Source organism: Nelumbo nucifera, chromosome 2 (assembly GCF_055504915.1).
Source record: "Nelumbo nucifera cultivar China Antique chromosome 2, China Antique-T2T, whole genome shotgun sequence".
Taxonomy (NCBI): Eukaryota; Viridiplantae; Streptophyta; class Magnoliopsida; order Proteales; family Nelumbonaceae; genus Nelumbo; species Nelumbo nucifera.
In genome coordinates this window covers 8,820,976-8,965,154 of record NC_142650.1, presented here as the reverse complement: position 1 = coordinate 8,965,154, position 144,179 = coordinate 8,820,976, and the positions used below count along the sequence as shown (strand labels likewise).

Genomic DNA, 144,179 nt, shown 5'->3' with positions numbered 1-144,179 from the left:
GGGTGTCGAGGTGGGAGCTGCGGTTGGTTCAGGGGCAGTTGGGGGAACTGCTGTTGGTAGTGATATTGAGAAATGTGGTGTAGTACTTGCTGCTGATGGAGTTGATGTTGCTGGAACTGTTGCATTTGGGCTTGCATGGCCCACATGCATTGCATCAAGTCATCAAGCTGATTTTGGCTGGTCGCCAGAGGGACAACGGTCGGTTCGGCGAAGGTTGTCTCAATAGGGAGGGGAAGGGGGACATTCACAGGTGCCACCGTGCTCGGTGCATTGAGGCTAGGGATTCCGTCCGCCAAGAGGGGGACGATGAGCTGTCCGATGCACACAGTGGTGGGCTGAGGGTGTTCCCCTACAACACTCAAGTCGGCGTTGTGCCTGTTAATGCTGGAGGAAGCTATGGATGCTAATGTTTCTTTTAGAGAGAGTTAAAGGTTAGGGGAGGCTTTTTGAAGTCTTCCCACAGACGACGCCAAATGATGATGCGCAATCCGGTCGGTCCTAGCTGCCGATAACCTTGCCTCTGACGGAGCTGAAGATGCCTGAAACAAGGAAGAAACTGGAGATTCCGGGGAGGAACCCGGTAGGAACACTCCGAAGCTCAAGTTAATATTCTTGAGAAGGCAAGGAAAATAAGGGATTTCAAGACCAGAAAGCACAAATATCACATACCTCTTTCTCTAGGGGAGGAAGGCCTTTTATAGCCACCTGGTACACTTACTCCCAAATTTCTGCCAAGTCAGGTATAACCACCTCTGTGGGGGGCAGGCATAACCGCCACAGTCTCCTCTGTCAGGGTCGTCTCTGCCACAACTGGGATGGTGGTGGTAGGTGGCCGTTACGGCGTGATTGCCATCTATCAGACCCAGACCAGTCAGGCGTGCTGCTTCGGAGTACGGATTTGTCATACATGGTTTCACAGTCGCGCGACTTGGAGCTGAGGTGTCGGAGTGGTGCGCGAGGTGAAGTCTTGAGTTCGAATGTGTAGGTCCTACCGTCCCGAAGTGCTGGCATATGGTCCGAACTGACACGAGGTGGACTAGTCCAGGCCTTGCCCCTCGCGGGCTTCGCTGTTAGCCTCGGGATCCTTTAGGGAGAACTCAGGTTTCACTCCCAGGAAGCGTGGGTTGCTCTTGGGGAGCTCAGGCCTCTTCTTGGGGAGCTCGGGCCTCTCTTTGGGATACGGACGCGCTACGTCACCGTGCCGACCTGGCGTTCCTGCCAGGTCACCCCGTCTTCTTCCACGTGTCGCACAACCAAGGGGTCGGGCCAAATCTACCTCCATCAGGTTGGTTTCTAAAATGCAATATAAGCTTTATAAATAACTACAAACAGAGAATTTAAAGTTGCAGCTTTATATTTTAAATATTGATATAATGGGCAAATTTAGAAAATAAATTATTTTCAAAAAAGAGATTGGAAGGTTTTAGCTAATCATTCATACAAAGGGAAAACTTGGAAAATAAACATTTTAGTCAAAATAACTGTATAGATATTTTGGATACTTTATTGCCTCTTTTTAGAGAATTCTAATAAAGGGGATGTAATTGTAATTTTGTTAGAAAGTTTAAGATATGTGATTAAATTACCAAATTTTAGGGGAGGTTTCAGCAATTTGTCCTAAATAAAAGGTGCAAAGTGTCAAACGATCATAATTTGTTGATCATGATGGATCGGATTTTTATAGATGAACCCCTAACTTATGCCTTTATTTGCATCTCCATAAATGATTGATGTGTGTAAATGCAATTATTTATCTAAAAAAGTGATATTAATAAAGATATAATATTATCTCATCATGTATTATCAATTTTCATCGCACATGGATAAATAGTTTATCCAAGTACGAGGAGAGTACTACCTCCCTAAATAAATGAACCACTCGAGAAGTGTTACTTTTTTATGAAACCCACTAATACCATAAACAAATGCTGATTTATTTCTTCTCTATGGGATCTACCAACTTATTGGCACCCCACTTCCTGAAAAACGAAAGATACCTTAAGGCTATGTTTGGTTTGAAGGAAAAGGTAGGGAAATGAAGGAAAACGTAGAAAAACCTATACAAGGCTACTTAAAGTAGGGTGCAAGTTGAGTAGACTTTTTCGGTTTAAGTTCAAATTGGGCCTAAGGCTCTAGTCTGATGTCAAATCTGAATTGTCTTGTATATAATCAATTTGCACTAAAATTTGATACATTCAGATTGGGTTACAGTGAATCAATTAATCCTATAATTTCATATAAATATATGTATATGCATTTGTGTATATATATATATATATATGATTTATTAAATTTAAATGCATGCAGATATGTATTTATATAAGCATATATGCATGCACATTGTTGAACCGAGCTTGGGTTGGGATAAGATGCGTTAGGTTTGGGCTACCGAGTTAGGTTCAAGCCCATCCTGAAAAGTAAAAATGCATATATTTTTGCAAAATTGCAGATTGGGTCAATCTAGGCTCATGACATGATATGGCCCAATATAGAGGCGTATTGTGCCGATATACACCACCCATCAAATACATATCCATGTAACCTATATCTATAGCCATGATGCATGGGTATAGAACCATATTAGGAGTATATTATCGATATTTAAACCTTGGATGTAATGGGTGACAGGAGGGGTGGGGGTTGTCTTGAATCCGAGAGATTGATTAAATGTGGATGGGTCTACCGAAATGATATAGATGAGACACTTTGCAGGTCCATAAAATGTACCCTTCAAATCTTAGGCGGGAAAACCTTTCACCAGCCACCCCTCATTCCTTGTGCACCTTTCATCCTCACAAAAATAAATGGATCGGGTTGATTGGGGTTGGGTCAAGATAAACCATGGTCCCAACCCAAGAAATAATTTATACATACAAAATAAAAAAGAAAACTTTGAAAATAAATGTGCATAACTAGATCCAAACCAAACCCTTGTAATTATAGATGATTCAACATGGTTTTAAAAATTGACCCGGAAATGGATTTATTTTGCCACTAGTTTTGGGTCAATGGTTCAAACAGATAGTCTATTCTGATAAAAATAACAAAAATATTAAAAAAAAAGGCTGGATTGACGGTTCAATCACCTGAGTCAACTAGTCTGATTGATTCAACAGTTTTTTGCCAGGAACCAGGTTTGGAGTAAAATGGAACCAATTGCCTAACAGTTCCCAGGCCGAACAGTCCAGCCATCTAAATCAACAACGGTTCAAAAACCATGCAACCCAATATTAAAGAACGGAAAAATACAAGTTTGTGATTCCATAGATTTGATCCCATACCTCCTAGTTAGAGGTTAGAGGAGTGACATGTGACCAATTGACCATTTTGGCTATTAGATACTACCCGCTTATAATCCACAAACATGCTTTTAATCTATAATTTGACAACAAATCTAACTTTGTAAGTTTATTTTTTATTTTTATTTTTTTTTTTGTATTTGATCATACGCCTGAATTCAACAGGGGCCGTATTTTTTTCTTGGGCATAATACAGCAACGCTCTTGTAAATCTCCTCCAAAATCAATGGTAACCGACATCTCTTCTGGGATAATACAGTTGACATTACCAACTGAGCCACCACTGGGTTTATTTGTAAAATTAACATACCTAATATATATATTAAAGTAATGAAATCAGGCCAAAGTCTTCCTCAATTAGACATGTGGTCCATTTACATTCAGACATTTGTTATTTCAAAGATTTAAACAAAATGGATACGTGTTAAAATCTGAATAGTGGTAGTTTAAGAATAGAGACCATTAAACATGTGTCAAATTCTGATTAGTGGTAGCTCAAGAAAACAACTCACTAATATGCAAAGTGGAGCCCACCACTTTGCAGAGTTGTGAGAAGTGGAAAGTTCCCACTTTCAATCATTTCCTAAAGAAAAAGGAAGTTGTGCTATTAATTACTGTTAACTACTAAACTAATTAATTAATTCCAGCTACTAACTACTAATAATAATTACTATTAACTACTTTTAATGAATTAATTACAGCTATTAATTACTAATTAATTACTGTTAACTACTTCTATCTAATTAATTTCAGCTATTAATTACTAATAATAATTACTCATTGATAATAATTAATAACTGAAAACAGTTTCTTATAATAATTACTGCTATTACTTAATTGCTGATAATAATTAATTAGTGATGATATTGCTCATTATTAATTCAGAAAAATAATTTCATATAATAATTACTGATAATTTATTAATGGCAATATTGCTCACTATTAATTCGAAATGATAACTAATAAATATTTTCATACTGGTAATTAATAATTCGAAAATAATAATTTTATATTTATATTAACTCATATTAATTATTACTGATTTCATAATTATTAATATATTATTAATCTATATTACTCAATAAAGACATGGAATAAAAAATATTCAAATTACCACTAAATGAATGAACTAAAAATCTATGAGTATTCTAATTGACTTGAATTTGACACATTAACATGCCCAAAATTATAATTTCAACCTACATTTTCTATTTGTATCTCCCAATTCCCATAATTCAAACATACCATTAGGTTATGTACAGGTTTCATTATCTTTTCCTAAAGATAAATTTTAGTCAGCCTATGTGCATTGTGGGGAGCTTAGACTTACAATTCATAATCATGATTGACCAAAAGAAGTGTTGCCACCTAACTTGGAGGTGACTTCTATACTTAGGATGGTCCCATAATTCTCCTTTCTTTCATGTTTCTTCTGTTGGATGGGCTTCGGAGTCCTAATTATATTATCAGTTGATTGTAGTTATACACGATGATGATTTGATTGTAGTCATATAATTTTCAATTCTTACTTTAGAGGATGGATGCATCTGCAAATGTTGTTTGGCATGGATTGTTTTTCTTGGCAGCTCTTTGAATGATTTTCTTCATTCTTTGCCTCTATGAATGGATATCATAAATGCTTTTTATCCATTCATATGTCCCTAAATATTAAGCAGTATTGGTGATATTGTTGTAAACATCCATCTAAGTTTACTATTTTATAAATAAATTAATGATTTCAAAGTAATTGATACATTTTTTGGGGTGAGTTGTTCAATAGGACATTGGTTTTTTATTGTTAAATAGTATATTTCAAATTAAATGATATTGTAGTTGCCCCTTAGTATGGGGTCATTGTCTAGATAAACATGGTAAGTCTCTTAAATCAAATAAAGAGCCTACCCTAAATGTCTATTATAAATAATTAAAAAAATGAAATAATTCAGATTAAATCAAATAATTACTTACTCAAAATTACTGAATTAAGTAAATAATAATAACAATCAATTATTTATAGAAATAATTAATAATAATAACAATCATCAAGTACTTATTTAAGTAAATAATAAAAAATGAAATAACAATCATCAGTTATCATTAATGTTTATTCAAAGCATGTCCCATAATAATTACCAAATACAGTAATTAAACCTTAAATAAGAATCAATATTTATTAATAGTCATTAAAATTGTTAAGTCAAATCATTAATGTTTATTCTTAAGTGGAAAATATGAATTAACAAATCTATTATATAATAATTATACTCGGTTGGAAAAAATATTTTAAGTAAATATTTAAATAATTACAAATTTAGTAAATATTATTATTAAATAACAAAAAATTTAAATTAAATACTAAAATAAATGGTTAATTAAAGTAGTAAACGTTTCAAGTTGAATTTAATGATTCATATAATTTTATGGGTTTGACATATAAGGGTCAATTTATGTGAACCCGTAAACTGTATGAGTGTTTTAAAAAATGGCAGTTTATAAACAATAATAAAAATCATTAAAGTTTAATCATATATATATATATAAGGACATATCTTAATGGGAAATTAGATATTAGATTAGAGTATCTGTTAATATTGTGTTGGGTGCGTTACCTGAATCAGATGCAAATTATGAAACCACTTCAGTTTTACAACTCTTTGATTTGTGCTCCTACCTGCTACAAAATATGTATTTCTTTGTTTGGATAAAAAGCTTAAAACCTCTCTTAGGTTTCTCCTCAATACTGAGCCTCCCCTCTTTTCAAAGTGGAGTACATAAGCTGTTTTATGTGTCTGACGGAGGAGTTCAAAAGTCCAATATAATTTCCTTGTTTTAGCGGTAAAGCTGATAAAAAAAAAAATCCAGTTCACAGGGTTATCAAGTGGCCATATTGGGCTCCAGAAGGGAGGATGGGTGCTGCTTTTAAGAGTTATGGACGGCTTAACTGTGAAAAGTTAGTTCTCTTTGCGATTACAAAGGTTTTGCAGCAGGAACTAGGAAGCATTACTAATCTGCCCTCAAAATGTCATCTTCTCTCTTGGGTCCTTGCTTAAATTCTTGCTTCTTTTAAATTTTTTGAGTTACAAAGAAAATCGATGCATCCTAAAACATAATTCCCAATTGGGAAACTGCAGAGATAATGCTGAAATTTAGTAAAACAAAGAATATAAGAAACAGAGACACCCAAACCCAAATCAGAGTCTTGACTTAGGCTCAAAAGGAATAAAATATATATACAGTATAAATAATACAAAATACAAGGTTTTACGCTCTATATATTTATATTAACTGAGTTCGAATATCAGCTGTACAATTTGTGATAGGTTACTTGGATAATCATCGCCAATATCAAGTCACCGACACCTCTGAAGTCTGGATACAAGGTGAAGCTACCGAAAGGACGACTCTCTCTCTCTCTATATATATTGGCACCGCCTTGTCTCGAGGCTTGGACAGGTGCATGTGATGTTCAATCTTCACACAGAAATGCTTATTATTATTATTTTTTTGCCTTTTTTGTTTCATTTGCATTCACTGATGCAAAATTTACGTCTAAAAATTTAATTTGAAATTTATATCACCTTCCTTCTATCTCAATTATTTCTTATATAAATGGGACTGTATCATCCTGTTTCCTACTTCATTGCAAAACAATTCCTATTTCCATCGTCTTACATACAAGGTGGGATGGGACTACATCATTCTATTTTATATTTTATTTTTCACAAATAAATAAGATCAAATCTAAAGCAAAAGTAAATTAAAATTTATGCTCAATCTATTTATACTTCCATGCATTTACACCAGTGCAAATGATATTTGTATTGCAATTCTATGCGGCCGGTAATCGGTTCAAAACAACCAAAACCAATCCAAATCCAAATAAAATCTAAACATGTAATCGAATTTGAGAGAGAGAGAGATTCAAATTAATTCCCGTTAATAGAGCCACTTTGGCTACATTTATGAGCAAAGACACCCTCAATTAAAGGGTTTAGTAAACAAGACTGATTAATAGAACCGTCCCCCTCATCACTGATCTCCCCTCAAGAAATTTCATTTCTCTAGTCGTTTGCATGGGGAATCAAATAAGTAAAAAATAGCTCCCGTCTTTGACATAAATCCAAGACCCCAACCCATATATGTTTAAGAAAGAATTATGCTAACAAATATATGTAAAAAGAATGATAAATGATTAATTAACAACAATTGAAAATTCAGAATTTTTCACAGCGGCTAGGCAAACCAGTTTCATTATCAACCACCACGATCTCTGTCATATTATTGCAACCAAGCACATCTTGCCCCAGTTTTGCTCCTGCTGCCTTGAGCCCCCTCAGAGACATTGCCTGGTTGAATAGGTTGAGTGCAGGCAACCTCGACGCCGGAGGCAACTTCCCCCCTGGCAGCAACCCCCGGAAGTCTTCCTTCAACAGGGGCACTTCAAAATCTGATTTGTCATGTCTAACCACGTTATCCTTGGCGCTAATGTGAGCCCCAGGCTCCATATGGTTTGTGGAAAAGCTGGTTTGATTGGGGAAGTTCGGATACAGACTCACATAGCCTCTGAGGTACATCATATCGATGAGAAACTTCTTCCATGAAGCTTGCCAACCGTTGGTTCTAGATTTTGGAATTTGAACTGGGTTTTGCTTAGCATCTTCCGTGAACCTCATGTTCATGTAAACATAGAATTCCCTCCAGTGCTTGGGGAAGAAAACAGCACCCCAGCTGCAAGGCAGCTGATGGAGATATGGTGTATTTGGATGAATGTGCTTGAAGAACTCAGTTGCATTCCACTTGGGTCTCTCTTTCACTACTTCAACCAATCTTGGGGTGTAGAGAGAGATGGAGGACAGCTCAGGGAGTGAGACCTGTGGATCGTAGTGGTAGGCCAACAGGGCGTATTTAATCCAGAGATAATAGTATGGAGACACTTCTATGTCATCTTCAAGTAGGAGACCATAATCATCATCAGATGATGGATACCAACTCTCACTGACAGCTCGGATAAGCCCTCCTTGGATGATTCTTCTCCTCAGGGTTTTGGGGCCATGGGGCCACTGGAATGAATTCACCAGCCTCACTGTCTCTTCATCCACTTTGCTGTCAACGTTGAAGCTAATGGGAATCTCATCCCCAAGATAGTGAGCATCACTCAGTGATTTCAGAAGCCTTCCCAGAGAAGAAGCACGGTTTTGGGTAACGATGTTTACTGAGATTCTCATCCGGTTCCAATCTGTATGTAATAATAACAAGAGTTGATTAGATCATTCAACAATGAAGTAACAGAGGATAAATCATACTATTTCTATATATGCCAACTTAACCTGAATTAAGGCATATCCCTTTTAAGGGAACTCAAGAAAACTTATTTACTGGTATTAAACCTGATCATGTTTACCAAATAAAATAAAAAAAAAGGAATTAAACTTGATCAAATCCACCAGTTACAATTCAAAATCAAAACTTTACATACCATATTCAGCCAAGAGGGAATATATGAACATGGAGAAATCAGCCTTATAGTTATAGGAATTAGGAAAGCACTCATCAGTAAGGGAGTAAGGGGTATTCTCCAATGTGAATTGTTTTTTCCTGTTTCAAGTTCCAAAAACAAAAGAAAACCAGCTGGTTTGAAAACAAATTGGTTCTTAAAACAAAAACACAGAAAACATGTTTTTGGTTATGCGTGTGTTTTCAAAACTGAAACCAAAAACATGTTCTTTAATTTCTAGTATAAAGAACATGCTTTCATCTGTTTTTGTTTCAAGAACCATCATTTTGATGGTTTCAAAAACATGTATTGTTTTTTGAAACAAAACCAACTTGTTTTTGCTTTTCAAAACAAAAATGGTTCAAGAACGTATTTTTGTTTTTTTGCTGAAGTGGCAATTTCAGAAACAAATGAAAACAAAAACATTCATGTTGTAGAATGCCTCCTATATCTTGATTGAGAAATTTGAAAAACCGAGTTGTGAAATCCAGAAACTTGAAGAGCTCATAAACTGAGGAATGAGCCATGTTTCAAGTTGATTGGGACCTGATCCTTTTCTAGTTCACATTGACTTTCGACTTTTAACCCTGGACAATAAACGTATTTCCTCGATTTTCACTTTAATAATTAAGAAACTAAAATATGTCCTTGTATTAGTCTGTAAAACATAAGTTACAGTTCTTACTTGGCAATGCTGTTGAACGTAGGTCAGCCATCCAGAGAACATTGGGCACAGAAGATCTTGGTAGTAGAACCAGGGTTGTACTGTTTGAATTAGTCTCTGATGCCATTTTCAGAGCTTTCTTAACATTCAAATCAACATCAGCCACAGTAATCAGCACACTGGGATTGTGGATTTTAATCAACCCTTTCATGCTTGAGTACACAGCTTGCAAGACAGGCACCTCTGAATCTGAGACACCAGAAAGAGCTCCAATCGCCAAATCAAAAATCTTGAATCTTCTTTCTCTGCAAACTGACTTGGGCCAGTTCAAAGCAGTTGCAGCTTCTTCACAAGGACAGTAACTGCCTCCAGAGACAGCAATATAAGCCTTCTTGCCAACTGTGGACCTGAATTTTTCAAGAAGGGGCGCTAGTGCTTTTACTTCATCAAGAGAATGGGCATAAAAGAGTGCATCTATTTTCTGAGGATGCATTGCAGCCCACTGAGTCACATAACCTGTAGAGAGAGCTCGCCACCATTGATCATCTCGGACTTGAACAATGTCTTTGAAGATTACTGTGGTCTCAGACACATAAGCAAGCCTGTGTTCACTGTCACCCCAAGTTTCCTTGTCATTTTGGTCAACTGGAAGAACAAAAGATCCCGCATTTCTGTACTTTTGAAGTTGATAACTGCATGGTTTTATGGATTGGGGCCATGGACAAATGAAGCAAAGTCAGATAGAAGAGACACACATAGTATACAAGCTACAATAATAAATTATAAAATTGGTCACAAGTAGGGGTGTCAATGGACTGGTTTTGGGTTGGACTTGGTCCAAATCAAAATCAATTTGGGCGTATTGGACGGAGTCAACAGACCAATAAGACATGTTGAATTGGACCGGTCTAGACTTAATGGTCCACAGTATTTATTCGATTGGATTGGACCTGGTCTATCCGTAATGGATTTATATTGGATTGGGTCGAATTGAACCAATATCTGGTCCATTGATAAAAATGTAAGAATGCAGATGTCAAAATGGACCAGGTTTGGGTTCAAACCAATCTAAATTAAAACCAATTCGAACAGATTGGACGCTCCAGACATTGAATTGGACCAATCCAAATTGGTCCAAAGTATTCATTGGATTGGATTGTACCAGGTTCATCTTTAATGAACTCATATTGAACCGGATCGGATTGGACCAAATCCGGTCCAATTGACACCCCTAATCACAAAAGAAAGAAGTAGAAGTACCCATTACTATTGGCTATCTTCTGAATATACTTTATTAAACTCAACAGATGATCAAACTAAATTAACAACTTTCCGGGTGAATCAATATATACAAATGATATGAAATCTATTTTTTTTCTCTATTAGAAATCGGAACTTTGGAAGTAATATATGTTAGTTTCAATAACTTGTTGAAAATTTCTAGTCCAGATTCAGAACTGATCCAAATGAATAAAACGAAGAAGGCACATTAGGAATGGCTAAGAAGTACCTGAGGTGCAGATCTTCTCCAGTCATGAAGGTGAATGGTGTCTCAATAAAAAGTGTTTTAACAAGCTCGGCTGATAAAAACCATGAGCTAGACAGAAAATCCACCTGCACAATTCTGTCAACTGTGATATCATAGGCAGGGTCAGGCAAATAAAGTCCTGCTTCCTTGGAACGAAACTTTCTGTAGCTTGGGAACGTATAGTCCTTCTGTCTGAAAGGCAAGATCCTTCCTATGCTGCCCAGCACCGAGTTCTTGTACTTGTTCGTCCCCGCCACATGGGCCATTATCTGTAACATCTTCCTTCCAGGTATCATGTCGTCGTCTAGGATGTATACCAGATCGGCTTCTGTCTGTAGGGCCATCTGAAACCTTCCATAGTATTTGAAATCGTAGCTAGAACTAATAAAACTGATCCTCGAATCATTGTAGCTGTCCACAATCCTCTTCAATGAGAGCTCATTTGGGCTTCCAAATGAGAGCACCCAGATACTGTGGAAGGGAAGGGTCTGCTGAAGCAGGGAATCAAGCTGGGAGCAAAGCGTTTTCCTCTTGAAATGGTTTAAAATCACAGTGATTTTTGGGATGTTAGGGCCCCGCAAATCCCATTTCGAGCTCATAGCCATCAGCTGGGAGAGAGTCTCTGTCCCAATCGTCTTGCTTTGGAACTCCAAAACCTCATCATAGAGCTCCCTCTTCAACTTGATCATCTGAGCATCATTCGACTTTTTCTGTACGAAATCAATCTTCTCATGTTCACAGACCTCAGAGGGTGTTATAGGGGGGATTTCAGCTCGAAGGAGGGAAGAAGCTTCTTGGTAGTGTCCGAGAACATGAGGTTGGATAATGAACTGCTTCCAGTGCTTGGCAATTCGGCTGGCCCATGCGAAGTCTGGTTTTGTGCGTAAATCTACAGTGGGGCTCATGTAATACAGAAGAAAGGTGGCATAAATTGCAAAGGCGAACTGGAGACAGGTTAGAGCAGTGACAAGGCGAGCAGATGCGCTTCTTTGAGCTTTCATCTTGGCCTTTCCGCCCACATACTCATTGATCATCCCTTCCAAGTATTCCCCACTTCTCATAGTGGGCGCCCGAACTAAACCCATTTCACAAATTTGAGTACGGAGGAAGTTGATCTACAAACAAAAGCAGAGCACACCGTTTTCAGTCAAAATCGTCGGAAACACGGAGCCCAAATTTCAAACTGACAAGCCAAAACTAAACCAAAATTTATGGAATCAATTATCAATGGTTTATGAATTATAAAAACCAAATAAAATCATTCAAGAATGTCTGGGTTCTTTCGATACCCAAACTTCTAAGCAACAAGGAGAACAGCCTCTCCCCCTACTTGAAAAATATAGGTTCGTAGCACACACGAACTTCAACACCAAGAACAGAAGCTGAAATCAGTATTATGTGGTAAAACAGACCAATTACGATTTCCAATGAAACATAATGAGAGATAACAGACTCCGGGAAAGAGGTAAACCAAAAAAAAAAGGAGCCGGAAAGGAGATTCTATACTAGAGAAGAGAAGGAAGAAGAGGTTTCGTTGAATTCTGAAGCGCAACGGATCGTGTGCCAAAGGTTTAAAGTTATAAGGAACTAACCCCATGCAAAATGCATCAAAAGGTCACATGGACGTTAGAAAGTTTAACGCGTTCCCTTCATTACTCATACAATTCCCCTCTGCGACACCAATGAAAAGCCGGTTTTGATGGCGAGAAAGAGGGCAAACCCAGCGTTTTTGGCACTGCTCTCTCTGTACTCTCTTCATTAATTTCTTTTGTACCCTTTCTTTCTTTGCACGAAATGTAAACAAATCTTGAAACTGAAATATATTCATTATTTACAGTTAAAGAGAACCCAAAAACTATATTTCTTCCTTTTTTTTTACTTCTCCAACATAAATTTGCAGAAAATCCGCTGAAGCTTAACCATACCCAATACTCGAAAAAATATTTATAAAGAAAAAAAATCTGTTTTATAACATTTGCTAAATATCTAATCAAACCAAAGAGATTTACTTCCTTTTTCCGGAAAAAAATCACTAGAACTCATTATTCACAACTTTTGCCCATAAATGCAAAAAACAAAATCAGAAGATTCTTTTACTTTCAATTTCGAATAACCTGAGTCCATGATAAGTTGACAACTTAATAACGACACTCATATAAACGAATCAGAAAATTAAAAAAAAGAAAAGAAAAAGAGAATATTCCGAGTCTCTGAGTTGGAATTTTTATCTTCCAAAGAACTCAAAGCCTACTAAAATGCAAATCCCCAAACCCCTAAGCATGTACTAAAAATATAAAAATGGGAAATTTTGTCAAACGCAAATCCCAACGATCAGTAGTTTATGCCCATAGAAGCCCAAAGCGGCAGGCCTAAAGATAGAAGAAAACGAAGACAGCGGAGAGGCAAACACACTCTACCTTGATATAAAGAAGAAGAATAATCCTTGCGACCGCAAGCTAAAACTTCAACAGACCGCCATTAATGCATCTGGAGAGGTCGCGTTAAAAACCAGAGAAGAAAATAATTGAAAAAAGTTGGAGACCTTAAAGAGATTTAAATAGAGAGAAAGAAATCGTAACAGTTGACTTCGTACGTATGTATGCATGTATGAAGATCGCAGCATTCTTTGGTAATGCCTTTTTGCCGAACTTTGGCAAGTTGAACGTAAGAAACCCATACAACAGTATTTGCAATTTGCTTGCAGGAGGGAGAATTCAAATCTGTTTGGTTCGGTTGCTTATTGAAGAAAAAGAACCATAAACACATTTTTTTCTTTAATTTTGTTTCACTTAGTCAAGGCTTTTACAGGGGAGCCTGGGAGGTGAGTCGGCAATGAAGCAGGAGACGTTAGTATCTGGGATTTCATAGTTCTAGACAGTTTACTTTCCACTAAGAACTAAATTGAAGAAATGGTTCTACTGTCGATTTTCAGAGCAAACATAAATAAAGGGAAAATAAAATAAAGAAAGGGCATGACAAAAGTGTAGCCAATTACCAAAATAAACTTTTATTGTGATTGGTCAAACTTCTTCAGGTATAATACCTTTTTATTGGCTGACGGGGCACGTGGGTTCAATCGGGACGGGTTAGGTTGGGTTGAGGTTGAGGTCAACCCTGACCTGTATGAACCCCAACCTTAAATCTAAACCAATTTCATGACGAAAATTATGATGTCAGAAATAGATGATATCGGAAAGGCTTTGATAATCAGAAATAGATGATACCGGTTGATTGATTGTAAGTTTTTTCGGTATTATGTTTTTTTTTGGCATCATAGACAAATCCAATTCCATGTTGAAGGTTCAAAATATCCCAATATATATATTTTTAGGGTTATCATTATATAAATAAGTTAGAAGATTTTAGGGTCATGTTACTGGTCAAAGGAAATTCTAAATTCTTGATTTTGCATATCAAGATGACCGAGAGACTCTGAACCTTAGTTGGGTCAGGATTTTGAGTTGAGTTTGGATTGATCCAATATTCCAATTTCTTCTCTTTTATTAAAATCTTCCTATGTCGTAAATTAACAGCTAAACTTATTAATGGGTTAAGTGTTAACCCAATTTAAATATTGTGTATTATTAATTTTATACAAATACGAAGAAATGCGGTTTGAGTTGGGTCAGGTTGCCTAAGGCCTCAACCCTAACCCATCTTTAACCTGATCTAACCCATCCTTTTCGGGTTGGGTTTAAGGCTTTAAGCTAGCCCAAGTTGCAACCGGGACCTTACGGAACAATAACGCAAAGCTTTGGAGCAAATTTGGAAATCCAATAAAGTAATAACGATGGTTTGGAAAATTGCGCATTTTTTAATTAAGAAATAACAGATAAGACCGGCCAAGTTTATACTGTTGGCTATTGTATCGGCCGATATTTGAGGAGATTGAAAATATAATCTACCTTCTCATTAAGAGTACTGAAAACTCTGAATGCTTTGCTTGAATCTCAAATTATGTAAGAGTTAAGACATTGACACTATTAATATTTAAACTAATTTCCCGTTGAAGATTCTTGATGGGGATCCAGCTCCCAAAGTGATCACCAAAAAAATTCTTCTGTACGCCATCACGTTAATATACCATTGGGTTGTTCTATGGAATCTCTGATATGGATCCGGTTGGTTGAACCCAGTTATCGGGTGAGGTTATCCAGAATAGGTTGGCGACCCGACATCTCAGACTAAGCTCAAAAAACCTGATCAAGCCGGTTGAGCCAGGGCTTGATTAAGAAAATTAAACCTTGTTTTTAATTAAGCTCTATGCTTCCATTAATTCATCAATTTAACACGGTTTAAGCTGTCGGTCCAAACAAATTGACCCTTTCTGTTCACTTATATATGCTTGCTCTTGCTAATAATCGTTGGACATCATGAACACAAAGTTATATTACTCATCTTAACTTCATACACACATATTTATTGCTCTTGCTATGGAACCTATCCAGTGCTTATTGGAGGAATCTTCCCTCTCACCATGGTCCATACACATATATTATGGACTGCAGGCGGCTTCTTCTCTGTTTTGATTCAATTTTCGTTTATCATGTCAAGAGGAACTTCAAACTTGCTAAAATTGATGTCAATGGTCATTGTTTTGGGGTGGGTGACACTCCCTCTTGTATTTTTCTTCTGCTTAATTCTGATTTGTCTCCCGTTGAGACTACTGGAAACCTATACTTTATAAGTAAATGAAGGTTGGCTTTAGGCCTTTCCAACTCAAAAAAAAAAAAAAAAAACTTCAGCTGAGACCTCTAATTGAATGGTTTTTATACTCTAAAATTATAACAAACTCTACTCTCTCTATTTCTCCACACCAGATGATTCTTAACTTGTTATTTTGAGTCTGATTCTCCAACTTAACGTAACGCTAACTTTGTACTAAGTTGTACACTAACAAATGAAAATTCATTGGATGGCTTTGATTGGTCAAACTCTCAAACTTGAAGAATAAATGAAACATTTAAGAGTCCGTCCAATCAAAATCACTCCTGAAAATTTTGATGAATGTCCATTGGTTTGTATAGTGTACGTAGGCCTTAATATATATATATATATATATATATATATATATATATATATATATATATATATATATTAAATATATGTAAGAGATCCAAACTGTCTAAATATGCGTGATTTGTATAGTAATCATGTATCTGATTACTTACCACACTTGTCAATAGCTTTTGGAATAATTTGGTATACTAATTAAAGTTAATGATATGGAATATTAATTACTCAGACTTAACACATCTCCTTGATGGTGAAATGTGATAATTAGCTAAGTAAGACACTTCTCTTCTAAATCTCGATCGCAACAATTACTCACCCCTTAGCAGTTACCATGTAACTTGCAGTAATACAGGTCACGTGTTAAGAAATATATGCACGTGAGTTGCCTACCACGAAAACGTGGAGGTGTTAAGAATGATTAGAGGAATCATGAGAGCATTGATTAAGAGATAAGTGACTCATCCTAATTCCCAAAGGACCAAGTAAGAAAGTGAGCAGCAGTGGATGGTCAAAATGTCAAATGTCAACTCAAAAGAAAATTCAACTTTCCATGGTTGGTCAGTTTTGTTGGAAAACCCCCAACTCAACTGAGACCTACCTATTCACCCATTCACAGGTGGCAATTTTTTTTTTCTGTTCTGGTGGGCAACTGAGATTTGACTTGGGAAGAAATTAAAACTAGCGATGAGAGATCCATGGATCCATCCATGTAGTAGTGGAAGCCACATAAGCAAGAATATCGCGAATGGCTCGTTCTATATTTTCCCAAATCTCCCACTCTCCTTTTGCTGGAGAAAAGGAAAACAAGACTTAAGTATTAAAATACCTAACAATATAGAAACGTAGGTATTCAGAAGTCTGAGCCTGAGGCTGAGGGACTCCATCATCTCCATGTGCAATTGCCCTTTGCCATACCATAATATATAGTCAATGTAAAGAAACTGGTCTATATTTTGTTTTTCTTTTCTTTTTCAGTTTTGTGGAGTAGTACCTAATACTAATACTAGCTAATGTATATCATTTCACATGGTTTAGACTTTAGAGCCCCTTAATTTGAAGGAGAGATAGTAGGTCGTATCACCTGTCTCTCTATATATGTCAATAAACATGGCTGGCTCTTATCCATATATACAATATTAATTAAAAACAGCGCCAGGCCGGCCCAGACCTCAGCTTTATCGCAATGTTGGTCAGGGGTCAAAACCCACGGAAAAGGGAGGACTTAATTAATTTCCTCATTTAGCTGGCTGCTCTATTCCGCCTTGCTTTGGTATTGAGGGAAGAACTATATCTGATGTAACCGTTTTTAGTCACGTACTATTTTTTGTGATGTATAAATTTTTTGGCTAAATATCTCGTTGTTTGACCCGGTGGTGACGTGCCTTGGTGATGAGCTATTTGGTGGCAAACTCCCTGGGGGAGAACTGCTTGGTGACGAACTGCTTGGTGGCGAACTCCCTGGTGGAGAGCTACTTGGTGACGAACTGCCTGGTGGTGCTTCCTAGTGGCGAACTCCCTGGTGGCGAATTGCTTGGGGGCGAACTGCCTGGTGGCGAACTCCTTGGTGGCGAACTGCCTGGGGGTGAACTGCCTGGTGGTGAACTCCCTGGTGGCGAACTCCTTGGTGGCGAACTGCCTGATGGCGAACTGCCTGGTGGCGAACTCCCTGGTGGCGAACTGCTTGATGGCGAACTCCCTGGTGGCGAATTGCCTGGTGGTGCTCCCTGGTGGCGAACTGCCTGGTGGTGCTCCCTGGTGGCGAACTGCCTAGGGGCGAACTACCTGGTGGCGAACTGCCTGGTGGTGAACTCCCTGGTGGCGAATTGCCTGGTGGCGAACTGCCTGGTGGCGAACTGCCTGGTGGCGAGCTGCCTGGTGGCGAGCTGCCTGGTGGCGAGCTGCCTGGTGGCGAACTGCCTGGTGGCGAGCTGCCTGGTGGCGAACTGCCTGGTGGTGAACTCCCTGGTGGCGAACTGCCTGATTGCGAACTCGTCACTTGACTTGCTCCTAGGCGGTCTGCAACTCAGAGGATGGTGGAGCTCCCTGGTGTAGCGCAACCCGACTACCCTCCGCGTGAGGTGATTTTCTCTCCTTTGTAGACGGCGGGAGCTGAGGGACCTGCGAGAACTGAATCAGAGGACCCGAGGGTATTTTCCCGGCGGGGACTCTCCGATGCCTAAGTTAGCATTCTGATTACAGAGGGCTTGGAGAGAAATGAGAGAGCTAGAGAGCGGGGGTTACCATCCTTTTTCCTCCCCTTTGGCTTTGGGGGTCGGAGTCCTTATATAGTGGTGCCCTCGCGGGTTAGGTGGGTGAAAAGCCATCAAACGGTAAGACGTCATATCCCGTCAGAACCGGGGTACGGTGATGAACTCCTCGAGGTTGTCAGGCTGACGCTTGTGCCAGGCGGCTAGGTCGGCGCCTGTGTCCAGGCCAGGTTGCCAGGTCGGCGCCTATGGCAGGCTGATCCGGCCAGGTCGCGCGCAGGCCACGCCAGGCCGCGTGCAGGTCGCGCCAGGCCAGCCAGACCGGTGCCCGGGGCGGGGACACCAACTTGGTAAGTTGTTGCCTAGTTGTCACGAGGTGCCACATGTCGCAATTTCACTGGAGGGTAAAATCTGCCTTCATCAGTATCCATGCACGTTGCAAAGCCAGAAGCCGCAGTATGAAAGCCCTTCCAGATTGGCAATAAATAGAAAAGCTGGAAGGTAGCCGGATCTTATTGAAGAAACAGAACCAGTTCGATCGAGTTATCGGATCTATGGCCAAATCATTTCAAGTTGGAAATTTCCCAACCCGAATTCACATCAACACCTGTTTGTGCTTGTAGACTTGTAGTTGTGGACCTGTGGTTGGTTGGTGTTAGTTCATTGAAACCTAGGGGAAAAATTAATTGGCATTGCAGATGCAATGAATCATTGGAATTTATATTAGTGACTGTCACAGCGCAATAAACAAAAAAATTATGGTCTTAAATTAAATCCGGAGGTTTGTTTTGCATACTTTTATTATCAACTCATAAAAAATATCTATAACAGTATGACACAGTGAAGGGGCTCAGCACAATCCATTTCATAGCAACAATTTCTTTTTTTTTTTTTTTTTGTCCTTTCTAGGATAGGGACGTCGAGAGAGGTTAGGCGTAGGACACCAATACCATCATACCACAAGTAGTCTATGTGTTTCTGTAGCTAGCATTTATTAAATATTAATACAATTTTGTGAGAAATGCGTTGCCACATCATTATTTATGAATATTATTTTTACTAGAAAAAAAAATTTAACCTTTTAAATAGAAATGGCAATTTGTATATTAATCAACTTAAAACATTTTAAGTTGATTGACTCAAAACGCAATGACAACACAACCCACTTTACCGAACACCTCCTAAATTGGGCTTCTGCTAGCATTTTTCGTCGGGATATTAAAATAAGGCTCCCAACTTGTCTGATGATGCCATTTTCCTTGGTTCCAAAAGTTATTAAGTTTTGAATCTAATATAAACCCCACTTTGTAACTTCAATATTTTACCAATTAAGTATGAATTGGGAAAAAAAGCCTCTTTATACTCTTTCTCCATGGCTATCATGCATCAAGAATGAAACTTAGGGGGCCATTTGATAATGGTTCAAGTGGTTGGACTAAATGACATTTTACATTGTTTTCTATTGGATAGAATATTCAAGGGTATGATAATCAACTCTACTACTCCACCTTCATTCAAGGAGTTAACAATTGCCTAAAAAACTTATTCGCTAAAAGATGAAGCAGTAATTTATTCACTTCATAAAGATTTACCAAAATATTGCTAAAGAAAATAGATTGGCCTATAGTTAAACAAATATTCCAATACATTGGAAAATCCTGAACCATTAGACGAAGTATCAGTAGATACACCACGTGAAGGTCTGTTGATGGTTTTGGATACCCTCGAGGCCATCCAGTAGCCATTTAGTTCAAAATGTTTTTTTTTTTTGTTGCAAGAGAAAAAAACTGACTTTGAACAGATTGAGTACAACTGATTTTCCTCGGTGCACACTATTTGTTTTTGCTCATAACAAGCATTCCAAACTTTTTATATTGACAATGCTGTTTGAAAGCGATTATCAATAAGTTCCATTCTGTCTTCTATTATTATTTTCCAACATTGTTGTTTGAAGCATATAATATAAATCAAAAGTCGCCTTGCCTGTTGCTTCTTTGTAAGAGCCATATGTGTAAATTTTGAGGTACCTTGATGTACTCCAAAAATCATGTTTTTGTTGATCATTTTGAATCTGCAAAATTGAAGTCTCTTTCTAGTAGGGTGAGCATAAAAACCAAAAAATCGAATCAACCAAAACCGAACCAGTTGGTTCGGTGTTTTAAAAAAATCGAAGGTACTGATTCGGTTTTGATTAACCAACATAGAAAACCAGTGGTTAACCAAACCGACTGGTATACACATATTTCTATATTTTTTTATACTATATATGCTTTATATTTTTTATATATTATAAATTAATAAATATGCATTATATATATATATTTATAATATATGATATATTATTTATTATTTAAAATATAATATTATATATATTTTTATAATATATATTATAAAAATTAAAAAACCAAAAAACTGATGAACCGAACCGATCAACCGGTTAACTGACTGGCTTCATTTACCGGTTTTCCAAAAACCGGTAGTACCAAAAAATGCCCCGTGAGCACCTGTACCTTCTGGATCTGATATGGTTGTGCTTGTGCTATTAATTCTTCTGGCCTTACTATTTTATTTTCAAACATTCCCTAATGCCCTTATTCCTGCTGTCCCAAATTAATCTTAGAAATATACAAATTAGTCCTAGAACTTAAAGTTTCGCTTCTTTTTGCAGTTGTGGTGTGTACTTAAAGTTTCTCTTCTTTTTGCAGTTGTGGTGTGTTGTTCCACCATTCCTCTATCACCAAGTGAATGGGCTGATTTGAAACTGATTCAAGATTTATTCCTGTTTGAGCTTTACACCAAACTGCCCTTGCATATGGGCACTGAAAAAAAAGATGGTTTGCTGTTTCTTCCTGAAGTTTACACATAATGCACATCCGCTCCTCCTCCTTGAGCTTAGGTTTTATTTTGTCCTTTGTTAGGATACCTCCCCAGTAAAGCTTCCATATGAACACTTGAAGTCTATATGGGACTTTAACATTCCATATCCTTGTCCATTTGATAATGACATTGGAGGCATTTGGAAGCATATTTACATTGTGAAGTCTGGCACCAATTCAAAATGATTGAGAGTGAGAGATGGAGAATAATGATATCCCTCAAGCGGTTGATCAATTGAATAGGAGTTTTGAAAACTAGGATTCAGTTGTGCAAGTTCTTGAATAGCTTGTAATGGAACAGGAGAATGGAGTTATGGTATTTGAAAACAAAAATGCTGATATGAAATCACAGAAGGAATATAAAGATCAAGACAAGAAAAGTCCTTAGGAAAGTGAATTGCTAGATCCACTAATTGGGTCAAAAATTGCTAGGAAAGTGAATTACTAGGACATGTGTCAAAAATTGCTAGACCCACTAATTGGGCTCATAGACTAACGACCCATTACGAATTTAATCCAACTACTCATATGTTTAGTAGGATTCCCGATAGATAATAATAATATAATAAACATACAAATATATGAATCCTGAAAGCAAGTTTAGTCTGGTTTTAGTGTTATTTTTTTAGTTTTTAATGGGTAATAAATATATAAGACTCAGTTTGGAAGTAGTATAAATATAAGTATGTAGAGTGCAAAATCTTGTATTTTATATATATATATATATTGTATATATTTGTATTTATATTTTTTGCAAACTGAGCCTAATATTTTTTTTTATAATTTGAATTTTTATAATAACATTTTCCCATTAGGCTCAGTTTGGAAAGAGTATTGATGAGGGCATATTTGGTCCTCCAGTGAAATTGCAACACGTGGCACCTCGTGACAACTAGGCAACACCCAGGCAACAACTTACCAAGTTGGTGTCCCACCCAGGCACCGGCCTGGCCCGACCTACACGCGGCCTGCGTGCTGCCTTGTCACGGGGGTAATCGTTGGGGCCCCGTGCGGCACTCGAAATGGGCGAGTAAGCCTACGCAACAAAGCAAACACACACAAAAAGGCAACAAGATGGCACACGAATTAGCAAAAGGCTATTTGTATTGCATTAATCAGTGGTAAGCATAAGCACCCAGTACAGTGTCGAGGGGATCTCGTGCTTAACCTTTACACGCTTATGAACTCACTCGGCTACCTACCTCCCCTCAAAGAGTACGTTAAACTTTTGGGCGAGTGACAATAAGAAACATTAAAAAGGTGAAAAAGCATACTACAGTATTACAATAATGCCATTGGCAATCCCCCATACAAAAGTACATGCATAGCCCACCCATGACACACACTTGGATGCTGGAGTGGCGGCTGTAGGCACGGTGGTTGGCACTTGATGGCGCGGCGAAGAGAACACTTGTTACAATCTCCCCCACTCAATTCAGTCTTCGTCCTCGAAGACTAGCTTCTGCTTGAGGCTTGAACTTGTTGTTGGTGATAGAAGGTTCTTCGACTGCTCCACGAACCGGGTTTCTTCCAAGGCCCAGATAGTAGGTTGGGTAGATTGCTAGTGGATGTTCTTGATGGTGGGAAAACCTATGGGTAGTCCCTAAGTTAAGTCCCTGCTTGGCTGCTTCAAGGTAGGATTTTGACTTGTTCCTGATGGTGGTAGGAAAGTTGGTGGCCAAGGCTGGGTCAAAATGGTATTTTGGATTGTTAGGGTGTTGGTTCCCATGCATTTTTCCCCAGGGGTGACTCACAAGGCTACTACGAGATTTATCTTGAGGGATGATGTGAATGTGGTCCCTAAATGGCTCGAGTGGCACTCGCTCTCCCCGGTGGTTGTGGTAGTAGGTGTGGGCAAAGTTTGACACGGCCTTGGGTCTTCTGTTGGGCCCACCAGTTGTGGGTGTGTGCGCTTCTGATGCAAAGGTGGCTTCCGCTGCTGTTGTTGTGGCGGCACTGGCACTGACGTTGGCGCTGGCACTGGCGCTGATTTCTTCCCGGAGTTGCTACGATCACTTCTGGTTGCAATGGTGGTTGTTGCAGATCTCTCTGCCATCAATGGTGGAGGGTGGTGTTGGAGTTGCAAGGTAGAGACATGCTTCTTCTTGGTGCTGGCGGTGGCGATCATGTTAACCATGCAAGGTGACTGCTCGTCCAAGATCATCAGGGTGTCGAGGTGAGGCGCCGGTGCTGCTTTTGCCTGTATCATGAAGTCCATTCCAAGGACAATATCAAAATCATCTATGTGGACGACAGAGAGGTCAATCTCTCCATCCCAGGTGCTGAGTTGTAGTCTTACTCGGCGAGCCATGCTTTCAGTAGGTTTGGCCCCTGAGTTAACTGCTTTGAGCCAGCCAGGCTCTTTGGAGACGACCAAATTAAGTCTCTTGGCCTCTGCAATGGATATGAAATTGTGAGTGGCCCCTGTGTCAAATAGGGCCCTGGTTGGCCTCCCGCCAATGGTTACATCAACATACCTCAGTCCTTTCTTGACTGAGGAGGGCTATTTGGAGGTAGCCCCTTTCTTCATCATGGCATTGAAAAGTTGGAGGGCGCCAACTCTTGGCGCATGGGTACTCCGTTCTCCATCACTCTGCTCATCATCACTTAGCATGGCAATGAGGGCATTCAGCTTTGCTCGCTCTGGGCAATTCTTGGTGAAGTGCTCCTCCTCACAAATGTAGCAAATGGGAGGACGGCTGGGTCTCCCTTGATATCTGTTGTTGTAGTAGCTTTGACTTCCTTGGGGTTGCTTCCCTTTGTGGTACTCGACTGGTTTGTGGTTGAAGGGTGGCTTCTCCTTCGGGGGACTTGGTTGTCTATCTCCCCCACTCGAATTTGTGGTACGCGAGCAGGCTAGTCTGCTTCCTTCGTCATCCGATAATCTCCGTTCAATAAGTTCTTTAGCCACGGCCATGGCGGAGGCAAGGTCCTGAACATTTCGTCGTTGGAGCTCGAGCTCGGCCCAAGGCTTTAGGCCATCCATGAAGTTGAACAATAAGTCCTTGTCTGACATGTCAGTGACTTCTAATGTGAGGGCTGAAAACTCTTTGACATAGTCATGGAGGGAGTCGTTGTGCTTGAGAGTCTTCATCTTGCGACGAGCAAGGTATTCCATGTTCTCTGGGTAGAACTGTCTCTTCAGCTCTCTTTTAAAGTCAGCCCAGGTACGGATAACACACGTACCATGTTCTATATCAACACACCTTCTGCGCCACCACAACATAGCGACATCAGTCAAATACATAGTAGCAGTGCGTACCTGAGTCATTTCATCAGTCACATTGGCGGCGGCAAGGTACTGTTCCATTTGCCACAGGAAGTTGTCGAGTTCTCGTGCATTGCGGGTACCCGAATAGGGAGTTGGCTCCCAAATCTTGATGTGGGAGGGAGTATGTGCAAAGGAAGTGCTGGCTGGATTAGCGACGGCCCTCTTCAAGATTGCACATTCTGCTTTGAGCTCCTCTAATTAAGCTTGGGTGTCGGAGGAGGCACATGCGGCGGACTTCAGTGAGGCCCACTCTGCTCTCATTTCATCTAGTTGGGCCTGGATGGCCATTGATGTGGAGGTGCTTCTTCTCCATGTTGCCCACTTGTTCTTCATCTCATCGAGCTGGGCTTGAAAACTGTCAAGCTTGTCTTGGACCTGCGAGTTGGAGGAACTTGCTTCTTGTTGGGGCGCAGTGCTGCAAATTTGCTTGAGTGTGCCATTGAATATGTCTCGGACCTCGTTCACGACTCCACTCAAGCGACCTTCATTCTCGACTAGTGTGTTGTCCATGGCTTCTATGTTTTGATGCAGCTCGTCTGTCGAGTCTCGCATCTCACCTATGATGGCTTCACAACGCAACATGCGCAACTCAACGATGTCGTTGGCGGGCGCATCATCGGCCTCATGGGATGTGAAGAGTCCATGCTCGATCTCCTCCACGATGTCCCTGTTGTGATTCATGCTGTAACTCGCGTTGCGGGTCGAATGGCTTAAAAGGAACTCCTGCTCTGATACCAACTGTCACGGGGGTAATCGTTGGGGCCCCATGTGGCACTCGAAATGGGCAACTAAGCCTACGCAACAAAGAAAACACACACAAAAAGGCAACAAGATGGCACACGAATTAGCATAAGGCTATTTGTATTGCATTAATCAGTGGTAAGCACAAGCACACAGTACAGTGTCGAGGGGATCTCGTGCCTAACCTTTACACGCTTATGAGCTCACTCGACTACCTACCTCCCCTCAAAGAGTACGTTAAGCTTTTGAGGGAGTGACAATAAGAAACATCAAAAAGGTGAAAAAGCATAATACAATATTACAATAATGGCATTGGCAATCCCCCATACAAAAGTACATGCATAGCCCACCCATGACACACACTTGGACACTGGAGTGGCGGCTGTAGGCACGGTGGTTGGCACTTGATGGCGCGGCGAAGAGAACACTTGTTACAGCCTGGCGAGCGGCCTATACGCGGCCTGTGCGCTGCCTGCGCGACCTGGCCGACCTGGATCAGCCTGGCACATGATCCGACCTGGCTGACCTAGTCACCCATAAGACGCCCACCGATAAACTCGGCATGCATACCCCACGCGATCGGTAGCTCACCAAGGAGCTCGCCAAGGAGCTAGGCAGTTTGGCTGTATTCGCCACAAGCAGCTCGGCATCGCCCAATGAGCTCGGCATAGCTCCCCCGGACAACTCGCCACTTGTAGGGTAGCTCGGTACAGAAGAGTATGGCGTATTGCAGGAAGATCTCTTGCCTGACAACCTGGCCCAGACACCGACTCGCCGACTGACACAGGCGCCGACCTGGCCGCCTGACGCAATGGCCAGGCTGACAACCTCGAGGAGTTCACTACCGTACCCTAGTTCTGACGGGATGTGACGAGTCTTACCGTTTGGAGGCTTTTCACCCACCTAACTCGCGAGGACTCTAGTATATAAAGACCTCACCCCCAAAGGGGGGGAGGATGAAAAAAGGATGGTAACCCCTGCTCTCTAGCTCTCTCATTTTTTCTCCAAGCTCTCTGTAATTAGAATGCTAACTTAGGCATAGGAGAGTCCCCGTCGGGTAAACACCCCCGGGTCCTTTGATTCAGTTCTCGCAGGTCCCTTAGCTCCCGCCGCCTACAAAGGGGAGGAGATCACCTCATGCAGAGGGCAGTCGGGTTGCGTTGCACCAGGGAGCTCCACCATCCTCTGAGTTGCAGACCGCCTAGGAGCAGGTCAAATGACGAGTCCACCAAGGGAGCTCGCCACCAGACAGTTCTCCACCAAGGAGTTCGCCACCTAGTAGCTCGCCACCAGGCAGTTCTCCACCATGGAATTCGCCACCAAGTAGCTCTCTACCAGGGAGCTCGCCACCAGGCAGTTCTCCCCCAGGGAGTTCGCCACCAAGTAGCTCTCCACCGGGGAGCTCGCCACCAGGGAGTTCGCCACCAAGTAGCTCGTCACCAAGCAGTTCTTTTCCAGGGAGCTCCATCATCCTCTGAGTCACAGGCCACCTGGGAGCAGGTCACATGACGAGGTACTTAGCCAAAAAAAAATGATACATCACAAAAATTGGTACATGACCAGAAACGGTTACATCAATTGGCGCTGTTTGTGGGAACACGCTACAAAAGGCTAAGTTCTCATCATACAAAAGCTAAGTTCTCATCTTACCAAAGCTAAGTCCTCACTTTTTAGAAATTGATGCTATCGCTTTATAGTTTACATTTTTTATGAACTCAAAGACTATGCAGGGAGCTAACAGACTAAGTAGCTCTACCAACCTTACTTTCAATTCAGATAAAGGCTCATCAGTCATCTCCGCAAGGTCCCCCTACAAAGATGAGCTCTTCGTGGCTTCCACGGGAGTTGGCGGCCAACAGACTACAAAGGCACCCTTACCGGTCGAGCCTTCCAAGGCTCCCGTGTGAGCTGGCGACCTAAAGTTAGTAGTGCTGCCCCCAAAGGTCGAGCTCCTAGTAGCTTCTTGTAGGAGTGGGTGACCGGCATTACGAAGCTGATGCAGCACAATCATAGCTCGACACATGGTCAACTCGGCACCTTGCAGGTGGCTTGGCACCTGGTCAGCTCGGCACCTTGCAGGTAGCTCGGCACATGGTCAGTTCGGAACCTCACAGGTAGCTCGGCACCTGGTCAGCTAGACACCTCATAGGTAGCTCAGCACCTGGTCAGCTCAACACCTCCCAGGCAAAGCCTACGGGCCACATTACTGCTTAAGACCCGGTCGCCTCTCCGGCACGGACAAAGTCAAAAAAGAGTAGACTACGAGTCACTCCCAAAAGCCTACGGGCCACATTACTACTTAAGACCCAGTCGCCTCTCCGGCACGGGCAAAGTAAAAAAAGAGTAGACTACGAGTCACTCCCAAAGCCTACGGGCCACACTATTGCTAAATACCCAGTCGCTTCCTCAGTAGAAGCAAAATCAGCAAAAGCGAACTATAAGTTGCCCTCAGAGCCTAAGGGCTACACTACTGAACTGGCGGAGACCTCCTCGCCTTATTGGCAGCTCGCCACATACAGGCAGCTCCCAAAGCCTAAGGAATTGGATCAGCACTTTCTAGCTCGTCGACTTACGGGCCAAAAGAAGAAATCTACTCCCTTCGCTGAGTTACTCTCCGCTCAGGAGTGGGGGGCAAATGATGAGGGCAGATTTGGCCTTCTAGTGAAATTGCGACATGTGGCACCTCGTGACAACTAGGCAACACCCATGCAACAACTTACCAAGTTGGTGTTCCACTCGGGCACCGACCTGGTGCGGCCTGGCGCGACCTGCACGCGGCCTGCTCGCTGCCTGGCGCAGCCTACGCAACCTGGCCGACCTGGCTGACCTAGCCGCCCATAAGACGCCCACCGATAAACTCGACATGCATACCCCACGAACTCGGTAGCTCACCAAGGAACTCGCTAAAGAGCTTGCCAAGGAGCCAAGCAGCTCGGCAGAGTTTGCCACAAGCAGCTCGGCATAGCTCCCCCGGGCAGCTCGCCACTTGTAGGGTAGCTCGGTACAGAAGAGTATGGCGTATCGCAGGAAAATCTCCTGCCTGACAACCTGGCCCAGACACCGACTCGCCGACTGACACAAGCGCCGACCTGACAACCTGGCCCAGGCGCTGACCTGGCCGCCTAACGCAAGCGCCAGCCTGACGACCTCGAGGAGTTCACCACCGTACCCCAGTTCTAACGGGATGTGACGAGTCTTATCGTTTGGAGGCTTTTCACCCACCTAACCCGCGAGGACTCCAGTATATAAAGACCTCACCCCCCAAAGGGGGGGTGATGAAAAAAGGATGGTAACCCCTGCTCTCTAGCTCTCTCATTTCTCTCCAAGCTCTCTGTAATCAGAATGCTAACTTAGGCATCAGAGAGTCCCCGCCGGGTAAACACCCCCGGGTCCTCTGATTCAGTTCTCGCAGGTCCCTCAGCTCCCACCGTCTACAAAGGAGAGGAGATCACCTCATGCAGATGGCAGTCGGGTTGCGTTGCACCAGGGAGCTCCACCATCCTCTGAGTTGCAGACCGCCTAGGAGCAGGTCAAATGACGAGTCCACCAAGGGAGCTCGCCACCAGGGAGTTCGCCACCAAGTATCTTTCCACCAGGGAGCTCGCCACCAGGCAGTTCTCCACCAGGGAGTTCGCCACCAAGTAGCCCATCACCAAGCAGTTCGCCACCAGGGAGCTCCATCATCCTCTGAGTCACAGGCCACCTGGGAGCAGGTCACATGACGAGGTACTTAGCCAAAAAAAAATTGATACATCACAAAAATTGGTATGTGACCGGAAACGGTTACATCAAGTATAAACACAAATATGTCTAATACAAATACATATAAAATAATACAAAATAAAAGGTTTTACACTATAAATTTGTATTTGTATTTCTTCCAAACTGAACCTTAAATGACTTGAAAATAACAACAACAATAATAATAATAACGACACCTTTTTCGTAACGTGATTATTTTACTCCACCGCAGATTTTGTGTTCAGGTCCGGGTCAGTTTTGGGCCCAATGCTTTATGCCCAGTCTGATCCGAAATATATGTGTATTTACAGATAACTATTATAATATTATTATATATGCTATGTTATGTTATATATATTAAAGATAATATATTTAATTTTGTCGTTTTGTATTCAGGTGTAGAGTGCGGGCCAAAGGGGCTTGAGTAAAAAAATGATATTAATGAAAATCATATTCTACCCATCTTATAAATTTTTATTTATTTATTTATTTTATTTTAAAAAACCCCATTTATCACCCACCTACCCTCAAATTATATTAGATTCTCCCACCCATTGTTTTCAAAACTGGACTCGACCGGACGGTTGGATTGGAAAAATTGGGAACCGGTCACCTGATTGGTTCCGTTTTCCTCCAAAACCGCTTTTTTCCCCCAAAACCATTGATTTTGGTCAGCAAACTGCTGAACCGGCCGGTTAACTGTTTGAACCGTTCAAACGGTTTTGACCATTTTCCGATTCTTTAAAATTTTTATTTTTTTTTGTCAAAATGGGTTGACCGTTCGGGTCGAATGGTCGAACCATTCGAACTGATAATCGGACCCTTGACCGGTTTGTTTTTAAAAACCATGCTCCCACCTATTACTGTTTCAAATAGTGATATATTAGGGGAATGGGAGAATCAATACTTTGCCCTTTAGGTGCAAAGGTTGATCCACATTTGGCCCGGCCCAACAGCCCAGCCCATGATCACCTCTACCTTTTATCCTTTTTCTTAATAAAAAATGAACGACATTTGGATGCATGAGCCCAAACCAAGTCCCAACTGATCCAATCCAATAAAGCCCATTGAAGGTATTTTCTTGAAAGTACAAAGGAGTATGGAAAAAGGTTATGTAGGGACGAGACCGGATCTGCTCCTCACACCTGACACCTCACATGCACATCCTATCATGCATTAGAAACATTTTCCGTATTTATTAATTATTATTCATGGGAGATGTTTCCAATGCACAGTGGATGTGCATATGAGGCGCCCATTTGTGAGGAGCAGATCCCATCTCCGTAGGGACCACCCTTGAGTTACTCTATTTCAGTCGAGACGGGATCTGCTCCTTACAAATGGGAGCCTTCACATGTACATCCACCGTGCATTGAGAACATCTCCCGTGAATAATAATTGATAAATACTGTGCGTGTGACAGATTCGGTCTCATTTCAGTGATGTGTATGGGTGATGCGATTAATCTGAAATTCTTCTGATTGATACACGTGTTCAATCCTCCAATCTAAATCAGTCTGGGATACACAATGGGGAGTAGCCCATCTTCCAACCCATGAAGGGTTACACGTGTTCGATCCCAAGTCTCCGCTCCCACCGAGAGATAGGGCAAGGGCTTTCCGACTTGAAAGCAGGTGTTCCTTTTGGAACCATCTTTGAGAGCGCTTTTGGCTAATGTTTAGTGAAATTCCATAGAACCAAATTGGATGATCGTATCTGTCATTTTTCGCCAACTCGCTCAATCAAATTTGAGGCCTCTTCCATTAGCTTTAGTGGGTTTTCATCAAAATTCATTCAAATAAAATTAAAAAAAAAAAAACTTCTAAAAGAACCAAAAAGATTTATATAAACATTGAAAATTTATAGAGTGCCCCTAGTGGATATATCAGTTCCCTATATGCATGTGTGTGATGGGAATAGATGGGGTTAGATGGTAGAGGGACAAGCTAACCTGTGAAGATCCCCTAAATCGGCTTGGTATTTCCCGCCATGTGTCCTTTTTTTTTCTGTGGTTTATTTGTCTATATTTCCAACATATGATGTAGGCCTATAAAGTAGGATTTTGTAAAGGAGGAGGGAAGGTGTAGATGCTGCTGCAGCCAGCAGGTGCTCCCCTACGGCACGTAGTAGGAGGAATATTGTGTGGGGCCTCCTAAATCAAACATGGGGCCCCACTTTCGAGTTTGACTTACTCGCAAAAGCAGTTTTTCCGATTTGATATATCTGCTGCTCCGCTTCTAGTTTTTGATGGGGGGACTAGGGTAACTAAACTATGGTCTTTAGGGAACAAGAAAATACTTTTGAGCTCCGAGCAATGAGCAATGTCATTGCATTTATTATTTATACAAGCGGATCAGGAACATGGACATGGTGGCCCACTCCAACTCCCACTCATCAAATTGCAGATGAGGGACGTATCTATGTCAGATGGAACAATATGGTAGATGTGTGGTGTATGATGCACTCATTCCCTCAACTATTCTTTTTTAAGGTACATCAATGCCATTGTCTAGGAATTCCTGGACGCTTTTGCCACATTACTTTTCTGACATGGACGAGAGATCTGTCAACATGCTTAATTGGGATTTGGGAGGGAGGGTGTCTTAGATCAATGACAATGAACGGTGATCCAATGATCACGCTCTTAGATCATTGGTTTAGACTTTTGATTCGCGGACTGGACTTTCCACGTGGACAGAAATGGAGGCTATTCAGCCTATTCTGCATGACTGCATGTTACGCTGGATGGTGGATATGAGAGAGCGAGAGCGAGAGCGCAAAGTAAGAGGGGTGAATCTAAAAGTGGAGAATTTTAAGGAGATTTGTAACAGTCGAGAAATTAGTTTGTGCCATTATGTGGAAGGCTTTGCTGGGTTTAACTCCTATCCTTCGCCTCTCCCTTTAGACTCGGACCCTCTCTCTCTCTCTCTCTCTCTGTGAAAGGTAACAGAACAGAGTAGAAAACCATCTTCACTATCTCTGTTTCAGTTTTTCCCGTATTCTTTCCTTCGTCTGTTCCTCTTCTGTAGTTTCTCTCAATGTATCTTCAAGTTCTGAGGTTGCCCAAATAATATTAAGCACTATTACATGGCATGCATGAAGTTGGGCTCCAAGTCTGAAATCTTTCATCGTGAGAACCAGAACTGGTAAACCATTTTTCCTATTCTTATTTTTTTTTCAACCTAAAAAGATCTTGTAGTAGTTGCTGGTTTCTTGATTGAATCATTCAAACTGTGACAAATTAATTCTATTGTTACTTTGTAAAATCCACAAACTGGGTAGTACAGGCATCCCCAGGTTTGCTTCAGAGACGGGCATTAGCTTCAATTCTAGCTTATCCACCCGAAGAATTTTATTTAGGCAAAGTGTGATGTTTCGATCAATGGGAACACAAGGTGCGTTTGGATTGAATCATTTTAACCCAACAATCCGCTTCAGAGGTGCTGGTATTTTGGCCCTAATGACCATCATTGCTTACTTACCGTAATCCCGTGTATAAATGTGTGTACTTTGTGTGCACCTTGTGATTTTTGTATAAACAGTGAACCACCTACTTGTATCTGTCTATCTATATTAATTAGCATTTTCACTCTCGGAGGGTTGCAGAACGTTTAAAACCCAACTTCTGTGTTATTCTCTCGAGTCTTAGTTGAAAGGGTAGTTCCATCTCATTTGGAAGGACAACTTCGTAGAAGCTAAATTTGGCTAGAAAATATTAGAATGTACAAGTGAGAAAATGTGAAAAAATAGGAGGAATTTCATTGTAGGGCAGATAGTTATAATACCTGGCAGGATTTACTTCTGTGCAGACTGTGGCTTTTTCAAATTCCATATCTGGAACTATGCAGACTGTGGCTTAAATCCAAATCAACATGGTAAAAAATTAAAAGAAAAAGTGTAAAGGAGCAGCTTTGATACTAATAGCAGTAAAAAGAAAGAGCAATCCCTACACCTGGAAGGGAATCAAGATAAGGGAAGACTACAATTGGAATATCCTGACCTCTAGAAACAAAATAACTACAAAATACTCTTGTCTCTTGACTGAGCCCCAGAGCCTGCTGACCCATTCAAGGACTGACATTCCCTCTCCCCTCTCTGGCTAGAAAATCAATAATGTCATTGGCAGTTCCAGACTTTCAGCTAAAGTGAATGTTCAAGTTTGAAGGCAAAGATTCTTTTTTTTTTTTTTTAATTTCCTTTTTGTGCCTTGATTTCATGTTTGGGTTTAGGGACCATTGTTTGATGTAATGGTAAAATCTCGGATGACAAGTGGCAAGAACTCAGGTTCAAGTATGAGAGCAGCCACCTTGTACAAACAAATGCCAAATGTTAGATCCAGCTTACCCCTCTCAAGACCCCAGATAGCTGGGACTAACATTAGGTAATGGCCTTTTAATTTCATATTTGGGTTTTGACCAAGTACAAGCTTATTAAAGTTCAATAATCCAGTTTGATTCCTGAAGTGGGATGGCGCACTTATCAAAAAAGAAACATAAAGTTGTTAGTGTACTCTCTCAATTTTCAGCTGCATAGGTTCAAATATGGCTTATGAATATTGGTGCTTTATGTCTTTACCGCCTTCCCAGTTAGGATATTTCATAGTTCAAAAAAACCCTTCAGTTACTATAACCATCTAAACTTTAAGTTTTTCTTGTTTCAATATCCCATTCTTTGGGATCCTCTTGATGGGATCCTTTCCCTTTTTGGGCTGCATGGATATGTTATCTTTAATTTTGTTTTCTAGCTCTATGACATTCAATTTAGTTTGATATGTAATTTGTCTTTTTGCCATGACTTGTGCCTATTCACAAGTATTTTACTGCAGTTCAATATGTTTACACTCAGAACTTGATTCCCTTTTTGTATGAAATCTAACATTTAATACATTGACCATGCAGGTTTTGTACAACTGGTCTTCCAAGTGATGTTGTCATTGAAGTTGGGGAAATGTCCTTTCATCTTCATAAGGTGTGTTCCATTAGTCAAGCTCGACTTTGTTCTTTTGCTTTTATTTTTCTTGTATACATGCATTCTATAGTTTGTGAAAACATGCAGTAATTCACTGACATGATTTATTTTCTATAAGAGAATGAATTGTTTGCATGGATGTACCTAAGTATTAATCCTGAACCCCCCACCCCCCCCCCCCCAAAAAAAAAAAACAAAAAAAAAAATGGTGCATGCAGTTTCCATTGCTTTCCAGGAGTGGGGTACTAGAGAAGCTGATTGGAGATCTCTCTGGTGAGGGTGGACAAAACTGTGTTTTGCAGCTTAATGACATTCCTGGTGGACCCAAGGTTTTTGAGCTCATAGCCAAGTTTTGTTATGGAGTTAAAATAGAACTAACTGCATTGAATGTAGTGAGTCTTAGGTGTGCTGCAGAGCACCTTCAGATGAGTGAAGACTATGGAGAAGGGAATCTCATCTCGCATACAGAAAATTTCCTCAATGAAGTCTTCGGAAATTGGATAGATTCAATCAAACTTCTTGAAACATGTGAAGAGGTCCTCCCGCATGCTGAAGAGCTCCATATTGTCTCCAGATGCATTAATTCCTTGGCAATGAAAGCTTGTGCCGACCCCAACTTATTTGGTTGGCCTGTGTCAGGGTGCTATAAAATGCAGAATGCAGGGGATACTGTCTTATGGAATGGAATATGCACTGAAGCTAAGCCATGTACGGTGAGTGAGGATTGGTGGTACGAGGATGTGTCATCCCTTAGTTTACCTTTATATAAAAGATTAATTCTTGCTGTTGAATCTAAAGGCATGAAGCCCGAGAACATTTCGGGGTCTCTCATGTTCTATTCAAGGAGGTGTCTTCCTCTTGGCAGGCATTCAAATTCCTCTGAGAATGTGAACCGGGTTATTCCTGGCTCCACAATTTCTGTCCCTTCTGAGGTAAATCAACGGGTTCTTCTCGAAGAGATTGTGGGTTTACTGCCCAATCAGAAGGGAGTCACACCAACCAAGTTCTTACTTGGGTTGCTCCGCACTGCAATGATTTTACATGCAAGCCCCTCTTGTCGAGAGATATTGGAGAAAAAAGTGGGTGCCCAGTTGGACCAAGCTGCATTGGAAGATCTTCTTATACCAAATATGGGCTACTCAGTGGAAACACTTTATGACATTGACTGTGTCCAGCGGATTCTTGATCACTATATGTTGGTGGACCAGGCAACAGCTGGGTCTTCTTCTCCTTGTGTAGTTGATGAGGGGCAGTTGATGGATGGGTGCCCTTCACTGACCCCAATGACAATGGTGGCCAAGCTAGTGGATGAGTATCTTGCAGAGGTGTCATCTGATGTTAACTTGAAGCTCCCAAAATTTCAGTCGCTTGCAGCTGTGATCCCTGACTATGCCAGGCCACTTGATGATGGCATCTACAGAGCAATCGATATATACCTCAAGGTAACAAAACTTAGGCCGAGTGTTCTCATTAGCATCTAAGGTGGTCTTGTAGTACAGAGAAAGGAACTTCTTTTGCACTCTACTTTAATTGTTTATTGGTGTTTAAATACATGGAAAGAAACACCTTGGACCCAAATATGTTACATCAGTATTTGGTAGAATAGGTGGGGGGTTTGAGACAACACATTCAGAAAACCAATAAAATTTTGAGGGGGAGCAAACCATAAATTTCCCTTTCTATATTATTGCCTTATCAGATAAAGTTATTATCCTTTCTTCATTTTCATAATTGTATTAATTGTCTTAAGCCCAATCTTCAAAATTCACTTAATGCTATATGATATCCCTGTCTTACAATTAAGTGTTGACGTAGTTAGGGGCAAATATACATGTGGGGAAACCTTGTGATTTGTTAGTCGTGAGTTATATAACCTGTGGGTGATTCCCAAATCTTGTGAGTTGGGACATTCTGAATTCCAAAATTCATGCCTGATTATGAAGGATGGTGTTAGGTTAGGGCCTGACATTCAGGATTTCATATGAATTTATTATATATGCTTTCAAGGTTTCAAATTTGCTAACTCAGTTCTTTGACTTCAGTCACATCCCTGGCTCACTGACTCTGAGAGGGAGCAGATCTGCAGGCTCATGAACTGCCAGAAACTATCGTTGGAGGCCTCCACCCATGCTGCCCAGAATGAGAGGCTACCTCTCCGAGTAATTGTTCAAGTCCTCTTCTTTGAACAACTTCGGCTCCGCACATCAATAGCTGGATGGTTCTTTGTTTCGGACAACCTTGAGAACTCGCAAAACACGCATGAGAATCTAGCACTTGCAAGGAACAATGGGTCCAACCAAGTTGATCCTTCTATCAGCATTGATGAGATGAGGTTGCGGGTTTCGGAGCTGGAGAAGGAGTGCTCTAGCATGAAACAAGAGATAGAGAAGCTTGGCAAGGCAAAGAGTGCTTGGAACATCTTTTCAAAAAAGTTGGGGTTCAAGCAAAAATCACAGGCCTGCAACCCAAAAGTGTCAAAACCCTGCAGTTCTAAACCACCCTCACCCCCACAATTACCTATGAATGAACAACAAAATCACATAAATGGTGATTTGTCTAATTGAATTTTCAGAGCTTAGACTAACCAAAAAGCGTATTGATTCACTACTCTCTCTCTCTGCGTGTGTCGGAAACTAGTTAGTTCTGATGTTTTTCTTTCCCGGTTTGTGGCTTAGTTATCGTTAAAAATCTGTGTAACTATGCTAGAAACTGGTCTATAACTCAATTGGTTTGTGATCCATCACCATTTTCACTTGACATCCTGCAGTGGAATTAACTGTAGGGGAACATCAACTTACCATTACCAACCGCTTTTTCTTAACGCTCCTCACATCAATATCACACAGCATGTGCAGCGCACATCACATTGGGAACATGAACATCTCCCATACTTATATGTTGTCATTCATGGGAGATGTTCCGGAGCAAATCCGAATTATTCCATCACACCCAACATGTTAGGAGGCATTCATCAATGTGAATTATTTTCATTGTTGCCGGTTCCAAAAACAAAACAAAACAAAACAAAACCAGCGGGTTTGAAAACAGATTGGTTCAAGACAAATACAAAGAAAACATGTTTTCATATGTTTTCATACAAAGAAAACATGTTCTTTTGTTTTCAAAACTGAAACCAAAGGTATGTTCTTGAATACCTGGTTTATAGAACATGTTTTCATATGATTATTTAACATGGTTTTTTTTTTTTCCATTTATTTTTGAAATTGCCACATTAGCAAAAAAAATAAATGAAAAAATAAAAAAACATATTCTTGAACTCTACTCTGTTTTTGTTTAAAAGGCAAAAAATAAGTTGGTTTCGTTTCAGAAAATAATAGGGTATGCTTCTGGAACCGTTGACATAATGCTTTTTAAAACAAAACAATTTTGTAGTATAAAAATTATATCATTTATGGAAACAAAAAGAAATTCATTTGTTAACACTTCTAATCTTTAGGCTTAGTTTGGAAGAAGTACAAATGCAAATATGTAGAGTGTAAAACCTTATATTTTGTATTATTTTTTATGTATTTACACTGTACATATTTGTATTTGTACTCTTTCCAAACTGAGCTTTATGGACAATGTTTTGAAAATCAGACTGGACTGGTTCCCAACAGCATGTCGGTTGAATTGGGATCAATCAGAGTTGGCCCTGGTTTTGGTTCCCAAACAGAAAAAGGTTGTCTTTTACAGCCCGATAATGTTTTCATGGTAGGCGTATTTGTGTAGGATTTAGAATCAATGAGAACTTGGAAGCATGGTTAATTAGGGGGTGCTCCAAACCGAGTACATATCTCCGCCCCACAATGTCCTACAGCACATCCCCACCATGTATTGGGAACACCTCCTGATGATAGTACCAGAATCGATGATGTCATCATCGGGAGATGTTCCCAATACATGGTGGGGATGTGTTGTGGGACGTTGTGGGGCGGTCCCTTGTGGGGCAGAGATGTGAACTCCTCCGAACCGACTTTTTATTTTTCAAACAGCACCAATCCTTCGGTTTTTGGAAAATCCCCACATTAAAACCAATTGGTTAATCGATGTGGTTCTTTTTGGCTTTTTATATTATAAATAAATATATTATATATTATAAACCAGTCGGTTTGGAGTTCACATCTCCGCCCCACAAGGGGCCACCCCACCAGTCCCGATAATGTCATCATTGGGAGATGTTCCCAATACACGGCGAGGATGTGCTGTGGGACGTTGAGGTGGAGATGTGATCTCATTGATTTGATTAATCAAATTTCGGTTAATTTTCATTTATTCAGTTTGGTTTTTCAATTTTTGATGAACACAGTTACTCCACTATGATTAACGGCTAGGCTACGACTCAGAAGTCTAAAACGCAAGAAGCTTCCATCACTAAACGAGTGGGCAGGCCCAGGCCCAAACGTAATTAACTTGGTAGGCATGTTATTTGATGAGTTACAACAAATTAGCCCACCATGTCCACATTGATCTTAATTTCTTTTCCAACCATCAGTCAATAAAAACTAAGGCTGTGTTTGGTTTGAAGAAAAAAGTAGGAAAAGAAAGGGAAATATAAGGAAACCTTTACAAACCTTGTATAAGTTTTCCTATATTTTCCTTCCTTTCCCTACTTTTCCCTTCAAACCAAACATAGCCTAAATGACATTGACTGGATTAGAAATCAGAATTGATACAGAAGCTCTTTACTTCGTCGTTTCTGTTTACTTGATGCATTTCTCAACATGAATGAACATTCGGCTCTGGTAATGTTTTCACTGCCCTCATAAACACCTACAGGCTACAACGACATATTAAAGGTTTTAAGGGTTTGACTCTGATATCGGGAAAACTTACAGAGTTAATCAACGAATATTATAAAAGTGATAACCTATCAAAATCAAAATTTACCAGCTCAAGCTCTTTTTGTATCATGCTTTTTCAACAGTATTTGATGAGGGCAGATTTGCCCCTCCACTGACATCATGACACATGACATATCAGAACAGCTGGACTACATCCCAGCATCACCTAGGCGACAGTTTGCCTTAGCCAAAATGGGGTCCCAGGTGGCGACCTGCCTCTGCCGCCAACCTGGCGACCTACCTCTCTAGAATTTTGCTAGTTGTCTTCGAACATTTTGGGATCACACTGCGTAACCGTAGGCTTTATCGTCATCCCGCCCGAATTGGAGAGAAATGGTAAGCCTTATTAGCTGGCACGTTATCCTCCTTCCAAAGCGGAATGGACCCCTACATCACGGGCCGAGGATTCCGTGAACGTTTTGCGAGACCCACGGCAACCCAGCTATATAAGGGCATCAGCCCCTGAGACCTAGGTAGATGTGCAATTTAGTTCTCGTAGCTCTCCAGCTCCCTCATATTTAGCTATCTTAAAATCTCTGATTCGCTAACTTAAGCATTGGAGTGCCCACCCCGGGTAAAGCAACCTGGGTACTCTAACACTGTTTCCTTGCATGTCGCATTAGAATCACCTCTTCAGCTCGTCACCACTTAGTTAGGCATCAGAGCCACCTCTCCAGCTCGTCACCATTCAGTTAGGCATCAGAGCCACCTTTCCAGCTCGTCACCACTCAGTTATGCATCAAAGCCACCTCTCCAGCTCGTCACCATTCAACTAGGCATCAGAGCCACCTCTCTAGCTCGTCATCATTCAGGTAGGCATCAGAGCCACCTCTCCATCTTGTCACCATTCAGATAGGCGTCCAAGCCACCTTCCAGGTAGGAACCATTCAGCTAGGCATCCAAGCCATATTCCAGGTAGGGATTATTTAGTTAGACATCTGAGTCACTAGCCAGACAGGAACTGCCAAAACGCCTATCATCAATATTATATATTGAAATTGCTTGTATGCAATAATTACAACCAGCATGGTATTATATATTTATAAACCATCATAAAAAAATATAGAAAATGTTAAAAAATATATTATTTATTATTATTTCATCATCATAAAAAAACTGTCACGTGCAAATCACAATATACACACTGTTAAAACAAATGTGACAAGGTTATGTAACTTTAGCTAGAAGCAATTTTTTGTGGTTTTTTACCCTTGAAGTGCCCATGTATACAAATTTAAACACCAACAAACAAATGTGCACTGGGTATTATGTGCAAAAGCTGACTTAAATATAATAAATATGCATAAGTTATGTGCAAAAGCTGACTATAGGGTAGGAAATATGAGTCTGGCTTCAGTCTAGGCACCTTCAGTTAGGGCACCGTTCGCGCAATTGGAGGGTGTGCCACACGTCCTCCAATTCATGTAAATGGTTGAAGCATGCAGGAATGCATCACACACTGTTAGCTAACCCATTTTTCCAAATCCCCTCCCCTCCTCTCCTCTCCTCTCCCTTGAGTGTCGTAGGGACTCGTTCTCTTCTCCCTCTCTCTCCCCCCATCCACCTAGCGACGACTTAACAAGCATTACCGCCAGCAACAATCAGCCATCATCGGCAGCGGGATCAACCTCAGGTATTGTCTTCTTTGCATCTCTTCTTCTTCCATGAAAACTAACCCTAATTGGATACCGACAACCGACAACCATCATCACTGGTTATTAAACACAACCATTACTGGCAGCCATCATCACCAGTTATTAAACACAACCATTACCAACAACTATCATCATCAGTTTTTGTCTTTGGGTGTGTGGTTGAAAGCATCTTTGTAAGGATCGGGGAACAAGTCGCAGATGAAACGCTAACGCTGATGAAGTTTATTTGTGACACTTAGGGGGCGTTAATCCCATGTATTTTTTTTTTCAGATTTATGTGAGGATAAGTGAAGTTTATTTTCCTGGGTCTCTTAGGTAGATAAATAAGTTTTCCATCTAGAGGGAAAGTTTCTAACAATTGAATGGAACAAAAATGCCCTTTTTAATAATGGATTTTTATGGTTAAAATGGTCATTACCTTATTTATATGAGAAATAAAAGAACATGAATAAATGCACTTACACAATAAATGTTTCCCAGAAAAAACTTACTTGGATAAATAACTTTCCAAAAAGCGAACGAGCCTTAAGGAAGAGGAGGGGAGGGGATTCGAAAAAATGGATTAACTAACGGCATGAAGCATCCCACATGTTTTAACCATTTATACGAATTAGTGGACGCGTGGCACGAACGGTGCCTGGACTGAAGCCGGACTCAGGAAATATCCTCATAGTAGCTGCAATTGGCAATAAAATAAGATATTGATCGACTCTATAGTCGCACTGAATGTGCCACACGTTGTATGTTACGTGATCATACCAGTCTGACCCCCAAATGGTGGTTTGATTGTTTGCAAGACTCAGAGAGTATTACTGCTTTGGAGAGTTTCAAGTATCAAAACTGTTGGAATTGCACAACGGAAATAATGTAATATGTACGCGCACAGAAAGAAAATAAAAAGCAGATAGCATTAGAGAAAGAAAAAAAATAAGAGAGAACATCAGATTTATGTGGTTCGGCCAAAATGCCTACGTCCACGGGCAGCAGCTCGGAGCTTCCTTCTTACTATAAACAAGAGAAAATATAAAGATGACTTCACTAAAATCACACCCATACCCGACATTCAATACACCCAAACACAATATTCCTCTCAACATACTACATACACTAATACATGAAATGAAATAGAATATGTTTTAAAATAACATAGGAGGACCCCTATTTATACTTGAACTGAGGGATATAATGAGGTTTTTTAATAAATTTCTTCAACGTTAAATAAACAACAAAATGGTGCGCCACCGGACAGAACGGTGTGCCGTTCAATATGGTGGGCTCAGCTCGGTGGGCCACCGATTCTAAATTCGGTGAGCCACCGACTGGCCCACCTTTTTTTACTTTTCAACATAACACTCAAAACTGATTAGTAGACGTTTAATCTGCCTCCAACACGAGTCACGAGGAGCCCCGCACCAGAGATCCATCAATTTAGCAGAAAAAAAACCGTTTTTAGTTATGACTAGTTCCGATTTCCAAGTCTATATAAATGGCACTACATTAATTACACACCCGCCTTCATCTATTTATTGCATTGAAGCTCAAAGCCTCATGCGATAAACACACAGACACGGTGAGCTCCAACGAACAGCTACAAAACACGAATCTAGCTATATATATATATATATCAAGTTCAAAAATAATCATGTGGGATAGATTAGTAATCTCTGCAGGGATGTTGGTTTTGGCCTCAGTGTTCCAGACTGAGGCCAAAATTGCAGTGCCCAGTTCTCATCATCAAGCAGTGCTTGACACAGATGGAAATCAGCTCCAGGCAGGATTAGAGTATTATATGGTTTCTGCAATCGGATCGAGGAGGTGGTGGAGGTGGGGTCACCATTGACAGGCGAGGAAGTTCAAGCTGTCGAACACCCAGTGGCCACTGTGAAACAACACTCCCACGCACGACATCAACTTTGGTAGTCCTGTGACTTTCTCCCCAGCAATATTGAATTCGTCGGAAGAGTTTGCCGGAGGAGCTCGACGGTACCTGAGAGTCAGAGTGAGAGCAGAGACACCATCAGAAGCAAGAAGCATCGAGGAACAGACCGACTTGACGAACATTGGGTTCTCGGGCACAAAGAGGGTGTGGCGCGTGGAAGAGGCAGACAGGTCATCTTCGTCACCAAGGCCCAAGCAGCCAGCAGGAAACAAGGTAGGTGACGTTGAGAGGACAAACAGGTAATCCAGGCTCCTCCACAGTGAGGAACTGGTTCAGAGGATCAGCAGGTCAATAAGCTAGCCCTGAGTATCGGATCACCTACTATCCTAGTGTTTGCGAGTCATGCTATGTTGTGTGTGGGAATGTGGGGATCACTAAGGAGAATGGGAAGAAGTGAGATGGCTCTCACTTTTTCAGTCTCAGTGTCACAACAACAACATAGAGACTTCCCCTTCGTGTTTGTGAGGGCTAGCCACACCAACGATGACTAGACACAGCCCGGAGGCTAGTCTACTAAGAGACACGGAATAACAATCAATTTGTTTTCTGGCCAAGTGGCCACTATCTTTGTATGTCCGATAATCCCACCTACACTATGCAGTTGATCTTAATCTCTTTCCATCTTTTTCTAATATTCAACTCTTCTAGCTAGATTAGATCATCGATCATGGAGCAAAACGTACGGTTAATGTTCCTGTTTTAAATAAATTAAATTTCTTTCCAGTTATATAAAGAGACTGTAGCTAGCTTGGGCTTTAGTTTAGACTCACTCTCTCTTATTGCTCAAGCAAGCCTCACCAGCAAGTACAGTTGATTGTGGTTAATTTGTAAAAGAAACTGTTGAGAAATTGGAGTCACACTTTTGAGGCATGTTTGAACACATTGCCTTTATAACATGTAAATTAATTCATAGGATACAACAGGGCATTGGGCGAGAGTCTGCATCCAACAAAGTTGAAGAGTCTTCGAAGAACCTTTCTGTGAGACAGTAGCATATCAGACTGAGAGAGACATGAGTGATTTCGAAAATTTGTGTGTGCATTTGCTTGATTCACGCTCCTTAAATAATTTCTGAAGAGTCACGGAGCAGAAGAAAGTACTGGTTCAGAAAAGGCTCATTGAACAGACACCCAATTTTGTTAAAAGGTATTTAACAGTTAATGAATGTTAACTTTGAATAGTACCTCTTGACCAAACATGATCGAATTGTGGCCATTGAAACATTAATGGTCAACCTCGCACCAGAAGTCAAAACTACCATTTGCGAGCCATGCAAGTGCAAGCAAAATGCGCCGCATACGCACTATTTTTAAGGAGTGTAAATAAGTTATTATTAAAAACTCAAAACAAATCTTATAATTTTCCAATGTGGTACAAGTTAAAAACTGGTTTTAGTAAGAGAAAAAGTTATTTTTCAAGACATGTGCATAGGTGTATTTTTTATATAATTGATCAATCAAACCCCATTCGATTTAACCTCTAATTAGATTAAAATTCAACGGAAACTAGTAGTCGGTGTGGTTCATACAAATACAACTATAAATAAATATAAAATTGGCAATCCAAAATAGTAAATAAACAACATGAATAGAATCCTTACAACTTCAGTATTCTCAATTGTTAAATAAGACTTAGTTTAGGAAGAATACACATACAAACAGTAAAATGCAAGGTTTAATTAGAAGTAGAAAATAAAATTTTGGACTGTACATAATTCCCAAATTTGAAAGGGTACAAATACCAATATGTTATATAATACTTCTAAAACTGAGATGCATTTATTTTCACGGCAGGGGAAATACTCCTGTAATCATGAAATAAGAAACCCTTTAATTTGTGACTGACATTCATACGCCAAGAAACAATTATGATGTTGTTTGAGTGTCATATAGGCATTTTGTTCTCTATTTCTCTTACTTTTTATGGTTTAGTTAAGCATTTTCAATATTGTTTCAACCAGTCTTATTAGATTGGAAAATTAGGGCTTAGTCTTTTATAAGAAAAAACTCAAAAACAAACGTGGTTGTGGGCTGAGAAAGAAAGAAAGAAAAAAAAAATAAAAAAGAAGAAAGGAAAGAAGGAAAAAGGAGAGCATTCAACGTTCACTGGCTATAGCAATAGCAGTGGCGTGGTTATAGAAAACGGCAGTGACGTGAACCACTGTCTAGGTCGAATGGATCGAAACTTGACAATTTAACCACCCAAATCAGCAGTTATATGACGAAATCAACAATTTGTGACCCAGGAACAGATTAAGAGTGAAACAAAACCAATTACTTAGACGGTCTCCAGGCTAAATGGTCTGACCGTCCAAATCAACTACGATTCGAAAAGACAGTATATGTGTGTATCTAAGAAATTAGTGTTCGATCATATCAGTGCTTTTGTAAGTGTATTTATTTATCTAGAAGTGTGTGCTATAATTGTTATCCATAAGGCAAGTACGTGGATTTTTACATGCTTATAGCATGTATTATTCAAAAAATGCAATAAGGTCCTAGAGTAGGACAAGAAACACAAAAACAATTTAAACAAGCAGCTTCACGGATGGGGTTTAGATTTTCAAGGCAATAATTAAAGCGTTAAAAGTTTATATGAATTAAAACCTTTGGCTGCATGCCTTAACAAAAAAAACCTTTGATGTAAAAGAGCCGAATGTAAATTCTTGGTTTAATCCTGCTTCGTATTTGATTTTGTCTTATTAGTTTCTGAGAATTAAAACCTGTGAAATGCATGAGAGTGCAAAAGAGCTGAATGTAAATTCTTGGTTTAATCTTGCTTCGTATTTGATTTTGTCTTATTAGTTTCTGAGAATTAAAATAAGTAACCTTGAATTTCTCCATTTTAAATGAAAGAGAATGGATTTAAGAGATCTCTCTAGAAATAAGATAGAATAAGATATGATGTTTGATGTAATCCCTACTTTATATGAGAAAGAATTGAGGTATGAGAAGGAATGTGATGCAAATTTTATATCAGATTTGGGATATAAAATTTGCACTGCGAGTAAATACAAAAGATACAATTTTTTTTTTTTTATATTAGATAGGAATGTGAATTATAATTAATTACAAACAAATGAAGACAAAACTGAACCAAGTATAAATTTTGTGCTTGGTCAAGATTTCAAATGCAACCAAACGCATCCTTATTATTCAAGTCAATAATTTTTTTCCTTGAAGCAATGTAGCAACATCTATATATTCTGCCTTTAAAAATAAAATAAATAAAATAAAAAGACGTACATTCTGGCAAAGCCGCTCCCCCAAAGAGTTTTGAATCTGTTATTTGAAAATTATACTGCAAATTTAGATGCAACAATTCATTACAGTGTTTTGGAGGTTCACTTTCGGATGCACCTCACCACACACAGGGGCGGAGCCAAAAAAAACTTTTTATGAAAGGGAGTCAAAACTTATGGATGGGCCTTAAAGGGGCAATTATTGCCTGAAAAGTAATGGGAGGGAGGAAATTTATATGGAAAAATGTATTAATTGTAAGATTTCTGGCATGGCTCCCCTGCGTCTTTCTCACTCCGTCCTTGACTGCATACATACAACGGTTTAAAAAAGTGTGGTGTGCCCCAAAATGTTGAGCCCCACTTGGTGTATTTTGAAAATTGTGGTTCTGAACTCACCACACCCTTTGTGGCATTTTGCATTATATGGTGTGGTGTGTGTCAGAATACCGGGCCCTGCTGTGATGTGTTTGACATTCTTTATGTTGTGCAAAATCCAGAAATATAGATTTGAATGGCACCCAAAAATGAAAGAAAATAGAGAAAAGCAAGCAAAGATGATACATACAAATTTATGTGGTTCGGCTTATAATTTATGTCCACAGGTGAAAGAAAAATAGAAATCCATTATGTAATTTATAATGGAGAGAAATACAGAATTGTGCATTCATAACCTCATTCACAAAAAACTTTAAACCCCAAATACATTTAAAATCTCACACTTTTCACAAAATAAAAGACTAAATCTACAAGAGAAAAAAAAACCTTCGAAATACATAACTCTTTGTATCTGATTTGGACTTATACAAAATTTTGCCTTTGAATTTTTCTTAACTTAATTAGGAGTAGGTTCATGAAACAAGTCGCAACAAAAAAACTGAAGGCACAACCATAACACCTGATTATATATAAAAAGTTTTTCTTTTTTTTTTTTTTGGGTAAATAGGGTTGTAAACGCCTTTGGTGGCATTCTCCATGTTATACAAAACTCGCCACTTAAAAACCGTAAGTATGCTATTGTGTGTTCCGCATTTAAAAAAGCATTGAATGAAAGACTTAGGTGCGGTGTGTTTTGAAACATGAGAAATAAAAGTGTTTTCAAATTTTATAATATTTTGCATTTTAAAACCAAACATATATAGTGGATTTTTTAAAACATGTCATGGCTACCCTCCCCGCATCTACGGATAGGGGTGGATTGGCTTTAGAACCCACATTTAATTTTTTATTATTTTTTGATACATAAATTTTATATGCTTTCTAACATAGTACCCTATCCATACTCATACGAGTTGTAGAATCCTAAAACCTTACTCGATCGAATAGAATAGAGGCAAATATCAATTGAGTAGGATAGAAATTGTCATCCCTAAATTAAGAAATTGCAAAAACTGATAATACTGATTCGATTAAAAAAAATCACAATTTGATTAATCAAACTGTGAACACCCCTAACTACAATTCTTGCCTTAATAATCTTTGGCGTAGGAGTTATAAATTCTTAATGGTCGGCCTTGGGTTGCAGTCATGCAATAAGTAGGGCCACCCACATGAATTCTATTCTGCATGCCATCGATTCTGTTGAGTCTCATGTCCATTGTTAAATTATAGGAATCAAATTATTCCTCACTGCTTCAGTTCATGTCTCAGCCGCAAAATTTTTGTTGGCCATATTTGAAAACTTATTTAAAAAAAGCACATATTTTACGTCAGGTTTTTACTACACTAATAAGCGCTTATATGCATATGGAAAATAAACCTGAATAAGTGTTTTTTGAAGAAATAAGCCTGTTTTGAATAACCCCAAAATAATGGCTCTGCTTCAAGTGTTTTTTTAAAAGTGCTTATTACTTTTCTAACCCGTCATGACCTGTCACATAATTTTCAAAAATATCTATACTAACCCATTTGAAAGGAGTCCGCCTTCTGTGCACCCACGGGTGCATTGGACATGTGAACCCGCCAATAAAAATGTTACATGTTAGCATTTCAAATTGATCCTAAAATTGACGGGATTTCATCTGTTAGTGGCTCGAACCTAGTCGAACTGGACACAAAAGAAATAACTTCTTTCAAGGGATTTTGTTCGAACTCCCTTTCATTTTCTCCACTCCTTCGAGCCCTAATAATGTGAAATCCACCAGCCGGCAAGAAATTCGGCGGTAAGCAAAAAAAAGGTACTCACTCTCACTTATGAACTTCCTCTTCTTCCAATCTTCTTCTTTCGACCTCCATAATAAGTTTCCACATCCCAATTTCAGCAATAAGTTTCAGAGTGAACTTACGTTGGTTATGATGGATCAACTGAATTTTTACTTGCTTCAGCTTGTGGTGGGTCAGATTTTGGTGGTTTTATTGGCTATAGGGTATTTTCCAACTGTGGTCCTACAGGTTCTACAATTGGGAATAGTTCATTTGGTGATGAAATTGCTGTTTCATCGGGCTTTACAGCCTCGAGTGGAGGATCCGCTGGCAAGTGGGTCAGTCTCAACTAGCTTCTCAATCGCTATTTCAACCTTGACAGCATCCGTTGTTGTTGCCTCTGCAAAGGCAGGTGCTTCAACCTTTGGTAGTGGTTTCGATCTTTTGGAGGCACTATAGGTAGTTGGAACTCAGAGAAACATCCCATTTTCCTAATTCCTGTTTTTTTGTGATTGATTTTACAACTCTATTTAAATGCGTAATAAAATGGACCCTCTTCCTTGCCTTGTATATTTCCCCTCATGTAAGGCACAAATCACATCCTTTTGTGTTCTGTCTTCTAGTTGGTTGTACTGAAGAAGAAGAAGAAGAAGAAAAAGAAGGGAATAAGAGGAATTCTTACCGTCGTTGGTGGCTACCACATTCATGGACACTGATGGGGGGTGAGTGGCCGGTGGGATGTTTCTCTGTGTTAGGACTTGGAGGAGAAGAAGAAATGGAAGGGAGTTTAAATGAAATCCCTTGAAAGAAATCATTTTATGATTTTTTTTTGTCTTTATGTGAGTGGTTCAACTGGGCTTCTTCAGCTAACGGCTAAACACCCGTTAAGTTATTAGAGTTTCGAAATGCTAACGTGTAACATTTTTATTGATGGGTTCACGTGTTCAGTCACTCATGGGTGCATAGAACGTGGACCCATTTGAAAGAGTGTTTTTTTAAGTCATAAACACTTATGAGAGATAAAATGGTTTAAAAAAAATGGAGTAAATACTGGACCGAAGGAATTCTGCACTCAATGATTTTAAAAATTAAAAAGTGGTAATTATCCATGTAAACATCGTTTTTATGAGAGATAAATTTCCCTTAATGATTAATGTAAAACTCGACCTGCAAGGAGTTTTACAACCATTTTCGATGATCATTTATGTTTCGTTCAAACGGCTACAAAATCGGACCGAAATTTAAAACTCCACCTGGATCTTGTATTTCATCGCAAATAAATGCAGCCTAAATTACCATTTAAATGAGTTTACATCTCCGCCATGTATTGAGAATATTTCCTGATGATAGTATTAGAACTGATGATGTCATCATCGGAAGATGTTCCCAATACATGGCAGAGATGTGCTGTGATGCGTTGTGGGGCGGAGCTGTGATCTCCACTTAGACCTATCAACTTTCAACTTGCTAAAGATTAGTTTCTTTGCGAGGAGTTCAGATCAGCCCCCCCGCCACACCACCCACCCCACAACGTCTCACAGTACATCCCAGCCATGCATTAAAAACATCTTCCGATAATAAAAAAATGATAAGCATGTGCTGTGGGACGTTGTGGCCGCTTGTGGGGCGCCCCCTTGTTGGGGCTGATGTGAACTCCTTTGTGCGAGAGACCATTCCCAAAAGAATAAAACCTCCGATCAGGCCCTCGATTCGCCCAAGTTGGATACCCAAAACATACCCTAGGCCCAATTTCAGCCCGTGGGCTGTTGTTTAAGCCCAAAACAAACCCTGGGATAGAGTACAATAGAACCAACCGGGCAGGCGCCAGTCGACATAAAGTCCGGCCCATATTTATTCTCGTTTATAAGCAAGTCTTCAAGGTCAAACCAGTAACAGAAGAAACAGCCATGGGAGCTCTGCTTGCAGTTCGAGTTGCCCTAGTTTTCTTCTTTGTATCATTTGTAACATTATTCCCTAGTCCTGTTTACTCGCAGGAGCTTCTGATCGCCAATGCCGAGCGAAGAGTAAGTTCCCTTATGGATTCAATTTATCTCCTTTATGAGCACTTATTTTTCTTAGCAAGTTCAGAGTAATGATATAAAGAAGCCGGTAATTGAGATTTTGATTTGTGGTCTTTGATGGTAATCTTCTTATTGATTAAACTCGAATGCAATTGTCCACTCGAGTAATCAGATTGCATAAGTTTATAGTTCGTTGTTGTTTGGATTTTGGAATCTTTCCTTCGTGACGTGTAGACTATGTGCTGGAAATTTGATGAAGGCAGCAGTTAGTTTCTGATTTCGTCGGATAATTTCGAAAGTGATGCGTTTATTCAGTAGCATTAATAATGATTTTCTTTTTCTTTTCCTTTAACATTTTGTTATTTTGGGTGCTTTCTTATCTTTATGTGATTATTAATTGTTGAAAGAGAATTTTAATCTATGCGTGCCTAATCACCTTGTTTTATTTTAATTTGTTTTCTGGAGTCAATATGCAAAAGAAAATTAACAATTTTTTGACAATAATCTTTTTAATCACTAATATTATTACCACTGAGGAATAAAAGGTTCAACCAACATTGCCGACTAGTAATAATTAAACTGTTAATTGCGGTTCAAGAAAGAAAGAAAGAAGGACAGAAGAGTTCCACAACCAATCTAGCCAATTTCATTATAGTATGCAAGCTGTGGAACCCTCTAGCTATCTTTCTGCTCCGTTTGATATCATTCACTGTATCTCCTTAAATTGTCAGTGCAGATGGATATAATGTTAAAGGTATCCTTGACTGCATAAGCAGAGCCTTCACCTCTGCCTTTGTGGACTATGCCTTGGTGATTGAATGTGGTACAGTAATATCTAGTTATAGACCAATGGAATGTCATTTATTTATCAATGCAGGTCTTTAGCTGTCTAATATATTTTGAAAAAAAAAATCATTTATTTCTGACTTCATAGATTGTGTTATGAAGGCCTTGCTACTCTTGAACATTGTCCAATGGTTTAAATCTCATCAGTCATCACTAATTCTTTGGCAATAAATGCAGATTGACTTGACCTCTCACATAATAAGGGTTTACTTGACTTTGAAGGTATTTCCCCCAACCTTTTTTCATTGAACGATAAGTAAATTCATTTGATTAGATCTACCTTTGAATTGTCATGGACCTGAATGGTTTTGCAATGGTGATTAGAAAGGGAAAAAATTACTTTTCAGTTGTTTGGGGTCCTGGAGAAAAAGAAAAAAAAATTATGCTGCTTTATAAATTGGGAAAGCATTTGATGATGATGAATTCTTTTAATAAGACATGTAATTTTGCATTTTCTGTTTTTACTCTCCCCTCAGTTATATGTTTGGTGAATCTCTTTCAGGTTGAAAATACTGGAACATCACCTGCTTCAGAATTTCTTCTTGCCTTTCCACCTACTCAAGTTAACCATTTAGCACTGGTCAAAGCAGTGGAAGCTGTAGGGAAACGGAAAAAGAAAACTTATGTACCCCTTTCTGTAAACCCTGTTGAGCTAGATGATGCACCAAATGGAACCCGGTTCTTCTCTGTCTCTTTGATCAATCCGTTAAAGCAAGGTGAAACTGTAACAGTGGAAGCTTTACTTGTATTAACACATTCTTTAGAACCTTTCCCGGCAGAGATCAGCCAATCAGAATCTCAGTATGTGTATTACCATGACAGTGCAATAATATTGTCACCTTATCAAATTAAAGAACAAACAACATATATTAAAACACCAAGTACCAGGATTGAGTCTCATACAAGGGTAGAACCCACCAAACTTTCCGGTAAAGAAATAAAATATGGACCTTATGCTGATCGTCTGCCATATTCCTTTTCTCCAATTATAGTTCATTTTGAGAACAACCATCATTTTGCTGTCATTGAGAAACTTGTACGCGAAGTGGAAGTATCTCATTGGGGCAACCTTCAGATTACAGAACACTATGAGCTGGTTCATGCTGGTGCTCGGCACAAGGGCATATTTTCAAGGTCAGTTTCACTTTTTGTTTGTATCTGTCCAATATTATGAATTTTAGAAATTTGGCAAAAGTTTGGATTCTTTACCAAGATTAGTGTCACTAGTTGTTTAAGAATAGACAACATTTTCTATATTAATGAGAAATTCTGTTAGCTAGTGAGATACTATTTCATCCTATGAAAGATTATCTCCTTCCTGGTATGAAATATCTGTAATAATGATTATTTTGGTGTTTTGTATTGGAAACATGGTTATTTTGATGTTTGTAGCTCAATCCATATAGTTGGGATAAGACTTTATCGAGTTGAGTAGTAGAAACATGTTGCCATGCAATATGTTTTGATTAATTGGGTTATAAGCTCATGGGGAGAGAGGAACCTAAATGGCAAAAATATAAAAGCTTGCAACACCAAAACCACCTTAAGTGTCTTCCACTATTATGTTAACCACAATAAATAGTTCATATATTCAAATTGTTTTTCTAACAAAGGCAAAGTATTCATTAAAATGGTACAAGGGGAGGCTCAAACATAACGGATCTTCCCTCAAAAGTCTATGTAGTGAGTGACTGCATAACCCACAACTGCAACCATAGAATACAACTTTGGAAGATGTCGAAATTATACCTTTGGTTTAACCATGAAAGGCCTTTCTTTTCTTTTCTAGAGGTATTCTCATTCATTCATACATTGTGGTATGCTTTCTCATTTTGTTATTTAGGTCCATATGCATCCTAATTTCTGAAGCTTCATTCTGGCAGGCTCGAATATCAATCAAGAGCATCCATTAGTGGTGTATCTTCATTTAAGGATCTCCTTGTAAGACTCCCCCCTCGGGTGCACTCTGTTTACTATCGAGATGAGATTGGGAATATCTCATCTTCACACCTACGTACTGATTCTCAGAAGGTACATGTAACATCTCATTCTTTGTCTTCCTCCAAAGAAATTCAAACAAACCATTGTGGTCCAAGGGTTGATACAACAGAATATTGATAAAGAATCAAGGACCTTGATCATCCACTCTTTTCTTAGGGTTGAAGACAATATTGATAAAGAATCTTGGTTTTTGCTTTATGCGTTTCTGATCTTTCATGCAAATAAATAACTAAGAACTTAACAACTTAAATTACAAGGATGATGCCATATTGCCACCATTATTGTCTCCAAGAAAATATCATTCTATTTTGATAAAATAACTATGAATATCAAAACTTGATCATCCACTCTTTTCTTAGGGTTGAAGACAGTATCCTAAACCTTGACAAACAAAGATTTAAAATGCTGGTGTTCGTGGAAATGCCGGTCATCCAAACATAGGAAACATGTCAGAAATGTTGTATGGAAATAGGGTAAAAATTATAGGCATGGTGGAAAAAATATAGAATGATATTTTATAAAATGATAAAAGAAGCATAGGCACATCTTTATAAATTATCATCTTGTTCCAAATCATTAAACAAAGCTAAGAAACCTAAGGTTATAGACAAAAGAATGTATTCTATGAGTTAAAGCAAACTTTGAACTCATAGAAAATGTAAATGGTTCTCTACCACACAAACAAAAACTAATATTTAACTTCATGTTTCATGTTTAAAATGAATATTGAGCTAGCTCAAAGTGGCAATCATGTAAGTTAGGCGGACATTAACATTATTACTCCACATATCTATAATATTGTCCCCAACTTATGTTATAATACTATCTCTTCTACGCTGTATACTGCCGGTAGTGTTCATTGGGGTATCTATCAATTCTAGTAAAATTTCATGTTGCTACCCATGGAAATAGAGATGGAAATATGTTGTCGAAGCTATCTCGTGTACTCCACATAGTGTTGGTAGTGTTCATTGGGGAATATGTCAATTCCAGTAAAATTTCGTGTCGCTACCCATGGAAATGGAAATATGTTGTGGAAGTATTAAGGAAATTAGGGACATTTTAAACCATGTGACAAACTTGGGGTCTTGGACAAAAGTAATTAATTCTTAATTTCCTTAGAAAATTGTTAACAAAAGGCTTAGATAGATGCTTATGTAGATCATAGCATCCCAATAAATTAAATTCAATTCAACAAAAATAAGCCTAAACAGTGTTGCATGGACACCCCACCTTTGGGGGACAACTTTGGCTGTCTGGGAAAAACAACCTAGGCTGTTTGGGAGCTGTTAGAGTTTATAATAGAGGTTTAGAGAGTCACTTGGGGTAGTAGGGTAGTTTAGACTTTTTGTCTTTTATTATAAGGGCATTCTAGTCAGTTATTTTTCATAAACATGGAATAGGGACCTCTTTGGGAGAACAGAGGAACAAAAATCCAATCTAATGACCCAAATAGAGGACTTGGATGAGAAGGAATCTCAACGAACCATGAATACTCAGGAAAGAGAATTAAGGTGGAGGTTGAAAAAGGGATTAGAGGAGGTTCTTTTGCGAGAAGAGATATCTTGGAGGCAGAGATCTAGGCATAAATGGATAAAGGAAGGTGACAGGAATACCAAATTTTTTCATGAGATGACCAATGGAAGAAGGAAAAACTTGGTGACTAAACTTGAAGTGAATGGTGTGGAGTTGGACTCTCAAGAGGAAATAACCAATTGTTTTGTAACGCACTTCAAATCTATATTAAGGAAACCTCTAGCTAGTCGAGTGGAGTTGGCTAGGTTGGATTGGCCTACACTGTCTGAAGAGGTGAAATTGTGGTTGGAAAGGAGTTTTGAGGAGGAAATCCGACAAGCAATTTTTTCAATGGATAGATCTAAGGCACCAGGGCCAGATGGCTTTACTATGGCTTTCTTTCAAGACTATTGGAACATAGTTAAAGGAGACTTGTTAGAAGTTTTCAAAGAATTTGAGGAACAGTCTGTCATTAGCCGTGGAGTAAATGCCACTTTCCTAGCCCTGGTCCCTAAGAAGAAAGAGGCCAAACATCCCAAAGACTTTAGGCCAATCAGCTTGCTAACAAGCATCTATAAGATACTGGAAAAGGTCTTATCTTTGAGGATCAAAAAGGCTCTTCCCCCCATAATAAGTCAAGCTCAAGGTGCTTTTATTCATGGTAGAGAAATAGTTGACCAAATCTTAATAGCAAATGAAAGTGTGGAAGAGATGAGAAGATTGGGTAGGCAAGGTTTTGTTTGCAAATTGGATCTTGAAAAGGCCTATGATTTAGTGGACTGGAGTTTTCTGCTAGAGGTGCTCAGAAAGTGTGGTTTTGGGGATAGATGGTGCAAGTGGATAGGTGGTTGTCTAACGTCTTGCCATTACTCAGTTTTAGTAAATGGAGTAGTAAAAGATTTTTTCCCAGCATGTAGGGGCTTGAGACAAGGTGATCCATTGTTCCCTTTCCTTTTCACATTGGCTGTTGATGTTTTTAGTATACTTTTGTCAAAAGCAGACATGGTTGGATTGATAAGAGGATGGAGATTAGGAAGAAATCAAGTTTCGGTTACTCATCTTCAGTTTGCAGATGATATCATAACCTTTTGTGAGGGATGTGATTTGTTGAGGGCAAGGAATCTGAGAAATCTAATAACCCTCTTTGAGAATGTCTCAAACCTGAAAATAAATCTTGAGAAAAGTTGTGTGGTGGGGCTAAATGTGGAGGGAAGGGAGTTGGAGTCCATTGTTGCCTGCTTAGAATGCCCTATTTTTGCTTGGCCCTTGACCTATCTAGGACTTCCCCTAGGTGCAAATCCAAAGGAAAGTAGGTTTTGAATCCTAGTGGTAGAGAAGTTTGAAAAAAGGCCAGTGACCTGGAAAAAGAACTATATTCTCTCTAGGGGGTAGATTAACTTTGATTAGGGCCACACTCGCAAACTTACCCATCTACCTTTTGTTTGTTTTTAGGATACTTGTTAGGGAAGCCAAGAAGATAGAAAAGCTGATGAGGGATTTTTTGTGGGAGCCAGGTGCAGAGAAAAATGATCATTTGATTAGATGGGAGGTGGTGAGTCGAAGCAAGGAACAAGGGGGCTTAGGGTTAGGGAACCTAGTAAATAAGAATGAAGCTCCTTTGGGCAAGTGGTTATGGAGGTGGCCTCTAGAAAGAGAGAGATTGTGGCATGAGGTGGTGGCTAGTATCCATGGTTGTTCTAAATCTGGCTGGGATGTTGGGGTATCTCAACTGGCCACACTCCCTACACCTTGGGAGGCGATTTTTGGCATCCTCCCAAAATTTCTCAAGTTCGTAAGGTATGATGCTTGCAATGGTAATTCTATGCTTTTTTTGGGAAGATGTTTGGGTGGGCAACCAACCATTAAAAGACCTATATCCCTCCCTTTTTTTTGTTTCCCTCTATAAAAAGGAGACTATTTCGAGGTTTCTTTCTCCCCCCATTCTCCCATTGTCTCTTAATTGGGATTATGGGTTCCGTAGAGGGTTGAGGGATGAGGAATCGGTTTCTGCCTCTGAGCTCTTACTTTTACTTGATTCTGTTTGTTTGGACCCTCTTAAACCAGATAGAAGAATTTGGTCTTTGACCTCGAGCGACTCCTCTTGTTCTTCCTTCTTTAAGTCTCTATGCTCTACTCCTTCCCCTTTGTTGTTCCTAGTTAAAGAAGTCTAGTCAAGGCCAATTCCACCTAAAATTGTTGGTTTTTATTGGGAAGTGTATTATGATAAATTTAATACTGTGGACAATGTACAAAAAAAGAGACCTTATGCATGTTTGTCCCCCAATTGGTGCATTTTATGTAAAGTGCAGAATGAGGATTGTTATCAACTACTCATTTCTTGCTCTTTTACAGTAAATATTTGGAATTGAGTTTTTATGCTGTTTGGGTACAGGTGGAACCTGCCTCCTGAAGTAAATCTGCTTTTTGATCCGTCGTTTTTTGGTTGGCCAACAAAGAGAGGGAAAGTAATGTGGAAATGTATTAGGGCAGCCCTCTTATGGACCATTTGGGAGGAAAGAAATGCCAGAATTTTCCAGGAGAAGGAGAGAAGCATTGCTGAAATAAAAGATTGTATATTGACAAGGGCAATCCTTTGGCTAAAAACTACTGATCTCTTTGCGGATTACTCTAGTGATGACTTTCAAAGGAGTTGGGCAGTAGTGGCCTCCACATCATCCAAGAAAAATAGAACACAAGCAAGTTGGTTACCCCCTCCGGAAGGAGTTGTAAAGTTGAACTTTGATGGGAGCAATCAAGGCAAACCGGGACCTTTGGGTATAGGAGGGATCTTGAGGAATAAGGGTGGTAACATTCTGTCCTTATTCTCAAGTCCAGCGGGTTATGGAGACTCTACAAGGGCTGAGATATTAGCTATGGTACAAGGGCTACAAATTTCCAACCAACTTGGAGTGACTAATTTGATAGTTGAAGGAGACTCTAAGGTGATAGTGGGATGGATGTCGGACCTAGAAACTGTTGTTTGGGGATATAGGGACATCATCAAAAAAGTCAAATGGCTTACGGGAACCATGTCAGTTAGCTTTCAGTGGGTTAGTAGATCGGCAAATGCTTTGGCAGATTCTTTAGCTAAACAAGGGGCTTCAAGGGATTCTCTGTTTTTGGCTAATTTGTAACTGCAATCTGAAAAGAGTTGGGTTTGGAACCACCTTTAAGGGGAGGTAGCACCTCGTGCCTTCTCTTAAGGTGCTTAATGCTTGTACTATTTCTATCTCTATTTAATAAAATACCATTCATTCATCAAATATATATATATATATATATATATAGCTATCTTTTCTCTCTTGTTGAGCAGATTGAACATTTTCTCCTTTCTTTTCTTTTTCTTCTCTTTTCTTCCCTCTCTTGTTTTTCTCTTATTACAGATGTATTTTCTTGGGTTAGGAGAGTCTCTCCAATAAGCCAGGATATAGTTGTTAATTCTAATGGGGTTAGATCAGCTACAGCTGTTGTTAGAGGTGGTGATGCTGGTTGCAGAATGAGAGGGAGATGGAACCTACCCTGTGAATGGGTAGGCCACGGAATTTGGAACCAGACCTTACCTTATAACAAATTGGGTAGGGTCAGTTCAAGGCTGGTTCAAGGTTGGTTCCATACTTCCATTCGGTTCTGGGTAAAAAAGTACCTATTTGCTCACACCTATTCATCAATCATCACCCTTCTATATCTAGGTTGCCAGCAATTAAATTGGTTGATCTCAGAAACCATGTGGATGAGGGGTTTGCTTTGGTAACTAGAACCAGATCCCTTTGATTCAGTTGCAAAGCCTCCAACCGTAGAAGTATATTTTGTTATTATGACCACATTGAGAATAGTACTGATAAAAAACATTGGTAGTGTTAGCATAAAAAATGGAAAAAATGGTTAGCAATATATATTTCATAATGCAGATCTAATAATTATGTTGCAAAAAATTTTTCCTTTATCTTTTAGTCTGAATTGAAGCTTCTTCTCTCCACAGTCAGAACTTGAAATAGAACCTCGCTATCCTTTGTTTGGGGGTTGGAAAGCCACTTTTGTCATTGGATATGGGCTACCATTGCAAGACTTCCTCTTTGAGTCATCTGATGGCAGACGCTACCTTAACTTCAGTTTTGGATGTCCTGTTGCTGGTACAGTGGTCAACAAGTTGATTTTAAAAGTATGTCCTCTATATTGAGTTTTGACTTTAATTTTATTAACCCAAATTTGTTGCTTGTTTAATCTTTCAGTTTCCTAAATGTATGCATGCATGCATACAAATTGTTTCATGTTACTCATTTGACTTGAGCATGGGTTGTGTTATATTTCAGGTTGTGCTACCAGAAGGATCCAAAGATCCATCTGCCATGGTCCCTTTCCCAGTGGACCAGTATATAGAGGTACTTCCTTCTGATCTCTCTCTCTTTCTCTCTCATTGTTTATTAGTGTTAATATACCACTGTTGCAAGGCACTTAATGTTCTTTTTCATTGGAATTGTTTTTTGCAAATCAACCATCACTTGATTTCATAAGATGGATTAAATTCATTAAATAGAGTAGTTTAATTATTTATGTTAACAGAATCCAGAATTTCTGTTGCCATGATACTTGACTTGATTGCATGTGGAGTTGTTGCAGAGAAAGTACTCATATCTTGATGTTGTTGGGAGGACAGTGGTGGTTCTTGAAAAGGAAAATGTAGTTCCTGAGCATACTTCTTATTTCCAGGTGATTTTTTAACCTATTAAATGGGGCTGTCTTTAAGAACTTGGACTTGGAAATTGTTTTTTTTTTTTTTTTTTCATTTCTTTTGAAGGGCTACATAACCGGGGGGGGGGGGGGGGTAGCCCATCCCCCAACCCAGGTGCAGGTGGGATTCGTTCCCAAGTCCTTGAAAATTGGTTTTTGATATTTGGAAACCAAACTTGGCAACAAAAATCCAAGTTGGTTCTCTTCAGTTAGCAATTAATATGAGAATAAGAATGAGTTCTTGCGTCTGGAGAAGATTATAAGCCAGATCTATCTATTCACATGCCATCACAATGAACCAAGCAATCTAGCAACTTCTCTTAATTGTGTGATGTTAATGTTTTTCTCCTTCCATGCAAATTTTTGTAAGAAAGATAGAGATAGGCTATATTGTCTTTGATCCTGTAATTGGTACTGATATTTAAGCTATTGGCGTGCAAGAGTCAGTTTTAAAAGTGTTATATTCCTACATTTTCAATGCCATGTTTGCAGGTTTAAATGGTATTCAATCTATAAACTACCAAAATTCAATTTCTTATTAATTGGTTTATTGTATCAAACACTCAATTCTTTGTATATTGGTTCCTCTGTCCTGTGGTCCATTGGTCCTAGACTCCTAGGTATATTGAATGTATTTAGGGCCTATATAAAGCATATATTACCTTATGAACATATTGGTCATTTGGTCCGGCTAGGTGCAGTTTGTCATCTAAATGTTATCCTAGGTCACAAATTAACACAGGGTTGGTTAGGCTCAACCCAATATTCCCAAATTTTCATGGTTGGCTACATGAATCTTGCTCTGCTATTCCTTGCTATGTGGGACCATATGTTCTGTTAGATCATAGGCTCTCAATTCTCTTCAGTGCTTCCACCCACATCTCTACGTTGTCCTACAATGCTACAATTGTGGCTGTTTTCGCCTTTTTTGGATTAGTTACAGTTATGATTCTTCCTATTTTATGTTTTCATTTTGCAGGTTTATTACAAGTTCAACCCAATTAGCATGCTTGCAGAGCCACTGATGTTGGCATTAGCATTTTTTCTATTTTTCATGGCTTGTGTAGCTTACCTACATATTGATTTCTCCATCCGCAAGGGATAACATCAAACATCATTTAGAAGATTGAAGGTGCTTTTTTGACCTGTTGGAAATATTTATGGAGCATTTGGACAAGATGTGTTCTGAAATGGTTTCAACTTTTCTTAGAGATGATTACATCATTACATGAATAGTTGACTAATTATAGAGATGCTACTGAAATCATTTGAGGTGTTCATGGAATGACATCCTTCCTAAGTTTATTCATGTTTGATTTAAAAAGAAAAAAAAAAAAAAAAAAAACAAAACAAAGAAGTAGAATTATGTGTTGAAGCGCCGAGTAGTAGGATGAATTGAAATGTTCTCCTCACCTCCAAACGCCCGCTTTGTTGTGAATAATCCTAATGCAAATATATGCGATAATCCTAATGGTAGACTGTGACTTCCCTTTTTCCCTTTCACCTCTTCATATGCAGCTTCTGGATGGATTCGCCATATTTATCTGTTTTTCTACGAGGATAAGACTGCACAGAGCTAGAATACAGAATACTTCCGTAAGCTAACATCAGGGCATTTTCTGGATATTTCCATATTTTTGGGATTTTGTTCAATGATATAGTTGCAGCCAGGAGTTGATAAAATTGATTCTGGTTTCTCCGCGTATTGGTGGAGATTGACGGCTATCTTTACTGAGGAATGTTAAAGATTAGTATCCTAATTTTTTTTTTTTATCAATAACACTTTCATTAATTCATCAAAAAAATTTATAAGTGGAAGACAAACACACTTATCTTCCAAGAGTCACAAAGAACTTCAAGAAAGGAAAGAAGAAAATACAAAGATATAAGGACACTAACATTACAACTTAGCCCAAAACAAGGAATCCCTTTTTGCCCCTTGTTTTGCTAAACCGTCAGCTAGGGAATTAGTTGATTTCTTAATCCAACATGTCTTAACTTCCATTTCTCGCACCAGCCATTTGAATTTCCGCTTCTCATTGTTATACTTCCAAAGATCATTTTGTTCTTTGGTCAGCCACCCTATCACCACCTCTGAATTCCCTTCAATTATAAGTTTCTTGATGTTCAATTCCTTCGCTTTCCGGGCTCCTTCCATAACTGCACATATCTCAGCTCTAAGGGAGTCACCCATTCCAATTGGGCTTGAGAACATAGCAGAGATGACCCCATTTTCATCTCTAAAAACACCCTCGATCCCTGATTGTCCCGAGTTTCCTCTACTGCATCCATCATAGTTTAATTTCAAGAATCCACTAGGTGGGGGGGGGGGGGTCCAAGCCACGCTCATTACTGACTTGGTCTGCGTGCAACTTGCAATTTCACCCCACTTCCTCAATATGTCATCCACAGTGTAGTCTGTGAATATTTCCAAAGATTTCAACCACTATATCGCCCTAAACTGTGTGATAGCCCTCAAATCTGTTGTCCCTCTTTGAGTTTCTAAGAAATCAGGGTAATACGCTTAAAGCATGGTATGTGTCTTTTTTTCCGTACATGTGATGTGGCTTTAACCCCCATTGGGGCTGGATGCACCACGCATGGTTCCAAGTTCCAACCCAGTGGCGGGGGTTAGTCGTTAGTGGTGGCAGATATGCACTGCAGTTGCAGAGATGCCTAGCCTTCACTAATGATATTCTAATTTTTGTAATTTTTATTAACCTTCTCATGTTGAGCCTTTAAATCATGATTTTAAATAAATGCCTTTTCTTTGTCAGTGTTGCAATTGCAATTGCCAACATATAGCAAACTCAAAATTTTGTATTCTTTTAAGCTTGCGACAAGTTAAAGGGGGCATACTGTTTCTAAGGATTTTCTGATCTACAAGTTGGTGATACAGAGATATGCTGAATTGCTAATGCTACTGTCTATGTTCTATTTGTTATAATGCTTGTTTCATTGGCACTATAGAATGGCTAATGTTACTCTCAGAGTCGTGAGAGTGGTTCTCTGAACCATTTCTATTTGGCACTATATAGAATGGCTGAGAGGACCGAACCCAAGAACACTTCAAGTTTCTCCCTTGCGCATTGGCTTGGAGACTGGGCTAAGCAGGATGATGTCTTCTCTCCATCCTCTGTTTCTACTTTTGCTAAGGGAGCAGTTTTTCTCTGGCATATGTGGAAAGCTAGGTTCAAGGTCTCTCTTGGGAACTGTCACTTGGAGATTTCCAGCGCGGTATCTAATGCAGAAGCTCAAATTGCAGAGTTCTGTTGCCTTTAATGGGGACAAGCTCCGATTAATGACAGTAACATCCTACCTTTGCACTGGACTAGGCCCCTTGAAGGTTTCCTAAGGCTCCATTTGGAAGAGTATAAATACAAATATGTAGAATGCAAAACCTAGTATTAATGACAGTAACATCCTACCTTTGCACTGGACTAGGCCCCTTGAAGGTTTCCTAAGGCTCCATTTGGAAGAGTATAAATACAAATATGTAGAATGCAAAACCTTGTATTTTGTATTATTTTATATCTATTTGTACAGTACATATTAGTATTTGCACTCCTTCCAAACTGAGCCTAAAGCTCAATTTTGATGGCGCTGCAAATTTCCAGAATTCTGGTGCTGGTCTAATAATTCGGAACTGATATGGCAGATTCTACTATGCTCGAGCTATTGGTTTCCCTCCGATGTCAGCTGTGGAATCAGAAGCCAGAAGTCTTCTGGAAGGCTATAAATTCTGCTTAGAACTGGGGATCTCATCAGTTATTGTTGAGGGGGACACTAAGATCATTATCTAGGCTCTGTTGGAGAATTCCATATCTCCTCCGTGGCAAATTCAACATATGATCAGCATATGATTGCAGACTGCAGAGTTATGCTTCACTCTTTCGCCCGGGTCTCAGTGAATTACATCCCAAGGAATGCCAATAATGTTGGGCATCTCCTTGCCAAATTTGGTTTAAGAGCACAAAGGGGTCCGCTCATGGTCTCTGTGTGTCCTGATTTTCTTAGACTGTATTGCTTCTGATGTTTCTCTGAGTTCTCCTTAATTTTTTTAACTATAAAGTTTACTCCAGGTGGAGGGGCGGCCACCTAAAATCTATTAACAATATCATGATAAAAAAGAAAAAAAAAAGGAGAGGACTTATCCCGCCTTGCCCCAAAAACCCATACAATGTAGCACACGCCTATCCTCTCCACCCAAAATATCACAAAGAAAAAACTAATTAATCCTGATATGATGATATACAATAAATCATTGAAGTAAAGGTTGAAGCAGTTGCATGGCAGATTAGACAAATGGTCAAAAACGGTAGAGGTTCCACTTTGGATCGCATGCTTTGATAAGGCATCAGCTACGTGATTTCCTTGCCGAAGAGTGTGAATAAACTCAAAGGAGATATCTTTCATCAGCTCATAAAGAGAACCAAGCCAGCTTAGGATCGTCCAAAGGGGATGAACTCTTTGATTAAGAATATCAATCATGAAGAGCGAATCACTCTCAATAGTGACTCGATGTAGCCCCCAACGCTTTGCAAAAAGTGGTTGCAGATAAGATGGCTCTGCATTCAGCCGTAATATTGGTTCCCTGGTCATACCAATGGGAGAAGGCAAACATAAACTTCCTTTCTCATTTCTTATAATACCTCCACCTCTGGAGGGCCCTGGGTTACCTGAACATGCTCCATCGACATTGCATTTGATACCAGTACGAGATGGATATCAGGATATCAAATGAAGCCTTGGGCCTAGGACACGGCCGAGGATCAATGTGGAGAGCTTCAGAGTTCTCCTTAATGAATTCGCCAATCTTGGCTTAAAGAAAAAGAACACTTCAAGTTTCTGAGCACTTGTATCATATACGAATTTGGCCCTTCTTTCCTTTTCTATTCTCTCCAAGGGGCTAACGGGGTAACCCATCCTCCAAATTCATAACCTCCTCTCCAACATAAGATTTGATCCCAAGTCTCCACTACAATTTATAAGAGACCTTACCAACCAGCTAGTTGCCACCTTGCTCTTTCCTTACTAATCACCAACTTGTTCACACCGAAAGTCTTGCATATGTCCACAACTCCAACTATAGGGGTCATCATTTCTAGTTCAGCCAGACGCATAATATATTACACAACACACACGTGTTGTAATATATAATATATGATATGTAATATATAGTGTATAATATCTAACATATAGCATATAATGTATTATATATTTATAAATTAATATATAATATAGTAAAATTTGATTTTACAATATATAATATATATAATAAAGTATATATTTATAAAATTCAGTTTTAATCGAAATAACCGAAAACCAAGTTTCTAAATATCGATATGCCCAATACGCCAGTAGGGGCATATCGGGCAATATCAGTCCTTTTTTTATATTCTTATATTTTTTTTCAAAACTGGTTCAGGGGGGCCGGTCAGAACCCCGATACATCCTCTGTAGGGGCGTATCGGGGTGCTCCCGGTACGATATGTATCGGCCGATATTGGGCCGATACGTGTCGATACTTTGAACCTTGTCAAAAACCGAACCAAAAATCTTAATTTCGATTTTCAGTTTTTCTATATTTCAATTTCACTTCGTTTTTATTTTTTAGTTCAGTTTTTTAAATTTTAGTTTATTCAATTTGGTTTTTAACCGAATAAATCAAATGCTCACCCCTACACCTGTGCACGTACACACATGGCATCTATAACATCACATGGTCTGGCCCAAATTATTCACCTTATCACAAGTGCCAAGTAGGGGGTGCAAATGGGATCGGATTACGTTGGATTGAGGCCACCTTAACCCAACCTGAGTTGTTGAACCCCCAACCCTACTTCAGGTTGGGTTCAGGTCGAGTTTGGGTTTGCCTGACTTTTCTACTTCCTTTTTTGTACTTATTTCCTAACTTTAAGACCCCGTTCCTTTGGCAGTAAGTTATTTGGGTATGTGCATTTATTTGGAAAAGTATTATCCAAATAATACATTTATTTACCCATGTTGAAATTCTAATTGGGTAAAATAGATTTTTTTTTTTTAAAAGACCCCTAACTTTTATGTGCTTGCAGAAGCAATTTAGTCACACATGGTTTGGCCAACTTCCCTATCCCTAAATAAGTTGCCCAAAAATTTACTCAAAGGAGAACTGGTTTATCTTAGAACCCCCACTTACAAAAAAGCAAAAAGCAAAGACGAGAAAGTTGATCAACATAGTTATCATGTTGCATATACATACATGTATGAATACACATAATATACATAAGTACTTAACATACATAAATACATATTTATATATGCAAATATGAAATTAAGTTGGGTTCAGGTTGGTTAAGGTCTAACTTCTAACCTAAGCCAAAGTAAAGTTGAATCCATACTTTTCAATCTAACCCCAACCCGAACTTCAATCCCAACCAACCCAAACCTAATTTTTCAGGTTGGGTTTGGACTAGCTCAGCCCAAGATGCAGCCCTAGTGCCAAGTTAGGCCCATGATGATCACCTCTACTCCACTGTCCACACTTACTGGGTTGTGCACTTGGGAAGTTGGGTCTAGTACTAAATCCAAGAGTAAGATGGGACTAGGGATGCTCATGAAAAACCAAAAAATTGAAAAACCAAACTAAAAACTGTGAAATTAATGGTTAAGCAAGCAAACTGATTAATTGATTAACCAATAGAGTGATTGGTCGATTAATCCAGTTTGACATTTTTCAAAAACAAAGAACCCGGTTCAATTTCAAATACCCCTAAATAGGATGAATCTATACTATATAAAGTAGATATTTGTTTCGCTTTAAGGCATGTCACAAAAATAAATCTAATTATATAATGTTAACTTATATCTTTGCCATTTTTTTGTACACGTGCATAATACACTGCTTCTCTACAAGTGACTAGCTGAACACCCATGTTAATGTTGTGTAATTGTGTTTTACAACCAAACAATTCATTTGGCCATCCTAAATTCTTAAACCTCCTAAATGTTCAAATTCCAAAATGCCACTTGAATATTGATGCAATAGCTCCAATCAACTTGTAAGCTGTGTCTAGCGTCCTGGTGTCTCCAACTCTATCTTCTCATGTTGGCAAATCCATCCTAACTTTATGCTTTCGAGACTTCAATTGCCAGCATCCATTCTCAAGTAAAAGTAGACAATTGCACATTGGCCAAGGACGTAAATCACCTCGTATTACCATGCATAGGGTAAATTGCAAATTAGCATTTAGTAGTTCGGGGCTAGTCTCATAATTAGTACTTTAACTTCAAAACCTGACACTATAATACCTAACCTCTTGAAAACTACCAATTTAGTCCAAAATTATCAACTAACTAACTGGCACTGATGGCATGTAAAAGGGAATAAATACCCTTTAAGTTTTGAATAGCCGAATAGGCGAGAGAAGCATAATTTTGAAATGGCCAAAATAGCCATATTTAAATTCCTTTTCACTATGATTGGACACCATTGTTCACTTTATACCCTAACCTTTTGCTAAAGAACCAATGCTTCCCCCATTGGAGAAGCTACACGAAAAAACATCGTCAGAGAAGAAAACATTGTTGCAAGAGATGAAGGATTTAAACCACTGTCATTGTAATCCTTTTTTTTTTTCAGTTATTCAATCCATAACAAATGAGGGGTTTAGACGATTATTGCCGGAGAAAACAAATAATTCTTGTCATTGCCAAGGAAGACAATCAAGGTAAAATGGTTTCAAATTTGTTAATTTGACATTTAAAAAAAGTTTAGTCAATACATGTCATCATGTGATACAAATACCTGATGAATTGCTAACGATGGATACTAAATTGACATTTTTCGAGAGTCCAGATACTGCAATGGCACATTTTTAAGTTCAGGTACTAAAGTAAGAATAGCCCCAAACTACAAGGTACTAATTTACAATTTACCCTAAATGTAATCACCATGGCCAAACTGAGTAATGAACCATGGTGCCTAACACCCTAACCTATGAATGACCTTTATTTTTTCCTTCTGTTTATAATTGATAAATATATACCAATTCCTAACCGACCATAACACCATAGAAACGAGCAAGTGCTCCTTCTTTATTTAAAAAGAGAACTATCTGAAGAACATTTTTCTTTACTATTGGTTGTTGTCCCGCCTGAGTTCATCAATTCAAGAGAACCACGTACGTCTCCTCTCTGTAGATTCCTTGGACTGTATTTTGTAATTAAGAGCTAGAATTACTTGGAGTTAGAAAACCGAAGGGAATCTAAGCATATGGCTTTACTCTTTATGCATGCCAGATTATATATTCATTATTTTTATGGCTAGGACTAGGTGGTGACCGACTGAGCAGGAAATTAGAGGGCAGACCTCAATGAACACCCATAAAGAATAAAAAAGATACAGATAAACTATAATGACAGAGAGGAGAAAGTTTTAAATTTAAGTAGATTTCATTCTCAATGTAGAAAATCATTTCTGGTGAAACTTGAGGGATTCTTGTTAGTAGTAGAGGAAAACAAAATTTCCTGATACATATTAACTTGAGGGATTTAGAAACTTAGAAACCATTTCTGGTGACACTAATACTTACATGAAGAGGAGGTGATCCTGTTGATGTGAATTAGAAAATCACGTGTAGATAAGCAACAGTGTAATGATTCTAGCAAAATAAAAATTAAAAAAAAAAATGAAAGAAAGAAAGAAGTTAAGTAAATAGGTGATGATGATGAAGATGGTTGAATGTATGTTATTATGTTAATCACAATTAAAAGCTAGGTGGTCATATTTACACATCATATCTGCAAATAGGGGTGCAACTTGGGCAGGCCCAGCCCGAGCCCGAACCGTTCCAATTCGGAATTTTATACAGGTTGGGCTTGGATTTTGGTCCTTAGGCTGGACCTGGGCCCAAGAAGTCAGATTTTTTTATTTTTTGGGCCGGGTTCAGGCTTAGCCCTTAGGTAGCTCGAACCCGGTCCGATTATGTACATTTATATATATATATATATATATGTGTGTGTGTGTGTGTGTGTGTGTATAGATGTAAATGTTGCATGCATATTTATAGGCATACATAAATATATGTATATATATTTGCATACATACATACATACATACATAAATACATACATATATAATTTTAGAGTGGGTTCATTGACCAACCCGAACCCAACCCGAATGCATCAAATTACAGGGCAGGCTGGGCTCGGGTTGGGAAAATTGAGTTTGACTTCGGGTTTGGGCCTTAAGCCCAAATTTTAGGGTCAAGCCTTGATTGACCATAAACTCGGCCCAACCTGCCCGACTTGCACCCTATATGCCAAGGATGCCCACCACAACGGAGATGATGATGATACGTGCATAAATGACTTCTATTACATGCATGCTCTTCTTTTACCAATAGCTTTGATCAAGAAGGGGGAAACATGTAAACTTGTTCTAAATAGTGAACTCTATTAACATCAAAGGTAGAATTATGGTATTTAATTTTTTTTTTTTTTTTAATTTTTGGTGAAGAACAGGAAGAGGGAATTGAATGACTTAACTTGATTAGTGTTGAATGGGTCATCCCCTCCCTTCTCCACAGTTTGAGAGGTTTTGTGGCTTAAATTCTCTAGCAGGTAGCAGCAGTAGCCAGTAAGTACCCTTTGATTTGGAAGTTGGCACTGCATTGAGGGTTAGGAATCTTGCAGTAACCAGAAATGTATACTGCTGGTGGGACTACAAATCATCATCCAACTATATGGGGCCCCACAAACCACTTTTGCTACGACACTGTCATAGAGCTGTGTTAAAACAAGAAAATCAAAGGCTTTGATATATAGATATGGCCTGGCCTTGAATGAGATTAAGTTAAGTCTCTGGTAGGGCCGAGTCATAGCAATAAATCTAAGGCCATAATTTTTGGTTTTAGCCCTGCACTAGGACACTGATTGTAGTAAATTTGAGCTCATTAAATGTCCTAAAAATTTTAAATAATTGGCACTTAAATCATTTATTGCTATATCTATCATGCCCTTTTTGGTCTATCTCTTTTCCTTCTAGTCCCAGGTATTGTCAATTCATCTAAGATTTGAATCCAATTTTGCCATTCGGTTTTATTCATTAAGGTCATATCAATCCTCAAATTGCAGTTGCTTAAAATAAAATATGAAATATTTATTCATTCAAAATACATTAAACTTCTACCACAATATCCTGATTGTCAACACTCAAAAAGGCTGTTATTACTGAAAATTGTCACTTTATTTATGGTGCTCCATTCCAAATATTCCTTCAATTTTCCACGGTCATTTTTCAGAAGATGGATTCCAAAACCCACTCAGGCTTGTTTTCATGTTAAATCAATCAAATTCAAACCTAAAATTGAAAAAAAAAGGGTAGAAAAATGATTCGTGTTTTCCTTCCTCTATGTCTTTCTCTATCGTAGCCTTGGTCAAAATTCCTGTATTTAGCATGTAATTATAAATTAAATGTAAGTCACATAAAATTAGAAAAAAAAAGAGAGAGAGCAAAGGAGACAGAAAAGCCTGATGACAAGGACAACGCATGCATGTTTAGCAACTGGAAACACACCAATCATTCACAGAGACCCGACAGTAGAGTAGGGTTGGGAGATGATCTGTGATTGCCAGGTGTCAACTATCTAATATATATATGCTCGGAGCCTCGGACTCGGATCCGTCGCTCTCACATTAAAACCATGCACATATACGTCCTCTCAGAACCTATTGTCTTTGCTTTTTACCCTCTTTGGCTCTTTCTGTATTGGGAGAATATTAAACCATTTGAGTTCGTTTTAGCAGAAAACTAAAGGGTTCGAATTTAAATTCGACCTAAAAAAAATTAATTAAAATTAGACTTTAACTCAAAAGCTCGTAAATGATAGGCTATCTAGGTGGGACCCATGAAACTGTGGGCTCGTGGGCCATGACGCCCAGCCATGATCATGTGAATAGAGGAGGAGCAGACAAATTGCCCATGTCGGCCGCCCCCTAGTCTGGGCAGTGGGCACCCACTCGGACCCAAGCAAGATCCGATTCCTAATCGGCTATTGATGTGATGGAGCACATCCCTACAATTCTACAAATGGGGGTAGGCTCCTGTAATAAGTAGATGTACACCTGTACAAAGACGGTATGAATCTGGTTTGATTGAAAGAGGGGGAGGCGAGGGGAATTAGATTAGGGAATGTTATTACTGGTTGGAGCAGAAAATGGAGTTTGACCGAGTACCGAGTACTACTGAGAGAGGAATAATAGGGAGAAAGAATGGATCAGACGAGACGCAGGCAGAAGTAGTTGATTGATTCTCAGCTTCTCACACCTTTGAACGATGAACACAGTTGATTGATTGGACACCCAACACTTGGATGCCTTCACAACTAAAATCCCATTTTAAGCCCCCCCCCCCCCCAAAAAAAAAAATCCCTCCCTTTCAGGAATCTGCAACTCGCCTCCGCTAATCTTTTTTTCATAAAAATATAAACGGAAACAACAAATATTATCCTCGATTAATTTATATTAATTAATATTTACCCAAAAAACTGAATTAATTAATTAATCAGGACCCATTTGATATACGAGCTTTATTTAATGAAATTGACAAAGTAGTCATTAATAGAAGACTGAAGACCCATCTGAAATCTAAATTATTGTCTCCTTTTGTTGTAATTAATAATTATTAATAATTTATGAGCTGTAAATTGTGTTTAGACTTTAGTCAATTATTCTATGAATAGTTAAAATTAGTTAATCAGTTCCTTGTTTTTATGAATTCAAGGGTAATTTCGTCATTTGGTCGTCAATTCAATTATTTTTTCTGCCAATGTTTGTCTCATATGAACAAGGATTCAGTTACCTTTTAACAGAGGTAGAAACAGGGGTGAGGAGGGAAGCAGGTTTGGTTTACTTTTTCCTGCAAACCAGAGAGAGGTTGTATTTCCGGTAAATGATTCTCTGATTCCCTTGAGTGGGATCAGAGGATCATCTCCCACCAGTTTCAAATAAGAAAAAAAATAAAAAAAAAACTGCTTGTACATTCGGTTCTGCAGCTCTGCCCATGAAACTACACAGAAATTTTCAAAGTTTAATAGATTTCGGCTTCTCATAAAAGCGGATATACTCAAATACGTATAAGACATCAAAGAGGACGGAGAATTTCTCAGATGGGGATCTCTCAAAAAGATGGGAAAATGGAAGGTTGGTTATATCTAATTCGTTCCAACCGGATTGGACTCCAGTACTCGCGAAAACGGTATTTCATTCTCCAGAATAACTGCCTTAAGAACTTCAAATCAATGCCAACGTCGGAAGAAGAGGTACTTTCCATTTTCCTTTCGTTTCTTCCTGTTTAAATTTTAATGGCGCCGTAATAACAATCTGCAACTTTCAAAGTCGTTCTTTTTGAATTTCTGCTTTTCTATAGTAGCCGGGACGCAGAATCCATTTATTTCTTTTCCCCCCTCAATTACATGTTATTGTGATGAAAATCAGTGGCTTATTGAATTTTCTTGTATTTGAATATCAATTATTAGAAGAAACCTACGTGCCACAAATTGGTATTATTGTTTTACCTTTGATATCTATCTATGTTCTATCCATCCAGACATGCTTTTCGTTGTGCTTAAAGGCTAGTTGTCTTCAAATTTGATTGTTTGATCTTTATTACCAATAACCCATGTTTTAAAAAGAGCATTCAGTTTTCTTCATTTCCGTTTTCCTTGTTTGTTATTGCTGCCCATCAACACGAATGAATCCTGGAGTTCTTTGTTTTTATTTGACAGTTGTTGCCTGATCTCTAACTTGAAAATCCCATACAAAAGAAAGAGATCTATATGGGCTTTCTTCTTTCATTTCTCGAGTTAGAAGTATTGACCAAAACAGTTCTGGGGTTTTTCTACTTCACATGTATGACTGATGGCGTAGCAGAGTTTTTGTAGGAAAGCCATCAAGTCCGGACTCTTGGTTGAGTTGAGGATTTATTTTCCATATTTCGCTTCTTTTGTTGGCCTGTCAATTAGTTTTGAGTGTACAATTCTTTGTTTAGAATTTGATGGTATATCTGCCTATGAATTGTGGTTGTTTGGGGACACAAAAATTCGGAGATCACAAAAGGGGAGTTGGGGGAAGAAAGAAAGAAAAGAAGATTATAAACACTAAATTATTATGCCACACAAGCTGTTCAAATGCATGGTGATGATAATGAGAAGTTAATGACGAAGTCCTTCTGGCATGGTTTCACAATGATAGATCTTAGAATGGAATGTTTTTTGGATCCATATTTACACCATGAAGTAGTGGGAAGAGCTTTTACATGGCCAGCATTTTCTAATGCTCAATTGATGTATCATGCATGACCTTTTAAATTAGAAGTAAAGGATATCAGGAATTACCATTAAAATTTACTTACAATAAGAAAACGGACAATATATCAAAATGAGAAAATGACATGAGTTAATTTGTACACATGGAACATATATGTGAAGAAGATAGGTAATAACATGGTAAAATCTCGGGATCACAAGCATGAGAACACAGGTTTGAGTATGAGAGCGGCCACTTTGTGTAAAAAATGCCAAAGGTTAGATCTGTATCCAGTCCATCCCTCCCAAGACCACAAATAGTTGGGACCAACATTGGGTAATGGCCTTTTTAGTGCATATATGTGAAGAAGATAGGTAATAGCTTGTGCATCTTATATACCAAACTTCCATAACAAAATCACAAAAGGGAATTTCCAAATGAATGTCACAATAAGGAAGTTTAGGAAACCAAGCAACAAACAGTGTTGGAGGAATAAAACTGATATTCAGTAAATCAAGATAGTAGAGACTAATTTGTTTGTATAACTACATTGGAAAAGTGATGCATGTGTAAAATTATAATGTGTCTCACTAATTTATGGATAGAATCATCGATAAGTGAATCGAATTCAAATTAAATCAAGCAATATTCAAATTCGAATTCGATTTAATATTCTGGCTTCCTTGTTAGAATCATGTCACATGTGTTGATATGCTTAAGAGCCATAGGTTGTATAAAACCTTGACTTTTAGGCTCAGTTTGGAAGGAGTACAAATACAAATATGTAGAGTGCAAAACCTCTTATTTTGTATGTATTTGTACTGTACATATTTGTATTTGTACTTCTTCCAAACTGAGCCTTAAAGGGATTTCAAGAAGGGCTTTCCAAAGAAGATAGCTTCACAGGATCCTTGAAAAGGATTTCTTAGAAAACAGGTCACTAGAATGAAAAGAGCAAACTCTAAAATCAGAAAACTGAGTTGACAAAAACCTCTTGTTCAGAGATTCGAGAAGTTTGATGGACTCCCTAATCTTGGTTCTGTCAAGGAATCTAAAGTTCAGCCAACAACAAGAAATAGATAGAATGAACTCATTGGGCAATAATATTGAATTTTAATCATGTTATGATTATTTTGTAGTTTGTTTCTATTCATATCCAACTGTTCAAGGCTTTGAGCATTTGATATACTTATATAAGATTAGCTTGGCTGTTGTTCTTTCTTCTCAATAAACATAACCAATTGTGAATGTAATCTGGTAGGAGGGCTAATGCAACTTTTTTCTTTCTTTTTTCTGATCAGGATCCTCTAAGAAGTGCAATAATAGATTCTTGCATCCGTGTCACAGACAATGGGAGGGAGAACATTAGTAGAAAAGTATGAACCTAGGCCTTTTTTTCCTTTTTCTTTTCTTTGAGGCATTGATGCCCCTACCCATCTTTTTGTTTTTGAGATAACATAGCTAGTAGACCAATAAAAAATAAATAAACAGATAAAAATAAAGGTGGCAGGTATTTGCTCTTTTCTTGGTCTTCTATTGATACTTTTCTGTGGCTTGTAGGTATTCTTCATTTTTACACTTTATAATACTTCTAATCATAGTGACCGGCTTAAGGTATGTAAAATCTATTGTAAGGACATTGCAACATGTTATATTTAAACTTAATAATTTTTTGGTTACTATGGTTGGAAATGTCTACTTTGTAGTTGGGAGCAAGTAGCCCAGAAGAAGCAGCAAGATGGATTCGCTCCTTTCAGGAAGCTGCATTGAAGGTTACAAAATTCCTACTTTTGATTAACTCACTAGTGATGTCCCTGTTGACATTGACAAAATGTTGATTCTTCTTTCTTGTTATTTTTTCCTTTCTTTTTCTTTTTTATTCATAGGAGTACCCGGGAGAACATGTCACATCCTTTCCCGATGGCCAATGGCAATCATTTAGGTAAATTATGGATCTACATATGCATTTAAGAAAGGGGACTACTCCTTGGTTAGGTGTTTTTTTGTTTTCTTGAACTCGCACATTTGGATTTCATTTTAGAAGGTAACTTTTTGATCAGGAAAAATCCCTTCGTTACAATTTATTTTTTGTTCTTTCAAAAAAATCATCATGTTGAAATAGTTTGATGCATATACCAATACAGTAAAGTTTGGCTCATAGTTGGTATTTTAATTTATAAAGATCTTACAAAGACATATGTATGGCATATGCATACATACCCACATGGAAATGCATATTGAGACTACCCCCACCCCCACACCCCAAAAAGGAAAAACTTAACCACCTGTTGTAGCCTTGTAGGGGAGGCCCCAAACTTCCAAGTCATGTTGTTGCTCTCTGGACTCTGGAGACAAGATAATCTTCATGAGTAGAGCTTGAGAAATGACAAGAAACATTAAATAGCAGCTGGTTCAGTTCTGAAAATGTAAATTGTGTTTAAAATTTCAGTCATTGGGTAGGTCATTTAGGATTTATTGAGTTTTCTTATAATAGTGGGAATCCTGTAATATCTGTTTTTTCTAGTTATTGGACTGGCCATCCCTGTAGCGTCTATATATGTGTGTGAAGTGTAAAGGCATGGAAGTAGATATTGGCATGATATTTGAGTAATTTTTCTGCAAATTGTACTTGTGGTGAGTGATTCCCAATGACTTAGAGTTATTTAAGGCACCTTGTTGATTGATTCTATTATTGTAGTAGAAAGCCTTATGTGCTGATTCGGCCAAGCTTCTTGTGAAAGGAAGAGGAGAAAGTTGGGGGTTTCAGCAATAGACAGAGGAAAGGGAAGAAAAGGAGAAGAAGGTCGACTAGGATAGTGATACATAACCCTAGCCGCCAGCCCCTCATTCTATTTATAATTAACATAAATATGGGATATTACAAAGATGCCCCTAGTAGGGCGGCAACTCAAACTAAGTACTTGCAATTCTTTTAAAAATAAAAGACTAATGGGCCCAAGGCCCAACAACTTCTTAATTTAAATGAAAACAAACTAAACATAAATCGGCCCACTCAACAATTGTTTTCCTCTTTTCTCTATCTTCTCTTTGATTCTGCAAACAACCATTACAATCATTAACAGCTCTCAAGTTCTTCATAATAGGATTTCATTTAACATTCCTAAAGGTTTAAAACTGATCCAGGTGTGTTTTCTTCAATGTTTACATCAAAATCCAAAATTTCCCATTTTGGCAGCATTCGTCCTTTTGTGACAAACCATGTCTGGTTTGTGTCATACTTGGACACCTCCATATACCTTGATAACCTTTTATCATAACAAATATCATCCTGAAATTTCACCTAGAACCCCAGATTCTCTAGTATTCTTGTTTTTTCCCAGCCCCTGAATTTTTGTCCTTTCTTTGCAAGATATACTCTGAATCTAATCAAACTTCAAACTTGGTTGCTCCTTACATATATCTAGGATAAATCTACAAAGTTCCATTCGAAATTTCCAGCCATAGGCCTGTTTTTCTCAAATTGAAACTTTTCACACTTTTAAGACAAATTTATAATTCTTGTGATGATGTGATCAAGCCTTGAGACCTTTTCTAACCTAACCAATCCCTGTTTGTAGTCCTAAAATCTCCCCTAAATCCATCCTAACCCTCCTAGACTCATCCTTTAGTCATTCAAGTCCAACATCTGTTGGTATTAGAGCAGGCAGTCCTACATTAGTAAGCTTTGTGGATGCACCATGCCTCTTAGCTAAGGACTATACAACCATTGTATATGGAGCTAGTCTTGTGCTAGAAAAAAAATTGTTTTTATGGTTTTGTACATTTTTCAAACTTATATTATCTACTTCTAGTTTTTGGCATCCTTCAGATTATATATTTAGATAGAGAAAATCTAAACCCTAACTCAAGAAAGCCTTAACCGAACTGTATGGGGCTGACTGCACAAGTCCTATTTCACCATTCCACTCTATCTAGGGCTATATTATGAGTCCCCAGATCTTTTTTTGCTACCTCAAGCCATGTCCTTTTCAGCTTTCTCCTAGCTCTTCTAGAAGCATCAACTTGTAATTCCTTGCTGGCACAGTAGGTGTCTATTATGAACATGTAGAAACCATATTAGTCTAATTCCTTTGTTTTGTCACCAATTGAGGCTACTCGTAAGTTTTTTTTTGAAAAATGAGATTTTCTGTTAGAAAAAGAGGGAGAGGATCCCACAGAAGCTATATAAAAAAAAACACCATCCAGCAGCTAAATGCTACTCTACATCAAAGGCTAGCCGGCATGCTGTTGTCATGCATAATTCTGTACCATGGATTACAAAAATAGAGGATGAAAAGTTTGAAAACTCCCTGTGGGTTCTTGATGAAAAATGGTTTACCTTTCCAGCTGCCCCAGTATCACCTCCTTTACCACCCTTTTGCCCTTGAATACCTTCTGTTTCTTTCTTTCCAAAGGCCCCAGCAGATTGAGAAAGGTATCAGCTTCCATAAAATAGTCCTCCTGCTAAGCCCTTTGAGCATCCAAGCAGCCAACATTCTATGCAGGAACCTGTCTTGGCATCACCTATTGGATTCTAAATAATTGTAGGAAATATGACCAACAACTATGGGCCATAGAACAGTGAATTAAAAGATGATTTACAGATTCTTCCTCCTGAAGGACAAGCAGCACCTGTTAGCCAGTTGCACAGCCCTATTCCTTCTGGCCTTGCTACATCCATTTCAACATCCTTCTCTAAGCTATGCTTTTTTTTTTCATGACCTGCTTCTTGGTTGCCCAACACACTGATCTATGCAGCATAATGAATTGCTTAAGTTTTCTGTTATTGTTATTATTACTTTCATCTTCATCACCACCACCACCACTATAATCATCATTACCTTGGAACAGGTTTGCTAAATGAGTCATTTAGGGAAGCTCTCTAAATGATCTAAGAATCTTCCAAATGGAAAAATGGCAAATGAGTTTGGAGTGCAAAAGGATTCCCTTTGCTCCCCTTCCCACTCTATATTCATGGAACAATTTTCGCCCAGGAGACCTTGCCACATGTTCAAAACAAGCCTTTTCTTATAGGTAAAGTTAATACCAAAAAATTTAGAACTTTGAAAGGTTATATTAGTTGGGAAAACTATGAATGCAAGGTGAGATATAAGGCTGATGTGGACAACCACATAATCCACCCATGTGGCAGAAATGGGGTAAGTTGTGTAAGGGATGCCCCTCTTGACCTAATAAAAAACAATGCTATCAACAACATCATCTAATCTTAAGGAAGTAAAATCGTGCATCCACTTTGAAAACAGGGAAATGGAGTATGATGACAGAAAAAAAAAAAAATCATTTTTCTCCTGATATATTTTTTTGTTGCACTGCAAGTAGTTTAAATTTCTTCTTTTTCTTTACAACTATTTCCTTACCACCATCTAAGGTGTCATTGAAGTCCACTATTTTGTTAACTCAATTACAATTGCACGTGGAAGTTTCAGATAACAATAATTTACTTTACATTTTCTCATAATAATAATAACAACAATAACAACAAATCGAAGCATGGTGTAGTGATGGATTTGTTTCTTTTCAATCTAAAGACCCAACTTATTTTGTTTTTCAATAATTAAAGGCATGGCTTCAAAGATGCCCATTTGTAGTTTATATCAATGTTTTCAACCTGCAGTTGGACTTAACGATGAAACTGATTGACTTGTCACCAAGCCAGATTTCTGGTTCTATTTCACTCCCAAACTTTTTTTTTTTTTGGCAAGAAACCATTAATTTTGTCAATAACCAAATGACCTAACAAGCTGAACTATTGATCCATTTGATCTGATGATCAATGGGCCACGAATTAGACATTAATTATCTTATTCTATTTTATTGTATTTTTAGCCATTTCTATCATTAATAACTAGGAATAGCAACAGGGAAAAGACCGTATTCCCCATCCCCATCATCCCCATCCCCAATCCCCACGGGGAGAAAAATGAACCTCCATCCCCGATCCTTAATGGAGATAGATTCCCATCATGGACCTGAATCCTCAAATTCTTTTTTTACTAATTAAAAGCTTGCCTTAGGAAAAAAGATTTACTTTGAAAGAAAAGTCATTAATCTAAACTGGTTTAGCACTTAACTAACATCGTTAATCATCAAGATAACATAGAAATTGAAATTTGTCCAATATATGTAGTGGCATTGTTGTAATTATTATAGAACTATTTGCAAAATTTAAAATAAAATAATATTTTAAAATATAAATTATATATATTTTATTTTCGAGGCTAGGGCAGGGTAGGGCAGGGACTTCATTCCCCATCTCCGTCCTTGTCCTTGCTAGAGTAGTCTCCATGCCTAACCTGATTGGGTCGGGGAGGCTGCATACTCAATAGGGATGGGGAAAGTTGCCATCCCTGGTAATAACAATAATTCTTATTTATCATACATTTTTATTTGATATGATGAATATATAATATTAAATACATGCCTAATATTTCTACAAAACTTATGAAATTCTGTATATTTGTCTGCCATTTATATTTTTATTATTTAATTTATGACATCACAAATTAACTTGTTTGACTTGGATGATTGAACTGCGATCTTGTCACCTGGAGTCAAAAAAAGACTCAAGGTCCATTCCCAATTTTTGTGGTAGTACAGATATTTGATCTTCTGAATCTTGGTATTTGATCGACTCTTTAATGCTATGGAAGAAATTAATACTTTCTATTAGTTATTGGGACCTAATATATCTATTTAAGTTAAATATTCACCAGAAGTTGTATCTGCAGTCCTACTTGTTGAGCTTTCAATATTCAGATAAACTCTCCATTGTATAACTAAACTATGTATGCATCCTTTTTCTTGAGTGCCTATTATTAAATTAAGAGTTTCCGGACTCCTTCATTGATTTGTTTTCCATTATCATGATGTCATAATGACATCATTTCATTGAACTATGCTCTTGCATTGGTTATATGTGTATGCAATTTTTTACATCAGGTGTTAACCTAACTATGCATTTGGTCTCTCGTAATATCTTTTTTCTTTAAAAGCGCCATAAGATTAGAGATGTGTTTTTACCTTAGACATTCTCTTATTTATAGTTCTTCCTTGTGACAGGTTAACTGGTTCCAAGAGGGTGAGCCGCATGAATTCCATAGACTGGACTCTTTGTTCATCCATGCAAACAGATCCAGTGGCATCTGATGTTGTTGCACCCTCTTCATGGACAATCTTTGGCTGTCAAAATGGCAAGCATTAATTATTTATTTGCCTTTTAATATAACTAAATGCAAGCATATTTACATTATGAGAACTTGTGCAGGGTTACGGTTATTTAAGGAGGCAAAAGATAAGGACTCCGACAAGAAGGTGGGTGGTATCTTACTTGATATGTGAATTCTGATTTTAGATATACTTCTGGTGCTGAATATGGTTCTATCCTCAGTACCGGGATGAGCATCCAGCAACAATGGCTGTGGGCATAGTTGATGGAACTTCAGAGGCCATTTTCCGGGCACTTATGTGTCTTGGTCCCTCAAGATCAGAGTAAGATGGATGGAGTTTATCTCTTATTTGACTTTAAATTTGTTATATTATGAAGAACTATGTAAAAGGGATTATATCATTTATATTATAGTGGAGCCTGCTTATCTTCCATACACTGCTTTACATGAACCTGGGCCATGCAGTCAATGAGCTACCTATTGCAAAAGAAAAAAAGAATATGACGATGAGAAACTAATAAAATTGCATGAGCTTCTTATCCTGAGACATTTGAATAACCAACAAATATGAGCTAGATTCCAATTGGGGGAAATATATAAATAAAGAAATAAATTGGAAGCAGATTTCCAGAGCCAGACTCTTAAGGTAATTCATGTGAACATATTTGAGGGCCACATGTAACAATATTGGATGACAGATTGATAAGCATGTACTGTGGTAGGGAGGTTACATCTTAAATGGTGTCTTGCAAGTGTTTTGGGAAAGTAATCTGTAAAAGCTAACACAAGCTTCCATGGAGAAGTATGAATCATACAGTTTGATAATGTCAAGAAATGACTAATAAAAAAATAATGTCAAGAAATGCAACACTATTATAAATTGTAATTCATAGAAACATGGTGCTTAAAAAAGTCGCAACGAGATTGAAATTAATAGGTTGTTCATAGGAACAACTGAGGGGAGAAAACAATATTATCTTTTAATAATCAAACACTTGCATCAATGTGCACCCATCATCGGTCTCTTTTACTCAAAAATGGAGTCTCCTTTATAAAGTTTATACTTAATTGTGTATCTTTCTTTGGTAGATGGGACTTTTGTGTTTACCAAGGTAGCGTGATTGAGCATCTTGATGGTCATACTGATATTATTCACAAAGAATTAACTGGTGATTGGTTACCTTGGTCAGTTCTGTAACCTCTTTTTTATTTCAGTTCTTAGAGAGAATTCTTTCATGGTTCCTGGTGTTTATATCACAGTTTGTTTGCACTTTGCAGGGGAGTGAGAAGGAGAGATTTACTATTGCGGCGTTATTGGAGAAGGGAGGAGGATGGAACATATGGTAACAATATCTAAACAAAATTTTTTAAAGGCCATCCAAGATCTTGAATCATTCCCATCAAATTCTAACTCCTTCCTATTCTTCTCTGATGCAGTAATTCTCTACCATTCAGTGTTTCACAAAAAGTGTCTACCTCAAAAAGGCTATGTTCGAGCCTGCCTTAAAAGTAATGTATGCTTGTATTTGGAAATAAATAATATCTTTCTTTTAGTCTTCCTGTGATTTTCTTATACTGTAAATATCTGGGATTAGAAGACCTCGTATAACAGTTTTAGAACAGAATCTACCAGAATTATGAGGTCAGTCAGATGAACACCATGTACAATCTCTAGTTCTATGATGCAATGCACTAATTGTGAATACCCATTTATTCTAAAAGCATGGTATTTTTATCTATCTTATGTTTTTTTTATCAGTGATTTTTATCCATCTTATGTTCTTTTTCCACTTTCCCCCAATTCTGTGACATGTAAGATATAACTGTCAAAGAGTGGCAAGAATTGAAACATAAGAAACATCTTGTCAGTTACCATCCTTGCTTCTATTATTCATAAGAAATGCATCAAGGATCATTGGTTAGGCATGGCAAGCCAGTTAAATGGGTGATCTGGGAAAGGTTTTCTGTAATTTTTTTCATGGGTAGAGATGATTGGTTTCTTAAAAATTGACCTCTGGATTAATTTCAGGGTTGGCTTTGTTAAAGCCCACCATGCAAGCTTGTAGTATCTACTAGGAAAAGGGAAAAGAAAGAAAAACATTAATACCCACTTACCCTAAATAGGGTCTTATGCATGAGGGCAAGAGAATGGACTGCACCTCCTTCCTTCCTCCTAAGAGAGGCAGACACTACTGCAGGGCAGGATGCTAGAAGGACAAGCCCCCTTCCAATATCTCTCTCTCTCTCTGAGCAATAAAATGATTCATCACCCAACTTTGGCACCACTCTAGGCATGGTGCACCCCAGGAAAAAGGCATACTAAAGACAAAGATTGACCTATCTTTTAGTGTTACTGAATTTAGGGTGATGCATCTTTTGCTTCCTAACATTTCTTGTATTTTATTTTCTTTTTCCCCACTTTATTGTCTTGCCATGTCCTATCCCAACAGCGAATCCCTATTAGGGAAGTCTAATTTAATTAAGAGGTTAGGTTCACTAGACTCAGGGACAAAGTGAAGCAACACCCACACCAAAACCTGACCAGTTGCCATCCTTAGGTGTGGTCCCTTCCCAACACTAGAGTAGAAAAGTGCTGAAATAAAAATCTGTAAAAGAAAAGAATATTTCTTGAAGAAGAAGAGAAGAAAGGAGAAAAGGAAGAGAAGTGATTTGAGAGAGAAAAGAGAGCAATAATGTTGGCCGCCCTCTTCACTATTATTTATAGTCTAAAATAATAAAGAATACAAAGACCAATATGCCCTTATAGGGCGGCTAACACATAAAACAGCATAAAACAATTAAAATAACTGCTCAAAAAGGACCCAACAAGAGTGTTGTGGTCCCCACTTCCTTTTAAACAATAAATAATCAAAAACTACCACTATAGACTACACAATTTATCTAAACCTCAACACTCCCCCTCAAGTTGGGAGTAAATGTCACATATTCCCAACTTGCATAGATTGTATTCAACCTTGTTCTTTGCAACCCCTTTGAGTGAAGACATCAACCAATTGTAGTTCGAAGGAGACATAAGGCAAGCAGACTTCTCTAGTTGTCACCCTTTATCTTATGAAGTGCTTATCAACCTCAATGTGTTTGGTCCTGTCATGCTAAATTGGATTGTGGGAAATATTGATTGCAGCTTGGTTGTTACAATATAGCATCATGAGCTCCTTAGCTTTTATTCCAATCTCACTCAGTAGAGATCTCACCCAAAGTAGTTCTGAAACACCATGAGCCATAGATTTATATTCAGCCTCTGCGCTTGATCTAGCCACAACTGATTGTTTTTACTCTTCCATCAAACCAAGTTTCCTCCCATAAAGGTGCATACCCTTGATGTAGATCTCCTGTTATCTAAGAAACCTGCCCAATCTGCATCTATGTAGGACCCCAACTTTAAATTTTCATGGTTTGAGAAAAGAATCCCTCTACCAGGATGCTTGTTTAGGTATGCAAGTATCCTCTCAATGGCTTCCCAGTGCTGAACCCGAGGAGCATGCATATACTGGCTCACAACACTAACAACATAAGAGATGTCTGGACGTGTCATACATAAATATAGTAGTCGGCCTACCATCCTCTAATATCTTTCCACATCCTTAACTAACTCACCATCCAAAGCATTAATTCTATGATTTCGGTCAATAGAAGTATTAACTGGTTTAGTTCCTAGCTTCCCAATCTCCTGTAGTAAGTCCTACACATACTTCCTCTGAGATATGAAAATCCCATACTTGGATCTTGCAACCTCAATCCCAGAAAGTATTTCAGTTCCCCTAGATCCTTGATCTCAAATTCTTGCTATAGTGACTTCTTGAGTGCATCAGTCTCCTTCAGATCATTTCTTATAACAACTATATCATCTACATATACAATCAATACTAACGAGAGTGCCTCTCTCCTTTTTACAAAGAGAGTATGGTCAAATTGAGTCTATGTACCCAAAACAGATAAGTGCTCCTCTAAACCTATCAAACCATGCCATAGGTGACTGTTTCAAACCATATAGTGATTTCTTCAGCCTACAAACTTTTCCCTTACCAACATTCTCATGAAATCTAGTTGGAATGTCCATATATACCTCCTCTTGCAGATCACCATTAAGGAAAGCATTTTTAACATCAAGCTAGAATAGAGGCCATGAATAGGTAGCTACTAGGGACAAGAGAATCCGAACTGAGCTCATCTTAGCAACTGGTGCAAAAGTCTCCAGGTAATCAATACCATAGGTTTGTGTATACCCTTTTGCAACCAACCTTGCCTTGTACTTCTCTATGCTTCCATCAGCCCTGTACTTCACAGTGAACACCCATTTGCATCCAATTGTCTCTTTATATGTAGGAAGATCAACTATTTCCCATGTTTGATTCTTAACCAAGGCTTCCATTTCTTCTTACATAACTAGTTTCCACTTAGGTTTGGAGAGAGCCTCACTGACATTCCTGGGTATAGACACAGAATCCAAGGAAGAAAGGAAAGCGCGGTGGGTGATAAGGCACTGTAGGAGAGATGGTGTGAAATGCAATGGGTTGTACACTTTCTCTTCCCTTTGCGGAGTGCAATGGGAAGATCAAGATCAGTGGGATCAACTGCCACAATAGTGTTAGGTATAGAAACATCATTATCAAGGGAAATAACAGGCTCAGGCTCAAGGGAAATACCTGGAATTGTATCAGCCGAACCTGGGATCTCAGATGGACCAACGGAGAGTGGTGCAGGTTCTTCTATTTGAGCATGTGTGGAGTCAACCCTCTTCTAGTGGCGCTGATAGACCTGTGAGGCCGGTCGTAGTGGATCAGGTAGTGGGACTATAGCTGCTGATGGTGGAATGGGTGGATCAGATGAAGGAATAAATGACACAGGAATCGGGACAAATTGTGAGTTCTCCTCCCCAAAACACTCCCCCTGAGGAGAACCACCCAAGAAAAAGAAAGTAGACTCAAAAAAGGTAACATCCATTGTGACAAACCTGCTCCCCAACACTGGATCATAATAACAATACCCCTTTGGTTTTGAGCATACCCAAGGAAAACACATTTCTTGGCCTTAGGATCCAATTTCTTGCGATGAGGACCAAGAATGTAAACAAAGGAGACACACCCAAAGACTCTCAAAGGTATATGAAATATCTCCCCATCTGGAAAAAGCAAGCTGAAAGGTGCCTTAAACCCCAAAGTGTGTGAATAGGGGTGTCAATTGGACTAGATTTGGTCTAATCCGGTCCAATCCAATATTGGTCCATTTACAAATGGACTGGACCAAATCCGGTCCAAACCCCATACAAACTGGATTCAATCCAATCCAATTGAAATGCAAATGGACCAGATTGGACCCAATCCGGTCCAAATTAAATGTTTTTCTCATAAAACATTTTCCCTAGAAAATATTTTGGTTGCAACTAAAATAATGAAGGGAAACAAAATGTTTTCCTCAGAAAATAATACTCAATAAGGAATAAATTATTTCCTTAATTTCTTAGAAAATAAACAAAATGGTTTCCATATTAAGAGTTTGTTTCACCACCTTGGTGGACTTCACCAAACAAAAGATTGGGTCATACAGTGCTACAAGCTGATACCATCAAATGCCTGATGCAATAAAAGCTGATATGTCATAACAGATGCATCATCAGGCTTCAAAATGACAATTTTATTTGAAGCTAAAGGACTATCACCTCTCTTCAATGGGTTTCTACCTTGAGATTTCTTCCTCCAAAAGAATCTATGCATGTTCAGTTTCTGAATCTGTTTGTGAATGACAAGCTCTTCACATTGCCTTGACATGCCAGTTTCTTCCTTCTGACAGCTTCGCTTCTTCTAATGATTCAACTGGTCCAACTTTCTCTGCCTGAACATCTTGTATCTGATAGAAGTTTTCCAGTAAAACGACCTTGGTTGAATTGAAAAATACTAATCAAACCCCACATACAGCCAGATTGGTCCTTTTCACGTCGAGCAGGGCATCTCTGTGATCTCTTTGCCATAGTGAATGAAAATTACTCAACTCCACTACCTGAAGACTGAAGTTAAGCCAAACCAACCTTTCTAACCTGAGTACATCAAACCTAATGAAGAGAAAACAGGGATACACAATTAAGAAGATGAGTGGTTTGTATTGAAAGAAAATATATTTTTCCAACATTAAAAAAATTCCAATATACATGATGTTGTTATTTGTTAAAGCATTGCTAAAGCATAAATACAATAAAAGGAACAAATACAGAAAATAACATCCTACATAACCACAAACTTAAAAACAGTTACAGATTCCAAACAAAATATCAAATAATATGATTATGGGAGCTTGCTAATAATCCAGAGAAACTGAAGTTATCTATAGTTAATACATCAAATTCAAGAATGGCTCTCTATCTTTGCTGAATAAGAACAAAGTCCAGAATAAAATCAGAGAAGATAAGAAATTGGTGCATTTTAGACACTGCTGACTGATTTAGACAAAAAGGAACCAAAAAAGTATGAAAGGTAAATAAGATATGCATGTCATCTGAGAACTCTCTCCCCCCAATTTGTGTACACTCACATACTTTATTGGCTAGCTTCCACTTTCCAGTAGCCATTGTTCCTTGAAAGTGACCAAACACAGTTTTTGTTTCTGAGATGACAATTCTGAATGATAAAAACTTCTGTGTATCTAAGAACTTTTCCATCCATATCAGTCTCACAGAACAGTGACCAAACACAGTTTTTCCCCATTCCAGGCTAAAATCTCAAGCTTCTGCTACAGAAGATCCTCCCATGCTCCCAAAGCACCAAAGTACAAGCATTTCTTTCCAGAATTAATAAAAAAGAAAGCCCAATTCAGTCTTCTACACATTCAGAATCTCCGAACTCCAATTTCCCTCCACATCTCTCTCCTTTTCCGCCTCCATCATTTTTTCTCAAATTCAGAACCTCTTCCACTACAAACTAAAAAAGAATAGAAACCCCAGAACCAAAACTAGCTTTTTGATATTAAAAAAAATCTTTTCGTGCCGGTTCACCAACCCAAAAAAAGAAACCCAGGACAAAGACTAACTGATTTATAACTTTCTTTATGGGTTAGTTCAGGTAGCCACCATTAAAGACTGTAGAAAGTGGATGATGCATCTGTTATGACAGTAACTGAAGAGTGAATCAGAAGCTGAGAAGATTGTAGAGGCCTCTGATGTTGGTTCTCAAGAGAAGATCTCAGAAATGGTTGAAAAAACTGAAACTAGTTTACAACATGGAGAAATCAGAAGTGTGAAGCTTGATGAAAACTCCAATGCTGTGCAACCAATTCTCACCATTGAACCTATGGATGCAGAAAAGGAGGATGTCATTGTGGAAAACCTGGTTGCAGTTGAAGTTGAAGAAACGACAAGGTTTTCTGATAGAGTATCTGAGTCCAATGATCAAGGTATTGAGGTAATTGCTGAACCTCAAAGCACAACTGATACTAGCCCACAGTGTGAAGTCAGAAGAGTGGAGCCTAATGAAAACCCCAACCCTGTACCTTGGCTACAGTTTAAAGAAGCCAACAATGTCAAGTCAGATGAGAACTCCAATCCATTGCCTCCACTACATCATGAGGAAGCCTTATTGGGCTGTTCAACCTGGACTGGATTGGACTGGTCCAATCCACTGTCTGATTGGACTGTTCAACCTGGACCGGATTGGACTAGTCCAATCCACTGTCTTATTGGACTATTCAACATGTTCAACTTGGACCAGATTGGACTGGTCCAATCCACTGTCTTATTGGACTGTCCAACTTGTTCAAATTGGTTTTAATTCAGATTGTGTCCAACCCAAACATGGTCCATTGGCAACCCCAATCTTATCTTCTGTCAATATACTAGACATTGGTTCAACCCAACCCAGTCCAATATAAACCATTATAAATGGACTAGCTCCAGTCCAATTCAAATTTTATAAGCAAATATTTTATAAAAAAAATATTATAAGAAAAAATACCTGTGAAGCAAAAACGTCCAAACTAGATGCATGGCATATGCTCCAATATCCTAAAACAAGTCATTTGCTTAGTCAAATTAGATAAATACAAATATTTTGCAAATCAAATAAGCTAATTATAGACCATTTGCCATAACTTACATGTTCGGTTAGTGTCAGTTGTAGAAGCCACACATATAGGAGAGGTAGCAGCAGCTTCAAGATCCAATTCTAAAGCATAATAATGCACAACCAAAAACACATATTAGAAACAAAACATATAAATAAACAGAAACATATAGGAGAGAGAATAACTGCTTCAAGATCCAATTTTTAACTTGCTTTTTGTAGTTGGAGCTTCTAACCAATCTTGCCAACAAACTAGAGCCTCCACCATTTCTGGAAGTACTGAAGTACGATATTTATCCACTTTTTTTTTTTTGATAAATGAGTGAAATTTTATTAAACCAGCAAATAAGAATTACATGCAACCCGTGGAAAGGCACGAGATGCGATCTTTCCTTTAAAACTAATTACAGAATTACAAGTACAAAAGAAATTACATTGAGGCCCAAAATAAAGGATCCCGGGAAACCCCTTGTTTTGCAAGTGAATCAGCCAATGAGTTTGCTGATCTGCCTACCCACTGAACTCTGATTGTCATATTCCTTGTTAACCATTTAACCTTTTTGAGAAGATCTCTAAAACCCCAAATCACAGTGTCTGGATCCTTCAGCCAACCCACTATCACCTGGGAATCCCCTTCAATAATCAGATGCTCTATGCCTAGCTGATTTGCAAGCTGGATTCCTTGCAGAAGCCAGTAATTCGGCCCTTAAAGAGTCTCCCACACCCGCTGGACCTGAGTACAAAGATATCACGTTACTATCTTTGTTTCTCCGCAGTCCTCCTATGCCTGAAGGTCCTGGATTTCCTCGGCTACTTTCATCAAAGTTCAGCTTGATAAACTCCTCCCCTGGTGGCATCCATTCAACCCCATCTTTGTCCTTCCTGGTAGAAGTATTAGCCACTGCTAACCAGCTTCTCCATAGGTCATCAAAAGAGTATGCATCAAAGATCTTTAGAGTTTTCAGCCACTGAATTGCCCGTGTCAAAATACATTCTTTAATTTCCAAGAAGCTCCTTTCTTTTTCACAAAAGATTTTGGTGTTCCTTTCTTCCCAAACTGTCCACAACAGAGCTGCTCTTATGCACTTCCACATAATTCTCCCTCTCTTTGTGTGCCATTCAAAAATAGATAGACTAAACAACAAACTAGTATCAGATGGCAGGTTCCACCTACACTCAAACAACATAAGAATCCAATTCCATAAAGCGTAGCAAAGGAGCAAGAGATCAGTAAGTGGTAACAGTCCTCATTTAGAGATTTACAAAGAGCACACCAATTAGGGAATAAGCACCAATTTGGTCTTCTCTTTTGTAGGTTTTCAAAGGTGTTAATCTTACCATAATAAACTTCCCAACAAAAAAAAAAAAACAATCTTTGGGGGAATGGGCCTAGTCCAAAATTCTTTAACTGGGAAATTTTGAGGTGCAGAAGTGGAATAAAGGGACTTGAAGAAAGAGGAGCAAGTGAACAAACATTTCGGGTTAGGGTTCCTAATTCTTGTGTCAGGTTTGAGGGGATCTAAACAAATAGACTTAAGTTAAGACAATAAATCTGAAACACAAGCACTTTCATCATCACATAACCCTTTACGAAAACCAAAATCCCAGTTTAGGGCCACAGAAGAATCTAAGTAGGAAATAAAACTGGAAAGTGGAAACCGACTCTTCCTTATAAAGGGAAAGAGAGTAAAGAGAGGGAAAAAGGTCTTTAAGAGTTTGGTTGTCCACCCAAATGTCTTCCCAAAAAAGAACGTTGTGTCCAAAATTAACATCATACTTGACCAGATTGAGAAAATGGGGTAGAAAAGAATTCCGTGAATGGCTTTCTAGGGTGTTGCAAGAGTCGCCCGTCGAGATACCCCAGCATCCCAACTATTTTGCAAATAGCCATGAATACTATTCACCACCTTGTGCCATAACCTTTCTCTCTCTAACGGCCATCTCCAAAGCCACTTCCCTAGTAAAGCTTCATTCTTAAGAACTAGATTTCCCAATCCTAATCCCCGCTCTTCCTTACTCCTACTGACTATCTCCTACCTAATCAAGTGATCCTTCTTCTCTTCCCCTGGCTCCCACAAGAAATCCCTCATCACCTTTACTAGCTTCTTAGCTTCCCTTGAGGGTATCTTGAATACAGAAAGAAAGTAAACCGGAAGACTAGCAAGTGTCGCCCTAATCAAGGTCACTCTACCCCCTATCGAAATGTAACTTTTTTTCCAAGTAGCCAGTCTCTTTTCAAACTTTCCCACAATTGGATACCAGAACCAACTTTCTTTTGGGTTAGCTCCTAACAGAAGGCCCAAGTAGGTTAAAGGCCAATCAAATATGGAACACTCTAGAGAACCTGCTATAGCCTCTACCTCCTGATCTTCCAAATTGATTCCCACCACACAACTTTTGTCAAAATTAACCGATAGGTTTGAAGCAGACTTAAAGAATTTAATAAGATCTTTAGGTTCCTCACTCTCCCTAAATCTCCCCCTTCACAAAAGATGATGATATCATCATTAAACTGAAGATGAGTCACTATGACATTATTCCTGCCTATCCTCCAACCTCTCATTCTACTGTGCGCATCTGCCACAAGTGTGAACAAAAAGGGGGAAGGAGGATCTCCTTGCCTGAGCCCTCTACATGCTGGGAAGAAGTCCTTGACCCCTCCATTAACTAGAACTGAAAATTGGCAAGATGTTATGCATCCGCTCACCCACCTACACCATGTATCCCCAAATCCACATTTCCTTAGCACTTCTAATAGAAAATCCCAATCCACTGAGTCATAGGCCTTCTCAATGCCCAGCTTACAAATAAAACCTTGATTGTCGGATCTCCTCATTTCCTCCACACATTCATTTGCTATAAGGATCCGATCTACAATTTGCCTATCTTGGACAAAAGCACCTTGGGTTTAAGTAATGAGAGACAGAAGGACCTTTTTAATCCTTAAAGAAAGCACTTTTACCACAATCTTATAGATGTTGGTCACCAAACTAATCGGCCTGAAATCTTTAGGGTGTTTGGCATCTGATCTCTTTGGGATGAGAGCTAAGAACGTGGCATTAACTCCTCAACTAATCGCATGGTTGTTTTCAAATTCCCTAAACACCTCAAACAGATCTTCTTTAATAATGTCCCAACACTCTTGATAGAAAACCATGGTAAAGCCATCTGGTCCAAGAGCCTTTGACCTATCCATAGAGAAGACTCTTGTCCAGAACTGAAGTGAAGAAAAGATAGAGGAGAGAAAGAGAGAAGAGAGGAGAGAGATTTGAGAGCATCAAAAAGTTGTTGGCGGCGCCAGCTTTTTAATATTTATATTAGGGCAACTGAACATAACATAAAGACAAAGGGAATTACAATAATACCCCTGCGACACTAATAGAAATAAAAAACATAAGAAAAAACACTCTTTAACCAGTCTTTTAACACTCCCCCTCAAGTTGGGACATAGATGTCAATCATGCCCAACTTGTCACATAAATCATTGTGCCGCAAATGATGTAGCCCTTTTGTGAAGATGTCTGCAAGTTGATCTTCGGACCTGACATAGGGAGTGCACACTTTCCCTTTGACAACCTTCTCTCTGATAAAATGCTTGTCTACTTCAATGTGCTTGGTTCTATCATGTAGTACTAGGTTTGCAGCAATATTTATGGCTGCCTTGTTGTCGCAATATAAAGTCATAGTTCCATCAACTGTAAATCCCAATTCACTCAATAATGTTTTAACCACATTATTTCAGCCACTCCATGAGACATTGCTCTATATTCAGCTTCAGCACTAGATCTAGCCACCACATTTTGCTTTTTGCTTCTCCAAGTCACTAGGTTTCCTCCCACAAAGGTACAATGGCCACTGGTAGACTTCCTATCATCTAGTGATCCTGCCCAATCTGCATCAGTATATACTTTAACCTTCAGATGTCCATGCTTCTGGAATAACAAACTTGCACCTGGGAATTTCTTAAGGTATCTGAGAATTCTTTCAGCTGCTTCAAGATGGGAGGTCTTAGGGGCATGCATGAATTGACTAAGAACACCCATAGCATAAGCAATGTCTGGTCGAGTCATGGAGAGATATAACAGTCTTCCTACAAGCCTATGAAATTGCTTCACACCTTTGATAGATTCACTTGGGAAATCACTTAATTTGTGATTAGGATCAATAGGGGAATCAACTGGTTTCACCCCCAACTTTCCTATATCCTGTAACAGATCTAGGACATACTTTCTTTGAGAAATGAAGATACCCTTTTGTGAGTGGGCAACTTCAATTCCAAGAAAGTATTTCAGAGGACCTAGATCTTTCACCTTAAACTGAGTAGCAAGAAATCCCTTCAATCTTTGAATTTCATCTTTCCAATCACCAGTGACAACTATATCATCAACATACACTATTAGGGCTGCAATTTTTCCTTCCTCTCTTTTCACAAACAATGTATGGTCAGATTGGCATTGCTTGTAGCCCTTTTGTTGCACAACTACTTGGAATCTGCTGAACCAGGCTCTTGGTGACTGTATTAGGCCATATAAAAACTTTTTTTAATCTGCAAACCTTTTGTTCATTACCTTGAGCCTGGAAACCAGGAGGTTGTACCATGTACACTTCTTCTAGATCACCATTTAGAAATGCATTCTTGATGTCCAATTGGTGATATAGCTTCTTGATACTCCATAGCTCTTGAACTTGATTGGCCTTTATGACGACGATAGAAAACACGGAAGGGAGGAGGATCATGTAGAGGAGGGAGATGAATCTGAGGTAGAGGAGGGTTCTGAACCTGTTTGTCCTCATGCCTACACTCCCTCTGAGGAGAAACAGGAAAGAAAGGTTCACTCTCAAAAAAGGTGACATCCATGGAAACATGACATTTCCGAAAAACGAGATCAAAGCACCGGTACCCCTTCTGATTTGAAGGGTATCCCAAGAATATGCAAGGAATAGCACGAGGATCTAATTTCCCACGAGTGGGTGACAGGTTTTGAACGAAGCAACGGCAACCAAAAACACGGAGAGGAATAGACAAAAGATGAGCCTTGGGAAACAAAAGCTGATGTGGGGCTTTGTACTCTAACCGCTGAGAGGGCATACGGTTAATGAGATAGGCAGCACAAAGGATAGCTTCAAGCCAAAAGCATTTGGGGACGTTCATATGAATCAATAGTCCCCGAGCTACTTCAAGAAAATGTCGGTTCTTTCTTTCAGCAACACCATTTTGTTGTGGTGTTCGAGCACAGGAGCTACGGTGGAGAGATCCATGTGAAGCAAAGAACTTCGTAAGGTCATTATGTAAGTATTCTTTGGCATTATCAGACTGGAAGATCTGGATTTCGGTTTGAAATTGGGTGAAAATCATTCTTTGGAAGTCTTGGATAATTTTTGGTACTTCGTCCCTAGTTCTCATGGGGTATACCCATGTATACCGGGAATAATCATCAATAAAGGTAATGAAATACTTGTAGCCGCTTTTAGATGGTAGAGTGACTGGGTCCCAAACATCAGAGTGAACAATATGGAAAGGAAATTCAGATTTAGTATTCTTCGAAGAAAAATTAGTTCTACAATGTTTACTCAATTGACAAGTTTGACATATCAACTCTGACACTGCCACTGACTTAAACAGCTCTGGAAACACAATCTTTAAGGAATCAAAGGATAAATGACCAAGACGATTGTGACATAAATAGGCTTGATTCTTACTAGATTGACTCTTAGTCTCAGTGGCTCCAAGGCCAGTCTTATTCTCCAGCAAGTAGACACCATCCACCATACGCCCTCTACCAATCACCTTCCCCGAGTCCAAATCCTGGATTACACAATGAGAAGGGAAGAAGGTTACTGAACAATTTAAAGAATTGGTTATACTAATAACATAAAACAAATTAATAGGGAATTGAGGAACATGTAAAACATCAGAGAGTGTAGGGCAAAAGGGAAGAGAAACAGTCCCTTGACCAGCTATGGTAGAGAATGAACCATCAGCCAGCCTGACTTTGTCTCTTCCAGAGAGAAGATGATAGGTCTGAAAGTAGGTAGACTTATCGGTCATATGTTTTGATGCTCCAGAATCAATTATCCAAGGAGAGTTAGAGGAATGAGAGCTGTGGCAGAATTACCTGATGTAGACGCATATGAAGTTGATGGAGGAGGGCATCCATTTGGCGAATTGCCCTACCATAAAGCTCTAAATGATCACGGAAGGAATTAACGATATCCTCCCTAGGGTCAGAACCAGTTGTGTATGTCTGAACTGTAGTAGTAGCAGGCTGGGTCTCCTGAGTGGCCATGGTTGCTGCAATGAATTTTCTTGGATCTTGCTGGCTTAGCGTCTTATGCAGGTCTGAACCTTGTTTCTTGCTCAATTCCTGACATTTTGGTTTCCCATAAGGGTCCCAACATATGTCACCATTCATGATAGGTAGTCTAGATCACACTAGAAGAGGTTGAACAATCGAACTTATTTCCCTTTCACACACGGTGTTAATTTTGGGGGAAAAAAATTGCACCTGGAATAATAAAAGAGCCAGGCAGCCACCTTCTAGGTCAACTATAGTACTACAGTCACCACGTCACAAAGCTGCTGTCGGTTATGACACCACTGCACTCCTTTCTCTTCTTTTAGAACTCAGTTCTTCAACAAAACCAGCTGCTGTTACCGAACTTACAGGTCATCACTAGCCTACCATAAATCTTGTATGGCTGTTGTAGCAGTATGTACAGGTCCTCTCTTGACCTACAAATCAAGTGTGGCTGCTGTTGCAGCTTATATAGGTCATCCCCTGACCTACAAGTTCACCAGAAGGCTGCTGTTGCAGCATATAAAGGTCATCACCAACCTACAGTTTGTTACAGGGATCAGCCAATCCCACAAAAAAGGAAAGAGGAGGGACTGTTTGCCTCACATTGACAGACTGAACCTATTACAGGTTCTGTTCTGGCACACGACCAGAAAAAAAAAAAGAAAAAGAGAAAGGGAGAGAGAATACTTCAGTCCGATCTGAATCTGGATCTAGATCTGGCGAAGGGAGAAGACAGAAAAAGGTTTGCTCGATCTCTTCTTTCAGATCTAACAGTCCTGCTCTGATACCATCTTGTCCAGAACTGAAGTGAAGAAAAGATAGAGGAGAGAAAGAGAGAAGAGAGGTGAGAGATTTGAGAGCATCAAAAAGTTGCTGGCGCTGCCAACTTTTTAATATTTATATTAGGGCGACTGAACATAACATAAAGACAAGGGGAATTACAATAATACCCCTGCAACACTAATAGAAATAAAAAACATAAGAAAAAACACTCTTTAACCAGTATTTTAACAAAGACATCTTGTCTTATCTCTTCCTCTTCAAAGTCTCTTTCCAACCAAGCTGCCTCACCGACTGATAGACCTGGCCAATCTAGATCTTCCACTCTCACCCTTCTCTCCAGCGACCTACTCAAAATGGATTTGAAGTGAGCTACAAAGCAATTGGCTATCTCCTCTTGTGACTCAATTTCTACTCCTTCAACCTCAATCTTGGTCACAAAATTTTTTCTCCTTCTCCCATTGGCCATAGCATGAAAGAACTTGGTATTCCCATCCCCTTCTTTGATCCATTGATGCCTAGCTTTTTGCCTCCAAGATATCTCTTCCCTCAATAGGACCTCTTCCAAATCCTTCTTCAACTTCCATCTCAATTCTCTTTCTTGTGAACTCATGGTCCTTTGATGTTCCTTTAAATCTAAATGCTCGATTTGGGCTGTCAATCTGGTTTTTAACTCTTCCAATCTCCCAAATTCATCTCTGTTCCAATCTCTTATTTTGGATCTCAGACTTTTTAATTTCTTGTGGAATCTAACCCCTTTCCACTTAACTCCCCTAATCTCTTCTCTCCACCACTCCTTCACTTTATGCACAAAGTCTGAGTGTGTCAACCACATGTTCTCGAACCTAAAGGGTTTAGGTCCAATCCCAAAAGTCTCTTGGCCTAACTCTATAGGGCAATGATCCGAGGTAACTCTAGGCAGAGCTCTAGCCACCAAACCCCTCCAGTGTGCTTCCCAACTTTCATTGAAGAGGAATCTATCCAGTTTTGAACAAGATGGATTCTCCTGGAAATTGGACCAAGTGAAGCTAGCATGTAGCATAGGGAACTCCTTCAAAGTACAATTGTTGATAAATTCATTGAATCTCCTCATGCTAGTTGTTATAGGTTGTTGGGGATTATTTGACTCATTGAGAAACCTTATTACATTGAAATCTCCACCCAAGCACCAAGGGCCTTCCCAAAGTCCTTGAATTCCATAGAGTTCTTCCCATAGTTCATTCTGCTCTCTATAATTATTCGGCCCATACACATTGGTTAATACCCAAATGAAATGATCCTTCATCATCCTGAACTTTAGTGATACAGAAAAATTACCTATCATCTCCTCTAATGGTTCTACTACATCCTCTCTCCAAAGAGTAATTATCTCCCCAAAGGCTCCCCAAGAGGGAGTTGAGCACCAACTCACACCCCTTGCTTTCCACACACTTCTAATCCATTTTCTGTCTAGTTCAGCTAGTTTGGTTTCTTGTATCAATACAATGTCAGGCCTTTCCTTCTTTAACAGATCTTTTATCACCCTCCTTTTTCTTGCACTTCCTAGACCCCTCACATTCCAGCTAATGATCTTCATCAACTCGATTGTAGAAAGATACCCTCCACACCTTCCATTGTCCTTCACTTTAGAGCCTTCCTCCTCTCCCCTCTTCCACTAAATTCTAAGTCCCCTTCTATGTCTGAAATTAATCTTTCCACCTCGGACCTTTTTTTTTTCTTTTTGCTTTTGATAATTGTTTCTTTTCCTAACATCACTGATTTACCCCGTCCTTTCTTCTCACAACAGTTACTCTCTAAGCCTCCACCTGTCTTTTTTCTAACAAAGAAACTTCTTCCTCTGTTTCTAACCTCACCCTTTCAACTTCTATTCCTTCACCTCTGGCTGTTCTCTCCAGCTGTGATGCCAAGGTACCTATTTCAGGCACAAAACCCCAATTAGTAACAAAACCTGAATGGACAAACATACCTGGCCTGATAGGAGGGGAAAAGTCAACAGGTTGTGTTGGAATATCAGTGATAGAATTCTGATCAGAACTCCTTCCCTCTGTTTGATTTGGTTGTTGGGGTAAATTTGGTTCAATCAAGCCTTATCAGTCCCTACATTTGGGGGAGGCTTTGGTACAGTTTCTTTTCTGGGTGTTTTCTTGTAAACCTTCAAAGAAGAATCCTGCCTCTCCAAGCCGAAACTCTTTACTTGCCTGTTTTCTGGAAAGGATTTGTTTGCAAGAATCTGTGTACCCTGATCATCCTTTAAAGCTGCTGCTAAGTTCCCTTCATCCTTGTGTGGCAGATCAGTTGTTGAAGTCTCTAAGTTGTCAGCCTTGTCCTCCACCTTATTTCGCTTCTCCCCTTTTCCACCACCTTCCAATACACATATTTCTTCCTCTGGGAATAGAATAGCAGTGTTTAAGCTTTCATCTTCCCACAAGTCCTTCGAATCCTTCAAATTTACACTTCCTATACTGATTGTGTCGTCTGTGTCTGAACCAAAGTCACTTTCATCTTCAGAAGACATCTCTGTATCCAGGTTTTCTGGGTCCCGCCTTCAAACTGATCTTGGATTGCGACGATCTTTGGAAGGTCGCGACAGGTTTTTCAAAGGAACCCACTGAAGCAAACTTGTTCTCTGGTTCGACTTCTTTGAAGCCTTAGAGGAGCTCAAAGAGGACGATGCTAGATGAATAAACTTGTCTAGCATCAGTCCATCCTCAGTCACGTGAGGTTTTAAAGAGCCACCCCTTTCAGCTTGACCTAACGGCTCAACCTTCTTATAAACCGGTTCAAAGTCCTCGGCCCTACTGGTTTCTCCTTTTGGAAATGACAGTTGTAACTTGTTTGAATTGTTGGCTCCAGAAACTAACACCTGGGCAAAAGATCTTTTTGCTGTCAGTCCCTTGTCTTGTAGCCCACGTATTTGACCTTCCTTACTGCCCCTATCTTTTGAATAGTCACAGTTTTGCTTGCCTATTTTAGTGAAACTTCCCATCTTCTTTTGAACCTAGATGTGAATCAGTCCTCTAATATCAGGTTTAAAAACAGTGATTAACAGTACAAATCAGATCTGAATGATAGTGCAAGAGCTTCAGAGCTGTGTATGTCGAAGAGAAGAGGTAAGAGAGGAAAAAGTCGAATAAGTCTTCCTTCTCCTCTAACCCTATTTTTTATTAATCTCTAAAACAAATTGATGATGACAAGTATACCCTTAAGTGGGCGGCCAGCTTGGCAGTTACATAAAGAAAATAAAAATAAGAACAAATAACAGGCCCATTAAGTGAGGCCCATCAACATAAAATAAAAGATAAAATAAAGGATATCACATAAGAGGCCGTTAGGGCCCATTCGGCCCAGTCTCTTTACACTCCCCCTCAAGCTGAGCATAGATGTCAATCATGCCCAGCTTGCTTATATAGTGTGTCAATTTCCCCCTGGGAACTCCCTTGGTCAAGATATCAGCTAGTTGCTCTTCTAATGTGATAAATGGTAAACAAACTTCTCCTGAAGAGACTCTTTCCCTTATGAAATGCCTATCAACCTCAATGTGCTTAGTTCTGTCATGCTGAACCGGATTATGTGCAATGTTGATAGCAGCTTGGTTATCACAATAGAGCATCATTGGTTGCTCGTAGTCCACCCCCAATTCCTCTAGAAGGGATCGTAGCCATAGTAATTCTAACACACCATGAGCCATTGCCCTGTATTCTGCTTAAGCTGAGGATCTAGCAACTACTGATTGTTTCTTACTCCTCCAAGACACAATATTCCCAGCAACCATAGCACAATAACTAGAGGTGGACCTTTTGTCATCAATACATCCTGCCCAATCTGCATTAGTAAAGGCTTCCAGCTTCATGTGACCATGCTTAGCAAATAGAATACCTTTCCTGGAGTACCTTTCAAGTAGCACAGAACCCTTTCTGCAGCAGCTAGATGAGTATCTTTGGGAGAATGCATAAACTGACTGAGAACACTTACTGCATAGGAAATATCTGGCCGAGTCATGCAAAGGTATAACAACTTCCCAAGCAGTCTCTGAAACACTCCCCTATCAGACAAAAGTGCACCATTTGTGGCAGAAAGCTTATGATTAGGATCAATGGAAGTGGAGATGGATTTAGCTCCAAGTTTACCAGTGTCAACAAGAAGATCAAGGACATATTTGCGCTGAGATATGAATATACCATCCTTAGATCGAGCAACTTCAATGCCCGAGAAATACCGAAGATCTCCCAAATCTTTAATTTCAAATTCAGAGTGGAGAAATGCTTTTAGTTTACTGGCCTCTTCAATGTCATTACCCGTGACCACAATATCATCAACATAAACAATCAAGAAGGTCACCAGAGAGTCATTTATCTTCAAGAACAGTGTATGATCGGATTGTGTTTGAATGTAGCCAAAGGAGACAAGAGCAGCCCGAAATCTCTCAAACCAAGCCCGGGGAGATTGTTTGAGACCATAAAGGGATTTGTGTAGTTTACACACCTTGCCTTTCATTTCTTTCCCATACACTCTTGGAGGTAGAGACATATAGACCTCTTCATGTAGATCTCCATTCAAGAAAGCATTTTTAACATCAAACTGATGTAGGGGCCAGTCAAAGGTAGCTGCTAGAGAAAGCAAGACCCTAACTGAAGTCATCTTAGCTACAGAAGCAAAGGTCTCAAGATAGTCAATGCCATACATTTGGGTGTAACCCTTGGCAACCAACCTAGCCTTATACTTCTCAACCGAGCCATCAGAGTGATATTTAATGGTAAGCACCCATTTACACCCCACTGGTTCCTTCCCTTCCGGCAAGTCCACAACATCCCAGGTATGGTTCTTATGTAATGCTTCAAGTTCAGTCATCATAGCATCCCTCCATTCAGGTTGAGACAATGCTTCTGGTACAGACCTGGGTATCACAGGTGAAGAGACAGAAACAAGAAAGGAGTAGTAGGAAGGAGAGAGAAGGTTGTAAGATAAATGTTTGGAGATGCAATGGGTTGTACACTTCCGCTTGCCCTTGCGAAGAGGAATAGGAAGGTCAAGATCAGGGACGGTCGAAGGTGGGTTGATAGAGGGCTGACCTGTTTCCTCAGGAACTGTGGGAGTGGCCAGATGCTCTTCTGAAGGAGTGGAAACAACCTGCATATGTCTGAATCTCCGCCTTTGGTAACACCTCTGGAGAGTCGGAGCAAAAGCAAGAGGAGGATCAGGGGTGGGTCCAGTGGAAGAGGTGGACACCCCATGATCAGACTCACAAGGGATGGGAAGAGGAATAGCTGGAGACATAGCAAAGGGTTCATCAGATTTCTCCCCCTCAGGAGGAACACTAAAGAAAGGAGTCAACTCTGCAAAGGTGACATCCCGAGATACAAAGCGGGTGCCACGAACTGGATCAAAACAACAATAACCCTTTTGTGTAGAGGCATATCCCAGAAACACACACTTATGAGCTTTAGGTTCAAATTTATGCCTTTGGTGACTATGAATATGCACATAACAAGTACTCCCAAATACACGGAGAGGGAGAGAAAAGAGATCCTCATCCGGGAAGAGAAGACTGAAGGGGGTTTTAAAGCCAAGGACCCTGGAGGGCATACGGTTGATTAGGTAGGTAGTAGTATGAACAACATCTCCCCAAAACCTTACAGGAACATGGGATGCAAATAAAAGGGATCTGGCAACCTCAACCACATGTCTGTGCTTTCTTTCCGCCACCCCGTTTTGTTGTGGAGTGTAGGAACAAGAGCTATGATGAATAACCCCAAAAGTTTCAAGATAGGTGGAGAGGGTTTTCTCAAAATACTCCTTAGCATTGTCAGAGCGGAATATTTTGATACGGGTATTAAACTGGGTGAGGATGAGTTCATGAAAATTTTTCACAATGATTGGTACTTCATCCCGGGATTTCATGAGATAAACCCAAGTATAACGAGAATAATCATCAATAAAAAGGATAAAATACATGTAGCCCCCCATGGTTGGCATGTGATATGGCCCCCACACATTAGAGTGAACAATATGGAAAGGAGAAAGAGATCTTTTATTACTGATTGAATAGGAATGTCTACAATGCTTTGCTAGCTCACATGACTCACAATGAAGACTAGATAAAGACACTCCTTTAAACATATCTAGGAACAGATGACTTAAAGCAGAAAAAAACAAATGACCAAACCGAAAATGACATAACAAAATTTTGTTAACAGACTCTGACACAACTGACTCTAAAGCAACTCCATGAGGTGATCCCAAGGCTTGATCTGGTGTGTCCAGCAGGTATATTCCGTTCGCCTCATGGCCACTCCCAATCGTCCTCTGAGACTGCAGGTCCTGAAAAACACAATGAGTGGGAAAGAAGGTTATGCTACAGTTCATGGACTTTGTTATACTACTAACAGATAAAAGGTTTGTGTTAAGCTTAGGAATATGGAGAACAGAAGATAAGAACAGGGTGTCAGAGGTCTTTATATCTCCTTTACCAGAGACGGGGGCAAGTGACCCATCGGCCAGGGATATTTTCTCTTTCCCAGAGAGGAGATGGTATGAACAAAAAAGGTTAGATAGGCTGGTCATATGGTCTGATGCACCGGAATCTATAATCCAAGGGAGTTTATGATTACCTGGAACTGAAGCATGATTTGCTGAGGCATATGTACCTGAGTGAGCAAAAGCCGATGAAGATGATGTACTGTTGGAAGGGTGAGTTGAAGAAACCGTAGCTTCCGGGTGATTTAGGAGCCTCCCATACTTCTCAAAATCTAGCTTCATTGTAGCCAATTGCTCAATAGTTGATTTTTCTTCACTTTTCTTACTTCCCCCCTCAGGCACTGTAGCAGCATTAGCAGTCTTGGATTTTCCCACCTGATTGCCCTTCTTAGGGTTATTATTGTTCTTAAACCTATTGGAAGAAGTTCAAGATGAAGCTTCCAGCAGGTGTCCTTTGTATGTCGTGGTTTCTTGCAATATTCACACAACTGCTCTCTTTTCTCAGTAGGGTCCTTCGGTTTCATTCCCGCATGTGCAAAATGTTCTGTAGATGGACTCTGCAACTGCACCTGCCGCCTACTCTCCTCACTACTTATCATAGCATATGCCTGTGAAAGAGTAACCTCATCCCTGGCCAAAATGTTCTGTCTGATAATATCAAACTCAAGGTTGAGTCCAGTGAAACTCAAACACCCTATTTCTCTCCACTAGCTTTCTATACATTTCAGCATCCTTTTTACTCTCCCATACCATTGTTTCCATAACATCAATTTCCTGCCATAGGGACTTTAGTATGGAGTAGTAGATTGCCACACTCTTCTCCCCCTGTCTCAGGTTCTTCACATCACTTTTCAATTTGTATGCTCTGGCTACATTCAGTTTCTGTGAATAAGTCTCAGTTACACTGTCCCATATCTCCTTAGTCGAAGACATCCAGAGGTAGTGCTGGCTTATATGAGGTTGCATAGAGTTGACTAACCATCCTATAACAGTATAGTTCTCTTGCATCCATCTTTCAAATTCAGGGTCTGTCTCTTCGGGTTTCACCTTGCTGCCTGTGAGATACCCGAGTTTTCCTCTACTACAAACATAGATTTTTATAGACTGTGCCCAAGCAAGATAGTTCGTCCCATCTAGCTTAATTGTGGTAACACCCGTCAAAACAGAATCTACTGGAGCAGGTCCAAAAGTTGGCACCTGCTTGAACTCACTTCCATATGTCTCCATTAATCAAACGAAAATCAAAGAACAGAAAATTTTGACTATGTGAACTTACTTGAAGTCAAACCAGAATTTGGGTGCTTGAAAAGCTAGGGTTTTGCTCCGTCCAACAGATGGGCGGGAGAGAGAAGACACTGCCGCACCTACCAGAGTAACCCAAACTCTTCCAAACCTGAACCACCCTCCTTTAGCAGTCACAAGACACCTTCCAAGCACAGAGCGCCACAACCAAACTTCACCTTTCCTGGTAACTCGAAAATCTCTAGTCGGCTAGGGTTTCGGGCAGCAGCATGACAACATCACTTCTTGGCGAAATCTGGCCAGAACTGAACTCTCCAAACCCTTCTACCAACTAGGCAAGTGATTCTCTATACTATAGAGAACCTATCTCTCCATACACTCTCTTGATTTTAGAGTGTACAGGAACAAAGAAAAAAGAAAGAGGAACTGAACCTGCTCTGATACCATGATGTGAATCAGTCCTCTAATATCAGGTTTAAAAACAGTGATTAACAGTACAAATCAGATCTGAATGATAGTGCAAGAGCTGTGTATGTCGAAGAGAAGAGGTAAGAGAGGAAGAAGTCGAATAAGTCTTTCTTCTCCTCTAACCCTATTTTTTATTAATCTCTAAAACAAATTGATGATGACAAGTATACCCTTAAGTGGGCGGCCAGCTTGGCAGTTACATAAAGAAAATAAAAATAAGAACAAATAACTGGCCCATTAAGTGAGGCCCATCAACATAAAATAAAAGATAAGATAAAGGATATCACATAAGAGGCTGTTAGGGTCCATTCGGCCCAGTCTCTTTACAAACCTCCAGTCCTAGACAGCTGTACAGGGCCTGTTCTTCCACCCGTACATCTTCTTCCTGTCTGGCCTCTAACCACAGAGAAGCTTCAATGGAGGAAGCTAACCAAACCTGTAAAAACAGTCCTTCAACCTGAAGAGTAATCTTCCTAGGTATCTCTTCTGCTTTAACTCCATTTAATAGTAGAGCAGCAGATCTTAAATCTCCCCAGAACTCCCCCACCAAACGAGCTCGACATAACAAAGCAATGGAGAGAGGGAAGAGAGAAAGGGAGAAGAGGTGAGAGAGATTGGAGAGCAACAACATAATTGGCAGGACCAGTTCTCATTAATATATATAGGGCGATAAAAATAAAAGATAAAAAGACATCTGTGCCCTTGCGGCACATACTAAATTAAATATTAACTATTCTTACACCATCAAAGTTTTGCTTAATAACACCTTCTTCAGGGGGCCTCCATTCCACCACAGGCTTATCTCTAGCAACAGAACTTTTGTCAACCAGCTCCTAATTCCTCCAAATATCATCAAAGGAGCTACAATTGGTTGGTGGATCTTTTTTTTCCCCAGGTAAAAAACAAAATGGTGGATCAATGCAACTACAATTGGTGCTCCATTTTATGACTTATGAACAAGCCTAATAGGCATGCTCTTTCCTTGTATCCCGTATCAATGTTTCTTTTTGTTACCATTTTTGACATCAAGTCTATGCTATATTACTCAATCCAAGCCATTTTGTTCGACTTCTTTCACACCTATATATTTATCCTTGAAATTTGCACGTAGTTTTGGAGACTGGAAAATGCTACATGAAATTTATTTATTTATTTATTTGCAGGTGGAGGATATGTAATTTCTCCTGTGAACCAAGGAAACCAATCAGTTGTGAAGCACATGCTTTCCATTGACTGGAAATTCTGGAAGTCCTATGTGAATACATCATCTGCAAGATCTATAACCATCCAAATGCTTGAGAGAGTTGCAGGTACTAGTCTTCTTCTTATTCTTCTTTTAGTGGTGAATCATAATTCAACTATTCGCTCTTTCAAGCTTTTTGGACTAGGAAGCTTCATGGCTTTAAATGAATTGCATCATTCTTTGTGCCTGCAGCACTGAGGGAGTTTTTCCAAGCCAAAGAAGGAAATTGCCCCTCTGAATTCTCATCAGGAGAGCTGACACGAGATATTGGATTGTCTCGGAGTCTAAAGGAGGATATCAAGGTTGAAATCCAAACCCCAATGAAGAGCAGGAGGGGTGAAAATGATGATTCTATGGTAGAAAAGGTGGAAAAGCAGTTCCCAAAACCTGCAAGCCTTATAGAACTTGATGATGTAGCTGATGAATTCTTTGATGTTCCTGAACCATCAGAATATGACCTATCAGATACTGGCTGGCCTGCTGATGAGAGTCAAGATATGCACCCTCAGGTACTTAGTAGGGCAATCTGGTGTTTTGTTGTGTTTCAATGAGGCAAAGTATTAATTTTCTGAAGAATGGATCCTTGACTCATGTCAGATCTCAATTAATCTTTACCTATAAATTAGTCTGAATCAACAATATCCTTTGATTCTTCCAATGGAAATTGAATTTGGAGCTGGCTCTGATACATTTCAATTTCTGAGTTAAATGACCTTTTACTCTTTGAATTGGGGGGAAGGAGGGAAAGGTATAAATTATGGGTTCAACTGAAGTGATTTGTACCTCTGAGATCTTACTATTTCCATCTGATATGTACCTTGAAGTATAAGTAGAACTGAAAGGAATTCTCTTTTCATAAGTGATAAAAAGAATGTATATATTATATGTGTAAATGTACAAATCAAAGGTCTATATCCTAAGATATATGCAGTATACTGCCTCTAAAACCAAAACATTGCCAACTACAGACAAAAAGCCCTATACTTAAAGGAATTGAACTCATTGAGAATAAGAGTCCAATCAAGAAATTTTCAAAATGATACTATGATTATTTCATAAAATAAGACTTATATTACAGGAGGAGAGTGAGCTATTCTTGTTGCCTATCTTGGACTCATGCAGTGAATATGCATCTGAAATGGTTCAATCTTTCTGCCTCAAAGGTTTTCTGGCCTTAAACTTATATCAGTTGGATATGACCCTAAGGTTCAGATATATGGAAGTTACTGTACATAGTGACTAATACACCAAATCATCCAAAAATAAGTCTTGGAATTGGTAGTTACAGTCATCTAGCTAATCAATCTTTTACCAAGAAGACCATGGATTGATCATCAATTCCCATCCCCTTTTGTATATTTTACTCTTATTCCATATGTATTCTACTTGTAGGGAATTTCGGTACTTGTTTCTACTTCTCTATTCTGATACTACTCTTCTGTCAATGGGAATTCCAGGATTTATGCCATCCTAAATTATCTACAGCTACATGTTTTGTGAAGAAGTTGCATGATCTAGCAGGTGAGTCTCACTAGACTAACCAATGTCGATTGATCTTCATGGGGGATAACATGTCTTTATCTATTTCTATATGATGACTTTTTGTCATCAGGGTAGCAGGATGGCATGTGCTTTCTATATCATCTGAATCATAATATCTGAAATGACTTAATCCTTTTGCATGCTGCAGTTCAGAAGAGGGGTTACATAGACTTGCAAGAGACGACAAGGGAAGACAACATACCATGCTGCTATGGAGACACTCTTCCAAAAGATCCATGTTGTAATTTGGCTTGCAGTTGGACCACACCTGATCCTTCAACATTTCTAATACGTGGAGATAATTATCTGGTAGACAATCAAAAGGTACAGTTATTCTGCTAGCTTGGAAGCTGAAATTTGCAAAAGGTATTTCAAGAAAGAAAAGAATACAAGTTAGTTTCTATTTGATATAGATCTGCTTGTGTATAGTGAGAAATCCAAAGAAATCACAGTTATTTAACAATGCCTTTCACCTGTCATAATTATTATGTTTTGGTTTGTATTTCATATATTTTTAATATGTTTGTTATCTTTTCGCCAGATCAAAGCAAAAGGAACCTTGATGCAAATGGTTGCTGCAGATTGGCTCAGATCTGACAAGCGAGAAGATGATCTTGGTGGACGTCCTGGGAGCATTGTTCAGGTTGCTCTATTACATTTTTCATTTTATGAGCCAAGACTCTGTTGTATCTAAGTTATATGCATGCAACATACACATGTATGCACATAATGTTATAATATGTATTGAAAGAAAATCTTATAACTGAAGTTTTGGAATTCTGCAGAAGTATGCCCAAAAGGGTGGTCCAGAATTCTTCTTCATTGTAAACATACAGGTAAAGATCTTTTTTATGTTCTTATTCTCATGGGATCCTCAAATGTTGGAACATTTACCACATTTTTTATGAACCAGGTTCCGGGTATGACTACATATAGTCTCGCATTATATTACATGTTAAGCACTCCTTTGGAGGACAGCCCCCTACTAGAGAGCTTTGTCAAAGGAGATGATACTTACAGGAATTCTAGGTTTAAGCTCATACCATACATTTCCAAGGTTAGTATATGGAGTAATGGATGTTGTCAAGTTTTTTTCTTAAACCCTCAAAGCATAATTTAATGAAACTAAACTTTCATTTTGTCTCACATTTATTGCCCAAAAGTAGCACTGACATTGTTCTCAAAATGTCTGCACACAAATTTCTATCAGCCTTTCTTTTTTTGATAAATCTCTCTCTCGTGCTCATTATTGGAAAATGAGTATCTATGAAGATGTTCAGTGGAAAGGGGAGTACCAACAAAGAGTAAAAGGAGGACTTGGAAGATTGAAAAAACCCTAAAAACCGGAAGACCTTTCTTTTTCCAAAGATGATATAAGGATTATTGCACATATTTATGATATCTTTCTCAAAACCTTGATTAAAGACAAGGACAACAGAGAGAAATGAGAAGAGACATCTGCTGGAATGATCAGCTCAAGAACCCAGCCACTCTCTTCTGTCTTCTTCTTCTTCTTTTTTTTTTTTTGGCTGTTGTGTGTTATATACAGGAAAAAGTACATATGAGGGTCTACCAAAGCCACCCCTGGAAATTTTAGCTAGCTTCATTGGAATTTGACTCTTCTCTATCCCATCTCTCTTTATACCTGCTAATGCCATCTCAGAACTCTGCTGCCTGGTTTCCTTTTCTGAAAGTGTGTCTCAGCCACAATATATTCACTCAATATCTGTCTGACTTAATGTCTTAAATGAGTGCTCTAATGTGCCATTGGGAGAGGGTACTTGTTCCTTCAATTCTGTTGGATTGAAGTCTTTGTATGTATGAGTATTCGACTGATAAGAGTTCTTATTAGCCTATACTTAAGTTTAAGTTGTCCTGTACTGGGCCTATGTTAATGGGCCTAATCCTGTTTAATGTTTTAAGTTGTTTGGGTGTCCCATCACTAATCAGGGGCATTCTAGTAACTTCCTGTATCATTGTACTACATCATAATATAAATAATAGTACTGTCGACTGAGCAGTTCAGTTCGACATTCCAGCATCTCTTCTTCTTCTTCTCCTTTCTGCTACTTTGGCTACAGTAGTTTAGCTTTCATGGTACCAGAGCATTAGCTTCTTCCTGGTTTCAGCCGATACACACTCTCTTCTCTTGCTGTCTTTTCATCTTCTCTCTTCCTTTTCTGGGTTGCTGCAGTGAAGACCTAGGGGTGTAAGAGAGTAAAGCAAGTTTGAACCTAGGGTTTCTCTTGGTTGTAGGACTCAAGGGAAGTAAGACCCAGAAGTAGATGTCCTACTAGGTTATTTCCAGCAAATAGTAGCTATTTGGCTACTAAGAGAGGTCTGTATAGGACAGACCTAGTTGAGGACTGATTTCAGCAGTCCTAGCACTAGCCAAAAGGGGCTTAGCTTCTTCTACGGTTGCAGCTTCGGTGCTCCAGCAAGACTCGCACAGACTTAGCTTCTTCTACAGAGCCACTGTTCACTTGCTACTGTTGCAGCCTCGAACTGTTCACTTGCTACTGTACCCGAACTGTTGCAGTTTTTGGTTCAGCCCAAGTGAAGTCTATCTAGTGTTCTACCAGCACTGTGAACACTTCTACCAGCATAGCAATGTGGTAAACAGCTCCAAGTTCAGGGTGGTTATCAGTCCGAAACCCCTCACCACTGCTGTGAGATTACCTAGGGAGCTGCCAGCTCCAGATTGTTTAGCACTGTGAACCCTAGTTGAGGACTGATGTCAGCAGTCCTAGTATTGGCCGCAAGGAGGGGCACTCTCTTTACAGTTGCAGTACTCGAAGTTCAAGTGGAGTCTGCATAGCACAATAGTTGAGAACCCTTAGCTTCAGAACCTTCAGAACTGCTTCGGCTAGTCTTAATCAGTGTCACCTACACAGTGGCTGCAGTCAAGATGTCTTCAATACCCAGAAATGTTTCTTCTAGAGATAACAGGCCTGCGGCAAGTGGGAATTTTGTCACCAGCAACAATGATGACAACTCACAAAATACATCAACACTGTCTTCTTCTCCTATGGGATAGATTGTTGATTCCTCTGGAACTAGTACTTTGGGCTTCACTGCTAGTGAGGTTGAGGTCCTTAGCAGGGCATTAGCCCGTCTAAGAAATAATTCTTTTGCTTCTACATCTCTTGCCAGATCAGGTACAGCCTCTGCCTTCAGTGCCACTGGCTCTATTGACTCTACTTCTTGGGTTATTGATTCCGGTGCTACTGACCACATGACACATATGTCTTCCTTATTCTCTTCATATCATTTGTTGTCTGGTCAGGATAAGATGAGAGTTGCTGATGGGTCTTTCTCCACTATCTCTGGAAAGGGAATGGTTGACCTAAGCAAGGACCTCTCTCTCAAATCAGTTTTACATGTTCCCAGTCTTACCTCAAATCTTTTGTCTGTTTCAAAATTTACCAAAAATTTGAACTGTAGTATAACCTTTTTTCCTACTCATTGTGTCTTCCAGGACAGATTGACAAGGAGAACGATTGGGTGTGGTCATGAGTATGGAGGCCTCTACTACCTTGATGCAGACATCAGCTCAGCCTTACAAGCATCTGCTGCTAGTAGTCCGGAAAGTGTGGAGTCAATAGCTAAGTTGCATCTTTGGCATGCTAGGCTAGGTCATGTGTCTTTCTCTTCATTAGAAATGTTGTTTCCCGAATTGTTTAAGGGCATTCCAAGTCAGAGTCTAACCTATGAAGTATGTCAAATGTCAAAACAATGTAGAACTGTGTATCCAATTTCCAATAATGAAATCTGTGCTCCTTTTGATTTGGTGCATTCTGATGTCTGGGGCCCTTCACCCATTGTTTCCTTTGATGGCTTCCGGTACTTTATCAGTTTTATTGACCACTACTCTCGTTGTACATGGATTTACCTATTAAAAGGACGGGATGAAGTACCACGGATAACCATGGCATTTTGCAAGATGATTGAAACACAGTTTAATAAGAAGATTAAGCAATTCAGATCAAACAATGCCGCTGAATACTTTGAAAAATCCTTGAACTTATTCATGGAAGATGCTGGCATACTACATCAGGCATCCTGTGCTTATACTCCTCAGCAGAATGGGGTTGTTGAGCGCAAGAATAGACATCTATTGGAGACGGCTCGAGCCTTACTATTCCAGCACAAAGTCCCCAAGCAATACTGGTCTCAAGCTGTACTTTCTGCATCATATCTGATAAACCGGATGTCTAAGGTGTTGGGTATGAAAACCCCTTTCTCTGTTTTGTGCCCCACTCTTCCAGACTTTCCCCTTCCTCCTCGGGTCTTTGGCTGTATATGTTTCATACATGTGAAGGATCCAAAGAAGACCAAGCTGGATCCTAAGGCTACAAAGGGAATATTCTTGGGGTACTCTCCTACACAAAAGGGTTACAAGTGTTATGACCTTGTCTCCAAGAGAAAGTATGTCACCAGAGATGTGGTCTTCTTTGAGTCTCAACCCTATTTTCAGTCTTCTCAAAATCCTCTTCAGGGGGAGACTAGTGGGATGGAAGAGGATTCTCATTCTCCCTCCTTTTTTGTTCCCCTATTTGCCTCGGGTCTTCCATCCTCTCCTCCTACTCCTTGTTGTGACATTCCGGGTCAACCTAGTGAGGCTCCCATTGCGCCGGTTACCTCTCCTGATGCTGCAGATGTTCCTGAAGGCTCTAGTAGGCAACAAAAAGAGATACTTACATACAACAGAAGAAAAAGGGGCCCTCAACCTCATGACAGCAACCAGTTGGACTCGGATCAATCTGTCTCTACAATCCAAGGTAATTCCAACTCTCATACTTCTGATTTGAATCTTCCTATTGCTCTTCGTAAGCCTATCCGCTCTTGCACCACCCGGCACCCCATTGCTGATTTTGTTTCTTACTCACATTTATCTCCTACCTATCACTCCTTTGTATCTGCTCTTTTCTCTGTGCGTGTTCCTTCTAGGTACTCAGAGGCTGTATCTGATCCAAGGTGGAAAGAATCCATGAATGAAGAGATGAAAGCCCTAATGAAAGCAAGAACTTGGGAATTAGTGGATCTACCAGAGGGGAAGACCACTGTTGGGTGCAAGTGGGTGTTTACTGTAAAGCACAGGGAGGACGGGTCCATTGAAAGGTACAAGGCCAGACTTGTGGCAAAGGGGTTTACTCAGAAAGAAGGGATTGACTACAAAGAAACATTTGCCCCAGTAGCAAAGCTCAACACAATTCGGGTTCTATTGTCATTAGCAGCAAATTTTTCATGGGAACTTCATCAGCTGGATGTGAAGAATGCCTTCTTAAATGGTGACCTCCATGAAGAGGTATTTATGGAACCTCCACCAGGCTATGACTTTGGTAGAAAGGTGTGCAAACTGAGGAAAGCATTATATGGGTTGAAGCAATCTCCTCGTGCATGGTTTGAGAGGCTCTGTGGGACCATGAAGAAAGTGGGGTACACTCAGAGTGGTGCAGACCACACCTTGTTCATAAGGAGACAGGATAGCAAACTTACTGCACTCATTGTTTATGTGGATGATATGGTAATTACCGGGAATGACTTGAAAGAGATAAAAAGACTGAAGGAGTTTCTAGCTTCTGAATTTGAGATCAAAGACTTGGGTCATTTGAGATATTTTCTTGGGATTGAAGTTGCCAGGTCAAGAGAGGGAATCTACATATGTCAGCGGAAGTATGTTCTTGACCTCCTTGAGGAAACAGGCATGATGGGGTACAGGCCAACAGATACTCCAATGGAACAGAATCATGGCCTGCAGGAATCAGTAGGGGAGGACTACTGTGATAGAGAGAGATACCAAAAATTGGTAGGGAAGCTGATATACTTATCCCTCACTCGGCCAGATATTGCTTATGCTGTGCATGTTGTCAGTCAATTTATGCATTCTCCAAAGATCCCACATATGAAAGCAGTTGAAAGGATTCTCAGGTACTTGAAGACTTGCCCAGGGAAGGGAATTCTCTTCAGGAAAAACAATAGAATTGAAATTGAAGCCTACACTAATGCAGATTGGGCTGGGTCTGTTGGAGATAGGAAGTCAACCTCGGGTTACTGTACATTTGTGGGAGGAAACCTGGTCACATGGCGCAGTAAGAAGCAGAATGTAGTGGCTAGATCAAGTGCAGAAGCAGAATATCGAGCTATGGTCCACGGGGTTGCTGAACTCTTATGGCTCAGAACTCTTCTTAATGAACTTGGCATTAAGGCTGAAGGTCCTCTCAGGCTGTATTGTGACAATAAAGCTGCCATCAACATTGCCAACAATCCCGTGCAGCATGACAGGACAAAACATATTGAGATTGATCGACACTTTGTTAGAGAAAGAATTGTCTCGGGTGAACTCTGTGTGCCTTATACTCCATCTGAGATGCAAATTGCAGATGTACTGACTAAAGGGCTGGCAATAGCAAAGTTTAGGGACATGCTTGGCAAGCTAAACATGATTGATATCCATGCTTAGCTTGAGGGGGAGTGTTGGTATGAAGCCTTTGTATGTATGAGTATTCGGCTGATAAGAGTTCTTATTAGCCTATACTTAAGTTTAAGTTGTCCTGTACTGGGCCTATGTTAATGGGCCTAATCCTGTTTAATGTTTTAAGTTGTTTGGGTGTCCCATCACTAATCAGGGGCATTCTAGTAACTTCCTGTATCATTGTACTACATCATAATATAAATAATAGTACTGTCGACTGAGCAGTTCAGTTCGACATTCCAGCATCTCTTCTTCTTCTTCTTCTCCTTTCTGCTACTTCGGCTACAGTAGTTTAGCTTTCAAATTCCACTGATAACTAGCATTTGGGTTCCTTCAATCCATAGGTTATGCATGTGCCTTGCAATTACTATTTTTACTACTTCCCAAGCTGCTCAAGCCTTGTCTATGCTGATTGAGTTCCAATTGATGTGACTGTTGAAAACATGATGTGTGCATATTCTATTCTCTAGTTCTATACAAGCAATAGATGTGTTTCCTAGAAATCAAGTGAACTGAAGCTTTTCTTTTTTGATTGATGAAGTCAACTTAAGTACCCATATTTACTTTGATGATTGGCCAACTACGAGGGTTCCAAATAAGTTGGAAGTCCCTCCTTCTAGCTGACTACTTATTGTGGCTTTTATGACTATTGCACATAGGTTGGGCCTTGTATAATTACAAATGATGTTATTCCTGTTTAGCCATAAAGCTTAAAGAAGAAGAGTCATTTTCCCCAATATATCATCTATCCTGTGGAACATTCTGCTGTTCAAACTCAAGTCTACCAATCTGATATTGAGTAACTCTCTCCTGGTCATTAGGGTGTGGGAAGCAAGGCTTGATTAACCAATTTGTCTGGCAAGCAGTATTGCATGGATATAGACACGGGAATTGGAATCCAATGTGTGTCCAAGAGTCTGACTCAGCAAGATGAGAAAATGTGGACTTGTCTTTGGAAAAATGTATACTATTAAAATAATTCATATATTTTGAATTCTAACATTATATACCTACAAAAATTGTTACCTTTGTTAGTGACATTTGACAAAAAAATGAATTCATCTTGTAGATTAGCTTGTTCATTTGTGTCAAATAAGCTAGGAGATAAAAAGGAAATGTTATGTAGAAGTGCCCTCAAGAATCCATAGAGTGTTGGACTTAGACGCATGTCAAACATGACATGTTGTCCACTTAGGTGGATCCATGCAATACTGTTGACAAGGTCACATTACCAAAACATATTGCAAATGTCCTCTAGCTTGGTTCCAGAAATTGAACGTTTGGATTTGAAGTTTCAACCTCTACTTCTCTAAAGACTTTTATTTGAAGGTCAATCTTGAATGTGAATCCAAAGGAACCATCTAATTTTAAGGGGGCATTTTATCTTCCAGAACCCAGATATTCTTTAAGAACTTAAGGGTGCATTGGGGGGAGGGGTAGTAACTGCTGTTTGCCCTGCTAGTTGAGAAGAGGGACATGGACTGATTTCTAGTCCACGGTTTTTTTTATCAGCAAAAGAGAATTTAGCTTTTTATTTAACTGAAAAATATATTACAGTTTCTTTATCTACTCTACACTCCAGAATATTACAATATACAAATAAACCCAGATTATGTAGATTAACATCCCACTGTTGTGATACAGCCAGCTACAATTTAGCGCAAAATAGAGTAGGTCTATCAACTTCCTGTTTTGCTAGAGTATCTGCCAGTCCATTCCCTGTCTTTTTAACCCATCCAAAAGTAGAGTTAAATCTCTTAGCAAGAGAATCGATCTCCCTGAATGCAAATCTGTATTTCCATGGTGCTGAGTTTACTTGCTTATCCCAAGCAATGACCAGAAGTGAGTCCTCCTCCACCTCCAATTCTCTGGCTTCTAATTGTTCTGCTAATTTCAGGTCTTTTTAGGAGTGATATTGTCTCTGCCTGAACCGAGTCTCCATGCCCAATTGGTCCTGAGAACAAAGCCACAATTTCCACATTGTGATTCCAGAACACTCCCTCAATTCCTGCTCTCCCGGGGTTTCCTAGGGAGCTGCCATCAAAGTTCAGCTTCAATTTATGTGATTTTGGAGGTTTCCAAGCCATCTTAGTAATCTCTTTATGTGTTCCCATCTGTGTCACTTCCTTCCATTTTCTCATTAGATCATTTATTGAGATATCTTTGAATATGTCAATAGTTTTTACCGAGTGTGCAGATCTGATTTTGATTGTTTCAATTACTTCCCCTTTTGACCTACTCTTCTCATTGAAAATCCTTTGATTTCTTTCTTCCTAGATGGTCCAAACTACAGCTGCTCTTGTTACCTTCCATAAGCATTTCGCCCTTTTTCTATAGCCACATGGAGTTAGAGTTGAATTAGCTAACCACATCTTGTGGGGGTTCCCATCTGCAGCCAAAGAGTGAGGAAAAGTAGTCCCAAATGTAAGATACAAAAGAGTAAGAGATTATTAGATGAGGTAAGGTCTCACCACTAGCCAAACAAAGGATACAAACATGAGGAGGGAGGCACTTAACTGGCCTTCTTTTCTGTAGCAAATCACATGTATTAACCTTTCCAAGGATCACTTCCCAGCACAAGGTTTGCACTTTAGGAGGGATTGGCTTGCACCAAATTTCTCTTACTGGGAAAGTCTCCCCCAAGGGATCTGAATGGGTAAGGGTGTTGAAAAAGGAGGCACAAGAGAAGTGGCCATCTGGGGATGGAAACCAAACTCTCCTGTCCATAGAATTTTGATCCAAGAAGATTTGTTCCAAATTTGAAAGAAGAAGAACTAGGGATTCACATTCGTTGTCCTTCAAACCCCTTCTAAAGCCAAAATCCCAATTTAAACCAACCTCTGAGAGTAATCCAAACCTGGCAACAATACCAGTCTTATAGTCTGACAAAGTATAGAGAGAAGGGAACTGTTGTTTAAGGGGTGGGTCCCCCAGCCAAAGGTCTTCCCAAAAAAGGACTTTGTTTCCACACCCCACATCATACCAAATATAATTAAGGAAAGAAGGAAGTACCTCAAAAATTGTTTTCCAAGGGGAAAAAGAAGTTGCCTGAGGTGCTAGTTTTGCATCCCAGCCATTATCCGCTACACCATGGATGCTTTCAATGACCTTGTGCCATAACCTTTCACTTTCTAGGGGAAATCTCCAAAGCCATTTTCCAAGAGAGTCGTATTCCTCTTAACCAGATTTCTTACGCCAAGTCCTCCTTGGTCCTTGCCTTTATATACCTGTTCCCACTTTAGTTGATGGTCTTTTTTTTTCATCTCCCAGTTCCCACAAAAAATTTCTCATTATTTTTTCTAATTGCTTTGCAATTTTTACTAGGATTCCAAAGGTGGGTAGGTTGGCTAGAGTGGATCTAATCAAAGTGATTCTTCCCCCCATGGAAATGTAGTTCCTCTTCCACATGGCTAGCTTCCTAGAAAATCTTTCTATTATGGGTTTCCAAAACCTGTCCGTTCTCAGGTCCCCCCCCCCCAAAGGCATTTTCAGATAACCTAGGGGCCAGTCTTTTACCTCACAACCTAGTATTCGCGCTAACAAGTTAGTTTCTTCCTCTTCCAAGTTTACTTTTGCCACACAACTCTTTTCCCAATTGACTTTTAGGCTTGAGACCAAGGTTCAAAATATCAATACACCCGATACGTCGGTAGGGGCGTATCGGGCCATATCGGTACTTTGTTTTATACTTTTTTTTTCAAAACTGGTTCAGGGGGGCGGTTTAAGGCTCCTCCACCCCCTGAACCGGTCAGAACCGGGGAGCTCTTGAAACGATATGTATCGGCCGATACGTGTTGATACTTTGAACCTTGCTTGAGACTCTGAAAATGATCTACTAGGACCTTCAAATCTCTTAAGTTGGATTATGAGCAGTCCTCACAAAATATGATTATGTCATCCACAAACTGCAAGTGGGTTACCACAACCTGATTTCTTCTTACCCTCCACCCTTTAAACTGGTTTTCAAGTTAGCTTTTATAATCAGCCTACTTAGCACCACCACAACCAGGGTGAAAAGGAAGGGGGAATGGGATCTCCTTGCCTTAGCCCTCTTTTTGCTGGGATAAAATCTTTTGCCACACCATAGCTTAGAATGGAGAAATCCATTTTTTCCATCTTCCACCCAACCCAACCTTCTCTAGTAAACCTAGGAGAAAGGACCAATCCACCATATCATAGGCTCTCTAGATCTAATTTACAAATTAATCCTTTGCCTCCTTGTTTTTCCTTTCTGCTACACATTCATTTGCCACAAGAGTCTGATCAATTATTTGTCTCCCTTCCACAAAGGCTCCCTGATTTTGAGAGGTTACCTAGGGCAACATTCTCTTAAAACGTCCCGCTAGGACTTTAGCAATGATTTTGTACAAGCTACCCACCAGGCTTATTAGCCTATAATCCTTCAGAGATTTGGCATCTTTTTTCTTGGGCACTACGGCTTTGAAGGTTGCATTTACTCCTGGTGAAATCTTCCCTTCGATGTGGAACTCATGAAGACTTCCATCAAATCAAATTTTATTATTTCCCAACAATCCTGGAAAAAAAAAAACCATTGAGAATCAATCAGGTCTAGGGGCTTTGGATCTCTCCATTGAGAAAATTACCTCATGAACCTCTTCCACACTGAAGTGCCTTTCTAGGAGGGCTACTGTCTCTTCCGATGCTCTAAACCAATTCAGATCCTCCAACTCCACGATTCTTTCACCTACAGTGGCAAACCGTGATTTAAAATGATCCACAAAGGTCTTTGTAATTTCTTCCTCTGAAGTTATCATCCGGCCTTCATATTCAACACTAGAAATTTGATTTTTCCTTCTTCGTGAAAAAATTGTGTTCCCGCCACCCTCTAAGAGCCACTTACATCCCGATTTTTGTCTCCATGAAATTTCCTCCTTTCTCAGAATCTCCTTTAATTCCACCTTTAGGCACCATCTTTTTGATCTTTCCTCCTCAGTACACACTCTCTGAGCTTCCTTACAATCTAACTCCTCTGTCCCTTTAGCAATTAATTCCTTTTTTCTTCAATTCTTCCAAATTCTTCCTTATTCCAATCCTTAATCCTTTCTTTCAACCTCTTTAATTTTTTCATGAATCTCACCCCTCTGTTGTTGGCATTGATCCCATCTTCCATCCACCACTCCTTTATTTTTTCAATGAATCTTGGGACTTCCAACCACATGAGAGGTTACCCTAGGAAGTGCTTTCGAGACTAGGTTTCCCCAAAGTTCCTCCCACTCTACAGAGAATAGGAACCTATCCAGCTTTGAACAAACTCGGTTTTCCTGAAAGTTGGACCAGGTAAAAGAGGCTTGCAAAAGGCGGGGTTCTTTTAGCTCTAGAGACCCTACAACAGCATTAAAACTCCTCATACTAGTGGTTATCGTCTGGTTTAGGTTATTTGTTTCATTTGTATATCTTATGACATTGAAATCTTCCCCCAAACACCAAGGTCCCTCCCACAGTCCCTTAATTGCTGCAAGTTCCTCCCAAAACAAGTCCCTTTCTCTATATGAGTTAGGGTCATAAACATTTGTTAATACCCATCCACTTCCATCCCTTACTGTCTTGGCTTTTATTGATACTGAATACAGCCCAATTAATTCTTCTACACATTCCACTTCCTCATTCCTCCAAATTGTGAGAATGCCACCAGAAGCACCCCAAGAAGGAGCAAAAGACCAGCTCAACCCTCTGGCCTCTGCTATTCCAAATGCTTCTTATCCACCTTCTATCTAAATTTGAGAGTTGAATTTCTTGAATCATTACAATCTCCGGTTTCTCTTTCCTTAATACATTTCGTATAACTCTCCTCTTTTTAGCACTACCTAATCCCCTCAAATTCCAGCACAAATTCTTCATTTCACTTATCTTTGTAAGCCCCTTCTACTTCCAGCTTCTAGTCGCCTCCTTTCTTCTCCCTCTTCTTGCTTTCAGCCTTTTCATAAGACACCCCACACACTAACTTTTCCATTTCACTCAATTTTCTCTTCCTTTTTTTTATCTACACATCCTTCCTTCTTAAGCTAGACTTTGAGTTTTGTCTCCTCCTTTAATGTTGTGATTGAGGGAATTCCTGCAGTTTAGGTGAACATCAAGGCAAAGAGTATAATTGGTTGCCCAGTTATAAATCCAAATATTGATGTTTCCCTCTTCCCTACTGCTCACTGAAGCCCTTCATTAAGGTGTCACAGTTTTTAAGTATGCTTCTACAGGCCCATAAACCAAGGTGTTTTCCATTCAATTAACTAAACATGTGCTTATGTATTTATTTATTTATTTTGCAAACCAGACCAAATGCATTTATTAATAATAAAATAGCACAAAGATGGTACAGGTTATCAGTGATCCAAATGAAACCCAACCCTATATGTACTTAATGTCAAGAGGAAAATGGTGTCAAATATTCTTTGCCACCTCAGGGAATGAAAAATGATAAGCCAAGTTTCCATCTTTGATGCACATTAGTATAGATGACGACCATAGATCCTATAAATCTCATATATCCTATGAGAACATATAGCACATAGAAGGGTGCATCCATAAACTTGAACCAACCTCATTTCTGTGCTCCGAAGATCCTACTTCCCATGTAGGACCATGCTTTTTGTACATGAGTGCACGCACAGATCATAGACTCACACAGATGTTCACAGCTCACCATTCTTTTTATTAATATGAGCTACATGGAACCAATTTTTGAAAAATGAATCTAGAATATGCACAATTCATCTTTTATTTATTTATTTGTTATGTTTCTCTTAGGGACCATGGATAGTAAAGCAAAGTGTTGGCAAGAAAGCATGCCTGGTGGGTCAAGCACTTGAGATAAACTATTTTCGTGGGAACAACTACTTGGAGGTAAATCCATAATATCCATTGTAAAAGTAGACCATGTGGGATGCTACTAATGACCAAACGGTTGCTTGCCTTGTGTGCCTTTTGGACATTTTGATGCTTTTAGTCTGGACCATTCATTAAAGGGCCATTGCTTGGTGCAATGGTAAACTCCAAGGCTGACAAGTCTAAGAATGTGGGATTGAATCTGAGAACAGCCACCTTATGCGAGAAAGAAAAAAGTAAAGATTATGTCTGTATCCATTCTACCCTGTCTGAAATCCAAGATTGCTGGGACCATCATTGTGTAATAGAATTTGGACCATTTATTGAATAATGTTAAGTGGAATCATGTTACATATACTAACTTTTCTTCGTAACTAAAATTTTCAGCTTGGAATTGATATCGGGTCATCAACAGTGGCAAGAGGAGTGGTCAATCTTGTCCTTGGATACCTGAACAATCTAGTAATAGAAATGGCATTTTTGATACAGGTGAAATGGCTATACATTCATAATCATTCATATTTAGTAATTATCATTTGTAAATTCAGTATTAGGAAAATACTCTTACACTGTAAGCACCACATTCATGGCCAATGTGAAAACCATTAAATACCTGGATAGCTATATATGGGTGTCATGTCATGTGAAGCTTGTTACTGTAAACCCTGTTTCCAACATCCTGACCATCCATGTCAAGTATATATGTGTAAATAAAATGCATTTCTCTCCACACAGGAATTTGAAGTCTTGGGGAAAAACACCAAATTTTCTCTGTAATCAAATGATTCTTGTGGGATGGAAATCTTAGACATGGCAACTTAGCATCCTAAGGAATTTGGCATGTTAGTCATATTCTCTGTTCATGTGGAAAGTTTCAGTCTAATTTCCAAAAGTTTGTATTAGATTTGATATTCAATATGGTTTTGAATAGGGGCAGAATCCAGATATGTTGGGTTTTGGAGCTTTGGTAGACTGAGGCCATGTTTCAATCCAAATTGCCTGTATTATCCACTTCTTTATCCACCTTACTAGAAGATGGAGAAGAGGTTAGGGAAAGAATCTATTTTTTTTCTCATTTACAAACTTCTCCCCACCATTATCATTGTCCACCATCTGCCACATCCAAAGTTCCCAGCAGTGGTTATTGCACAGATCTTCCGTTCCTCTTAATCTCATTTAACATCTTCTGTTAAAGAATGAATTGGTCAAATATGTTCTCACCTTCTGGGCTCATCCTTTTTTTTCCACAGTCCACCTTTGTCCTTTCAGAACCTTCATCTTAGACTGTGTCACTCCCCACTATTGCATTTATTTGTCTTTGTTTCACATGGATGAAACATCTTGTAACCTTAAGTTAGTCCACTTAACTTTCCCTCTGCGGGGCGGGGAAGAGAGAGACTGCAACTAACTAACCATACATTTTGCATGAGAGGTTGCTCGTTCAGTCACTTGTTAACCCTGTTGCCACTCATGCAGGCTAACACACAAGAGGAGCTACCAGAAGTCCTCCTTGGAACATGCCGTCTCAATCATCTGGATGCATCAAAATCAGTAGTAGTGAAACTGTGAAACCATGATTTTCACCCCGATAGTTACACTTGTATTAAGGAATAGCAGTAGTCATGAGGTAACTTGCATGTATTTTTTGAAGGTGTTAACTGGCTCAGTTGGTAAGTTCTCTAGCTGGTTGTAGCAGGGACTTAGGATCTAATTCCGCCTTCACCAGGGATGAGGGGTTATGGTTTTGGGGGATGGGCTACCCCCTGTGTTAGCCCTATGGAACAAAAGAAAAAATGCATTATTTTTTCATTCATTCAATCACATCGGCAGTGATTTATGGTGCCATTCATATTCTTGTGGTGGGAATCCAATATTTGTAAAAACAATTCCTCGTGATTGGAGTCCATTCTTCATTTTATCACATGTAATTGTTCAATGTATATAGTTTTATAATATTGATAATTATTGTCAGATAATATTTCAATAGTATTAACAGTTACAACAAACGAAAACAACGAGCAATGAGCGTAATGACAAGATAAAAAGTGCGAAACAAAGAAGAGAACATTGGATTGGAAGCTTATAGGTAGGGAAAGTGCCTGTTGTCCTTAAGGCTGTGTTTGGTTTGAAGGAAAAGGTAGGGAAATCTATACAAGATTTGTAAAGGTTTTCCTAGATTTCCCTTCCTTTCCCTACCTTTTCTTTCAAACCAAACATAGCCTAAAATCGATTTCACCCCTCTAGGTGCAAAGGTTCTTAGCGGTCAGTCTCCAGGATATAACAACAGTTCTTAATTCCGGAGAGGTGCATTCACAAATCACAATCCGACCTAGGCGATTCAAACTGTATCTGTTTTGTTTTGTAAGATACGATCGATGTATGAACTATGAAGTGAAGTGTATTAACTTCAGTTGACTCCTTATCAACTGTGGAGACCACAACCACAACCACAAGGGCCGAAGGGGAGTTATTTCAACAAATCGACTCATTTGACACCTCCTCGACAACATGGTCTTCTTAAATTAAACTGTGGACCTTGTAGTGGTGCTATTTAATTTTGTTGCCACTTCTGGTTGTGTGGTTGGATACATGTCCTCTGAGCTTGTATCTGTGAGCCTGTGCTACACATGAAACTTAATTTGCCAATTCTACACATTTGACTCTCTGATATTATAGGGCATTGGACCGGCTGATTGAATCCATTCTAATCCAATCCGATAAGTGCTTTGGACCATTTTGGGTTGGTCCAATTCAATGTCTAGACCATCTAATCTGCTCAAATTGGTTTTAATTTAGATTTGTTCCAATCCAAACTTGGTCCATTGATACTTATATTCTTATCTTCTATCAATGAACTAGATATTGGTTCAATATGACCCAATCCAATGTAAATCCATTACGGATGGTCCAGGTTCAGTCCAATCCAATAAATACTTTGAACCATTAAGTCTCGACTGGTCTAATTCAATGTCTTACTGGTCTGTTTAATCTATCAAAATTGATTTTGATTTAAAAGAGGTCCAACCCAAAGCCAGTCCATTGGCACCCCTACCTGATAACATGTAAACCTTTCAAGTGCGCCTGCTCTTCTACTCCCAGTCTCCTACTCAAATTTGTATTACTAGATGCATATGGGTCCTTTACTCTTTTTTTTTTTTTCTTTTGGGAATGATAAGCAGAAAATTTCATGAATCCGGAAGCCATGAGCATCCTCCCAAACAATCGAGGACAGCCCAGTCGGGAACAACAATGGGGGGAAACACAGATTCACCCAAACAACAAAATTACTTCACTGAAAATCTGGGTTTTCCGAAATCTCCGATACCAAAAAATGCACCCAAACAACAAAATTTGGAAGGAATGGAATGGGTTTCTCCTGTTCAACTATCAAATCTGTTGCATGCATGGGACCACGGGTCGACGTGTGGTAGTGTCCAGAGTCCAATAACAATCCAATTTCACGTGAAGAATGGGCATAATAGTAGGAGAGGTTTGCTATTTGGTTAAACTTCCAGGTGCTTAATCAACGTGCATCCACACTAGGTTATTTGATTATGGAGTAAATGAGAAGTGGGCCATATGGGCCCAGTAGTAGAGTCAGTTACAGAATCCTAAGCGGAGTCAGTTAAAGAATTTGGTGAAGTCCATTTAAGCCCTTACTTTTTTTTTTGTGGCTGTAATTACGTGAATATTAATTATCTTTTCGTTAAAAATACTCTCTAGTTAAATTGCTGAAACCTCTCGTTAAGTTTTTTATTGTTGTTGAAATCTTTTTTGAAGTTTAAGTAATTGCAATTGTCTTCTTTGAACTTTCTGACATAGACCCCTTTTGTTAGAATCCTCCTAAAAAATGTATGAAAATGTCTAAAATATCCATACAATTTGACTGAAATATTTATTTTCCAATTTTTTTTTTACATATGAATTGCTACCCCAAACCCTTCTAATCTATTTTATGAAATTGATTTATTTTTCAAATTTGTCCTTTATTTTTTTATTTTTGTGATTCTTTGTATTTTTTATTTTAAAAATTTTATTATTTGACATTTTGACTATGGAGTCATTTCATTTCTAGGTTGATTTTAAATTTGGCATTTCATTTTCATCATTAATAAAAATAATTCTTACATTTCATACTTATTTTTGTTTAGTATAATGAATATACAATATTAGAGATGAAAATTAGGTTTAATTCCAATTTGTTTTAAATTTTACATTCCATTTCCATCATTAATAAAAACATTTCTTATTGGTCATACTTAGTACTGTTTAATATATGATGCTAAAAATATTTCCAACTTTTTTTTAATTTCTATGTTTTTTGCATTTTATCTACTTTTGAATGTTATTATTTAATTGTGGCAACATGTATTGGCCTATTTGACCCAAAATGGTTTAATACCACCACCTAGATGAAAACACTATTTTTTTAGGTATATTTTATGTTATTAGAATTATTAAATTGTTATGTATGGATTTAATTAATATAATTTAATGATGAGAAAAAACAAAACTGCCTTAAATATATGATTCAATGAACGCGAATGCAAGTTAATACCTTAAATGTTGGATTTAATGAAAGGAAATTGAATGCATTGAATATCTTAAAATTACCTCTTTTCAACTCATTTAATATGTATAACCGGTTACATTATTTGCCCTCATTTTTTATCAATAAATTTAAATATGAAAGGGTAAATTTTGTCTTCTAAAAATTCCAGAAATATTCTTGAAACTATTCATGCTTTTTAAAGTAGTATGGGTTAGGAAATGTTTTAGGAGGAAGTTTTAGGTGTGAGAGATAGTTTAGGAGAACTTTTAGGAGAAGAGATAATTCAATTGATTGATTGATTAATTGTGAGAGAGAGAGAGAGAGCGAGAGAGAGAGAGAGAGAGAGAGAGAGAGAGAGAGAGAGAGAGAGAGAGAGAGAGAGATTTGGAATAAGATGAAGGGATTATTGCATGTTTTGTTTCCTTATTGATTTAACTAGCAATGGAATAAAGAGAAATTGATGCTGAAAATAAAAAGGAAATGATTTTTGAAAGTGAAAATAATGTCACTTTTAAGTTCTAAACTTCTAATACAAAAATATTAAAAATTAAATATATAAATTAAGATTCAATCCAAATACTAATTTATCTTTTCTAATCCAAAAATTAAAAAAAAAAAGTTAAAAGTAAAAGCAAATTTAAGGATTATCACAAGCACCATTATTGGAGGCATCTTCATCATGCAACGTGTCGAAACCAGCTATAACATGTTGAATCGTTCAGCTTTAGCATTTTTTTTATTATTACGTCTATAACCCATTCAAGACCATAAGGCTATGTTTGGTTTGAAGGAAAAGGAAGGGAAAGGTAGGAAAACCTTTACAAACCTTGTATTGGTTTCCCTTCCTTTCCCTACCTTTTCCTTTAAACCAAACATAGCTTAAATGATTCAAGAGAACCAAGCATAAATGCAAGTCAAAATCTTGTTTTTTCATTGAATGAAAGCAACATAAAGTCCCCAAGATGCAACGATGAATTATAAGAGAGAGAAGTGCCAAAGCAGGGGACATTTGTATGTATATATCTATGCTTTAGGTTAAATTCAGTTATAGCATAAAAGTACTCTATATCATTAATATTCCAATTGAATATCTTGAGTTTCATCCAATAGTGGTAAATTGAACTACAAAGTCTATTATGGAGATACTTCAATAATACTATAAAGAAGTTGGGACCTGGATCACAAACATCACCATGTAATACAGAATTTATTTTGGCATTATATGAAGCATGGATTATACCTTAAGGGGGCATTATTTTTTTGGATTTTGAGAGGGGGAAAAGTTGGTAAATGAGATTTTGGTTTCCATTGACCAAGAATTTTATGTTCTTTTTTCAGATTTATGCGGGGACTAGGGAAAGTTTATTTTCATGGGTAAGTGATACCCATCTAATAGGTGGGTAAATAACTTTCCCAATTAGGGGGAAAGTTGCTAATACTTGAATGGGACAAAAATGCCCCTTTTAGTAATGGATTTTTATGGCTAAAATGGTCATTACCTTATTTACCTAGGAAATAAAAGAACATAGGTAAATATACTTATCCGGGTAAGTATTTCTTAGGTAAAACTTACCCAAGTAATTACATTTACCCAGTTAAGTAACTTACCGAAAAGCAAACGGGGCCTAAATAAAATCTCAACTTGGTGAGAAAAATCCCCTACCAACGTTTACCGAATGAACGATAAGTTATTAAAATGGTAGTGCACAAATTGTTTAGCTAATGACCTGTACTATTTCTTTTCTCCAATCCCATGCAAGGTGGTCTTTCTTATTGCTGCAAACGGATCGAATTTTATGAATCGGGAAAATCTTTCATAAATACCAAATTATAGTGTATTCCCCGAATCGGAAGCAATAATAGTTCTATTTACTGTATCACAAAATTAACAAAATTGTTCCATCCACAATATAGTATAGTTTTAAACATAGTTTTCAAAATCAGACTGGATCGGATGGTCGAACCGGAAAACTAGGAACCGGTTCCCAAAAATTGGATTTTTCTCAAAAACCATTGATTTTGGTCAGCAAATCGCTGACCCTTGCGGTTAACTGTTCAAATGGTTTTGACTATTTTTTTTTGTCAGAACGGGCCGATCGTTCGGTTCAAACGGTCAAATCGTTCGACCCGGGAACCGGACTCCTGACCATTTCGTTCATTCGGTCGATTTTAAAAAACCTTGGTGTTAAATGTAGAGAATTATTACATCAATCGACACTTTAGCTCAGCTTTTAAAGAAGCCAAGAGAATTGTTAATTAGGGGTGCCAACGGTATTTGAAAATTCGATTTCGAATTCGATATTCGACATAATCGAATCGAATTTGGATAATTCGAATATCTAATCGGTCAAATTCGGATATCCTATTTATACCGAATAGTTAATCGGTTCGAATTCGGATATGACCTTATTCGATTCGATAAATATCCGAATTCCACCAATTATTTAATTCTTATATATAATATATAAAATATTTTATATAATTTATATATAATAATTAAGTTATATAAATAATTTATATATTTATATACTTTAATAAAATATTTATTTTATATATTTATTAATTATCTAAAATAATTAATTAAACAAATTCAAATCGAATCGAATATTCAAATATTTAGTTGAATTTGAATTCAGATATTAATTTTCAATATCCGTCGAATATTGGATTTTCTAATTGGATTTGAATTTGGATATTGGCTCGTCTGATTTGAATTCGATCCGTTTACACCGCTATTGTTAATGTGCCTTCTATAGCTTGTGTTGGATTAATCAAATGGGGTGATAGCCATATGCCTATGAGATAACTTTTGGAACGTTTTGTAAAGAAAGATGGTGATCAAAAGGGAGCTTTTTTCCAATGTTTTCAAAACTGGACGGACCAAAAAAATTGGGAATTGAATGCCTGATTGGTTCCGTTTAACCCCAAAACCACTTTTTGGCCAAAAAAAATCATTGATTTGGTCAGAAAATTGTTGACCCAGGCACTCAAACCATCAAACCGTTCAACTCGATAACGGTTTTTAGCTATTTTTTGTGTTTTTAATTTTTTTTATTTTTTTGTCTGAATAGGTTCATTCGAATCGGATGATCAGACCGTTTGACCCAAAAACCGGACCCAAAACGGTTCTGATGGAGGTAAATTTGACCCGACCTCTTGACCACCCGACACGTGGAAGCAGCCAAGGGTGACCTAGCAAGAATGACAGCTTGGCACGGTAGTGCTCAAGGCGCGAGCTCCAAGAAGAGGAACCCCGAGCTCCCCCAAGAGGGACTTATGACCCGAGCTCCCCAAAAGAAGCCCGAACTCTCCCCTTGGCCCCAAACCTTGCGAAGAGCACAAAGGGCCACAACCCGAACTAGCCCACCCCAGGGCAGTTCGGGCCACACTTCTATCCGAACTCAAGACTTTACCTCGTGCACCACTCCGGCACTGTCTCCTAGCCACCGAACTGAACCACCGTACCTGACACCAGAGCCCGTATCCTGAGGCGCGCGCACCAGACTGACTTGGGATCTGACGCTTAACAGCCGCACTTCAACGACCACCTGCCACCACCACCTCTAGTTACAAAGACGGCTCCGACAAAGAGAGCAGTGGCGGTTGCCTGCCCCAACAGAGGTGACGACACCCGAACTGGTAGAAGTGCAGAGGTAATGATACCCGACTTGACAGGAGCTTGGGAGTGAGTGCGCGAAGTGGTTATAAAAGGCCCTCTTCCCCCCCGAGAATGGAGGTACGTGATAACTTTGCACTATCTGGTTTTGATCTTGCCTGTGAGGAAATACTAACTTGAGCTCCGGAGCACTCTCACCGGGTTCCTCCCCGGAGACTCCTCGCCTTCTCCGTTTCAGGCACCTGTTGCTCCAGTCGGAGGCAAGGTCGCTGATAGCTAGGACCGACCGGATTGCGCTACATCATTTGGCGTCGTCTGTGGGAACGCTTCTAAAAGCCTCCCTTTAAAACTTTCGTAGCACCTTCTGACCAAGAAACCCCAACACCTATGGCTTCTTCCAGCAATGCTGGACGTAGCACGAAGATGAACGCCACCGGGGAACAACTTCAAGTCCCCGTGGTATGCATCGGACAGTTTACCATCCCCCTTTCGGTGGATGGGACCCCCAGCCTGAGTACGCCGTGAACAATGGCGCCTATGAATCTTCCCTCTGTGAACGTCCCCCTTCCTCCTTCTGTTGGAACCACCTTTACTGAACCTACCATTGTTCCCCCAGCAACTAGCCAGAACCAATTCGATGACCTGATGCATGGCATACGGGCCATCCAAGCCCAGATGCATCAGCTTCAACAACAGCAAATCCACCAGCAGCAGATGTTGCACCATGTCTCCCAGTACCACTACCAGTAGCAGTTCCCCCAACTGCTTCAAAGTCAGTCACAACTCCCACCTCGGCACCCCACCGTTAGGCGAGCCAAGCCCTCCCCTCAAGGCGGGCGCCCCCACCAGGAGGCTTCCTAAGCTTAGGCCTCCCAGCCTCAGAGCCCCTCTAGGAGCCAAGCCTCATCCCCTGGCAGGAGAGAGCAAGCTGCGGTCCCCACCTCGCCATGCGTTGACGGATCAGGAACCCGATCTGTCAAAATAGCATCACCTTGGCACCCTCAGAATGGGCTCTTGCACACCGAGAACCGGTTCAGCGCCTTAGCCGCGGACTACCCCCAACAGTCCAGGCCCATCGAGCTCGGGAACACCAAGGCAAGCAGTGCCAGTGCTGGGCCTTCCAAGCAGCAGAGGCGCTGCCGGCGAAGTTGCCGAACTGCAACCCGCGTTCTACCCGAGCTCCGAGGCAAAGAAGAAGCGAGCTCAGATGAGGTGAAAGCTACCCCTGTCCTCTCAGTCCCTTCCCCCCTGTCATCAGGACTCCTTGTAGTCCCCATGCCCAGAGACTTCAAACTCCCCCCACTTGACAAGTATGACGGGTCCTTTGACCCCAACGACCATGTCGATGCCTTCTAGTCCCAGATGCACCTGGTGAGAGCCAACGAGTCCTGTATGTGCTTAGCCTTCACCACCACCTTCAGAGGAGTGGCTCGAACCTGGTCCCTGGGTCAATAAGGAGATGGGCCCAGTTCGTACAAGTCTTCACCGTGCACTTCGTAACCAGCAAGTGGTGCCCCCGAACCAAGGAGAGCCTCCTCGACGTGGTCCAGAAGGAAGGGGAGCACATCCACAGCTACATCAAGCGGTTTAATGACGCATGCCTACAGATCCCACGCCTAGACCCCGTAGTTCAGCTCGCGGCGGCCAAGATGGGAGTGACGCACAAGGAGTTCAAATGGCACATAGTGGCCAACCAGCCTACGACCATCGCCGAATTCCTTGATCTCGCGGACAAGTTCATGCGAACGGAGGAGAAGATCCATCAAAGTACTGGGGGCGGGTTTGAAAAAAGAAAGAGAGAAGAACTCCCCAACCAAGGAGACAGCCGGAAAGATCCAGCTCGAGCGTCGAAACCGAGCCAGCCGTTCCGAGCTCCCGTGGCAGATCAAACAAACTATACGCCATTGAACACAAAGCGGGCTGAGATCTTAATGACGATCAAGGGCGCCCCGTACGTAAAGTGGCCACCTCGCCTAAAAGGGAACCCAAACGAGAGGAACAAAAACCTGTACTACAGTTTCCATAGAGATCATGGTCACAGTACCGAAAATTGTAATAATCTCTCCAACGAGATAGAGGAACTCATCCGCCGCGGGTACTTAAGAAATTTTGTACAGCATAGTAGTAACAATAATAATAATAATAATAGTAAGACATGTCAGCAAGGGGAGCGCGGCAAGGATGCCCCTGAATCTAGCAGCAGGCCGGCCGAACAGCCACAGAAGCATCCTCCGGAAGAGAGGCCAGTTCGGGGGACCATCCACGTGATAGTGGGAGGTTCGGTTGTAGCAGGGTGCACTTCGGCAGCGGCCTGGACGTCAGTTCGCAAAGCTGCCCGAGAAGACCAAAATCCTCCAAAGAGGCCGAAGGTGGAAGAGGGGTCCACTACCCTCACGACGATGCACTTGTGATAAAGCTGAGGATCAACGACTTCGAAGTCATGCGCGTGCTTGTCGACTTAGGCAGCTACTCGGTAGACATTCTATTCAAATCGGCGTTTGACCAGCTCTAGCTACGGGGAAGTGACTTGAAGCCCGCGAACACTCCCTTGGTGGGCTTCAGTGGGGAAGAAGTCAGGCCCCTTGGGAAAGTGACAGTACCCGTCAAGGTCAGCATGTGGCCCTGTGCAGTCAGACTCAACCACGACTTCCTAGTGGTCGCGACCCCCTCCCCGTACAATGCCATAGTAGGGCGGCCAATCACCCATGTCTTACAGGCGGTGGTCTCCACCTACTATTTGGCGATGAAGTGCCCCACGGACTTCGGTGTGGGAGTAACGCGGGGAGCGATCAACTCAAGTCCCGCAAATGCTATGTGGTCGCCTTGAAGGGAAAAACCAAGGTGGCCTGTGAACTCGAACTAGAACACCCTACGGAGCAAGGCGAAGAGCGAGCTACGCCCATAGAAGAAACGGTCACGGTCCCAACTTCAACGACAGACCTAGCTCGGACGCTACAGATTGGTGCTTCCATCCAAGAACCTCTATAATTCGAACTGGTAAGTTTCTTACTTCAAAATTTAGATATTTTTGCTTGGTCCGTGGCAAAAATGCCCGGCATAGACCCTGTGCTCATAACTCACAAGCTTAATACTGACCCCGTAGTCAGACTCATAGACAGAAGAAACGCAACCTAGCCCCAGAACGCTGGAGGATGGTCGATGAGGAGGTCGAGAAGCTCCTCGAAGCAGACTTCATCTGGGAAGCTCATTACCCGAGCTGGGTAGCCAACCCAGTACTGGTAAAAAAGGCAAACGGCAAATGGCGCATGTGCGTCGACTACACCGACCTGAACCGAGCTTGCCCGAAAGATTGCTTCCCCCTCCCCAGGATTGACTGCCTAGTAGATGCGACCTTGGGACACGAGTTGCTAAGCTTCCTAGATGCCTACTCGGGCTACAACCAAATCAGGATGGACCCAACCGACGAGGAAAAAACAACCTTCATAACCGAGTTCGCCCTGTACTGTTACAAGGTCATACCCTTCGAACTGAAAAATGCTGGGGCGACCTTCCAAAGACTTGTGAATAAGCTGTTTCAGCCCTTAATTGGCACAAAAATAGAATGTTATGTAGACGACATGGTCGTCAAGACACAATTTTCGCATGAATTAGTACAAGACTTGCATTCTATCTTCCAAATTCTTCAACAATTGAACATGAAACTAAACCCAAATAAGTGTGTCTTCGGTGTCACCTCGGGTAATTTCCTAGGGTACATCATCAACCAGCGCGGTATTGAGGCCAACTCGGACAAAATAAAGGCCATCTTAGATATGAGACCACCACGAAAAGTAAAAGAGATTCAGAGGCTAAACGGTAGGATAGCCGCTCTAAGTCGTTTCATGTCTAAATCAGCAGACCGCTGTCTGCCCTTCTTCAAGGCAATAAAAGGCAAAGGGTTCGAGTGGAACCCGAACTGCCAGCTCACATTTGACGAGCTCAAAAGATACATCGCTAGCATCCCAGTGTTGACCCGGCCCAAAGAGGGCGAAGTTTTAGAACTGTACCTCTCGGCAAGTGACGAAGTGGTCAGTTCGGTACTAATAAAGGAAGCAGATAGGGTCCAACAACCCATCTACTATGTTAGTAAGATATCGCAGGGAGCAGAAACGAGATATCCAGAGATAGAAAAGCTAGCCTATGCGCTGGTCATCGTGGCCCGCAAACTTCGCCCGTATTTCCAAAACCATACCATCGTCGTCCTCACCGACAAACCCCTAAGACAAGTATTACTTAGACCCGAGGTCTTTGTACGATTGACGAAGTGGGCCATCGAACTCAGTGAATACGACCTCCAGTACAAGCCCCGAACTGCCATCAAAGCCCAAGCCTTGGCAGACTTCGTTGCAGAATGCACGTTCTGCTCCGAGACCCCTGGCCCGGCCGAGCATGAGGCTCCCAGTTCGGGTGAGCTCGGTGCTTCCAGGAAAATCGAGTCCGAGCATCGTGAGGTCATACCCAGATCGGTATCTCTCTTGGTTAGGCCAAGTGTGAACTAGGATGAGGAGCCCTGGATCCTTCATGTAGATGGCTTCTCGAATCAGCAGGGCAGCGAAGCCGGTGTAGTTCTTTGCGGCCCGAGTGGCATAAAACTGGAGTACACGCTACGCTTTGAGTTCGCGGCATCCAACAATGAGGCAACCATGATCGCCTACTTAGCAAAGGTAAAGGAGGCTCTCCTCAACTTCCAGTCACACTTCATCAAACAGATCTCGAGGTCAGAGAACACTGAGGCCGATGCCCTGTCCCAGTTAGCTAGCACCAGTGACAACACCATGAGAACGGTGTATATAGAGGACTTACCTCGGCCTAGTATTCTCAGGGGGGCAGAGGAGGTCGCTCCCGTCCTTGAGGCAGAGCCGAGCTGGATTGACCCACTCGCGAGCTTCCTGCTACACGGAACCCTCCCTGCAGATCGCAACGCAGCCAGAAGGGTGCAGCGCCAGACAGCCAAGTATGTCATAATAGACGGACGGCTGTACCGACGATCCTATACATTCCCCTATCTGCGTTGCTTGCGAACTACCGAGGCCGAGCTCGTACTACGCGACACCCATGAGGGTCTGTGCGGCGGACACTTGGGGGGCAGGGCTCTTGCCCAGAAGGCACTTCGACAAGGGTACTACTGGCCAACAATGAAGGCCGAGGCCACCGATCTCGTTAGAAAATGCGACAAGTGCCAGAGGCACGCCAACATCCACCATTAGCCTGCCGCCGACCTCAAGTACCTCACTAGTCCGTGGCCCTTTGCACAATGGGGCATCGACCTACTAGGACCATTCCCGCCAACAACAGGTGAGAGGAAATTCCTAGTAGTGGCGGTGGATTTCTTTTGGAAGAGCATAGTATGTCGCTTCGGGTTACCTCGGATACTGACCTCCAACAATGGCAAGCAGTTCGAGGACATCAAATTTTAGGAATGGTGCCAAGATATGGGGATTCGGCAGAACTTCACATCGGTCGCACACCCGCAGGCAAACGGTCAAACAGAAGTTATGAACAGAGCTACCCTCCGTGGACTAAAAGCGTGACTAGACCGAGCTAAAGGGTTGTGGGTAGATGAGTTACCAAGTGTTCTATGGGCTCACCGAACTACCGAAAAAACCGCCATGGGAGAGACCCCCTTTAACCTCACCTACGGCACCAAAGCAATAATACCAACGGAGATCGAAGTACCCACATTGCGACTAGAAGCATACGACGAGCAGACGAACGAAGAAGAACTACGTACCAACCTCGATCTACTCGACGAGGTAAGAGATCTCGCGTACATCCGGACTGCAGCTTACCAGCAAAGAGTAGCTCGGTACTACAATGGCAGAGTAAAAAAGAGGAACTTCCACGTTGGTGACCTGGTTCTCCATAAGATCACGGCACCCGAGCCCGGCGTCGGCAAACTTGGACCGAACTGGGAAGGGCCCTACCGAGTAAAGAGAGCGCTCGGAGGAGCATACGAGCTCGAAACTTTAGAGGGCAAACAAGTACCCTGAGCGTGGAACGTCGTTAACTTGAGACAATACTACATATAGATCACCAAGCGAAGTGGACTAAGAGTCGCTACCAGAGCCTAAGGGCTAGAATGCCGAGCTAACAAGGACCTCGGCATGGGCAAGCAAAGGCAAAAAATGCTAACCAAAAGCTCAAGCAAAGTGCTAACAGTGAACTAATAAGGACATCGGCATCTCAGAGGCCAAGTGTTAACACCAAAACAGGCCGCACGAGTGCAGTAACCCGGGCAAAAACCGAATTGGGCATATGGTCAGTTCGGAAGAAAGAGTGACAACAACACTTAACCAAAAGAAGATCGTTCCATTGCAAAATACTTTGCTTACATTCCAAAAAAAAAAAACAACAGAAGCGAGCTTATAGGCCCGGAGGTACTTCTTCACCATCGGAAGACACTTCAACGATACCCGAAGGTCCTGCCTCATCCTTAGAATCCGGTTCACCGTCAGCAGCGTTGGCCATCTCCTGAGTAATGCGCGAAGTGGTTATGGCGCTAATATCAAGCTTGGGGTACGTATTCCGGATCATCCATCGGCTCAGTTTAAAGCCCCTTCTGTACGAGCCCACCATCAGGTCGTCAAAGCGCGGTGAGGCGATATAGTCATCGACGGCTTTCTTCTTGGCATCCTCGATGCCCTGAGAAAAGATCTCAGTCCTCTCCCTAATATCCTCCTGAAGGTATTCTACCTGATGCTGCAAGTCCAGCCTCAGGTCCGCCATGTGGTTCACCACCACTCCCATGGCCTCGGTGTCTCTCTGAGACCTCGCCAGCCTGGCCTGTGCAGCGCGAGAAGCCGCTTCGGCAGCTTGGGAAGCCTCTTCGGCAGCTTGCGCCCGCCTCGAGCTCATTTTCGCTTGGGCTGCTAAGGCGTGGATGGAGGATATCACCTACCAAAAGGAAAAATAACGAGAATGTTAAAAAAGTAGCAACGAAAAGGGTAACGACAAGGAGCTCAACAAGAAGTCACTAACTTACCACTATAGTGTAAGAAGCAGCACGCCCGACCACATGGTTCAAAGGAAGCTCAGCCCACGCCGCGACCTTCTCAGGGTAACAGGCCTCCTTACTTTTTTGGAGAGCTTGGTTTGGCGACAACACGCTCCTGAGCTCGCCTCGGCCTCCCGAGCCTGAAGGCCCAACCCGGGTATAAGTGGCCTCGGTGTAAGGTGTCCCCGTATAAGTAGCCTCGGCGTAAGGGGCCCCTGCCGCTTCTTGCACTGGAGGGGCCACCTCGGGCTCCCTGGGCGGAGAGCTCGGGCTCCGCACCTCGGGGCGGTTTGGCGACTCGCTTTCTCCTCTTCATGGCGTGAAAAAGGTTCCCACCGTGAGTCTTTTATGAGTCCATCACACCTGCAAAAAGCAAGAGAGAGCTCGGCATCAAAAAAAAAAAAAAAACAGAGGCAAGCCTCTGAGCGAGGAACCTACCCGAACTCAGGCCGGCTTGGATGAGCTTGGCTTCCATCAAATAGTGGTGGCATTTTAGCCTAAGCCGGGCCCACTCCCAGAGGCCCTTCGCCGTCTCCCTATCTAGCGTAACACCAGGGTCAGGGGCAACCAACCCCCACCCGTTTGAAACGGCCACCCCGATACACTTCGTGCCACGAATTAGTCCCGTTTCCACGCCGGGACCTTGTTAGGAAGGTCGTGTAAAAGCTTGAACCCCGGGCGAGGAGACAGGTAGTATGCCCGCCTACGCCCGGGAAGGGGACCCGCTTGCTTCTTAAGCCTAAGGATAGAAGAGAAGATCTCTAGGTCTATGGGTAGAATGTGTGCGCAAAAGAGGGAGATGGTCCCAACCAAGTTACAAATAGAATTCGGGTGAAGCTGACCGACGGTAACGCCAAAGTGGTTCATGACCTCGACGATAAAGGGGTGGAAAGGTAGGCGCAGCCCAGCGACGAGCTGCTCCCGAAATACCACGATCTCATTCGGACCGTGTTCCCAAGGGAAATCACTCAAGGGTATAGAATAAGTATACTCCCCGGGCAAGTTGAACTAGGCGATAAGGGAGTGTAGCCCCTCGGGCGTCATGGTTGAAGGCCCGAACTTGTCTAACGTCCGACCTCGATGAGAGGAGGATGCCAAACTACTCGAGGCAACTCGGCCTACGGGTTCTAACTCTTCCTCGAGCTCTACTTCGGGTTCCGCCTCAAACTCACTAAGGCTGTCGGGGGTCGCAGCTCGGTTCGAGGAACTTGCGTATGACCCCCTCGAGAAGCTGTCTGAGCTAGACATGGTGAGGAAAGGAAAACCAAAAAGAAAAATAGACTCACCCGGAAAAAGCTAAACGGACTACGGAAGGTTGACGCGAGCTAAAAATCTGGACGCAAGCTCAAGAAGCAAACGCAGGAGAATGGCGAAAGAAAACGACTGGGGGTCCCCCACTATTTATACCAACGGTGACCAAAAACCAATGGCTCTGATCAAGACAAATCCAACGGCTCGCAACCAAGCTGACCGCAACGCCTCCTAAGACCGAGACGTGACTGGTTGCACGTCTTTGGAAATTGAAATGGCGCCGGCGCACATCTCCCAGCATTAAAAGCAACGGTGGCACGTTTTTTGAATTTAAATAACGCCCGCCGCCATGTCTCCCAGCATTGAAGGCTGCAACGACGGGATTTTTTGAATTTTAAACGCCTGCCATCGCGCCTCCATTGAAAGGCGGACTAGCGCGTTTTTTCTGACTTTTTGGTGCTTGAGGAAACTTCTGACGTCCGCGCACTTCACGCCGTCAGTTAGACGGTTTGAAAGAACGGATCAAATCCACCCGTCACCTCGCGAACTCCCCGCACTAGTGCAAAGACCCTTAGCACGAGGAGTGGGGGGCAATTGATGGAGGTAAATTTGACCTGACCTCTTGACCACCCGACACGTGGAAGCAACCAAGGGTGACCTGGCAAGAACGACAGCTCGGCATGGCAGTGCTCAAGGCGCGAGCTCCAAGAAGAGGAACCCCGAGCTCCCCCAAGAGGGACCTGTGACCCGAGCTCCCCAAAAGAAGCCCAAACTCTCCCCTTGGCCCCAAACCTTGCGAAGAGCACAAAGGGCCACAACTTAAACTGGCCCGCCCCAGGGCAGTTAGGGCCACACTTCTATCCGAACTCAAGACTTTACCTTGCGCACCACTCCGGCACTGTCTCCTAGCCACCAAACTGAACCACCGTACCTGACACCAGAGCCCGTATCCTGAGGCGGCACACCAGATTGACTTGGGATCTGATGCTTGACAGCCGCACTTCAACGACCACCTGCCACCGCCACCTCCAATTACAGAGACGGCTCCGACAAAGAGAGCAGTGGCGGTTGCATGCCTCAACAGAGGTGACGACACCCGAACTGGCAGAAGTGCAGAGGTAATGATACCCGACCTGACAGGAGCTTGGGAGTGAGTGCACGAAGTGGTTATAAAAGGCCCTCTTCCCCCCGAGAATGGAGGTACGCGATAACTTTACGCTATCTGGTTTTGATCTTGCCTGTGAGGAAATACTAACTTGAGCTTCGGAGCACTCTCATTGGGTTCCTCCCCGGAGACTCCTCGCCTTCTTCTCCGTTTTCAGGCACCTGTTGCTCCAGTTAGAGGCAAGGTTGTTGACAGCTAGGACCGACCGGATTGCGCTACATCAGGTTCCCTATCCGATCTAGTTTAAAAAACCTTGCTTTTTCAGTGCAACTAATAGTTGGCTATCAAAAACCCCATTAATTCGATAACCACCAGGCTGCCCAAACAACAAATTAACAACGTCGCAAAAAAAAAGTTGAAAAAAAGAACATGAGATTAAAAAAAGATCGGATTCGGATATATATTTGAATCGGGGTATATTTAAATTCGATCCAATACTGTTCATGTTGGATTCGATCGGATTTGATAGGACTCAATTTAAATTCAAAACCTATCGGTAAGTCGGATCTTCAGATCTGATCCGATCCAACTTGTTTTCTTTAAAAATTAATAAATTATTAAAAGAAAATTAAAATATACTAATTTAAATAAAGTAAAAACAAAAAATACAAGTATTTTTTTAATTATTTTCGTCATATATATACATATTTTTATAAAAAATAAATAATATAACAATTTTATAAAAATATAATATAAAAATATATTTATAAATAAATAAATAACATATATATGTATTATATATTTATAAATATATTATATATATCGAGGTAATTCGAATCCAATCCCATAACCTATTATCCGATTAAGGAGTGATCCGAATTTAATCAAATAGGATCGGATCTCGGATCGGATCCATTTGCACTCCTAATCATACATTCCAAACCCCACATAGTTACCTTAAAAGGCAAAAGAAAATAAAAACTTGCAAAAACAAAGTTAATTAGAAGAGTTATCAGTTGAAAGCAAAAACAAGTCTGCAAAGGAAAAATCATCAAAGAGAAAAGGGATGGATAATGAAGTAAAGCACCATAAAAAGGAAAAGAAAATATGAAAAAGAAAACAACGGGAAGAGAGGAAACCCCCAACCGTATAAGCAGTAGTCAAAAATTTGCATGCAGCCATCGAAAATATAGAGGCAAGGCAAAAAAAGGAAAGTGACAAAAAACAGGTGGTAAGGCAAGAAGCCAAAAGATGAGAACAATTACACTTTGAGATTGCACACGTGCAAGTCTTTACAATGGAGAGGCCCACGTGTGAGAACTGTGGTAAGAGGTCATTACCTCTCCACATTCCTCTTTATTATATAGATATAGATAGATGGGCAATTGGTGCGTTACTTGCCACTTTTATTGTTGGGAGTAGGGTGTAAATGGATCGAATAAGGCAATATCCGAATTCGATTAAAAAATTCGATATTCGAATTCGATTCGATATCTTACGGATATTGAAAATTAATATTCGAATTTGAATTTAATTAAATATTTGAATATTCGATTCAATTTGAATTCGACCAATTAATTGTTTTAAGTAATTAATAAATATATAAAATAAAAACTTTATTTATATAAAGCATATAAATATATAAATTATATAAAACATTTAAATATTTTATATATTATATATAAGAATTAAATAATCGGTCAAATCCGGATATTTATCGAATCGAATCATGTTATATTTAAATTCGAATCCAATTAACTATTCAATATTAATAGGATATCCGAATTCAATCAATTAAGTATTCAAATTATCCAAATTCGATTCGATTATATCAAATCTAGCATTCGAAATCGGATTTTCAAATACCTTTAACACCCTAATTGGGAAGCTCCGATTAACATAATCGATTGACAAAATGTATTGGCTATTGCTTTTGTCCTTCTATGAATGTCATTAATACGGATTATAAGGCCATGCTGCACTATGGCGGAGTTGTGCCCCAGATCCGAGAAACTTCCTCCGTTCATCTCCATGCATTGCATGAATTAGCCGATTAAGGTATAAGCAAACCATTTTTTGCGAATCAAAGCCTTCATTGTTTGAGTTTGACCCCATATTGAGAAAGATGAAATGATGATGTTGTGAATGTGATGAGGACATAACAGATGGAAGGTTATTTGGAGTAAATATTATTGTTTTATACCCATGGATAAGAGTGTTCATGGTCCAGTTTGGAGAATATTTTGGATCAAATTAATAAATTACGGTTTAGAAAATTCTCAGATCAAACCAAACCATTTTAAGACAGAAATCAAATCAAACCAAACCATTTTATTATGGTTTAGTATGTTTTTTAGTACAGTTTGGAGACTTTGGAGTGGTATAGAACAAAACAAAAAATTAATTAACTGAAAGGGGCTAGGGCACTAAAGAGGAGAGAGAGAGAGATTAATTCAATTATTAATTAAAAGTTAAAATTAAAATTAGAAGTCTTTATTTTTAATCTTAATTATCATTTTTTAAAATAAATACTTTTATTATATATTTATAATTTAAAGTCTAAGATATTCAATATTTTAATTTATATATATTAATACGATTTACAGTTTGGTTTGATTTATAAAATTTAATAAATCAAACCAAAACTGTAAATTGTATTTTTCAAAACTTTAAAACTGAATCAAATCATGTTTTATTACAGACCAAACCGAACTGTAAATTTGGTTTGGTTCAGTTTAGTTTTACGGTTTGAACTGTATAATGAACACCCTTACCCATAGAAATAATGTGATAATAGATTAATAGACAATTTTACTCATGCTTGGCCTACATTATTAATTACGTAGCCCTTTACACACAGCGGGGCAAGCAGCCACTCCCTAGTGGTCATAGCAAAGTGAATTCATTTATTCCAAAAATACACCAAACAGGCTAACACCCAAACTGAATTTAGATTCAGTTCTCACATAACTATTCTCATATAGTGCTCATAGTCACTTGCAACTGTACATTACGACTCCAAAAGTTTGTAAGCGCAGTGTGAGGAGGAATTCACATCTCCGCCCCATAATGCCACACAGCACATCCCCGCTGTATATTTAAAACATCTCTCGATGATGATATTTCCAATATACGGTAAGGATGTGCTGTGGGGCGGAGATGTGATCTCGACTAAATCCATGTTCCACCAAATCCTACTTGCCAAAAAAAAAAAAACTCCACCAAATCTTACTTGTTGCATGATAGTGGCAGCAGAAGGATTTGATTCTCGCATTGGTTCTCAGTTTTTTAAGATATTACGATCTTTTGGGAGTTGGGTTCTCCCAAGTCCCAATATCCTTTTAGTATAATAGTGGACCACATATTCAACAGCATTTTCTGTTCGTCCAAATTATGCATGAAAAATCTATAATGCATAAAATACATGATACTGTAAAGGATATGACCAATCAAAAATCAAAACTCACCTCGCCACTTTTTATCATTTTTATGTTACCCGCTGATTGGTTATAAGGATCCGTTTGGTTTATAATTGAAATTATAATTCGAATCAGAATGGCTTATTCCTATAATCTATTTGGTTCAAATAGGAATGATAATGGAAATGGGAGTGAACAGGAATGAGATTTCATTCCACAGGGAGGAGTAGAGAATGGCCATTCCCTCGAATGGGGGGAATGCCATTCCAGTAGGAATGGGAATAGGATTCTGATTCTTCCCAACTAAATAGTTGAAATCAGAATAGCCGATTCCGATTTCAGATCCCTATTTCTATGAACCAAATGGGGCCTTAGTTGTACATGTCTTTTCCACTCCATATTTGCTACTCACAAAATGTTCCTACATCTCTACCCACGGAATACTAGGGGTGAGCATTATTTGGTTAAAACTGAAAAACTATCGGTTTGATTTTTTCAATTTTTGGTTATTTCGGTTCGATTTTGTACATTTTTGGTTTCGATTTTGATTTTCAGGTTTAAAAATCCAGTTAATTGAAAAAACCAAATTAGTTAAACTTTATTATCTATAATATATATTAACATATATAATATGTATAAAATATATTATATTGTATTATATTATATATTAAAACATATAATTTATTATATACCATCCAAATGTTGACAAAAAATTGAACAATCCCAAATCCTAGCCTCTTATATTTAAAAAAGTTGGTGGTTGTTTAGAAGAATCTAGAATTTGGGACTGTTCATTTTATTGTCAATGTTTAGATGGTTGATAAAAGAGAATTAGATGACATTCTTAGGGCATTTTTTACTTTTCAAATGTCACTTAACGGTTGATTAGTGAACTGATTAATGACAGGTAATAGATTGTCACATTTTGAAAGTTCGGGTACTAGATTGTCACATCTTGAAAGTTCGGGTATTGAATTGTCATATTTTAAAGTTTGGGGACCAAATTATAATTCGAGCCAAAGTATAGGGTACTGATAAGGAATTTTCCCTAAAATATATATAGTGTTGAAATTTGGTTTTAACCGAAATAACAAAAAACCGAACCACAAATTCTGGTTTCGATTATTTCAGTTTCGATTTGGTTTTTCATTTAAAATATCGATTTTAAAAATTTTGATTTATTTGGTTTGATTTTTAACTAAATAAACTGTTTGCTCACCCCTATGGAATACCATTGTCGTGAAAAGGGAGATATTCTTTATGCGCAACTGTTATATCCCATGGGTGATGTTGGCTTCAATTAGTGCAAAGCCCGTTAAAACATTGTTCAAACAACCTTTTACAGCCTTGCAATGAGAATATCTCTATACCTATGTATTTTACAGCCTTGCACTAGGAGATATTCCCAATGCAAGGCCATAAAAATTGTTTTAACGGGCCTTGCACTGACTGAAGCCGAATTCCCCATGGGTAGGGATGTGAGAACAATTTGTGAATAACCCACAAATCTAGAGTCCAGATATGCTCTTCACACGATCACACCTTGTGCTTCACATGTACATCCTACCATGCCTTAGGAACATCTTCCGTACTTATTAATTATTATTCACGGTTCCAATACACACGGTGGATGTGCGACCATTTATGAGGAGCAAATCCCGCTTCACAAATCTACGGCCCTGTCTTTTCAGCATCGTAGTGGATGATGTGTCATGCGAATTCAAATCAGCCCCCCACAACGTCCCGCAACACATCCGCGCTATGTTTTGGGAAAGACGTTGTTGGGGGGCAATCTAATGGGGGCCTGATTCGGTGCATCAAAATTTTGTGGGGTGCATTGTTCAACAAAGAAACTTTATGGAGTTTAGCACCTCACACATCTCAACGGTGTATTAAGAACATTTCTGACCTGCCACGCCTTACTACTGATGACTCACCCGTGAGCAACGAAGCAAGTCCCAACTGAGCCCGAATCACCTGATGAGCCCAATTTTGTAATGAGATGTACGGTGTCTGATGGAGTTGATAGGGTGTTGGAATGTATTTCTTGGCAGAAGATCTCATCTTGTTCCAACTGGCCAATGCCCGAATGGAAGACACAAGATGTATTATTCACGAGAACTCTACCCACATCTATTCACAATACATTACCCCTATGAATTGGGAATATCTCCTACTGCATAATGAGATCGGATCTGCTCTTTACACCTGACGCCTTACACACACACATCTTACCATACATTTGGAACATCTCCTATACTTATCAATTATTATTCACGGGAGATGTTCTCAATGCATGATGAATGTGCATATGAGGTGCCCATTTGTGAGAAGCAGATCCTGTCTTCTGCATAATATTATGCATAAGGATGAGATATTCTCTATATGTGGTTGTGATGTTGTATAGGCAAATGTGGGCATAGTTCTCATGGGCAAGAGATCCAGACTCCTGTGGAAAAGGTGGAATGAGATCGACTTCCGCGAAACCTATGCCCACACCGTTTCAACCGCAATTTGCAACCTTGCATTAGAATATCTCCCCACGAAATAAAACATACAAGTATAGATATTCTCAATGCAAGGCTGTAAAGACTGTTCTAATGACCCTGACCGAAGCTGAACTCTGAAAACAAGTGCATTCTAACTTGTAAAGAAAAAACACACAGGTAAACAAATAAATAGATAGAAAGTGCCTAGGAGGCTAGAACCCACCTCCAATTCCTAAATCTTAACTACGACGTTGGGTGGGCTCCACCAACTTTTATAAACCCCCATTGTCAGCGGCAGTGCGGCCAGGACATTTTCGTCATTCTGGACATTCAAAGGTTGGCGGTCCATCGCCTCGACCAATCTTCTAACGTGAGCCTTGGGTTGAGGATTACAAGTATCTGGAATCTCGCGTTATCGAAAAGCACGTTATCGAAAAGCACAATCGTTTAGTTTAATTGCTCTTTCTAACCTTTTATTTTGCCCCCGTGCGTGTGAGAAGTGAGAACACTGTGAAGGACTTCATATGACTTCATCAGTCATCACTCATGTTGTGGACTTTCAATATTTTTCCGGCTTTCTTATTTATTTTGTAGGAAAAATCGTTGAATTAGGTCATATCATCTCTCTTTCCTCAATGTCAACGCATGAAATTGTCAACTAAGAAAGGCAAAAGTAGGTCTTTGAATACCAACTGTAGAAGTAGAAGCAGAAAGCAGCGAGAAATCTTATCTTCCACCTTTTAATCTTCATCCCTGCGTATTGGATTTTTTTTATTGAATATGCGTGTTGTTCTGGTAATATTAGCATTCTGGTAAGAATGTTAATTAAATTTTAGCAGCCCCGGAATGTTCTAATGGTGCTATTGTGGACCCTTTTGATCGCGAGTTTGTCTGCTAGAATTCCAACACGGTTCGGGAATTTATGAGCACGAGATACCGGAATTCGAGACAGGTAGGGCAAACTACCATTTAGTTTCGTTCTCTTGTTAGCGCAAATGTTTGTCGCCGTTTCGCACCTTAAAAGAATTTTAAATTGCTGTTACTACTCTTCTCTTGGGCTTGATTAGGGTTTGTTCTTGATTGCTTTTGCTCTTTTCTATTATATTTTAATTCAAAATATACTAGTTTTTTGATGTTCGGCTAGTGTATTTTCTTTTGATACGGAAATTGTAAGTTCATTGTTTGGAGAAGGTTTTTCTTTTTCTTTTTTTAGCTTTTTATTTCTTCCTATCTCCCTAGTTTTATCTTTAAATCGGGGTTGCTTTCATAATTCACCATTAAAGACGAGATTTTTTTTTTTATATATTTCTTTTTTCTTTCTAGGCTTTTGTCTTTTATACAGTTCTAGAAATTAGGCTTTATTCTACCGTGTTTTGATATTTGAGTTGTAATTTTGAGCGAACTATTCCCCCCCCCCCCCTCTCTCTCTCCACTTGTTCTAATTTCAAAGCTTTTTAGCTTGTTGTTCAGTTTTGTTTCTTTTTTATTCTGATTGCTAAACGTGAAATTGTGAGGAATTTGACTTTTTTGAATATTGGTAATCTGTAACAAATCTTACATTTTCCTTTTTTTTTGTTTTATTATCATCACAACAGGATTTCCTTCTGTTCTAGTATCTGTTCCTCCTTTTATGTCTTTTATTGATGCAATAAGCATCCTTATGTTCTCGTTTCTTTTTCTTGGAACTAGATCAATCGAGAAGGTAGATGGCCCCTGCTCAAAACGTTGTTGTGTTGGCGATGCTTCTTGCAGTGGGTATGCATCGGCCTCTTCTATCTGCTTTTGCCTTTACCCTTTTAGTTCTTTACGTGTTATAAGTAATGTAATGCCCACCACTTTTCTGCGCTTCTTTTGGTAAACTTAGGTTAGTTGGACAGCTGATTTCCATTTTAGGCCCTGCTGTTAAATATTTATTCTTTTTTCTTTTCTTCAAATCAATAGTTTTTAAGCTTTCTGTTGAATCATTTGAATTGGATATCCACAAGATAAATTGCATTTTGAGATGGCAGCCAACTTGATAATGCTCCTGGAGTGTCTACCTTTCTGCTATCTGTAGCTAACAATCATAAATTACTTGGTTGCCTTCTTTCTACATTTATTTTCTTGGTTTAGA

At 39.8% G+C, this 144,179-nt stretch overlaps 6 protein-coding genes across 12 annotated transcripts in view; 4 read left to right on the top strand and 2 right to left on the bottom strand.

Moving 5' to 3' along the window:
* Window positions 1-7,196: 7,196 nt before the first annotated feature.
* On the bottom strand, window positions 7,197-13,790 carry LOC104594876 (glycosyltransferase family protein 2). 3 transcript variants are annotated; one of them, XM_010255409.3, is made up of 4 exons: window positions 13,403-13,790; window positions 10,968-12,100; window positions 9,479-10,149; window positions 7,197-8,535 (listed from the first exon to the last, which is right to left on the bottom strand). In XM_010255409.3, the coding sequence occupies exons 2-4, from the start codon at window positions 12,068-12,070 to the stop codon at window positions 7,514-7,516; spliced, it is 2,796 nt and encodes a 931-aa protein (XP_010253711.1). In that variant the 5' UTR covers window positions 12,071-12,100; window positions 13,403-13,790; the 3' UTR covers window positions 7,197-7,513. The 3 variants fall into 3 exon arrangements, with proteins under 3 accessions (XP_010253711.1, XP_010253709.1, XP_010253707.1); XM_010255407.3 differs by lacking the exon at window positions 13,403-13,790 and adding an exon at window positions 12,578-13,079; XM_010255405.3 differs by lacking the exon at window positions 13,403-13,790 and adding an exon at window positions 12,316-12,523.
* A 17,815-nt stretch (window positions 13,791-31,605) lies between these two features.
* LOC104594875 (Phototropic-responsive NPH3 family protein) lies at window positions 31,606-36,533 on the top strand. 2 transcript variants are annotated; one of them, XM_010255404.3, is made up of 5 exons: window positions 31,607-31,983; window positions 32,125-32,232; window positions 33,736-33,805; window positions 34,024-35,247; window positions 35,848-36,532. In XM_010255404.3, exons 3-5 carry the CDS (start codon window positions 33,785-33,787, stop codon window positions 36,367-36,369), a joined length of 1,767 nt encoding a protein of 588 aa, XP_010253706.1. In that variant the 5' UTR covers window positions 31,607-31,983; window positions 32,125-32,232; window positions 33,736-33,784; the 3' UTR covers window positions 36,370-36,532. The 2 variants fall into 2 exon arrangements, with proteins under 2 accessions (XP_010253705.1, XP_010253706.1); XM_010255403.3 differs by lacking the exon at window positions 32,125-32,232 and having other exon boundaries at window positions 31,606-31,983; window positions 35,848-36,533.
* A 12,955-nt stretch (window positions 36,534-49,488) lies between these two features.
* LOC104594873 (Ribophorin I) lies at window positions 49,489-62,755 on the top strand. 2 transcript variants are annotated; one of them, XM_088898327.1, is made up of 9 exons: window positions 49,489-49,647; window positions 50,668-50,712; window positions 50,993-51,624; window positions 52,374-52,521; window positions 57,986-58,165; window positions 58,317-58,385; window positions 58,624-58,713; window positions 59,714-59,866; window positions 62,393-62,755. In XM_088898327.1, the coding sequence occupies exons 1-8, from the start codon at window positions 49,531-49,533 to the stop codon at window positions 59,837-59,839; spliced, it is 1,407 nt and encodes a 468-aa protein (XP_088754453.1). In that variant the 5' UTR covers window positions 49,489-49,530; the 3' UTR covers window positions 59,840-59,866; window positions 62,393-62,755. The 2 variants fall into 2 exon arrangements, with proteins under 2 accessions (XP_088754453.1, XP_010253704.1); XM_010255402.3 differs by lacking the exon at window positions 62,393-62,755 and having other exon boundaries at window positions 59,714-60,043.
* Window positions 62,756-70,555: 7,800 nt separating this feature from the next.
* Window positions 70,556-120,461, top strand: LOC104594872 (protein ENHANCED DISEASE RESISTANCE 2-like). Its single transcript, XM_010255401.3, has 21 exons — window positions 70,556-71,036; window positions 73,323-73,397; window positions 73,582-73,635; window positions 73,728-73,793; window positions 73,908-73,963; window positions 79,102-79,232; window positions 79,307-79,353; window positions 79,430-79,530; window positions 80,298-80,393; window positions 80,487-80,551; window positions 80,646-80,717; window positions 103,704-103,850; window positions 103,976-104,292; window positions 105,241-105,304; window positions 105,474-105,649; window positions 105,867-105,968; window positions 106,111-106,161; window positions 106,239-106,382; window positions 118,563-118,658; window positions 119,028-119,129; window positions 120,117-120,461. Exons 1-21 carry the CDS (start codon window positions 70,884-70,886, stop codon window positions 120,207-120,209), a joined length of 2,208 nt encoding a protein of 735 aa, XP_010253703.1. The 5' UTR covers window positions 70,556-70,883; the 3' UTR covers window positions 120,210-120,461.
* Window positions 79,567-97,004, bottom strand: LOC148801907 (uncharacterized). The gene is made up of 2 exons (XM_088897291.1): window positions 96,323-97,004; window positions 79,567-79,685 (listed from the first exon to the last, which is right to left on the bottom strand). The coding sequence occupies exon 1, from the start codon at window positions 96,869-96,871 to the stop codon at window positions 96,437-96,439; it is 435 nt and encodes a 144-aa protein (XP_088753417.1). The 5' UTR covers window positions 96,872-97,004; the 3' UTR covers window positions 79,567-79,685; window positions 96,323-96,436.
* A 22,080-nt stretch (window positions 120,462-142,541) lies between the features above and the next one.
* TPST (tyrosylprotein sulfotransferase) overlaps window positions 142,542-144,179 on the top strand; it is a 17,052-nt gene continuing 15,414 nt past the window's right edge. Inside the window, exons 1-2 of one of the 3 annotated variants that reach the window (XM_010255398.3) lie at window positions 142,542-143,018; window positions 143,756-143,821. In XM_010255398.3, coding sequence (XP_010253700.1) covers window positions 143,773-143,821 — 49 coding nt within the window. In that variant the 5' untranslated portion in view covers window positions 142,542-143,018; window positions 143,756-143,772. The other 2 variants (XM_010255399.3, XM_088898497.1) reach the window with 2 other exon arrangements.

Coding starts and splice junctions, on each gene's coding strand:
- LOC148801907 (XM_088897291.1), bottom strand. CDS start 96,871: ATGTCTTCTGAAGATGAAAGTGACTTTGGTTCAGACACAGACGACACA.
- LOC104594876 (XM_010255409.3), bottom strand. CDS start 12,070: ATGGGTTTAGTTCGGGCGCCCACTATGAGAAGTGGGGAATACTTGGAA. Junction 10,150..10,967: donor GGAGAAGATCTGCACCTCAG/GTACTTCTTAGC, acceptor AAAACCATGCAG/TTATCAACTTCAAAAGTACA. Junction 8,536..9,478: donor ACGTTCAACAGCATTGCCAA/GTAAGAACTGTA, acceptor TATTACATACAG/ATTGGAACCGGATGAGAATC.
- LOC104594873 (XM_088898327.1), top strand. CDS start 49,531: ATGGGAGCTCTGCTTGCAGTTCGAGTTGCCCTAGTTTTCTTCTTTGTA. Junction 58,166..58,316: donor TCAACAAGTTGATTTTAAAA/GTATGTCCTCTA, acceptor GTTATATTTCAG/GTTGTGCTACCAGAAGGATC. Junction 58,386..58,623: donor CAGTGGACCAGTATATAGAG/GTACTTCCTTCT, acceptor GAGTTGTTGCAG/AGAAAGTACTCATATCTTGA.
- LOC104594875 (XM_010255403.3), top strand. CDS start 31,925: ATGGCATGCATGAAGTTGGGCTCCAAGTCTGAAATCTTTCATCGTGAG. Junction 31,984..33,735: donor CATCGTGAGAACCAGAACTG/GTAAACCATTTT, acceptor TTGACCATGCAG/GTTTTGTACAACTGGTCTTC. Junction 33,806..34,023: donor TGTCCTTTCATCTTCATAAG/GTGTGTTCCATT, acceptor TGGTGCATGCAG/TTTCCATTGCTTTCCAGGAG.
- LOC104594872 (XM_010255401.3), top strand. CDS start 70,884: ATGGGGATCTCTCAAAAAGATGGGAAAATGGAAGGTTGGTTATATCTA. Junction 80,552..80,645: donor GGAGGAGGATGGAACATATG/GTAACAATATCT, acceptor TCTCTGATGCAG/TAATTCTCTACCATTCAGTG. Junction 105,969..106,110: donor GTCCTGGGAGCATTGTTCAG/GTTGCTCTATTA, acceptor GGAATTCTGCAG/AAGTATGCCCAAAAGGGTGG.